We start from the raw sequence: 114,675 nt of genomic DNA, 5'->3' as shown, positions 1-114,675 counted from the left end.
TCTCACCCCATGAGGTTGTCCATTTTCCCCTGGGGTTAGGCTCTGACTTGCCCCATGTTTTTTTGCTCATCTCCCTCTGAAGCTCCCTACAGCTGCTTCTGCACCCATCATTATCACACTGAATCTCCAGTGTCCCACCCATTCATTGTGCTGCTTTACCCACCCCGGCCTTTAGACTGTGTCTTCTTCAAGAACAGCATCTTTGTCCTAGTCACGTTCCATCACCTTGCCATCTGGGAAATAGCTGTTGTCTTCGTAAGTGACAGACCCCACTCTGCGACTAACTGGCTGTGTGATTCTGGAGTGTCACTGTATCGCTCTGATTCTCAGCTTCTTGCCTACAATAGGGAAACAACATTAGCAAGCTCACAGGCTCACAGGAGGGCTTAATACAGAGATGGAGTTAAATTGCTTAGCCCATAATAGGACCTTAATAAATACTAGCTCATCTTTCTCCTATAACCTGTGTGACTTTTTGAGCAAGTTCTTTAAGCTCTCTGTGCCTCTCTGCAAAAGGTAGTTTACTCTCTGCAAAATGCAGATAACAGCAGTACCTACATCATCCTGTGCTTTGGGGATTCAATGAGTTAAAACATGTACAGCACTTGGAAGCAGGAACAGTATACAGTGAGTGATTCCTACATGTTATTTGTAGTGATAATAGTGAGATAATTCTTTCTTTTCTGCTCCTCTGTGGCTGTTTGTGGACTGAGTTAGAGCTAGGCCTATTGTCTGGCAGATGCTTGATCAATATTTGTGGGCTGACTCTATGGGAAACTCTTGAAATCCTCACCAGCAAAGCCTTTCTGCAGGTGTGCACTTCTGCTGGGGCCGGTCATTGGTGCTGCCTTGTCTTTAACGTTTAGAGACTCAGCAGCTTAATCGGAGATTAAGTCATGTCAACACTGAGTGCAAAGAACCGATAGGCAGAGGCTAATTCTAAATGTTGCAAGATGGACACAATTTAGTATAAGAGAAGGATGGAAAATGTATGTATGGGGAATGAGAGGGAAAGAGGGCTGACTTGTGACTTCAGAACAGAACCAGGGAAGACTGACTTCCTTCTTACCTTCCTTCCTTCCTTCAGCCAATATTATTAAGCATTGCTCTATTCCCAGCCTGGAGCTAGACTCCAGCAGGGGACAAAACATATATCCTGTACTTCCTGGACTTTGGATGTCCAGTGGAGGCAAAGAGGAACCCCAGAAGGCCTTAGAGCAGAGAGGATTGAGTTGAGATTTGGTATCTGTCATTTTTGAAACCCTGCTTGGAGGTCCTTCTTTCTTGGGGGGTCTCTCAACCGCAGGTTATCATGGTGAACAGAGTCCAAGAATCCTTCACTTGTTAGCAAAGCAGCCATGCTTATATCCCCACTCTGGGCCTGCACAGGAAGGATGGCCCTAACAAACTCCATTGCAAAGCAAGGTGTGATGGAAGCATGACCATTCAGACCATTGTCCTTGGCTGAGTAAGTGTGAGTTCACCCACATAATGCATAGGGCACCGTCATTAACACCAAGAATGAGAAGCACAGCTGTTGACATGGAAGCATGCCCATGGCATCCTATTAAGAGGAAAAGGCGAGTCTTCCTGAAGTATGCCAGGCCAATTCTGTTTACTGATAGCTCAAAAATAGACAAAAGTACCAGGAAGAGAGGTTGATTAATGGGTACAAATATACAATTTGATAGAAGAAATAAGACCTAGTGTTTGATAGATCGGTAGGGTGACTAGAGTTTACAACAATCTATCGTATATTTCAAAGTAGCTAAAAAGGAGTAATTCAAATGTTTCTAATATAAAGAAAAGACAAATATTTAAGGTGATGGATATCCATATTACATTGATTTGATCTTTACAAATTATATGAATATGTTAAATTATCACAAGTACCATGGAAATATGTACACCTATTATGTCTCAATAGAAAAAGAAAATTAAAATATTAAAAAAATAGACAAAAGTAAACAATATGTTGTTGAGGTTTACAAACATATAAATAAAATTACAAAGAACAGCAACAGCTGATAAATACTGAATTCAGGATGGTGGTTACTCTGTGGTAGAGAAGGAGGGAATGATGCCCAGGAGGGCACATGATGGTGTGAAAAGCCACCCACCTTTCTGGTCTTTTGCTTAAACTGGGTTTTGAATAAAAGGGATTCACTAATTGCTATTTTTACACCCTACCCACACAATAAGTATTCAAGTATTTCCACCCAATATTTAATTTTATTTCTTCAAAGAAAACTGATTGCAAGATCTTATTTGAGAAGGAAAAAAAACCAGTTTCAAAACAGGAATCCAGTGTGATTCTATTTTTCTTTCATCAGTTTAAACAAGTGAAATAACAGTATTCATTTTAACATGACCTAGGGCAAATCACCTCGCCTCTCTGGACTTCAGTTTCCTTGTCTATTAAATGGGAATAAAGAAATAAGAGAAAGCTTGTGATATGCTTAACGTGGTGCTTGGCAGATAATAAGTGCTTAATAAGTAAGCTGCCCCAAAGAGTTGCTACTTTGAGACTTTCAGCCAATGACCTCCTGCTCTCCCTCCAATTGATTAGCATTTGTTGCCATTGATCTAAGGATTCTTGGAACCGATCCACTTACCAAGCTGGCTGGATGAACCAATGTTCCTCATTCCTTCCATCATGGTGCAATTGCCCATGGCTCCAAAAGCACTCTTGGCCAGTGGCCATTCCGAGAAGAGTCTCACTCTGTTGCCCAGGCTGGAGTGTAGTGGCACAGTCTCAGCTCACTGCAACCTCTGCCCTCCAGGTTCAAGTGATTCTCGTGCCTCAGCCTCCTGAGTAGCTGGGATTACAGGCATGCACCACCATGCCCAGCTGAATTTTTTTTGTATTTTTAGTAGAGATGGGGTTTCACCATCTTAGCCAGGCTGGTCTTGAACTCCTGACCTCAAGTGATCCACCCGCTTCATCCTCCCAAAGTGCTGGGATTACAGGCGTAAGCCACCATGCCCAGCCTCCAGTGGCCACTCTTCACCTCACCTGGACGCATCTCCTTTTGCTAGTTCAGGTACCCACTCACCAGACGTCACTTCTGTTTGTTCCCAAAACTGCTTATTCCAGTTATACTCGCCAGCATAATAAGATCATTTAGTTAAACCTTAGAGAAACCAATGACTATGAGTGTGCAAGGAAAAGCTGTCATTTCCAGGAAAATTAAGTTCGCTTCTTGAAAAGTTTTTTAAAGGTGAGTTGTATAGTTTTTCTAAAGGCGAGTTGTATAGTTTTTTAAATGTGAGTTGTATGGTTCTATAGTTTTTTTTTAAAGGTGAGTTGCTTTTAAAAACTGTATGTATATAAAAGCAAAGCAAGAAAACTATGAGAGATAGATGAGGAGGATCCTAAAAGATGGAGAAAAATCCAGCATTCAGGTGGCTGTTTAAATGTTTTCTATTCTTGCTCCATTGAAAAGAAATCAAATCCAGGCATTGACAATGGGAAGTGAGGCATTGTGACTCTGGGTTTCCTTAAGGAAGATAAGCTAGAAGAGACCTCCAGGCAGAGAAGCTAAGTTCCAGCATAGAGCCTCTGCCTAACGTCAAAAGTTTGGTGAATAAATGTACACTCTATGCTTTAAGTAGAAATAGAATATTACTTTGTTTTACCCATCACCAAAGTTCAAAGACAAACTGAAAACTGGGGAAAAGCAAGAGCACTTCCCATCACAGACTGAAGGCTAATTTCTTAGTCTGTAAAGAGCTCTATTTACCAATCAATGAGAAAGAAAAACTTAGTTAATAGAAAGATAGTTAAAGGGACTAATAGATAGTTAACACAAAGAAAATACAAATCGTTCTGAAACATGAAAATAAAATGCTCAGCTTCACTTTTGAGAAAAGAAATGCAAAATAAACCTTTCTAGAGACACCATTTTTTTTTCACGGATGGGATTGGCAAAGATTCAAAAGTTCAAGAAGACTCAAAAGTTCAAGAAAATTCAAAAGTTCAAGAACCGGCTATGTTATTGAGGCTGTGCGCGGGCTCTCCTTTATTTTATTTCATTTATTTATTTTTAACTTTTATTTTAAGATACTTGGTGAGAGCAGGAGCTGGTGCAACTTTCCTGCAATTTGGCAAAAATTTCCTGCAATTGGCAACAGCTAACAAACATAACTTCTCATGTGTCTACCATGTGACCCACAATTCCACCTCCAGGAATCTATCCTGCAGACAATCTCCCACACAACAAAAATATCATATGGACAAGGGTTCTTATTGCTGAATTGGCTGAAATGGCCACATAAATAGGAAGCGACCTAAATATCCATCAACCATATGCTGGTGAAGGAAAGAATGGCCCCTCTATGTGTGGCATAACATGAGCGTGAAGTAGAATGAGGACGGTCTTCATGGACACGTTGGAAATAATCCCCGAGACGGATTGTTAAGCAAATGAGGCAAGATGCATGATTGCATGCCCAGTAATCTCTGCAAAAGAGAGAAATGCATAAATAAAATCGCTTGTATGTGCATAGTATATTTCAGGAAGACTTCTTAAAAACCTGTAGCATTGTTGCCTCTAGGAGGGGTGAAGACAAACTGGAGACTCTGTTTCCCTCCCTCCTGCCCACCTTCCCTTCTTTCCCTCTCCCTTCTTTCCTTCTCCCGTTCCTCTCTCTTTTTTCCTTCTTTATTTCCTTCTCTTCTTTCTTCTTCCCACCCTATGTCCTCTCCCACTTTCCCTCCTTCCCTTCCTTCTTTCTCTCTTTCTTTCCTTCCTCCTTTCCTCCCTCCCTTCCTTCCTTCCTTCTTTCCTTCCTTCCTTCCTTCCTTCTGCTTTTTTCCCTTTAGAATTCTGAACCATGTGACTGTATCACTGATTGATTAAAGAGTCAAATTTTAAATGAATAAAATATTCAACGTATGAATGTGTCACTTAAAAAAGATTCCTTGCTTTAAGTGACTTATGAGATAAAGTGACTTATGAGATAAAGTGACTTAACTTTTCCTTCTGATTTGGTTCTAATCCTAGACAACTAAGCTTCCACTCAACCTATTTGCTAATTTTTCTGTAATGAACATGTATTACTTCTGCAGTTATACACACGCACACACACACACACACACACACGTGTGTGTATATATCACAAACACACAAATAAAAATTTTTCAAAGCCCAAACAGACCTCCCTATGGCTGCCAGGGCCCTGCTCCCAGGTGAACAAGCAAGCTTTCTCTCCTGGAATCCGGTTTTCCCACCTTGCCCTGCTCGCTCTAACATGTGTTTGCGGGCGATAAAGGTGTGCTGTGTCGCTGCTGCTGCTTTTAATTAATTTCTGACATGAAAGCTCCCAGTCCCTTCTGCCTCAGAGACCTGCACACAAACTTGCCTCTCCCTTTCACAGGAAGCAGCTGCCCAAGTGTAGCCGAGTTTCCAAAAAAACAAGGAGTTGCTGGGGGGGAACCTCACACTTCTTTTTTTTTTTTTCCATTTGCACTGATTTGCATATTAATAGTTTGCATATTAACCAGCGACTTCAGAGGGTGGGCGGGCTAATGAATGCAGCAATCTCCTCAATTTTAACTCAATTTGCCTCATCCATATTCCAATGACTTTGGGGATTGGTGTTCAGCGTTCATTGAAATTATCCGAGGCAGACCCAGTGTGGGCTGCACTACCATTAATCCAATTAATTAGCCCCGTGGATACGGCCGCCTGGGCTAGGGCCCTTTGTTCAGTGCTGGGGGCTAATGACAGCCCCAATCTGATGGGATAATGAGGGGAGCGAAGGAGGGTTTGACCCCAAGTCTGGGTCCTGGGTGGTGTTTGGAGCAGGAGGGGAAGGTGGCTTTTGGGGAGGGGCTCAGATCACGGGGAGACAGCTGCTTTCCTTCCCTACTCCCTCATGCTCTCATTCAGTCACTCAAGTCTTGCCCTCACTCACTCCTTAGCGTGAGATGTCTCCCATTTACCCCTCCACACTCACTCTCCATCCCTCTTCTCCCTGCTCTGTGCCCGGGAAGGGTGAGCTACACCAAGGGGATCTGGAGCCCTCCAGCTTCTGGGTAGGTCCTGCCAATGGGAGGTGCAAGCAAGAGGAGGAAAGGAGGGGAAAAAGAGATCAGAGTATTGATTCCCTGCCTTCCTCTCTGCTGGACTGCAGGCTGGCTGGGTCCCTCTACCAGAGGTCACATCCATTGCCAAGCAGCCCTCTTCAATAGCTACTATCTCTGATCCCCTGAAATAGCCCCCTGGCCTTGCCCCCTCAGGCCTAGGGATGGTGACAGGTCCTTACTCTAGAAGCCCTAGGGTGATGTGTGGTCCTCTGTGGTTATTTTCAGTTCTTTTCTATCATCACAGCCTCTTTGAATATGCCATCTGTTCCCTGCTGGGGCCCCGATTGGTACCCACCCCTCATTCCTTCACTCTTACAGTTTTTCAACCACACAATCACTCACGCTTTCAAAGACGATCATGAGGACTAAACCGTACGCTACATTTATAACATGCTCAGCAAGATGCCTGACACGCACTGAGTTCAGTGAATGTTGGCCATAGTTAAGTGTAGGTACAGATAACCTAGCTGGTTAGATGAAGTGTCCTTTAAATGAATCCTATGAAATAATAGCCCCATGAGATGCTTTTGATAAAAGGATTTCTTGGTAATCAATGTCTAGGAGCCCAGCAAATCCCCTTCTTAGAGATCCATAATATATGTTATTATAATAAAAGTTATGAGACGTCCTGTAGTAAAGAAAAGCTTGGATTTCATGTAAATTCAAATATTCCTAGACTATATCATCTCTCATTTCCATTTCCCATTTGAGAAAACTAAAGCACCAAGAGATTACTGTGTATGATTGCTCAAAGCCCACCTAGAAACTGGCTCCTGAATTCAATCTCTGTATTTGTGTGTTGTGGGGGAGAGGGGGAGATGGAGGAGGTAGTCTGAGACCTCTTGGAAAGAACTTGGGTTGCAAACAGGTTGAATCCCTGCTCAAGCTCCTTATTAGCCATATGGCCCGAGAGAAACGGCTGCAACCTCCTGGAAACTCAGTCTTCTCGTCAAAAAAATGGGAAGGAAAATTCCTGTCATACCTAACTATGGGAGCATTCAGAACAATCAGCTGGTTAAGCGGAAAGCTTGTAAATAGATTTCCTCTGTGACACCTCTCCATGGTTCTGCAAGAGGAGACCCCAGTGCTGTGACTCATGGGAGGGAAGCACCTGTTTCCTTCTTAATCAGGTCTCCCTGATTTAAAATTCTATTGATAAAAATTTATCTTTAAAAAGTCCACCATGATAGCTCATGTCTGTACTCACAGCTACTCAGGTGGCTGAGGCTGGAGGATCACTTGAGCACGGGAATTTGAGGCTGCAGTAGGCTGCGATTGTGCCATGGAACTCCAGCCTGGGCAAATAGAGTGAGATCCCTTCTCTAAAAAAAATAAAAATTAAGAAATGTATCTGAAGAATATTTGGACAAGTATGCAAAAATATATGCATAATTATGTTCATTTTAGAGTTTTTTGCATTAATAAAAATTAGAAACAACTACATGTCTAACAAAAAGGAACTGACCAAGTAAAGAACGGGGCTTCCATGCAATGAAATTCTATGCAGCCATTTGAGATCAGAAAAACCTTTTTAAAAATCTTGGGATTCACCTGTTTATAAAACCCTGAAATTCTCTTTTCTTCAAACCAGATTTTGTCTATAAAATTTAAATACATGGAGTAGGTTTTTAGAAAAAAATGAAACAGTTGCCTTAGTTACGGTTAGGTAGGGAAACAAAGATCCTGCCTCTTAGCCCCTTTCCACACTAGCCACCCAGTACTCCTTACGCATCTCCCCAGATCTCTGGGATTTGAAGTGATAATACAAGGATAAAACTATACAGGGACAGATATTATCTTCTCAGTACTTCATGTGGGTCCCGCATTCTGCATTATATCATTTAATTTTCACAGCAAGCCTGATACAAGATGAGCATTTGCTTACCAACCCATTTTGCAGATGGGAAACCAAAGTCTCTAGGCCAAGATCCCCTGAGTAGAAAGAACCAGGATTTAATCACTAAAGTCTGAAACTAAGGGCTAGGCTCTAATGGGAAAGTGGTGAGTAGAAAAGTCAGCTAATAAATTCATATGCAGGATGCTAGTTTCCTGGTTGTGATCATGAACCATTGTTATAAAAGATGGGGGAAGGTGGATGAAGGACACACAGTAACTCTACAAGGTTCTTACAACTTTTTGTAAGTCTGAAGTTATTTCAATGTAAAATAAAATTTAAAATAGCATGTCGAATGAGATCCTATTTGGTTGTGTGTGTGTGTTTATAAATCAAGTTGGTTAACAGTACAAAAAATACAGTTAGAAGGAATAAGTTCTAGTATTAGGTAGTACAGTAGGAAAATTACAGTTAACAATAATTTATTGCATATTTCAAAATAACTGGAAGAAAAGATGTGTAATACTCCCAACACAAAGAAAAGATACATTTTTGAGGTGATGGCTACCCCAATTACTTTGATTTGATCACTACACATTGTATACAGGTATCAAAATATCACATGTATCCCCAAAATATGTAAAACTAATATGTATCAATGAAAAAATTAATTAACTTGAAACTTAATTTCTATACTTTTTGATATTTAAAATGGGGATCACTTTTACTCACTTGTCAAAACTAAATGTATAATTTAACAACACTCACCTTCATCTCTAGGTGAGAGTTTGCAGGCAATTTCTTTTTTCAAAAAATTATCTAAATTTTTAATTTTTTTCTTCAATGACTATGCATGATGATTTGTGTAATCTTTTTAAAAAGTTTAAACAATCATCTGGGGCCAGCTAAATACCTATCCAGGTCCTGCCTCTGTAATCCAGTGGTAAGAGATTCGATTGGTTCTCCCCAAACTCTTTCTTTGTGGAGTTTCAGAAAGCCAGATGCATATCAGGTCCTGTTTCTCTGCCATTCCCACCTGCCTGTCATTGCAGAGACTCCCAGTTTCTTGTCTCTTCCCAGAAGACACTATAGAAGCCTCCAGACCACGTGGCGGGTGGGGTGATGAGGGAGAGCGCTGCACACTTACAAATTACCGCAGCAAAATGGATTGCCTTGACAAAATGTAATGTTTTGTGACAGAGCCCAAATATGCATTTCATTCTTGAGAAGCAGACTCAAGGAACTCGTTGGAAATATTAAATTAAGCAGTGTAACAGCTGAGATAATTGGGTTTTCTGCCCTGTTGCCTGTGATTTTGTGTGGCGTTTGAGGCGGTTGGGCAGTTCTGTTTGACTGGGGAATGGGAGAGGCCCCTGGGAAGCTCTTGGAAAGTGGAGGTTGGGTGTGGTTCAACCTTATGTTGAGATGGGAGAGACCCTGAGCACCACCAATCCTCTGGGTCCTCAAATCAAAATCTCCCAGCTAAAAATGATTGCAGAGGCCATGTGGTTTGATGCCTGCCCCCATTTCATGGATGAAGAAACTGAGTCCTTAGGGAGATGGCTTAGCAAGATAATGGCAGAGCTGAGACATAAACTGCTGACTTTGAAAAGCTTTTTCCACAATATCATCCCTCCTCTTTATTATGGTCCTGCAACCGCAGGGCTTTGAGCCATTTTGCTTGTAATGCGCCCCAAAGATCCTGGGTTCTGGGATAGATAGACACATTGCAGGTGACAGTGCAGCCTCTCCTTCACTGGGGGAACCTTCTGCAAGTCTTGGCTGCTCGGAGCCTCAGTTTCCCTCTGTAAAATGGGGGTCAGCATGTTTGCATTGGAGGGAATGCAATGAGATTTTTAACAGGGCTGATTTGTAGATGAACCCCCTGTGGATATGGTTAAAGACGAAGATTTTGATTCAGCAGGTCTACAATGGGGCTGGAAATCCTGCATTTCTAACGGGCTCTGCAGGGATGTTGATGCTGCTGGGATCATCCTTCAAAGAGCAAGTTTATAACATATAGAACTGCTCAACCAGGGCTTGGTATGCAGTAGGCACTCTATCAATACACTCCCTTTATTCTCCTGTTATTCCTTCCAGGACTTTGTCCTAACCTACATTTCTGAAAACTCAGCCAGAAAGAAGATGGGAGGCAGGCAGCACGTCTGATGGGTCCCTTGGGAGCCATAAACATCCAATTCAACCTTGTGTGCTCCTGGTCCTCACCCGAAATGACCAGGCCAACTTTGTGGAAGGGGTGAGTCATGGCTGACAAGCTTTGCAGGCCTCCACAGCGGCACACTACAGAACTCAGCAGGGGAAATATTTCCACGTTTGCACATTTTCCAGCAGTTGGTCCAGGAATGCATGCCCAGTTAGCCTTGGCACACACTGGCCCAGCCCAGTACTGCCTCTCTGATGTCAAGGGAGTTTCTTTTTCAAGTCCAACTCAAAACACATTCCTGGACACCCAGAAATAAAGCTGGAAAATGGAGACCCTCTCTCTGTCTCTGGGCCACCCTCTGAGATGCCTTTCATCTTACAGCACTGACAAGATCATGTGGAAACTGATTCAGTCAAGTAGCCGCTGTGTGACCACAGCCAAGGCATCTCCCTTCTCTGAGCCTCAGTTTCCTCATCTATAAACTCTCAGCTGTGGAGTATGGAGCTTATGGATATGGATCCTGGAGTTTCCATCAGTTTCAATCCCAGCTCCATCACTTCCAAACTAGGTGAACTAGCTCTCCAATTCTCAGTTTCCTGATGTATCAATACAGGTTAACAGTAAAGTCTACCTCACAGCCCAGCTCTGGGAATTCAGCAAGATGAAAACTTATGTAATCTCAGCTCAGGGTTGGGCATAAGACAAGAGTTCAGCAAGTGCTATTATTATTTGCAAACATGAAAATTTATCTACCTACTGATTTACTGCTGGACTTTGATCTTGATTGGTGTCTACCCCAAATTGCTACTTCAATGTAATCAGCAGCTTTTATGGAGTCACTTAGGGATGATGATATTAACTTGCCAAAAGTTATTGGACGTTTATAAACCAGGCATTGTTCTCAATTCTTTACTTGTGTTATATGACAGATAATTCTCACAACAACTCTGAAAGATTGATTACGGTGAAAAATATAGTATTATTCTCTATTTTACCAATGAGGAAACTAAGGCACAGGAAGCTTAAATAACTTGCTAGAGGTCACACAGTTGAAGTATCAGTCAGGTATGGCCACAATAATGTTACATGACACGTGACCATAGACATCTTGGAGGAAAACAAGTGTTGACTTCTCCCTCATGCATGTAGGAGTTAATGGGGGTCTCCAAGACTGGTCTTGACTGAGCTCAGCCCCAGATCTTCTCCACTGATCTCCCATCCTCCTTGGACCTACAACTACTCATGGCAAAAGGCAAGGTCCCATGGGCCAGAGGAAACCACATGTTCAAGCCCAGAGTCAAGGGTTGGGGGAATATTTGTCCCCACACCTTGAAGCCCCAGCAAAGGTGTGAACATGTCATCTTCCTACACAGAAGTCAAGAACTGAGAGCATTAATTCAACATCCCACAGCTGATGGGGGATGGGGAGAGGAGTGAGGCAATTGACCCAGAGAGACTGATGGAAGAACTTGTTATCGTAACTGCTGTACCAGAAGTCTCTCTATCTCCTTAGAGTGTTGAGTAAACATGTGTAGAATGCTGCTCTCTGAAAACAGCTCTAGGTGGCTCAATCATGGCTTATGTAAGACTATTTGACATAATTTTATAGAAGATAAAATATTGGAATAATGTCCACTTTCCTTTGAGAAAGTCTAGGGAAGCAGTATTATTTATTTATCCATCCATGCATGAACCCATTAATACACCTACCATAAAATCCATACATCCATTTATCTATTCATCCACCTGTCCTAAAATCCATCTCTCTATCCATCTGTCCATCAACCTACCCACCTAGACATCTTTACATTTATCCATCCATCCATCCAACCATCCATCCATCCATCCGTCCATCCATCTCTCCTAAAATTAATCCAGTCATCCATCCATCTATCCTTTCATCCATCCATCCATCCATTCATCTACCCAGATGAAACATCCATTTATCTATCCACTTATCCATCCATCCATTAATCCTCCCATTCATCCACCTCTCCTAAAGTTCGTCTCTATATCTATCCACCCAACAACCCGCCTACCCACCCAACCACCCAAACATCCACCCATCTATCCACATCTCCTGAAATCCATCTCTCTATTCATTCATGCACCCAATCTATCCACCTACCCTACAATATCTCATCCATGTACCCATCCATCCACCTATGTTATAATCCACCCATCCCTCCATTTACCTATCCATCCAACAAATATTTATTGAGCTCCTATTATGTGCCAGACACTGTGCTGTACGGCAAACCCAGACCTGGTCTCCGCATTCAAGGTGCTTACAGTCTAGCAGAGCAGACAGATTCACCAGATAACCATACAAATAAACATACAATTCAAATGGAGACAAATGATACGGAGAAGAAGAATGAGGGGTGGTGAGAGGTTAGAAAAGGGGGCCTGACTTAGGTGGGATCAGGGAATGGCATTTATGGAAGGATCAGAGGGATGAATAGGAGCTAAGTAGATGAAAAGGAAAGAAAAGAGCCTCCCAAGTGGTGGGAAAACCTTAGATGAAGGTTGAAAATCAAGCGATGGAAAGGAATATAGATTTCTCCAAGAGCTATTAAGAGTCTGTAACTGGTCCTCAGCAAACAAAATGAGTTGTGGTGTGAGTGGGTGCTGGGGAGGGCTTCAGGGCCAGCCTTGCAGGGTCTTGTAGGCTGGGGAAGGATATGATTCTATATTTAATAGGGAGACAAATGTCCCTACAGGTGAGGAGGTCCAAGATTTGGGAGGCTAGGCTGTTGCAAGTACCCAGAAGGCCCTGCAGCTCTGCAAACATGGTTGTGGGAACTCTGAGGCTACAGTGGGGAGAGTAACTGAAAGGACCCTGTGTAGCCACTGCATCTGTGGCTCTGCTCAGGGCCACACATCTCCCAGGGTGCCAGCCACAGTCTGCCAACTCCTGCACCCCACAGTGCTGCTTAGCCCAGAAAGTTCATGTCTGGATTCAGATGGACATAGGGTTGATTCCGCAGCCCCATCATTTCCTCAATATGTGACATTGGGTAAGTTATTTAACCTCCCTGAGCCTCAGTTTTTCCATCTGCAAAATGGTGGTAATAGTTGGTGGGACAGAACTATGTCCCAATGTCCAGAACTCCCTCTTCAGCCTTCCCTAGAAATGAAGAAGGAGGCCTTAGCCTCTCAGACTGAGGTCTGTGTTGTTCATGGAGCCACATTCTATGAGAGGCTCATTGCATTTTAGTAGAGAGTGGGTACACTGCATTAGAAGATGCTGGACAGTGATGTGCCCTCTGTAGCCCTCTCTATCACTTGAACCCCTGTGGCTGGATGGTCCTTCAGGGCTAAAGCCTTCTCTGCTGACCTGACAATTGTAGCCAATGCCAAGAGGCACTAGGAAGCCTTGCGAGGTCTGTAGTTAAGAGACAGTCCCCAGGCTGCAATCAGATTTATTACCATGCCTGCCATTTATGCAACAAACTCGTGTTGAGTTCTTACCATGTGCCAGGCATGTGTCCTGTGCTGAGAACGCATAGCACCATGGAATCCCAGTGTGTTAGATGCCCACAGACTGGAAGTGGGGCAGATGTGTAGGGTAGGCTTACAGACCAGTGTGGAAAACACCCTAATCGATGTATGAACAAGTCTTTCCAGATCATAAGAGGGGGAATGACTACTCTCTAGGTAGAGAGTATTTGAGATGGCACTTAAGCATCTGCAGGAATTCGCAAAGCTTACAAGCACGGAAGAGGCATCCAGGCACAGAGGAGTGGTGCTGATGGTGCGGGAGGTAAAGGACACAAGGGCAGGACCCGCTCTGGTCTTCTCTTCTGCTATGGCCTCCAGAGCCTGAACCTTCCGCAAGACTTGCTGAATACTGTGGCCACTTAGAACCACGCTGACAATTGCAAGTGTCCCTTGCTTTATATTTTTTCACGTGCCAACAAACATAGGATCAGTCTACACATGTGTCTTGCTTAAGATCCAAAGGTGGCACAAGTAGCTATGATAGCTATGCCTGCTGTCAGCTCCTCTGTGCACCCCAGATAGTTCTAAAAACTTGATATGGAACGCTTTACTTCATTGGATCCTCTCTGCGTGAGGTTAAAAACAAAAAAGATATACTGGATTAGGAATTTGGAGACTTGGTTTCTAGCACAATGTGACTTTGAGTGAACATTTCTCCTCTCTGAGTCTTGCTTGACCCATTTGCCCATCTGTACAGTGAATGAATGCCAGCCAAAGGCCCTTCCTATTCTACCAATGGGAATTCTCTTCTTTAAGTCGGTTTTCTTATTTTATATCATCTCTCTCTTCTCAATAGGCAGGCAGTTGCTCAGGAGGGTAACATGGGGATACCCAAACTTGTAATTCATTTTAACACTGAGAATATCCAACTACTGAAATCAACCACAAGAGACTGGGAATGGAGTTCTTTTTAAGCTCCTGCTCTAGGTACAGTTGCCTTCAGATTGTCCTTTAAATATGCTATTCTTCATTCATTCATTCATTCATTCATTCATTCATTCATTCTTGCATCACTCACTGGGCATTCCCGCAAGTTTGATATTGGGCACACACAACGCTGGTACATCATTTTCCTTTCTCTTAAGATTTCTTATCTCCCAACTCAAAGGGTATTGTCCCCCCATCTTCATTTTATTATATAGTCATTTATTTATTATTTGTTTGTTCTCAAACCCCAAAGCCCTTCAGTTTAGCAGATGTGCCAGCAAACTTCCCCAAACATGGTTGTGTGTGACATTGATGGAAATAGTTTATGATCAATTTCAAGGGCCCTGATGATCTTTTTTTAATAAGGCACCGCTATGGGTGTGCAGCAAACTATGCCATTGTGATTTCACGAGATACTTGCTATGAAATCGAAAGCCGCCACCCCTCCTCCCTTCTTCCAGACTTAAAACGATGGTGCCTCCTTGGGGAGTGTCTATCAGTGGCTTCAAACCCCTGGTGTGGCTGCTACAGGATAAAGAATTTTCTCTCTAGGGGGCCCTCGCTCAAGGTCTGCAGGCAGCAGTATCTCTTCAGGTGTGGTCTAAGCCTCTGGGAATGGGCCCAGGAATCTGCATTTCCACAAGAACCTCAGGACAGTTTTATGTCCTAAAATCTGGACTCTGTCTCCTATCATTTGAAAGAAAGTAGGGTAGAAAGGAAAAAATAATCATTAAAGTCCAATATATTTGCACATCCTAGTTAATTATCTTCAGATTTAGGGAAATATGAAGTGTTATATATGGCACCTACACCCTCTTTGTAGTGTTGCCCATGGATGGACTGGCTTGGTACCTACTAAGAGGGTTTCATAATTTATCTCTTATCCCTCCTCCAACTCTACCTGAAAAACCAGAGAATACTCCCTTCCTCAATTACATTATTCCCCAAACACACCATAACTTCCAGCCTTTCTGTCCATTAACCTCTTTTCCAGGAATGTCTTTACTTCTAATAGGTCTGCCTGTCATCAAACTCTTATGCATCCCTCAAAACCCAACTTGAAACTCACCACTTCCTCCCAGCTTGGTTAATTATTCTCTTCTTCCTGCTTCTGCCGTTGAACATTCCACACTGTAGCAACAATATGATTTGCCAATTATTGAACCCCACTGTGAGTCTGGTACTGTGTTCAGCCATTGAGATATTAGAGTGTTCACAAAAAAAGGAAAGCACATTATTTCTGTTTACAAGTATTCTGCCCTGTGATCGTCCAGTGCAAAAACTGAGCCTCATTCCCCTAGTCAGAGTAATTGCTCAAGTCCCCTTGGAGGGACTGAAATTCACACGCCCATCTCACCAGCTTGGATCAGCCAGAAAGGACGGGCCAAGGGAGTCTAGAAAGAAACCGCTCAGCCATGACAGAAGAAGGGCAGAGCAGAGCCTTCACCTTCCTCCAAGCCCTGGCTTGAGCAGAGCTAGGCCCCAGCTGGAGTCATAAGTAGGAAAAGTGCTTGTTGATCTTGTACCTTCCTACCCTTGCTACAAAGTCAGATCCCTACTCAGCAACCACAGAAATACCAGCCCCAGGCAGAGTTTTAGGTTTCCTAGAATGAAGGCAGTTGGCCTCCAAGTAATCAACACAGTCCTGGTGCCACTTATGTATAGACCCAGAGGACCACAAGGCTGGAAGGCACATACAGGCAAGCCATCCCTCCTTGGCAAAGATGGATGACATCTGTGCCGTCTGATGCTTTTGGTCAGCTTCCGGGCCTTTCACACAAAATCAAGTGCAATGTTTTTTGCTAATTGGGAAACTTGCCCTTGCCCATCCATACATCTTGGTGCTCCCGGTTCCAGCATCAGCAGATCTGACTTCAAATCCTGGCTCTGCTGCTTAATAGCTGTATGACTTTGGAGAACTCACCTAACCTCTTTGAGCAGGAGCTCTCTTACCGCAAAGCGGGAATAACAAAACTTGTCACATGGCTATAGTGTGTCTCGGTGGAGGGAACACTTGTGATGGTTTTGTCCTTCCTTTTCTTCTAAATATTAATGTTCTTCTTATTATATATTGTTATTGCTGTGATTTTCTTGGTCTTGAGATTCTCGCATGATGGAGCTTTCTAAATATCACCTCTGATTATGAAAACTTCGTCTAAGCTCTTCCTCTTTCTTGGCTTTCGATATTTTCTCAAGTGAGATCGCTTTGCTAAATTCATTTTCCTGCCAATCTCCAACTTGATGCATCTTCCTGATCATGCTATATTATGTTTGGCAACATAATGTGATGTGACTCGGGCTGCCGATGACGGATGGGGTACCCGTCAGCAAATGGAACAGCACCCAATTTTCTAAAGAGCATTGTTACAGAAACAAACAGGATGGCCTTTTAACTTGTATTGATTTATTTCTGAAGAATGAGCCCCTCCGCTACTTTTACAAGTGCTGTAATTAGAGGGTAGAATTACCTTTCTGGGGAGAGGGCTCAGTGAGCTCAACAGCATGGATGGGTGGAGTGCGGGATGCAGAGAAACAATGGGGTAGGTGGAGTACAGCCCCTGACACTCCAGAAGCCAGATTTAGTCTAGGAAACCTGGAGGTTAAATACATAAAGAATCCATTCTCCCTCCCTCCCTTCCTGTTTCCCTCCTTTCTTTCTTTTCTGTCTTCTTTCCATCCATCCATCCATCCATTGTTTTATCTATTAATCATCCATCCATCCATCCATCCATCTTCTATCATCATCCATCCACCCATATATTATCCATCCATTCATCTTTTCTTCTTACTCTCCTTCCTTCTTTCTTTTACCTTCATTCCTCTCTTTCTTCTTTCCATTTATTCATCCATCCATCCATTCATATATACATTATCCATCCATTCATTCATATATCCATTATCCATCCAGCTTTTCTTTCATCCTTCCTCTCTCCCTTTCATTTTTCTTCTTTCCTCCTTCATTCCTTCTTTTCTTCCTTTCTTCTTTCCATCCATCCATCCATCCATCCATCCATATATCTGTTATCCATCTATCTTTTCTCCCTCCTTTCCTCCCTCCCCCTTTCCCTCCCTTCCCTTTTCCTTCCTTCTTTCCTTCCTTCCTTCCTTCTTTCCTTCCTTCCTTCCCTTCCTCCTTCCTTCCTATTTCCCTTCCTTCCTTCCTTGCTCTCTCCCTCCTTCCCTTTTCCCTTCTTTATCTCCCTTCTCCCATTCCTCCCTCTCTCATTTCTTCTCTTTTCCTCTCAACATTTTTGAAGGCCATGCTTGGCATGCTGTGGAGGAAAGACTCAGAGGGAAAAGGGTTCAACTCCTAGCCCTACAGTGTGACCTTGGGGATTACTTCCCTCTCTGACACCAGGTTTTCTCACCTCTCTCATCACTCTCACTTTGCTCATTAGCTTCCAGCCACCCTACCTTGGTCTTCTCCTCATTGTCCAGGAACCCCCACCTCTGCCTGTTTGCATTTATTTTCCCCTCTGCCTAGAACATCCTCCAGATAGCCTCATGGCTCCCTGTCTCCCTCTCCTCTGGTCTCTGTCCAAATGACTTCTTCTCAGAGAGGCCTTTCCTGACCACCTCTCCAAAGTAGCATCTTCTGTTACTCTCCAGCCTTCTAACTTGGCTTTATTTTGCTTTTAGCTGGTAGCATCATTTAGCGTATTATGCATTTTATTTAAATTTTATTTTAAATTTTATTTAAAGGGCATCAACTTATTTGATGTCTGTTCAGCAAGGGCTGGAATCTGCACCTTTTTGCCAACTGCCGTGGCCACACTGCCTAGAAGAGAGTCTCACATGCAGTGGACACTTGAATATCTGTTGGGTGGATGAATCCTGAATTGTAGACTTGGGCTGGGATGCAAGTGGCTTATTCAAAGGATGATGCTGGGGAAACAGGAGTGTGGGAACAGGGAGAGAGAAATGGGGAGGAGGAAAGACCAATTTTAGGGAGATGGTCATGGTCACTGCTGCGAATGTGGGTTCTATTCCTTGGGTACCTCTCAGAATTGATCATCCAGGGATCAGACAGTGGGGAGTTGAATCCCAACTCCAGGACCCTATCATTGAGGGTTGACCGTGGGGCCAGTTCTTCTATGGGTTGGTACTCCCATGGTTGTCCCAGGCAAAAAGCAAAAAGCCTCCCAGCTTGTGCATGAAGTGGGCACCATGGCCCAAGTCGAAGCTGTCTGGAACTGTCCTCCATAATCAGGGCTGAAGTCCCAGGAGGGCTGTGGGGTATAAGTCTTCAAGCATTGCCTGGGGCCCTCCCCTCTGACATTGCTGTGGGGTATTACTTCCTGAGAATCTACACTTACAGGAAAAGAAGACATCCCAGAATCCCAGTCTCCACTCTGTCCCTCATACACTGTGACCTTGGACAAGTCACTCACCCTCTCTGGGTTTCAACTTCCCCATTGGTAAAATTAATCATTTAGGCCAGACCATGGTTTCCACCTTATCAAGTCCAGAAACTCTGAGTTTTTTTTTTTTTAATGGTTAAACATGTTGTATGGACTCAATGTTGACAGAAAACCCAGTAAGATAAGGTAATAGAAAAGAGAGGAATAACTGAAGAACAAGGCAATATCTGTGGACATTTTCTAATTTTTGATAGTCTGTGATATTTCTATGCAAAAGTCTCTCTTCTCTTTCTCCCTCCTCTGTTCTCCCTTTTCTCTTCTTCCTCCTTCTCACTCTCCCTCTCCTCTTCCTCTTCTTTCTCCTACTCCTCCTCCTTCTTCCCTACTTTCTATTCCTCATCACCATCCTTCCACTAGAATAGAAGCTCCATGAAGAAAGGGATATCTATCTCTTTTGGCCCCTGCAGTATCCGTAGCATGTAATCCACTGTCTGGCATAGAGTAGGTGCTGTGGCAGGAATGAATGGATAATAACAACAGTGTAAGCTGAGCTTCTATTTGTTAGGCATGAATCAGGACTGAAGGAGGGCAGAGAGGCTCAGAGATGAATGAAACAGAATGGATCCTGAACTTGTGGTGCTCAAGGCACCACCGAGGCCCTTCTGTCCTCCCCAGCAATGCCTGGGGATGGTGGAGGCGAGGTGGAACCCAATCAATACACATTAGCATAGAAGCTGCAGGCAAAACGAGATATGAAGGATCACAAGTTGAAAAAACACAGATGAGGCAGAGGCCAAAAGCCAGCTGGAGGACAGTGCTGGAACTCCTGCAGGTCTCTATCAAGATGGGGTGAGGTCAGGGGCCTTAAGGCCCAGGGATGTCCTGTCCACATTGTGACCACAGAGGAGACAGAGGCAGCAAAATGAGAATCCAAGAGCAGCCAGGGCACAGACACTTGAAAGGATGGCCCTGGAGTCTGTGGGAAACTGGTGGAAAGGTCAGGACCAACTGGAACAGGAGGCTCCCTGCCCAAGTGGGGTTTGCATGCAGGTTCCAGGCAGAGAGGCATCCAATGGCAGAGCAGCCCAACAATTTGGAGCATGGGCTTTGGAGTCAGACAGACCTGGGTTCAAATCCCAGCTCAGCTCCCCTATGCTCCTGTGTGACCTTCACATGTTGCTATGTCTCTCGGAGCCTCAGTCTTCTCCTTTGTAAAACAGGGATCCTCGCCTCTCCCCTTACACATTCTGTTGAGTCTAAGGTTCTAGCACAGACCTGCACAACAGTGAAGGCTAGCTGCTGTTATTCAGTAATGTTAGTAGCCATAGGCTGGGGGCTGGAGTTCATAGGAGACAGCCAGGACTGCTGAGAACAAATTCACAGATCAGTGCTTGGCTGGGGGGATGTCTTTCTCACTGCCTGTAGGACATCTTTGAGGGTGTCTCTTTCTTTATTCAAAGCACAGCTTAAGGGGGAGACCATACTGTTACTGTGAATGTTTAGCTGAGGCTCTCAGCAGGGCCAGCTGATCCCAGAGAGCAAAGACCCCAGAGGCTGTCCCACACAGTGACAGGGCAGGAGGCTGAAAGCCACGTGCGGTCCTGTGAAAAGACCAAATTGCAAAACACCACATTTGTGCCCCCAAAGCATGCAAAGCTCACCACGGATGCTCACTGTGCAGCTGCGCTTCCCAAAATGATACACTCTCAGGAATGTTACAGATCAGAAATTCACCTCTGCTCAGAGCCTGGATTCCAAACTCCAGGCGAGGGAAAATGTTGGATTCCCATTGTGGTGGTTCGGGAATCAAAAGGAAGACATTCAGTGCCTGGGAGGTGGAAGGCGGCATGGGGGATGGGGAGGAGACTGAAGAGGGGCTGCCCCATTTCACACTTGTTTGTTTTTTCAATTGGCAGGGGAAAAGGTCCGAACAGTTTTCACACCTCAGCCCAAGAGATACTAAACTACAAAGAGCCAGTGTAAGCTGAAATGGTTTCAAATCCCAGTTGGCCACTTATGAGATTCCCGCCTTGAGTATGGACAACAGTCACCCACTTCACAGGGAGGAGGGATTAAGGGAGGAAGCCCTTGTGTAACACGGGCTCAAGGCGAACACTCAAAGACTCAATGAACGGTAGTTTCTGTTATTATTGTCACTGAACACGTTGATTGACTGTGACACAAATTCCACCTCTTTACCCAGAATCTCCCACCTGTGAGCTTAGTGAGGCCCAGTCTCAGCATCCAGTGTGATTCTCCCAGCACCAGGGCCGGTGGACTTCACCTTCTCCAGTCACAGATGGGGCTACCAAGTCACATAGGGGTCTGCTGGGGCTTCCATAAGAAAATACCACTGCCTCAGAGGCTTCAACAGCAGAAACTTATTTTTCCACAGTTCAGGAGGCTGGAAGTTCAAAATCAAGGTGTTGGCAGATTTGTTTGTTCTTGAGGCCTTTCTCCTTGGCTTGGGGATGGCCGCCTTCTCGCTGGGTCCTCACGTGGTCTTTCCTGTGTGTGCACAGCCCGGGTGCTTCCTGTACATGCTCGTCTCTTAAAAAAAACATCAATCAGATTAGACTAGGATCCACCTCAAAGACCTCATTTTAACTTAATTACCTTTTAAAAGATCCTCTCTCTAAATACAGTTACTCGAGGGAGTTAGTTAAAGTTTCAACATACGAATTGGGAGGGGGGCGCGATTTGGCCAGAACACTCAGCGCATAAGTGGTGATATGAGAGGGCCACCCTGAACCCATGTCCTTTCCTTTCAGCCACGCCCTCCCCAAGCCCTTTGCAAATCCTGCTTCAAAGCCCTCACCCCTCTGTTCACTCGCACCTTCAAGATTTGCAATCCCGAGCTAACCTTCAGCACCTTCCAGGGTCCAGAGTTGCAGGCAACAACCTGCTCTGGCCTCCATGTGGAAATGTGGGCTAAGAAGTAGATGTCCTTTCATCTCAGGCATGAAAGGTATCTGTGCTCAGGAAAAGCCTTCAGCAGGAAGCGACGCCTACCTACACGCAGGCTTTTACAGGCTACTTTTGTGTTTGGACTATTTATGTATTATTTGGTTCAGAGTTACCTCCCTTCAGACCATAGAGGCTCCAATTCTTTTTTTTTGTTTTTTGTTTTTTGTTTTTTTTGAGATGGAGTCTCGCTCTGTCGCCCAGGCTGGAGCGCAGTGGCGCGATCTCGGCTCACGCAACCTCCGCCTCCCAGGTTCAAGCGATTCTCCTGCCTCAGCCTCCCGAATAGCTGGGACTACAGGCACGTGCATAGGGGCTCCAATTCTGTTTCTTACTAGGATACTCTCTTTCTGCAAGCTTAGGAACCCTTAGGAACCCTTGTCATTCTCTTTTCCTGGGACTCCCCTCCTCTCCTTACTCTTTCCTTCTTTTCTTTTCCACGGGGAGCCTCAAATCACAAATATGTCTGGGTAGGACAATGTCTTCCACTAAGGGGGGAATATTGGGGTCATCTTTTATTAAGAAGAAAGCGATTGAAATGACACACTTGAACATATTGCTATTAGAAGCTTGAAAAGTATTTCCCTCATTAACGTAAAAGGGAAAAGGGGAGCTAGCAATCTTGTTGATCAGCAGCTGCAATTTATTTTAAACTGTCCATTTTCTGGATGTCAGAGGACGACTTTTATGTATAATCTTATTTCCAATTTCAACAAAGAACACTTCACTCATGTTCTGTGCAGATTTTTTTTCATAGACAATAACCGATTATAAAAGCGGTTCTCAGCCACCCACCGCCCCCCCGCCCCATCTCGTAGTGGTGTTGACATATGGAAATGAATCAAAATGTAATACGCATAATTACAAGCATTGTAAGCAGGGTACAATTAGTGTCTCTTCAAAGCAATGTTGTAATCAAAAGGCACCACTAAAACAGTCCAAGGAGTGAGAAGACTATCCAAGGAATTAGACACGGATTGGAAGGAAGTTTCTTTCTTTTTTTTTTTTTCTCCTCTCTTCTCCTGTGTATAGATACTAAAGTTGCCTCCTATTCTATTCCTGAGTGGGTGCAGAGAAATCAATTCTAATTATTTTCTCCACCCATCGAGTTGAACACAGACAAGGAAGCCTCGCTTTAAAAATAAACCCAGCCACATGGAAGGGGGGGAGGTCTCTTTTTTGAAGCTTATATTTGGAGAGTGTCTTTTAATGTCACAAATCCCTGGGGAAGTGTCAGGAATGAGCTGGCCAACTGGGTCCCTGTTGGGAGAATTATCTCCCTGGATGCCTTCTGTGTAGCCAAACCGCATTTTAGGATAGAGGTGAGGGCTGGGGGTGGGGCCGGCGGTTGGGGGGTGGGGGGTTGTTTTTACAGTAGTTGTAAAATTTCAGTGCATTTTTTTATATCGAATCCTTTGCCAACATTTAAAAATAAGGAGGTGTTCGCATCAAAGTTGTGATTTTCACCACCTCCTGAGAAATGACGGGAGCTGACCACATGTAACCCACACCCTCATGGGACATCCTTCACTGGTGCCTGGCACCAGCGGGCCCTGGAAACAGGATGGGTGACTCCTGTTCACCATCTATTCCCAGCCCAGCTCCTGTGAGTATCTTATTTTTGCCTCCATTACTGAATGTAATGAACCATGGGGGCCCTGCTCACCTGCCACTTGCAAAGGAGCTACTGTGCCTGGCCACTTTCCCTTTCCCTTAGTCCCCTGCATTTACCACTTTCTTCCATCTCTCTGAGATGCACTTTCCTCCCGAAAATTCCTATCACCACCCACTCCCGCCCAGCCCAGCTTTGGCGTCTCCTCCACTAGAAGGTGTTCACTGGCCATTGCCACCTACCCCCCAAAACCTCCAAGCAGCATCCGTCACCCTTGACCTTGTGCGTGCCTCTTTGAATGAACTCTTCACACCACAGCTCAACCCCACCTCAAGGTTCATCTGGGCGTTTTTCCCTCGCCTGCAAGCCCCTTGGAAGTGAAGGCCCTGCCTTCTTTATGGCTACATCCCAAATGCAGAATAGAATCTGGCACATGGGAGGTGTGAAGTCCTTGTTTGAATTTTTGAATGAATTATTCAATGAGAGCTGCCTCTTTGTTGTCTCCAAAGGGAGGCTGGAATAAGAAAAAAGGAGAAAGTGATGATTACAGAGAACCCACTCTGTACCTGCCATTCGGCCTAGGTTGGGCCCCATAAGTTAAAGAGAGAATCTCAGGCTCCACCTTTCACCTTAAAATTGATCAGCTGTTAAGACATTGACCCCCCGCCAAAAGCCAGTCCTCAGTGTAAGGTAAAATCTGATACCAGTGGTTAAAATCTTCTTTAAATATCAATCTAGTTACCTATACACACATTTATATTGCGATCTGTACCTACAATATCTTTCATCTAAATCTCATTTCAGTTTTGGGTTGATCATAACAGCAAGCATTTGAAAACTATGGAAAGACCCATCACTAAGGCACTAGTTTGACATATTGCGCTGTATTTAAGTACTGGAATATTCTGACACCACGAACATCAGATGGCCACTTATGAGCACAAGAAGGAATTCATCCAAGGGCATAAGTCAAACCATGATGGGACATGAGGGGGCTGCCATGTCTGAAAACCATGGCTCTTCATCTATAAACACATATGTGAGAGAGATGGTTAGAACTGTTTGAGCTAAATGTTAAGTATGGTCTTCCTAAGCAAGGAGCTTTCTGATGATTTTTGTTATAAGTTTCCATTCTCCCAGAATATTTCATATTAATTGTGACTTTTTTTCCCCAAAGCCCTAAAATGGCTGTAAGCTCATTGCTCTGGTATCTCATTTTCCCTTCCTCTCCTGTCTGATTGCCTGACCTTCCCTGCAGGTGCCATGATCAGTGTGTGATGGAGTGGGTCTGGGCCAATTTCTCCCATTTTGGCAAAGTCTCAGCTGACTTTGTTCGCGTTTTCAGTTCCAGAAGTCAAGGCCCCATATTGAGCTGGATTTTGCAAATATTTGATCCTGAAGCAGAGTCATCAAAAGTTCAGATGAGAAGGAGCCATGGAGATGATCAAGAATAAGCCCTATTTAGTGCAGATGGGGACACTGAGGCCCAGGAGAAGGGTGTTGGAAATAGCCGGTAGTCAGAGCCAGGCGTAGCTGGCTCAGAATGCTGGTTCTGTCACTTCCTGGCTGGGTGATCTTGAGCCAGTCCTTTCCCCTCTGTGTTATTCCATCCTGTATCTCATTTATAAAACTGGAAAAATAATAGCAATTTCAGCTAAGGGTTATTCTAAGGATGAAATGGGAGAGTAACTGGGCCTGAGCTTTTGAAAACTGCAAAACACTCTCAGATTAGAATTCTCACCATGAACTTGAACGAATATCCCCAACCATGGGAAATATATATATATATATTTATTTATTTATTTATTTATTATATATAATAAAAATTATATATATATAATAAAAATCGGGCTGGGTGCAGTGGCTCATATCTATAATCCCAACACTTTGGGAGGCTGAGACAGAGGACCTCTTGAGTTCAGGAATTTGAGATCAGCCTGGGCAACATAGCAAGACCCCATCTCTACAAAAAACAAAAAATTAGACAGCCTTGGCGGTGCACATCTATAGTCCCAGCTATTCCAGAGGTTGAGGCAGGAGGATTGCTTGAGCACAGGAGTTCAAGGCTGCAGTAAGGTATGATTGTGCCATGCACTCCAGCTTGGGAGACAGAATGAGACCCCATGTCAAAAAAATAAAATAAAATAAAAATTCGGATCATCAGAACACTGGAGCTCCTGGGAAGACTATACCAATCTCACATTTGCCGAGATTTGGAGTCTACGCTGCTGGGACTGAGTGGACCCTGGGATGTTCTTATTTCCCCTAGAGGCTGCCCTCTCCCCTCAATGAACAGCTTAAACTTTCTTACAAATGCCTCCTGGCTAAGGGCCTTCTGGGGACACTCTCAGAGGGTGTCTCTCCTGGGTTGGGGATCCTCTAATCAAGAAAAAGTGGTGGAGGAGGAAGTTGTGAGGAGAAGCAATAATCAACTCCGGGTCAGCAAGGCGGCTGACCAGGGGCCTAGCAGGAGGAAACCTCTCTGGAAAGGGCTCCCACCCAGCCGGCTCTCCCACAATGCACCAGGTGCCTTCTGCTGATAAGAACGGGCCGCGCAACCTTGAGGCGTGCGACAGGAATAGACGAGAAACGTGTCTATTCTTGAGGTCTGTAAAAGGAAACTCCTGTTTGCTGAAGAGCAGGCCGATAGGAGAGGAAAAGGGTCAAGGCCTTGGGTGTTATTTCCCCTCCGATTTTTTTGTTTTGTTTTGTTTTGTTTTGTTTTCCACTTTTTTTTTTTTTTTTAACTAAAGGGAAAAGGGAATGTTGCATTTACCTGGGAGGGTGGATGGCAAGATGTGGAGATTTAAAGGAGTTGGAATGAGCTCTGAGATTTCAACCCTGAAACTGTGATTTTGTCCTGAGTGTGAAGTTGTGGAAGACTTTTATTTCTTCTTTATCCTTTGCTAAATTTTGCCAGATATTCTTATTGTGAGTAAGCACTGTGCTTCTAATGAGGAAAAAATTAAATAAAAGTTGGCTTTGGATGCAAGTTTTGAATTTCATGTCTGTCTTTCATTTTTATTTTTAGAAATAGGGTCTCGCTTGTTGCCCAGGCTGGAGTACAGTGATGCAATCATAGCTCCCTGCAGCCTTCAACTCCTGGGCTCAAGTGATCCTCCTTCCTCAGCCTCCCAAGTAGCTAGGACGACAGTATACTCCACAATGCCCCATTAATTGTTATTTTTTATTTTTTTGTAGAAACGGGGTCTCCCTATGTTGCCCAGGCTGGTTTCAAACTTCTAGCCTAAAGTGATCCTCCCTCCTTGGCCTCCCAATGTGCTGGCATTACAGACATGAGCCACCGTGCTTGTCTGGATTTCATTTCCTGTTTGCTCTGAGTACAGTTACTAAAGCAGAAGAGTATGTTTTCTGTGATCCAGGGACAATCTCCAAGTGCGGTACTGCTCATCTAGAGAAGATGGACAAGACGGTTACATGCCCCACACTCCATTGCTGGGGAAATGTTCTGGAAAACAGCTGGGCAGTTTCTTATGAAGTTAAACATACACTTATCATATGACCCAGCATTCTCACTCCTGGATATTTACTGTAGAGAAACAAAAATTTATCTTCACACAAAAATCTATACATGAAAGTTTGTAGCAGGTTTATTCATGATAGCCCCAAACAGGAAATAACCCAGATGTCCTTCAATAGTTGAGTGTTTAAACAAACTGTGATACATTCATGTGATGAAATACTACTCAGCAATGAAAAGGGAAAGATCATTAATACATGCAACACCCTGGATGGATCTCAAAGGCATTATGGCAAATGAAAGAAAGCCAGTCTCAGAAGGCGATGGGCTGGGTGATTCATTTCCATAACATTCTCGAAGTGACATCATTACGATGGTGGAGAACCCATCAGTGGTTACCAAGAGTGGTTGGGGTGGGGTGTGGCTATCAGGGGTAGCCTGAGTTTTTTTGTGATGATCAACAGTTGTGTATCTTGGTCATGGTAATCGTTACTCAAATTTATATATGATAGGATTTCATGGAATTTTATACACACACACACACACACACACACACACACACACACACATGCAAAGTTCACATAAAAGTATAGAAATCCAGGGCTGGGCATGGTGGCTCATCCCTGTAATCCCAGCACTTGATTGAGTCCTGCTTGAGTCCAGGAGTTCCAGACCAGCCTGGGTGACATGGTGAAAACCTGTCTCTACAAAAAAAAAAAAAAAAAAAAAAAAAATACAAAAATACAAAAAAAAACAACAACAAATCTCCAGTGAAATCCAAATTAGGTTATTTTCGAATTAATAGTATTATACTAATGTCAATTTACAGGTTTTGATAACTTTACTATGGTCATGTAAGATATTATCATTAGGGGAGGCTGGGTGAAGGGTACATAGGAACTCTCGTGACAATTTTTGCAACTTCTTGGGAATCATAAACTATTTACAAATAAAATCATATTAAAAATATGAAAAGAAAAAATATTTTTAAAAAATCTACCTCCAGCTGGCCCTTAGGGTTAGTGGTTGAGGATAGAAAGGCAAATGAGGGCTATTTGAAAGAAACTCAAGACATGGTTCAGCATGCCCCTGAATGTCAATGTGGCCACAATTAGCAAACATCACCTCCAGAACCAGTGAGGCCTGGAAGAATCATAAAGTACAAAAGTCATGGCAGCAACAGTAGCTAATTATTCTCTTCCAACTGACTTATTGCTATTACCATCCTAAATTTTCAACAACAATGACAGCAATGAAAAACAGTCTCTAATGTCAGTAGCAGAACTACCCAGTGGTTGGGATTATGGATTCAGGATTCAGGAAAATTTGGTTGATGATGGCTTCTCTATCAAATAGCTGTGTGGTTCCAGGCAAGTATATTTTCCTAGCTTCTCTGAGTGATATATTGTCCATATAAAAATTGGATGCATCAGGATCCTTTCAGATTTGAGTAACAGAAACCCAATTCAACTTGCGTGAGAGACGAGGAATGTATTAGTTCGCAGAACTGTAAAATCAAAAGCTCTACTAGCTTCAGATATGGTTGGATCTAGGTGCTCACAGAGTGTTCTCAGAACTGTATCTCATCTCCACTCTGCTTTCTTTGTGCTGGTTTCATTCTTAGGCAGGACCTTCCCTCATGATGACAAAGGGGATGCCAATAACTCTAAGCCTACATCCTGTTATTGTTCAGCCCTTGTCATTGAAAAAACAGCCCTTTCCTGATAGTCACAGCTAAAGTCCTGCAATCAAGTCTCATTTCTGGAATTTATCACATGCCCATCTCTCTGACCATCACTAATACCAGAGGAATGGAACGCACTTATTAATCAGGGCTAAACCATGGCTGGACTCCTGCTCTCCCATAGCAGTCAGAGAACAACCCTATTAGAAGCACATGAGAATGTTTTTCGGGAAGAAAATCAACATATCTTTAGCATAAAGAAGGAAGATTGGAAATTGGGCTGGCAGAATCAACAGATGTCAGGAAAAGAGGAAAATAGCATCATTATAAGGACAGAATATTACATGAGACGGTTAAAGCACCCATTAGGAGGTTAACAAAGAGCTTTTCTCAACGAAGCACAGTGGCTCATGCCTGTAATCCCAGCACTTTGGGAGGCCGAGGCAGGTGGATCACTTGAGCTCAGGAGTTCGAGATCAGCCTAGGCAACATGGTGAAACTCCATCTCTACAAAAAATTTTTAAAAAATAGCCAGTGATGGTGGCAGGTGCCTGTAGTCCCAGCTACTAAGCAGCCTGAGGGGGGAGAATCACTTGAGCCAGGGAGGCAGAGGTTGCAGTGAGCTGCGATCACAACACTGCCCTCTAGCCTGGGTGACACAATCAGACCCTGTCTTAAAAAAAAAAAAAAAAAACAAAAAAAACAAACTTTTCTCTTTTCTCCACTTTCACTGGTCAATACTGTTATGAAATGAATCTGGTGCTTTGAAGAATTCAGCCTGCCATTTGCACCCACTCAGCTGTCTCAGGCAAGTCCCTCAGCAGCACCTGGCTCCCTTTCTTACAGAGCCTTCCCCAATCCTGAGCTATTTTCCATTAGTCCCCATTTGAGATTTTGCCTTCCTTACCAAACTGCTTGCCTTTGAAGAGTCTCATTTCTTCTTTCCTTTGAAAATTAGGGCCAGCCAGCATGAATGGCTGTGTGCCAGGCACAGTGCTAGACACTCTTCATTGTAAATTGTCACCCTAAGGGCAGATGGCATAGCTCCATTTTGCAGATGAACAAACTGAGTTTCAGAGGGGGACCAGCACATAGTTTGAAAATGGCAGAGCCTGATCTCAAACCCAGAGGCTTCAAATGCCATTGGCTTCAGAAGAAACCCCCTCAGTATCCCACAAGATTTCACCAGCGAAATTCAACCGGCAAAGCAGACCCAAGCATGGAACCTCCCCCACCTGCTCCAGTTTCTCCTGTTCCCATTCTAATGGGCTGCTATTTCTCTCTCTCTCTTTATGAAGCTGATCTACTGGAGACCAGGGCATTAATATCACTGTAAACCAAGCCCGAGATGGAGCAATTAGCGGCACAATTACTTCCTCTGCTCCACTTTCACCAGAGCCCAGAAATAGCATTCCATCCAGCATGCTATGCTAGGCTGGGGCACTGTTTTAATGGGGCTGAGGAACCCTTGTTCTTGCCCAATACATTATTAAAATGAAATGTGTGCTTATTATGATCAACCAACTTGTGCAACGCAAATCAGAAAGCACCTTTTTGGTGGCTGGATTATGGGCTGGTGTCAAGGAAGTCCCCTCGTCTTCTAAGCAAACCACACTTGTTCCCTCTTCACTCAATTGCTGTCCTTTCAACACACACGCACATGCACACACACGTACATGCGCACACACGCATGCATGCCTGATGGGCTTTTTTCTTCCTCTTAAAGTGATACAAAAGAAGCTCCTTTTCTTTATGTTTATCTTTTCCATTTCCTGCCCCTCCTAACCCAGGAAGTCTGGTTGCCGTTGTCTTATTCTGTGTGAGCCAATGTGTGCATGCATGCGTGTGTGTGCATGTGTGTGTGTGTGCTTGTGTGTGTGTGTGTTTCCTGGTCATTATTTTTCCTAACTGCATCCCCTTGAGTCGAAACTCAACCACGTTTGGAAAATAAATAGTGCTAGTGCTACATTTGTTAAAGCTGGAGCCCGTTGTCATGAGCAGCCTGGTTGTTGGGTACTCTGTGCGTGTGTCCAGAGAAATGGAATCATTCACCGGGCCAGGCTCTCTGGCTAAGCTAGGAGCAGTATTCTGTGACTCCCTTCAATGCCTGGTTTTCTGGGTTTCTTTGTTTGTTGGTTTGGTTAGATTGGGACACCCAGAAGGGCTGACATGTTTAGCCAAAGCCAGCATGCTTAGTGACGTTCGAGCATTTTAAGAAAATTACAAAAGCTCGCGTTTCCTGAGAACCTACTCTGAGCCAAGCACTATGCGACAGCTGCATCTACAGTGTCTGGATTGGATTTAGTTTTCTAGGTGTGATTCACCCAGCATGCCAGAGCCCTTGGATGTAGAATCTGGCATACAATAGGCAATTAGTATTAATAATAACAATAACTAGAACTCATTTGCATACTGTGTCCTGGGCAGTATGTAAATCTTACATGGTATTAATATTTTGTAGATTAATATTATATATTTAGTAATAATGTATCTGATTTAATGAAAAGTGTTTCCAACATACAGATAAAGATAGAGATAATATCATAAACACCAGCTTTTAAAAATCTTAACCTTATGGTCTCTTTGCTGCAGATTTTTTTCTTCTTGAACAAGACACTGCAGATAGAATCACCCTCTGTGTGCCAACCCTAATCTCAGTTTTCCCTCCTATCCTCCTACCACCAGCCTAAATTTGGAGTTTATTATGCCAATAGATGTTTTTAAATGTTTATTACACGATTATGTATCCATAAACATTATGTCGTGTTGCTCATGCAGGTTTTTAAACTTTATATAAATGGTATCTAGCCCTACATATCATTCTGCATCTAGCTTTTTTCTTCATACTTTACATAGATAATCACATTTAATCCTCGTAACAGCCTTAGGTGTCAGGCACCATTTTACGGATGAGGAAGGCGAGGTGCGGAAAGGTTAAAGCACAAACTCTAACATTAATTAAAGCTAAATATACATTTAAGCTGTGACTCAGCAATTTTATTCCTGAGTATATACCCCTCGAAAAACGAGTGTGCAGGGCTATTGAAGACTTGCACAAGAATGCCCATAAGAGCTTTATTCAAAAGAGCTAAAAAATAGAAACAACCAAAATGTGTATCAATGGGGAAATGGATAAACAAACTGTGATGAAGTCACACGGTGGAATATTATACAGCAAAGAAAAAGAATGAATGACGGCTGCACCCAATAGGAAAGATGCATTTCAGAAATGGAATGCTGAGTCAAAGAAGCCAGGCACAAAGGAAACATATTGTATGGTTCCACCTATATGAAGTTCAGAAATGGACAGAACTAGTTGATGATAACAGGGATCAGAGCAATGATTACTTCTGGGGGTAGAGGGCAAGATTGAGAAGGTCATGATGGCAGGGGCTGCTGGGTTATTGGAAATATTCTGCTCCTAATCGTAGTGCTGGTTACACAAGGTTATGTGTATTAGTCTGACCAGGCTACCATAACAAAATACCACAGACTGGGTAGGTTGGACAACCGAAGTTTACTTTCTTACAATTCTGGAAGCTGGAAGTGTAAGATCAGGGGCCAGCAGGTTTGGTCTCTCTTGAGATCTCTCTCCTTGGCTTGCAGGTGGCCGTCTTCTCGCCGTGTCCTCACATGGCCTTTCCTCTGTACACATGCATCCGTGCATGACATCAGTAAAATGGATTAGGGCCCACCCTAATGGCCTCATTTTACTTTACTTCTTTAAAGATCTTGTCTTCAAATACAGCCATTTTCCCAAGTTATGAAGGTCAGGACTTCAATAGATAACTTTTCAGGGGGTGGGAGGACACAATTTAGTCTACAACACTATGCACATGCAGAAATTCTTCAGGTTTTGCTTTTAGATTTATGCATTGTATTATATGTGTGCTGTGCCTCAGTGATGATGATGGTGACGATGACAAATCACTTGTGCAGATTCCTACATGTCACCCCAGCAGAGCCTATTTGAATCCAGACTGACTTCTGTATCTTGCACATGACCCTCACTCTGTGAATATTTACAAAAGGCGGGTGGAAGGGTTGGTAGAGTTACCTGCCAAAGGTCAGGCACTGATTAAGTGGAAAAGGTAATATTTGAACCTAGTTCTTCCTGACTCCACATCCAAACTGTTTTTTTTTTTTTGGTTTTTTTATCTGACCACTTCCAGGAACAAAGCCAGGGCTCTCTGGGCACCTGAGTATCCATTCTCTTTGTATCATCCATTCCATGTCCAGAACACATTCACATCCATGCTTATAGTTCCTCATTGCCTGAAGCCTGCTGGGTGGGGCATAGTATGAATACTTGCCCTCATCATCCCCATTTCACAGATGCATAAACAGAGGCCAGTCAGTATGCCTGCAGACTGTGGATAGAGCCTGAAGCCTCAGGTTAGGCAGCTTGCATCCAGCTGTGAGTCCCAGCTAGGGGAACTGAGTCAGCCGCCATCACTCCGTGTCTCGGTTTTCTGACCTCTCAGGTGGGTATCATGATGCTGGCTTTGGAGGGTAGCTGTGAGTATTAAATTACGCTGATGCAGGGCAGGTGAGCCCCCCAAATTGGGGTTTAGCTTGCGAGAGTTCTTGGCTTTGCCTAGGAAATAATTCAAGGGCTTCAAGGGCTAGCCAGTGGTGTTAGCAACTTTTCTTGAAGTGGCAGTGTACCACAGCAGCAGAGGTACTTCTTCTTGCAGAGCAGGGCTACCCCATAGGCAATGTGCCCAGAGTAGCAGCTCAGAGGCAGTCCTGCAGTCATATTTATACCCACTTTTAATTATATGCAAATTAAAGGGTGCATTATGCAGAAATTTCTAGAAAAGGGTTGGAAACTTTCCAGTCATCGGGTTGTTGCCATGGAAAGGGGCAGTAACTTCCAGGTGTTGCCATGGCAATGATAAACTGACATGGCACACTGACAGGCATTTCCTATGGAAAGGTGTTTTCACCCTGTCCCTATTTTAGCTAGTCTTCAGTTTGGTCCCGTACCTGAGCCCTGCCTCCAGAGTCAAGTCCCATGTCCTACCTCAATGCCATGCCTATAAAGGGGGTAGCACTGTGCTTGACACACCATCCAATCTCCTCTCTCTTTGCCTGAAGCTTTAGATTCCCTTTCGATTCAGGGTTCCTTGTTTGTGGCTTGGAGTTGGCCTCTGAGGTCTCTTGTGCTTAAAGATTCCATGATTTATGGCATTTTATGTAAACATTGAGGACACACTCAGCTCTGCACAGGACAGAGAGGAAGGAGGAGATACAGGCTGGCATGGTCTCTAATTCCAAGAGGGTAACAATAATGTTAGTGGGGGAGGCAACACATCCAGATCAGCTGTCCTCTGCTTCTTCTGTTTATCCTGAAACACCCTTAGGCCATGACTGCAACTCAGTGACAAGATTCGCTCCTGCATCTGGCTTGTGAAGGATTTGGAAGGGATGGCACAGCTTGGGATGAACTTGCACAGAGGACCTGGGCACTGGGGCATCATCCCCTGGGATGGCCACCCCACTGCAGCTGGCATTTACTGAGCATTCTACTCCATATTAGCCTATAAAACCAGAAGAGAAAACAAGAGCCTTCACCTCACAGAGCAACATAAAAATAACCTTAAAACAGGCATCTATAAATGTGGAGCTGGTAATTATTCGGATCTAGTTAACCATGCAACAAAATGGAATAAACTCGGCTCCATTAGCCTTACTGTAAAAGCACTTTTTGGTGATTCATGTTTATTAAACTGTTAACATTTAAAAGAGTGGATGCTCACTGTCATTTCTGCTTTGGAACCTGGTACAGAAGAAAATACACACTTGTGGGAAAGGGGATTGGATCCAGCAGAACTTGTTAATATTTCTCTTTTGCCACCCTCTGCTCAAATGAGAACTTCCTCAACCATTCACTCATTCACATTACAGGTATTTGTTGAGCATCTTTTATGTCTCAGGAGCTTGTCTAAGTGCTGGTGCTACCACAGTGAGCAAAACAGCTGCCTATCTCATGGAGCTGGTGTGCCAATGGCGTCAGACCAATCAAAGTAAGTAACTTCTTCTATGACTGGAGTGCCTGGCCTAAATCTCTACCTGGACAACATTAAAACTGCAACTCCTGATTCCCATCGCATTCTTATTCCCTGGCTTTAGCGTTCTTCCGTAATAGCTGCCTGAACCTGCTCCTGTCATGGTGGTTGCAAATACCGATTTGCTAATAATTATTTTTATTTTTATTTTTATTTAATTTCGAGATGGAGTTTTCCCTTGTCACCCAGGCTGGAGCGCAATGATGCGATCTCGGCACACTGCAACCACTGCCTCCCGGGTTCAAGCGATTCTCCTGCTTCAGGCTCCCGAGCAGCTAGAATTACAGGCACCCACCACCAAGCCTGGACACTTTTTTGTATTTTTAGTAGAGACAGGGTTTCATCACATTGGCCAGGCTGGTCTTGAATGCCTGACCTCAGGTGGTCCACCCGCCTCAGCCTCCCAAAGTGCTGGGATTACAGGCGTGAGCCACCGTGCCCGGTCCCTCCACAATTATTAGTTGGCTGCCTAGTGTGAGGAAGGGTTGTGTCTTCTTTCCTTTATCTATTTATTATCAGAATGAATTCTTACTTTATTCAGTGGTCTGTGATCCATTATTAAGGTCATTAAAAAGAAAAGACTGAGAAATGGTTCTAGAATAAAGAGTTGGATACTCAGGAGAAACTCAAGAAACATGACATCTAAATGCAATGTGCGATCCTAGCCCAGAGATCATGGGGAAACATTTCCGAAGTGTGTTATTAGGACCACTGGTGGAATTTGAGTAGGGGCTGCTGGAAAGGCTAGTGCGCGCATCCATGGTGAATTCTCCTGTTTTCGTGATTCTACTGTGGCCATGTACGAGTTTGCTTTGGTACTTAGAAACTGCACACTGAACTATTTAATGAGAGGGTGAGCAACTGTCCCGGTTTGCTCAGGACGCTGAGGGGTTTCCCAATGTGTAGGGCTTTCTGTGCTAGAGCTAGGAAAATACCAGGCAAACCAGGATAATTGGTCACTGTGGAAATGAAGCATCAAAACCACAATTTTATCAAATAGTTTAGAAAAAATTTAATTTATGTACATACTTATGTGTGTGTGTGTGTGTGTGTGTGTGTGTGTGTGTGTGTGTGTGTATACCTATATAGAGAGAGCAAGCTTCTATATATTTGGTGATAAATTTAATCAGAAAATGATTAAGAAATGTGACAATGGCCAAGTGTGGTGGCTCACGCCTGTAATCCCAGCACTTTCGGAGGCCAAGGAGGGTGGCTCATCTGAGGTCAGGAGTTCGAGACCAGCTTGGCCAACATGGTGAAACCCCGTCTCTACCAAAAATACAAAAATTAGCCAGGTGTGGTGCTGCGCACCTGTAGTCCCACCTACTCAGGAGACTGAGGCAGGAGAATTGCTTGAACCTGGGAGGCGGAAGTTGCAGTGAGCCGAGATCGTGTCACTGCACTTCAGCCTGGGCGACAAAAGCGAGACCCTGTCCTGCACCCCCCCCCCACCCCAAGAAAAGAGAAATGTGACAAAACATTTCCAATTGCTGAAGCTGGAGAAAAGCAAAGAGAAATGTATTGCTCTAGGGGCTGACAGAATAAAGTACCCAAAACTGGGTGGCTTAGAACAGCAGAAATGTGTTGAGCCATAGCTCCGGAGGCCAGAAATCTGTGCTTGAGGTATCAGCAGGGCCATGCTCCATCCAACCTGTAGGGGAAGGATTCTTCCTCGTCTTTTCCTGCTTCTAGTGGCCTCAAACATTCCTTAGCTTACAGCAGGATTCCTCCAATCTCTACATGGCCTTCTTCCTGTGTGTCTTCACATCATCTTCCCTCTGTGCATGCCTGTCTCTGTCCACATTTCCCCTTTCTAAAAGGACCCCAGTCATGGAGGATTAGGGTTCACCCTAGTGACCTCATTTTTACTCTGTTACCTCGGACAAGACCCCATTTCCAAAGAAGATCCCATTGCAAGGCACTGGGGATTAGGACATCAGCATCTCTTTTTTGAGATGACACACTTCGACACAGAGCAGTACTATTCTCACAACTATTTTGTAAATGTGCAATTATATCAGAGAAAAAGTTCTAAGAATACAAACTGGATAATGTTACTGCATCTCAAGACCCTCAGTGGGGTCCTGAGGCTCTTAAGATAAATCTCCGCAAGCCTCTGTGATCCAAGCTATATAAGTGAGAGCCCCAGATGGGTCAGTTTAGGAGACTTTGAAAAAAGAAACTATTTTCTTTTTTTTTTGAAACACAGTTTCACTCTTGTTGCCCAGGCTGGAGTGCAGTGGTGCAATCTTGGCTCATCGCAACCTCTGCCTCCTGGGTTCAAGTGATTCTCCTGCCTCGGCCTCCCGTGTAGCTGGGATTACAGGTGTGCGCCACCACGCCTGGCTAATTTTGTATTTTCAGTAGAGATGGGGTTTCTCCATGTTGGTCAGGCTTGTCTCGAACTCCTGACCGCAGGTGATCTGCCCGCCTCAGCCTCCCAAAGTGCTGGGATTACAGGCATGAGCCACCACACCCAGCCAGGAACTATTTTCAAAGGTAGGGGAGAACCCCAAGGGCTAGTAACAGTGGGGAGCTGCCACCCCCAGGCCTGGAAGGACAGGGGACAGAGTGGGGAGAGGAGGCCGTGTGGGAAGGTCCTTGACAATGCAGCTTGCCCTATAGTGTCCCTACATGCAGGAAGCTGGAAGAGACAATATACCCACCTCAGAGTCCTCCAATCCTTGCATCTATTGCTGGCTCCCTGATGGCTGGCTGCAACCTGAAGTCATCAGTGCTGTGAAAGACACACCACATGGTTATTGTCCTGAGCACCAAGCATAGAGGAGCAGGGTGGAGAGTGGTCCACAGGGGTTGTGGCAGGTGCTGGCTCCAGTGCTCTCCACTTTCACTCCCACATTCATCTTACACACCAGCTTCACCTGTGTTAGCACCTGCACTTCCTCTACCTTCCTCTACCATCTTGATCTCTATCTATATCTTGGCCCCAGTGCACAGCAACCTATATCCCCTCTCTACAGCCCTCATCAAACTAGAGCTTTGTCTTTTACATGATCAGTGATCCACAGCTCAGCTCTGTGTCCCCCTCCAGAGCATGAGCTTCCCAAGGGCAAGAACAACCCTGTCTGATTTGCTCTTCTCTGTAACTCTTTCCGAGTGCACATAGTAGGTGCACAATAAAGAGCTGGCAAAAAGGCCAGGCGTAGTGGCTCACAACTGTAATCCCAGCACTTTGGAAGGACAAGGTGGGTGGATCACTTGAGGTGTGAAGTTCGAGACCAACCTGGCCAACATGGTGAAACCCAGTCTCTGCTAAAAAAAATACAAAAAATTAGCAGGGTGTGGTGGTGCACACCTGTAATTCCAGCTACTAGGGAGGCTGAGGCAGGAGAATTGCTTGAACCCAGGAGGCAGAGGTTGCAGTGAGCCAAGACTGTGCCACTGCACTCCAGCCTGGGTGATGGAGTGAGACTCTCTGTGTCTCAAAAAAATGCCGAGACTCTCTCTCTCTCTCTCTCTCTCTCTCTCTCTCTCAAAAAAAAAGAAAAAAAAAAGAGTTGGCAAATGACTAAGGAAATGAGGAGCGCAGGTGAAGAAGACTGGGAAGTTATCCAAAGAAAATGGGAGAACGGGACTGATATCCAGGTTTTTTGATGCCCACACCAGTGACTGCAGCACCCCCCACCTCCAAAACCTATAGCTTAGTCAACTTCATTTTTAAAGGATTACTCTGCCATCCCTTTGGGGCCCTTTTACTCTGTGAAAAACTGCTTGCAAAGTTATTCAGGGAGCAAGTGCTCAGAAGAAGAAGACTTGTTGCTATTTTCTTTTGTAAGGTGAAGTGTTTATGGATGTAATCTCACAGGCAGTTTGAAAATCTCCAGGGAGAAGAAACCAGAACCTTGTTAGGAAGAGAAGTGAGGAGTAAAGTTTGCTCTGTTAGGTGAATCAGGAAAGGACACTTGTATGCATGCATAAACAGAGAGAGAAGGTTTGCAACTGAAGAATGTATAGAATTTACAAATATACAGAAGCTCAAACCCTCATTTTTTTCTACAGAATTAGCTATGTGTGGCCGGGTGCAGTGGCTCACACCTGTAATCCCAGCATTTTGGGAGGCCAAGGCTGGCGGATTGCCTGACGTCAGGAGTTCGAGACCAGTCTGGCCAACGTAGTGAAACCCCGTCTCTAATAAAAATACAAAAAAAAAAAAAAAAATAGCCAGGTGTGGTGGTGCGCACCTGTAATCCCAGCTACTCGGGAGGCTGAGGCAGGGGAATTGCTTGAACCAGGGAGGTGGAGGTTGTAATGAGCCAAGATCATGCCACTGCACTCCAGCCTTCAGGTGGCACTGGGTCAAGTCTAGGGCCAGGACACCTTGGACAGGTCTCTTCACTCTCAGTTTTCTTGTCTTTAAATTGGGATAACAACAATGTTGACCTTGTTCATGAATTCATGCCATAATAAGTAGTGAGTGTCTACTGTATACTGCACACTGTGATTACATATCTGCAATTTTGTTTTATTTTCACAACCCATGTAGAAAGTCAGTTTTCTAAAACATTCATTATGGAAAAGTCATAATTAAAGCTCTGACAGGTGAAGTAGCCTGGCCAAGTTCACACAGCAGAGCTTGGTCCTAGTCTGGCCAGGGAGACAGATTCAAAGTCACAAAGCCAACATTTGCCTGAGGATATGGTGACCACGGAGGTAGGGAGTTGTGCTGGCAGTGGGAGGATGGAGACCCACTCCACAGATGCCAAGAAGGGAGGTTTGGGGTGGAGACAGGTGGGAGATGACATGGCAGGGTTTAACTTCTGCCTCTCTTTCAAAGACTGTCTCCCTTTCTTCTCTTAGCTCAATCATTCTGACCTTCTTTAAATTACTGGAGTGCACCAAATTCCTTACTACCTCAGGACCTGTGTCCATGCTGCTCCCTCTGCCTGGAATGCTCAGACCTATCCCCTAACATACATGTGCATGCATGCACACACACACACTTTACCTCTGCCAGTTTCATACCTACTCATCCTCCAGGTCTCAAGCATCACTCCCTGAAGAATTCACTCCTTAAATCCCAAGACCAAGACTCCTGTCATTTATACCACAGAACCTGTCCTTCACCTTCCTACCACTTTGTACAGTCATCTATTAATCTATTTCTTTTGCACTTCATTGCTCAAAGTCATGAAGACAATCCCATGCCTTGTTCATTTCTGCAAGCCTACTTTGTAGGACAGAGCCTAGCACATAGCCATTGCTCAATCAATATTGGCTGCCCAAATGAGTGAATGAATTGTTTTAACAGTCTGATTCTAAGAAAATCCTCATTTATGTTTATGTTTCTTTAGTCGGTTCCTATCAAAATAAGGATAATAGCAACTGCTAGCATTTATGGAGGACTTGCTGCATGCTGGAGCATTGCTAAGAGTCTGTATGCATTATCTTGGTGAGTACTGCCAGCAACCCGTGAGGCAGGCATTAGCAATATACCTACTTTGTGGATGAGAAAATGGAGTTTAGGAAAATCTCAATTTCTTATGAATTTGCTGGCTCTGTGCAACTCAGTTCACCTCTTTGAATCTCAGTTTGAGGAGGCTTTAGTAGTCCATGCATGCAAAACTAAATTCAGCCCATCTGTAAGACTTCCTTGCCTATGGAACAGAATAGTGCTAGCAACACCTTCATGGCTATTAATTGGGCTATTTGTGTATGGTACCCAGTGATCATGCAGTAAACAGTTGGATGGGAGCATCCTGGTCTTATAACTTTCACAGCAGAATCCCTGGCAGACAGCCATGCTTTGAAATTCCATGGTGTAATAACCATGAATCACCCCAAAGATCCCAGGACACGAGCAAGTCTGCTTCCTCTGCCCAATGCGTTGTGCAGGGAGACGCTGGACACTGTCACCAACTCAGCGATATCAGCTGCCGACAGAGCTCCACACAGAAGGGCCCTCCCGCCGACCTCGCTGAAAAGACCAGTAAATTCAGCAGCCAGTGTGTCTGGCTTTCCCACTTGTCGCCCCCTAAATCTCCCTCTAAGTGGCAGGACTCTGGCCCTGCTGCCCTGTCTGGGGGCATTTGCTTCATCTCAGAGGAGACCGGTGCCAGGAACCTCTAAGGGGTTGGCGGGGACTTTGTTTTTTCATCTCATGAGTGGTTGCCTCTGCTGCCTGACTCAGCTTCACTCAGACACAAGCTACAAACACCAGGGGTCTGGAAGTGACCCCAAAATTTCTCACTCACTAAGTTGCTTTGGTTGGCTTCATTCAAAGCATGAATGAAGCCAGGGCAGCCCCTGGAATAATGCATCCAGGTGCCCAGCTTTCTCTGGGGCCCGAAGGAGCCACCTTCCAAAGGAGAAAAACTGGGGAATCAGGCGGCCCTGGGTCAAGTCTAGGCCCAGGACCCCTTGGACACATACCTTTGCCCTCAGTTTCCTTAACTTTGAATTGGGATAACGGCAATGTCGACCTTGCTGGGGTGTTGTGAATGATTCATGAATTCTTGCCATAATAAGTAGTGAGTGCCTACTGTATACTGCACACTGTGATTACATTATGACATATATCATTTCCTTCTGTTCTCACAACCAATGTAGAAAGTCAGTTTTTTAAAATACCCATTATGGAAAAGTTGTAACTGAACCTCAGAGAGGTAGAGTAACTTGGCCAAGATTACGCAGCAGAGCTGAAATTCAAACTCAGGCTCATCAGACCCCAGAGGCTGAAAGTTTTACACACCGTGAACCCTGCAAACTGTGCTCCCAGCCACTGCCTGCTGTGTTGCTTTCCCCAGGAGTGCTGTAGGCTGCCTACTGTTACCTGCACAATAAAAATCACGATGGTAATAGCTCACATTTATTGAGACCTGCCCACGTCACTTACTGTTACATGGATTGCTTCCTTTGCATACTTTGGTTACAGTCCTTCTTTTGATTATTTTAGGTTGACCCAGACCCAAATTGGAAGCATTTTCAAATGAATCAAAAGACTCTAATCTTCGGCCCACTGGGAGCCAGAACAGGTTAACACAGAAGACTCTGATGTGATCAGATTGGCCTGTTTTGGGGATGCTGCTGGCTGATGAGAGAAAGATGGATGAAAGAAAAAGAGGCTGGAGAAACAGGCAAGGATGGGGGCCAAATGGGCCTTTTTGTTATAAAGGACCTCACCACCCCTGTCCTCTGTGACAGCATCTCAGTCCCCAGCCCCATCTTGTCTCAGCCAGGTTGATCTAGCTTAGACAGCAGTCTGCAGCTTCCCAAACTTAGAGCATTCTGCCTGAGAATGCTAGGAGAAACTCTGTCTTGTTCATTAATTCACTAGAAAACTAATTATTGATCGCCTGCTGTATGCAAAGCACTGAGTATGCAGCACAGAACAAGACACTCTAGAAGCCAAGCTGGGAGTCAGAAACACAGGCTTCAAATCCTCCCTCCACCTTGAACCTCTGCAAACTCACCTTTCCAGGTCTTCGTTTCTTCTCCTGTAAAATGGAGATCTTCTTCACCTCCACATCACAGCGTTGGTGGGAGGATGCAGTGAGATGTACATGAAGCAGCTGCTGCAGTCAGCTCCTGGGCCCTGACGGGGGTTCATTACCCAGGAAAAGCATGGAACATGGGAACTGGTGGGTGAGGAGAGAGAGCTGCCGGTCTCAGTCAGTGGCTCTTAACTCGGGTTGATTTTGTCCCCAGGGGACATTTGAAAATCTTTTTGCCTTACATAATTTGAGACGGGGGATGCTATCGCCATCTAATAGGTAGAGGCCGGGGATGCTGCTCAACATCCTACAATGTACAGGACAGCCTCACGCCCCGCTCCCGAGAATCATCTGCCCCTATGTGTCATTAGTGCTGAGGTGGAGAAGTCCTGGGCTATGTGGACACTGCCTGTACCAGGCTGCAGAGAGGGGCCTCGGTCCTAAGCTCAGCCTGCCTGTGCAGACAGCACCCCACCCCCTAGCTGCCTGGGACACCGAGGGGCTGAGCCTGCACCCGCCCCTGCCTGGCCAGATGGCTCCTTTGTCCTGGGCAAGGGGCGGAGGTGCCTTTATCTCCAAACAGACGCCCCACCCTAAAGTACCATCCCTGGGTGTTTATTTTCCAAGCTGGCCCCGGCCCTGCCAGGAGTTGTGGGCTCCCAGCACCGACCACTCTGCTCTCAGCTGGCGTGCACCTACCCATCACTGCGCTGTGACCGCAGCCGTATCCCGCTTGATTCCCTCCTCTGTCTCTCTCATCGGCTACAGCAGCTGAGCCAGCAGGAATTGTTCCACCCAGCTGCTGAGAAGCAGCCAGCAGCAGCAATGTGGGCCATCCCTGGCTTCCCAGCAAAGGCTCTCAGGGGCTGAGGGCCTATGGAAGTCATCTGAGTAGGAAGAGAGCACCTGGCTCTGCCAGGCCAGGAGGCTCCCAGATTGAGACTTGTCCTGTCTGAGTTGACTGAGTACTTCTCAGCTTCTGCCAGCCACTGAGCCTCACGAGAGAATCTGGGTACCTGTCTAGCTCACCTCCCACCTAAAGAGGAAGGGCCCTTTAGGATTTCTCTCAAAGCGGGAACCTCCATGTCTGGTCTATTTCCTGCCCCCTGAACATAGCTAGGGGCACACAGCAGGTCTCAGAATTGGTGTACAACATCCTTTCTCCGGAGTTTCCGGAATCCAGGCTTATCTGGGGTGCCCTACTAAGGCAGGGCACTGAGGAGACTACCTGGAGCAGAGCCCAGCGCATAGTAGGTCTCCAGTCAACACTTACTCGTGAATGAAGGAATGCACACACGCATGTAAGGAGACTTATTTTTACCCAGCTTTGCATCGGATTTGCTGTGGGACTTTGAGCAAGTAGCTTTCCATCTCAGGCTTCAATGTACCAGTCCGCGCAATGGAGCTCATTCTTTCCTGTTGAGCAAATTCTGAAGACAAGGCAAAGGTTTTTGACGTTGGGTGGGGGAGGGGTCTGTCACTGAGACAGACCCCTGTGAAATAAATCACAACACCATGTTTGCACTGCACATCTTCATCTACAGTGTGACAGTTAACTTCAACCTCAGAAAGGCTGACCTTAAGCTAGTTGCATCACCTGTATTTGTTAACTGTTGCTGTGTAACAAATTATCCCAACATTTTGCGTCTTAAAACAACCTGCCTTCATTATCCCACAGTTTCTCAGGGCCAAGATTCTGTGAGTGGCTTAGCCGAGTGGTTCTGGCTCAGTGTCTCTCATGAAGTTGTCGGCAAGCTTCTGGCTGAGGCTGTGGTCTCTGAAAATGTGATGGAGGCTGAAGGACCCAAGCTCATTCAAGCGGCTGTTGGCTGGAGGCTTCAGTTCCTCCCCATGTAGGCTTGTCCACAGAGCTACTCATAGCACAGCTTTCCCCAGAGTGGGTGGTTCATGAGAGAGGCAGGAGAGGGAAAGCATGATGGAGGCTACAGTCTTTTTATAACCTAACCTTGGAGGTGGCATGCCATTACAGCCATCATACTCCAGTGGCCACACAGCCTGGGAAGATGTGAACACCGGGAGGTGGGTGTCTTATTGAGCCATCTGGGAAGCTGGTGGCCATATGGTTCAATCTAGAGTTTGTGTCAAGCCATAGAGAGCAGAAGGCAGAGGAGAGAGGGCAAAGTCTTTTCACCAATATCAGGATAGGTCTGAAAAAGGGGAAGGAGATGGCATTTTTCTTTTTCTTTTTCTTTTTCTTTTTTTTTGTACATGCCGTATGTCAAGCACCATCCCAGGCTATTTTTGTGCATTATTTTATTTTCCCCTCACAGCTAACCCAGTAAAATCACTGCCATTTTTCAGATGAGGAAACAGAGATCACACCCACAACTGGTAAGAGATGGAGGTGGGTTTTGAACCTGAAAGTGACTGGGACCACCTTTCCAACTCTGGAGCTGACCACCCTACCCCCTGCTGTGGGAAAATTGCTGGAAGAGCAGGACAGTGGGTCCGGGTTTCTGTTTGTTATTCTAGAACAACAGAAAAGTCAAGAATCTTCCAACAAGGGTGCTGGAAAACCCTTTGGGAAGGAATGCCAGTGATTCCTTTGTAAAGTGCTTTCCCACCCATTGTGTCTTGGAGAAGTATCCTTGTTCCGAGGTTGCAGGTGGGAAAACTGAGGATAGGGTTGAAGCAGTGGAAGGGGATGGCATTTTTCTTCTTTTGAGTACCTGCCATATGTCAAAACTGAGATTGACATCCCCAGGATCTCCCAGTTCTAAGTACACCTTCTGCCCCCAACCTACCCAGGCTCCCTCCTGATGCCTAGTTCATATCTATGTTCCCCTACAGGCGTGTCTATCTAGGACTTATGTGCTCAGTAGAACAGCCCCACAGATTAACCTTGACCCTGGACCCATGACTCAAGGCATACCTTAAATTCCTCCAGACATTCCCAGAAATAAATCCAGTTATTTGACTGTGTGTGTGTGTGTCACAGGGGACCTCTCCCAATGTCTAAGATGGGCTTAAGCCAGGATTCTATTTATTCTATTTGAGCATCTGCTGAGACGATTTTGTTAGATGCCTACATGACTGAGGACTTAAAAACCGAGAAGAGAGGCTGGGTACAGAGGGTGAGGGAGGATTTTCCCATTGGAGGTCCCTTCACTATCTCTTTTGAGAAGTCTTAATCCCTTAATCACTTTTATTAATCTCATAACAATCTTTCCAACATCAGTTACATCCTTCTTATCTTGGTTAAGCATTTTGGTGAACTCAGAGCTTCTTGTCACTTAGGGACTTTTTCCTTCTGCTTAAGGCATCTGCTCTTACACAGTGTCTCTCCCTCCCTCCCCCTTCCCTTCTCTTTCTCCCTCTCCCCCTTCTTCTCACTCTCTTTTCTATCTCATTCTCTTTCTTCTCTCTCTTTCCCTCTCTTTTCTCTCTTCCTCTCTTCTTTCTCTCCCCTCTCTTCTCTCTCTCTCTCTTTTTCTCCCTCCTTTCCTTTTTCCAACTATACTGTTACAATCCAACAACTCTTGAATTTCAGAGCCAGCAGTAACTTTCTAGACCAGCCAGCATACATTTCTCATTTTACAGCTGGAAAAGCCAGGACTCCCTGAATTTAATTAACTCATTCAAGGCCTCACTGCAGCTACAAGCGAGTCCATGAACGCCCGCTGGAAACAATGAAGCCCCTTGTAAGTGCGAGCACTTAACCCTAACCCACACCATCTCTGTTGACCCTCACAAATGCCTCAGAGGTGGATTCTACCATTGGACTCATTTTAGAGCAGAGGAAACTGAGGCAGAGCAGGGGAAGTCACTCACCCCCACACAGCTCAGCACAGGCACAGCCCAGAGATTGGAGCCCGGGCATTCTGACTTTGGGGCCCAAGCTCCCAATAGCAAGTCCTCTCCACAATGCCTAGGTATCTTTCCCCGCAGAGGCAGTGAGCTGATGCACAAATGGCGGTGAAACAGGCCCCATTACCAAATGAACTGAAGGTGTTGAGGGCTCATGATGGGGTCATTGCCCCACTCTCTGGTTGGAAACTCCAAAACCCCTGCATGGGGTTCCCCCAGCCCAGTTCAGGGTCTTTCTATCTACCAGACCCTGTGACTGTGACTTCTTTTACCTACCCAAAGCTCAGCCCTTCCACAGGGTGCAATGGGACAAGTCAGACATCAGAAAGCTGGGTGGGTCCCAGGCCTGACCACACCTCTTACTCACTGTAGCTGACTCATTCCTCTCCGGGTGTTACTTCCCTTATTTCTCAACTGAAAACATGTATCTTCAAATATCCATCAGCTGCAGCGGCCTTTTGGAAATAAAATACCATGTGGAAAGCCAATAGGAAAAGCCCATTAAAGAAAGCTGGGCTGGAAGTGGGCATTCTATGGGGAGGTGCGGGGAATGCCCACATTCCCATCTTCCCATCCCCTTCCAGGGACCCAGGACACAGTCGGAGCCTGGAGACACAGGTTTGAAGCTATAGACAAGATATATCTGTGTGTTCCATGGCTGATATTTTGTGAGCTTATAGACACCCCCGATCCTCCTCCAAACCTAGGGTGGGAAGAAGGCTGTTCCCGAGGGCGTTGCTCTCCAAACGATTCCAGAATCAGCAGACTCACAGACATGAACCCCTGAGGCATGCTCTTGCCCCATCCCCTCTGCCCTCCCTGGTGACTGCATACCTCCCCCTTCACCTCTGTTCTCTCCTGCTCGCCTCTTTTCCTCTTTGTCTGCCTGACAAGAAGCTGGTGAGGGCGAAGATGGAAAACCAACTGCCGAACTTAGAAAATAAAAACACCCCAGCCGGCTTTATTAATCTCCTGAAATATGCTCTCCAATTGCTGCCAAGCCGAAAGGGCTTGTGTTTTCCCCTAGAACATCGTAAAAAAGTAGAAATGTTTACAAGGATGACTGGAAAATAGTGCAGTAGATCTTTCTGGTAATGTACAAGGTGATGCAGTAATTGCTATGGAAACTAGTCATTATAATTCAATAAAAAGGGAGAAAAAAGTTAAGTTCATTGGGTTACCTATGACTCTATCGTCACATTCTTTACATATATTAGCATAAAATCAGTCCCACTTTTATTCGCAGGGTTTTCACTGGCTCTGCCTTCACAAAAATGTTTGTACGGTTCGGCACAGATGAAGCCCTAAAGGAGACAAGAAAGCTCACTTTGCAAGAAATCTCTCTATATTTATTTTTCCTGGGCGAACTATTTGATGTTTCGGCACAAATGTGCATGCAGGGTCCAAAAGAGAACGTAGCTTGTGCGTGAGGATTGCTGCCCCGTGCATTAGAGGAAGAGCTTTACTGCTCTTAGGGCCCCTGGGATGTGACAGGAAGGGAAGTCTTCTTGCAGGAGAGATGCAACTTGCTGAAACAAAAAGAAAGATGCAAAGTCACTTGACTTATTGCACGTCTGAGGGCTGAGCAGCTTGGGGACACCATCAGAGGGACTAGCCCCCGCGATGCCTTGGGTTGCCACCCTCACGAACACCCCCACCCGCCTGCCAGGTTGTGCAGCCGCACCCAGGCATTTCATACTAAGTACATCATACACAACTTGGGAAGTAGATCTGGACCCAAGGCGATTGTGATACCAGAAGTGGAAATAACCCCGTGGGTGAGGCAGGAAACAATGATTGCTCGAATACCTATTTCTGGCAAAGGGAGATAAAGGAGTGATTCTAAGTGGCTGGTGCACGTGCATGTGTGCTGGGGGATGAAGAGGATTAAGATGAAAAACATCATCCCTGTCCACCAGAAAGCTTGCAAATCTCGATGTAATTAAGAGCCCAGAGCCAGCAGACCAGGGTGAGAAGGCAGGTGGGTGTTCGTCTGGCTCTAGACATGTCACTTGGATGAGGTGAGCTGGTTCACCTCTCCAAGCCTCCCTAATTGTGCAGGTCATTACACTATTGTCTCCTAGTTCCAAACTCACCCTTTTATACTCTGCCTTCCGGTACCCGGGCTAGGATTCTGTGCCCTGTATTGCCGCTGGGCCTGCTGGGCCTCTGTAAGCCTCTGCCCATAGCAGGTGCTAGAGGTAACCCTGAGGCAGATGTCAGGAAAAGGGACATGCTTGTCCCTCTTTGCTTGCAGTTTCTTTTTTTCTTTCCTTCCTTCCTTCCTTCCTTCCTTCCTTCCCTCCCTCCCTCCTTCTCTTCTTCCCTCCTTCCCTCCTTCCTTCCTTCCTTCCCTTCTTTCTTTCTTTTTTTCTTTCTTTCTTTCTCTCTCTCTCTTTCTCTTTCTTTCATTTTTCTGTTTTCTTTGTTGTTGTTTTTAGAGACAAGGTCTCACTCTTTTGCCCAGACTGGAGTGCAGTGGTGCTGTTATAGCTCACTGCAGCCTCGAACTCTGGAGCTTAAGCCATTCTCCTGCTTCCATCTGCTGAGCAGCTGGGACCACAGGTGCATGCCACCACGCCTGGTGTTTTTATTTTCTTAGAGATGGGTCTCACTATGTTGCTCAGGCTGGTCTCAAACACCTGGTCTCAAGCAATTTTTCCTCCTTGGCTTCCCGAAGTGCAGGATTGCACACCTCAGCCATCACACCTGGCCTGCCTGCAGGTTCTGTCAGCATGACGGAAGCAGTGGCTCATCATCCCAGCCATGACAGTCGGTTCCTGGGCAGTTTTTTTTTCACTATGACAAGTGGCCTTGCATATCAACTCTTCAGAAGTCAGTGCCCAAGCTCTGCATGGCCCCTCATCTGGGCTCTTGAGTGCCAGCGGAGTTCTGGTTCTTCCTTCAGGCTTTTTTCCCCCAACTTCTCCCTTTGCTCTTTCATCCCAAGAAAGGCAGCTGCTCCCCACAGTTACTGTCTCTGCTTCCCCCTCATCTCTTCTTTGTGCTTTTCCAGTTTGTCAACACCAGGTCCCTATATTAAACTCACCCTATTAGAATACCTGGCATGGTTTCTGTTTTGTAATTGTGGTCTTTGCCATTGAAAGTAAGGGCAAAGACCACGATTACTTGTGCACCAACCTAATTCTTTGGGTCTCACCTCTTCTAATCCAGCCTCCATCTAGTGTCTGGAACAATCTTTCTGATTACAGTTTGATCAGATCACTGCCTGGAAGGGGTAAATTCCTAGGCTCTTGGCTGTCAGAGCCTCTCTCCCACCCACAGCAGACATCCTCTGTCCATCATATTTATCTTGAGCATGGACACACCCTCAGCATCCTTCTTAACACAATGCCTCAGGACAGAACTATTCGTGCTCCGAGTTGACAGGTGATATGAAGCCTATTGTCCAACCTTTCCCCGGAGGGTAAGTCCTATCTCTGAGCTATGACCCATGAGAACTATTTGGTTATTTATCTCATGTTTATTTAGTGTTTATTATATATCAGGCATTCTACTGCCTTGCCATGTAGAATCTTCCGAGAGAAACCCATCTAGTTAATGCAGTCTCCCACATGGGTAGCTTTATATTTGTTTTTGTCCAAAAGAGCCCACCTTGCATACTTGGATCCACGGTAATACCTAGAGGAATTCTTCAACGGAAACTTAATGAAGTCAACACGAAAGAATTCTTTGAGAATGACTGAATCCCCTCTCTGGAAGAACTCTACTGATAATTTCAGCATAATTATACATAACAGACTCCAAGTGGCACACGGTAGACCTCTAATATGATTGCTAATTATGTCCACATTAAGTCATTGATAGAAATCCTTATCTGCATGTGGCTGTGAGTCACAGGCTCTATTCTGTGACAAATTGAAGTCTTTTCTCCACATTCTGCTGTTCTTTTTTGATGTCTTCCACAGTGGTCTTGAGTTTGTCCTCTGCCAGCACCCCTCCAAGGGACACACTGCAGGATGTAAGTGAGGGCAATGAGTAGATACAGTAAAATAACAGGAAATAGGGCCGGGCGCGGTGGCTCACGCCTGCAATCCCAGCAGTTTGGGAGGCCAAAGTGGGAGGATTGCCTGAGCTCAGGAGTTCACAACCAGCCTGGGCAACATGATGAAACCCTGTCTCTACTAAAATACAAAAAATTAGCTGGGTGTGGGGGCATGTGCCTATAATCCCAGCTACTCGGGAGGCTGAGGCAGGAGAATTGTTTGAACCCAGGAGGCAGAGGTTGCAATAAGTCGAGATCGTGCCACTGCACTCCAGCCTGGGAGACAGAGTGAGACTAAGTCTCAATAAATAAATAAATGAATAAATAAATAAATAATAGAAAATAGATTCTGGGCCTTAGAGCCAAAGAGACAGTAGGGAGTGGTGGTGACTGAGGCAAATGGAGGAGGCTTGACTCCAGCTTATCTTTGCCATGTGGGTACAGGAGCCTATCATTACCAGAGCATCTAAGAGATACTGGAGGTGGGCGGATCACCTGAGGTCAGGAGTTCATGACCAGCCTGGCTAACATGGTGAAACCCTGTCTCTACTAAAAATACAAAAATTAGCCAGGCATGGTATCAGGTACTTGTAATCCCAGCTACTCCAGATGCCAAGGCAGAAGAATTGCTTGAACCTGGGAAGCGGTGGTTGCAGTGAGCCGAGAACGGAGATCACGCCACTGCACTCCAGCCTGAGCAACAGAGTGAGACTCTGTCTCAAAAAAAAAAAAAAAAAAAAAAAAGCTAGTGAGCGAGAGAGAGATAGATCCTGGAAATCTGTGGGGTGTTTGTTTGTTTGTGTTTCTGAGACAGGGTTTTGCTCTGTCACCCAGGCTGGAGTGCATGCAATCACGGCTCACAGAAGACTCAACCTCCCCTGGCTCAGGTGATCTTCCTGTCTCAGCCTCCTGAGTAGCTGGGGCTACAGGCACCACCAAGACTGGCTAATTTTTTATTTTTATTTTTTGTAGATATGGGATCTTGCTGTGTTGCCCAGGCTGGTCTCAAACTCCTGGCTTCAACTGATCCACCCGCCCCCACCTCCCAAAGTGCTGGAATTATAGGCATGAACCACTGTGCCTGGCCTTGTGTTTTATATAGAAATAATGAGATTCGTTTTCAATGTTGGCAACTGATTCAAATTTCAAATGGAATGTACACATATATCAAAGTATCACATTGTACCCTATACATATAGACAGTGGTTATTTGTCAATTAAAAATAATTTTTTTTAAAAAAAGCACTTGGGGCCACCTTTGGCCTGCACACCCCTAGTTGGCACTTCTGCAGGATGCACCCCAAAGAACAAGGGAGGATCCTGCACAGTGGTTAGGAGCCAGGACTCTGCAGGCAGAGTGCTTGACTCAAATCCCTCTCTGCTATTTCCTGGTTGTGCAACCTAAGCCGAATTACTCAACCTCTCTGTGCTTCAATTTTTCTGTCTGTAAAATGGTGATGTTAATCATAGCAACAACTTCATGACATTGTTGTGAGATTTGAATGAGTCAGAATGTGCAAGGCCTTTAGTAAGTACACATGAGATGGTATCTATAAGAAACTTGTATAAAATTCCTGATCCCGTAAGCAGCAGGTCAGCATCACTTTCATTCTAAGCATTTTGAAGATCTTCATTATTTGTAAACTTAGAGGCTCTCCCCAGCGGTCCTGGTGGAAGACAGGGGCAGGCAGAGGAACCATTGTTAATAGCTCCATTTTTCAGATGAGAAAACTAAGGCACAGAAGAGATCGTCGTTTGCCCAAGGCCTCACAGCAAACCCAAGGAAAGACCTAACCTTAGCCCAGCTCTCCAAAACCCTCTCTCCTCTCTGAAGTTCTCTGACCCTCCCAGCCAGCCAGCCCAAAACGCTGCCACACTGCCAGATGCCCCTTGCTGTACTCCAGATGCAAAATGACAATAAAGTGCTTTTTTTCTTTTTTTTTCTTTTAAGAAAGAGGAAGAGAGAGAGCAAAGGGAGCAGAGGGTGGGAGAAGAACTGTTCTCATCACAAATTTCTCTCTGGCCCTCTTCCCAGACTTGAAGTTCCTGGCACGGCTGGCAAGATTTGGGGCAGGCGAGTGGGTGAGCATGCTGAGCAGCAGCAGAACAGCAGGGGGTCCAGCTCTGTCCACCCCTAATTTCTCAGGCTGACCCCAAGCCCCCAGGACCAGGTACATAACTGTGGGTCCTGGTGCAAAATGAAAATGCAGAACCTCTTGTGCCAAGACTGCTAAGAATGTCAAGAGGGTGCCTGCAGAGCATGAAACCAAGGGTAGGACCGTGGGTGACAGCCCAGGTTGTTCACCCCTTGAAGTCGGTCTTGGACACTCCCCTTTTTCTAAGGGACATGCCAGACTCACACAACGGGAACGCAAAGAGGGTTAAAAGACGCCCTCGCCTCTCCCCATATCCTGGTGAGATAAAACCACCACTGGGAGACCCAGGACAATTTTTATGTAGGATTAGAAAACAAAAATCAATATTTAATTATCTGTAAGCTTTTTGTGTCACTGAATCTTTAGCACCCTAACAGGGAGTACCGGCTGCCAAAGCAAAAGTAAGTCATTAAAGACGCAGTATCGCCGGCCATCCCTTTTTAGAGTCGGGCCATAAATAGAGAACATTATCACTCCTCACATGCTGCTATTGTTATTTATCTTTACAATCTCTATTTACCTCTATTTATAGCAGATTTCTCCCATATATTATGGGGCCAGGTTAACTTTAACGGAGTTCATGAAAAGAGGTACTTAAAACTTTGGAACATGCTTATGTGAACAGATGGCAAGGTTTTCAGAAGCTATGGGGCCCAGAAGGCCGATTTGAAGGGTGTTGATTTTTTTTTCTTCTTCTCTTATTGCCTCCACTCTCTCCTATAAAGTCTGCCCAGAGTCCTTCATCTCTGGCACAGTTACCACAGCCCAGGTGGAAATGGATGGTTGACACGACTAGAAAATCCCGATTCTGGACTTTCAGGTCTCACCTGTAAATGGGCTTTTTAATTTGCCGTGAAGAGAGTAAAGTCATGTTTTCAGAAGCTGGGAGCTTTTGCTTCACCAGGGAAACCCTCATTTAGCTTTGTACTTTGCTGTCTTCTTTTAGCCTTAGACACATTGAACTGTAATATTTCCAGTGACCTGCCTCTACCAGCTTCTCTAGGCAGAGACAGAATCTGGGCCACTGGAGGATTCACACTGCCTACCACAATTTCCAGCACATAGTAGATGGACAATAAATATGAGGAATTAGTATATAAAGAACTCAGCAGAGTTAAAGTTAAAATTAGGCTGATCTGAGTTTTAATTTCTGCTTTGGAACTTACTACCTAGGGGACTTTCGGCAAGTTCATTAGTCTCTCTGAGCATTAGTTTCTTCATCGAGTGACTTGCATAGCCCAGTGTCTGTTGCAGAAAGCTCACTGGCATGAGTTAATTTTGTATCATTAATTCTGAGAGCCACATAACTCTTTAGAACAAATATGAATATGGGAAAGTAAATAAATGAATGCATGGATGAATGAATGAATGAAGGAGGGAATGAATACATGGATGCATGGCTGGATAGATGGATGGATGGATGGATGGATGGATGGATGGATGGATGGATGGATGGATGAAAACAGAGGAAACGTCTCCTCAGAAGCAGAGCTGGGATCCAGGAAATGTAATCTGGTGGAAGGATTAGAGGTGCTTTTGCTTATTAGTTTCAAAATAAGACAATATAGAAACAGACCTGAGGATTTGTAAAAATCTGCATGTAATAAAGGTCGCATTTCAACTCAGTTTGGAAAGGATTATTCTACAAATAGCACTGGGATGATTGTTTAACTAGTAGAGATTGAAAATAGAGTTAAATTGTTACTTCACAGCCATTCACCAAAATCAGTTCCCAATTGATTGGTGTTAACTGGAAAGCATCAACTCTATGATTCCCCTAACCCCTGATGAAAATGTGGGCTAGCATTTTATGACCTCAAGCAGTGAGGACATTTCTAAGTATAAAAACAAAATAATAAGCTATAAAAGTAAAGATAGATTTATTAGGCTACATACTACTAAAATATTTACAGGTTAAACAAATAAGAGACATAAAATTACTGGGGAAAAATTATTTGCCTCATTTTGACCGGCAAAGGGTCAATCAACACAATATATTAAGAGCTTTTGGATATGATTAAGAAAACAAAGAATAAAAGCAAATAGAGAAAAACAATCAAGTGCATGAATGTGAAATTAATCAAGGAAGGCATAGAAATGGGCCAATAAGCACATAGCACAAGCTAAATAAACTTCACTAACAATAAAAGAAACACACCTAATCTGAACAGATACAACTTAAAATGGTCAAATTAGCCAACTTTTCTTTAATGATAACACACACTGCTTGTGAGGATGCTGCAAACAAAATAGGCACTCTTGAACACCCTGAGTATAACCTTTCTGGAATACAAGAAGAAATAATTTTTGTTGTATGCCTTGAGATTTTTGTGGTCATTTATCGTAAAGTATATTTGTGTAAAAGTTGAGAGATACAATTTCAATACAGTTTCTATCAGTTTCTTAGTAGTGGGAATGAGGGACTTTTTTTCCCTTTAGGGAACACTTATCAGTACCCATCAAAATTTTTAATATATCCACCTTTGACCTGGCAATTCCAGTTTCAGAAATCTCCCTCAGTGTGATACTTGCACATTTGGTTAGAGATATGTTTTCAAAGAGAAACATTGTACCATTGATTACAATAGCATAGAAGAACATTGAAAACAATCCAGCAAAATGGGAATGGTCAAGTAAACCAAAATGGCTAGTTTTCTAGATCAAAAATGATCTAGATTGTGTATTCACAATTTCAACCTAGTGTGCCCATATAGAATACTATGCAGCCATTAAAACGAATGAGGCAGTTTAACATGTGCAATGCTATGAGAACATGTCCATGTTAAATTGTTAAGAGAGAAAAGGAATTTCTAGAAAGCCTACATCTCATGGTCCAATTTGTGTAACTAATTTAAGTGTGTTTCCTATAAAGGTCTCAAAGGGAGGGTGGTTTAGGGACGCACTTACTTTTTACTCTCGATTTCTGCATTATTGTCCTTGTGGCTTTTTGTACCACTGGAATTAGCTTCTGTGCTTTGTATGTATGATCGACCAAGCCAGTCCCTATGAGTCAGCCTGGGATTGTCTCTAAGCACAACCTCACCTTACATACTTCAAGGATTTTCAGGGCCCTCAGGGGATCCTCAACATCTTGCCCTGGCAGGTGAGGTCTCCTGTGTCTTGGACCCTACAACTATCCCCATCAATTCCTATGTTCTCTACATTCTCATATTGTCTCTTTCTCCAAATCTTTCCCATGCTGTGCCCTCTGCCTGAAATACCCTTCCCTGCCTTGCCCATCTGGAAATCTCCATGAAAATGCAGACAGCACCTTCCATCAGTAGCTTTTCTTAATGTTCCAATCTGTGTTAAGCCCTCTTCAAACTGTTTTAGTATAGTGTATGAGAATGCGTAGTCTGAGGTCTGCTGGCAATTTTTTTAAGGGGGTGAAATTTACATAACATACAATTAACCAATTTAAAGTGTTCGATTCAGTGTCAATTTTTAGCATCTAAATTCCTGAGCCTTGACCCAGACTTACAGCACTGAAAGCTCTGGTGTTGGGTGCAGCAATCTGCATTTTTAATAAAGTTCCCAGATAATTCTTGCACACACCAAAGTTTGATAATCACAGCCCTCGTATCTTGTTCTCCCTATTATAACAGCACATGACTGTTTGTTTTCATGTCTGTTAAACTTATAATTTCTAAACTGTGAGAATCTGCATAAAGATGGAGCAGACATATATAGATAGGTGCACAGATGTGAAATTTATATATATGTATATAAGTAATTATTATTATGACCATACTGAATAAATTGTATTACATCTCAATAAGAAGTTTTACTAACTATATAGCACTATGCAGAAGGAGGGGATGGGAAAAATGCCCCTCCACCCCACCCTGCTGTCAAAGTGAACCAGCAGCCAGCGACGGGTGCCTCAGCCCTTGCTGGAACCTGAGCAATGCTCTCAGCTGGGGATTCGTTCCTTCCTCTTTCTGGCACCAGCTGGTGTTGACTATTGCCAGAAAGAAACAGTCTCCGGCAACCCTGCCACCCTCGCCACAGAAGATCAGAAATGCGTCTTAGGTTCAGGGATGTCTGTTTTCAATGCTTTCCAAAATCCCATGCAGGGATGTTGCCGGGCTGAGTCGGAAGGCCCGGGATGTTGGCAGGTCCGACGTGGCTCCCTGCACATACTCGGTGTGTGGGAACTGTCTCTGATGTTGAGGTTCTGTCTCTGTCTCCGGAGCCTGATCCATCTGGCAGTTCTCCATCCTCAGCCAAGGACCTGCCGCCTTCTGGGAGCCCTCAGGGTGGAAGTAAGAAAAGGAGAAGAGGGTAACAGCTGGGGCTGGGAGCAGGGAGGGCGGTGAGGGCCTCTCTCCAAAAGCCAGTGATTAATCTTGAAACTGGGACGCTTTCATTTTCCTGCAAACTGGAGTACCATGTAGAGAAAATCACAGCACACATGCCATGGGCAGGAGAGCACAGTGGGTATGAGTGTCTGACTCAGCCAGAGCCTGGTTCGAATCCTGACTGTGCCACTTCCAGGCTGTGTTACCCGGGGTAAGTTACCTGCCTTTCCTGAGCCTTTTCTATGCTCTCAGGGTTTCTTTGTAAGGTTTAAATTACATAATATCCATGAAAGGCTTTATGCAGTACTTTCAAAAGCATCCAATCTATACATACTAATTATCTCTGGGAACATGCCTCACTTCTAAAGAATGGCTTTGTTTTACATGATTGTAAAGTGCCTCAAGGCAGGGTGGAAGCTGCTCTGAAATCAGAATTGGAGGCCTGGGCTCCATTTATGTAACTTATTTGGAGACCTGGGGCAAGCTCCTTGAATTCCTTCTTAAAAATGCAAAGAAGAAACCAGTGGGATGAAGAGGATCACAGGCCAGAGCCTTGCAAGCATCAGACCTATTTCCTGTGAAGACCCCTCCTGGCATTATCAGTCCCATTTCTCAGATGCGCACACACACTGAGGCCCAGAGAAGTGAAGTTAGTTGTATGTGGCAGTGTGATGCCAGCAAGAGCTGGGGTTGCAACAATCGTGTCTGACCCCAGTCTCTGGGCCCTTTCTGCCTCCCTTTCTTCAGTCTTTCAATAATAATGATCGCAAAGGCTGGGCACGGTAGCTCACGCCTGTAGTCCCAACACTTTGTGAGGCCGAGGCGGGCAGATCACCTGAGGTCAGAAGTTCAAGACCTGCCTGGCCTACATGGTGAAACCACATCTCTACTAAAAATATTAAAATTAGCCAGGTGTGGTGGCAGGCGCTTGTAATCCCAGCTACTCGGGAGGCTGAGACAGGAGAATCGCTTGAACTCGGGAGGCGGAGGTTGCAGTGAGCTGAGATCGCGCCACTGCGCTCCAGCCTGGGTGACAAGAGTAAGACTTTGTTTCAAAAAAAATCACAAATAATAACTACCCCATATTTAGCACTTTCTCTGCATCGGGCACTACTTAAGGACTTTACACTGTCCACCCCTTTAATTCTCACCCCAAGCTTCTGAGGCAGGCTCTGTAATTCCCCATTTCCCAGATAAGGAAATTCAGGCTCAGCTCCTGAGAGGCAGAGTCAGGACTTGAACCCAGATCTGAGTCTGTGTCCCAAGGAGTTACCCCTCGCCCCCACCCAATTCATCCCCCCGCCTTTTTTTTTCTATCTCCCTTCATGACACGCACAGGTGTTAAAAGCAGCCCCAAACATACAAAATTAAAAAATCGAGGCAAGAAATAGTTGCCTTTCCCATCCTTTCCGCACACAGGAAAGGAAGGAGGAGAAAGCGTCCACAGAGGGAAAAGGTCCAGCTTCTCGTTCTTTGCCATCACACTGACTTTTTAAAAATTTAACCAGCCACCTTTTCTCACTTCCCCAGTCATCCCAGTTACTAACTACGACCAGAAGCTCAGGCCATAAATAAAGCGCACAAATTTCACAGATGCCCCGGGAAACTGGAGCCGGGAAATGGCTCAGCATATGTCTAAATGGTTAATTGACTTAATTGCTGTGAGTTGGGCGATTAGCTCACTTGATCCACCCCGGTGGCCACAAAACGTCCTTAATGGTGTTCAGTTTATTTGTATGTTAAGCTCCAGTTACTATTACGGGGAACTTTTCGATTGCTGATTACCTCGTAAATATATAATTGTAGTCACAGGAAAAAAGAAGCCAGGAGCCGCTCATGAAAGGCTTTTCAAGGAATGGTGCAAAGCACTATTCATTCACCCACTCGGCAATTGTTTATTGGACACCTATTATGTGCAAAGTCCTCTGTGAAGCCTTGGAGATAGAGTAGGGAATACATCAGGCAAAACCCCTGCCTTCGACTGGGCACAGTGGCTCACGTCTGTAATCCTAGCACTTCAGAAGGCAGAGGTGGGTGGATCACCTGAGGTCAGGAGTTCGAGACCAGCCTGGCCAACATGGGGAAACCCCATCTCTACTAAAAATACAAAAATTAGCCAGATGTGGTGGCTCACACCTGTAATCCCAGCTACTCTGGAGGCTGAGGCAGGAGAATCGCTTGAACCCAGGCGGTGGAGATTGCAGTGAGCCAAGATCATGCCACTGCATTACAGCCTGGGCCACAGAGTAACTCCGTCTCAAAAAAAAAAAAAAAAAAAGAAAATCCCTGCCTTCGTGTAAACACTCTGGAGCAAGAGGAGACAGGCAGGAAATAAGTAAATATCTATGTGTACATGAAATAATTTTACATAAGGACTACAAAGAAAATAAAACTGAGTGATGGGATGCAATGAGCCAGAAAGAGTTAGGCTTGGGCTAGGATGGTCAGAGAAGGTCCCTCTGGGGACTGGTATTTGGGCTAGACATGAATGAGAAGTAGGGATTGCCTCTGCAAGAGACGTGGGCACAGTGCTGGAGGTAGGGGGCCAGTGAGTTTGCATGAAGACCCTGAGATGGGAATGACTTTATCCTACCTGAGAAATGGGAGGGAGGCCGACACAGGACAAGAGAATGGAGATGAAGGCAGAGACCAAGCCCTGCAGTATCAGGAGCAAGAAGCTTGGATACATTTTTCTAAGTCCAGTGAAAAGGCATCCTGTGATTCTATTTATGTCTTCAAAGATCACTGTGCTGTTGAATGGAGTGTGGATTATTGGGGTGGGAGGAAGACGGGAAGCTGGGTGGTCAGTTAGAGAGCATCTTCAGCCACCCAGGGGAGAGAGGATGACTTGGACCAGGTTGTAGTGGAGTAGATGCAGAACTGTGGATGCTTGTGGGCATATTCAGGAAGTAGCTGGAAGAAGACTTAGTTTGGAAGACACGAAGACTCCTAGGTTTTCAGCTGAAGCCATTGGGTCAATGGTGATATCATTTAGCAGGATGTTGAGAGATTGGGGAGGAACGGGTAGGCAGGAAGACTCATGTTTTTGAAAAGAACAACTTTGGCCTAGCCCATTTGGAAGGAAAAATGCTGGAGTCAGGGAGGCTGGTGAAGAGAGTATTGCTGATATCCAGATGAGACACAATGGTGGCCTGGGCTGGGACCAGAACCGTGGAATGGCGAGTTATTCCATTAGGATATTTAACCTAACATAGGATGGAGCATCAGGAGCAAATCGACTTTGGTCGAATCCGTGTAGAACAAGACCTGAAAACAGATGCCTCAATTCTGTCATATCCCAAATTATTACCCATACCCCCATCTTAATCCTTCTGAAGTTGGGTGGGGGTGGGTGGGAAGGATGGATCAAAATTAGAATTATATCAAGCAGAAAATAATCTTCAGCCTGGGTTGCACTGATAAAAAAAAAATAGACAGAATTCATAATTACCATATAAAACTGTTTATATTTGTGATTATATGTTACCGCCACCTCCAGGTCCTGGCAGTAAGTGACTTAATTGCTTTAGCCGGGAGCTGGGGCCTGGGGAGCAGGAGGGTTTTGCTGGATGGTGAGATGGCAGAAAACCTCCTGTCTACACTCCTCCCACCAGTTGGATTCTAGATGTTGCTGTGGTTTCTCCATGAGCTTCCGTCAGATGTAGAAACTACTGCCTTTCTGCTGCTCAAGTTGTCAAGAGCCAGAGGTGAGGCTGCCACCAAGAATCTTGGCATTTAATGGGATTAGTTAGGTTTAGGTAGCTGGCTTGCAAAAAAAAAAGGGAGAGGCGAAGATGTTGGTTCCAAGGCAACAGACTTCATAAATTGAGTTTGGTTGAGAAGGCATGTCTTGTGTGTTACACTTGTGTGTTAACTTGTGTGTTACACTTGCATATAATTGTGTGTTACACTTGTCCACCAGTCCCATGAGCCTGGTGGCCCTCAGAAGATCAAACCTTACTAGTTTCCCTACCAGATATCCCCAGTGCCTAGTGCCTGGCACAGAGGAGGTGCCTGTTTGTTTGGGCCCCTCCAGCAGCAGGCCCTAAAACCAGGACTGTAGTACACATGGATGATTCCTGAAGCACCTGTATGGTGGTGGGGAAGTAAGACAGGATGATAAGGGCACCAATATGGGGTACATTGTGAAGGGCATTACCACCATGGGCCACTGGAACCTACTCCTACTGAGGACCTCTGGGAGACAGTGTGAAACTGAGTGAGAGAGGGAGCTGGGGTATTTATACACCAACTTTCATACTGTGGGTTGAAGGCTGCTCCTGAGGGTGGGGATGGAGTATCATTAATTTCCAGGCAGTTCCTTTCCACCATGTTCATAGGCAGTGAAAGCTCCAGTGCCCAGAGAAACCCTTGGGGAAAAAGATACACACATTGGCAGTTGGAGGTTGGGCTGGAATGCCCCAGAAAAATGAAGACAAGAAGGTATGAAAGGGCAGTGATGGCATCTCCCAAAGATCCCAAAAAATCATATTAAATTAAATAGATGAATGGATCAATTGAATAAATGGTGTTTGGGATCCTCCAAGACTCTAGCTCCTGGCCAACTGGACTTTTAAGTCTTGACTCCTAGAGGTTACCACCTTCCAGCCCTCGGGGTGGTCATTCAGCCCACTTTGTGTTTAGGTTTCCCTCTGGTGAAAGTGGTGGTAATTGTATTAACTTTATACAATTGTTAAGAAAATTCAATATGCGATACTGTTTTATTCACTCATTAATGTAACCCATACTTACTGAGTGCCTACTGCACTCTCAGTTCAAGGCTAGGTATAACAGGAAGCAAGATGGGCACCTCCCCATCAGAGTGCACCTGCCCCTGTTGGTCTCAGTACACGTTAGTTTCCTAACCCTTTCTCCAGTGGAAGGGAGCATGGAGGGCAAGGTTGCAGAATGTTGGTAGAATCTAGAGCCTGAACCCCACGCCATTTTAGACAGTTTTATCAGGAACAGAATCAAGACTTAGGAACAACAGTGAGATCTACTAGAATAAGCAGCATTTATTCATTTATTGGCTCTGCATGCCTGTACTGAGGACCGACTCTGTGCCTATCCCTGTACCTTGCTCTTCCACTTCATTTCTTTCTCTTTCCAACTTTTATTTTAGGTTCAGGGGTACATGTGCAGGTTTGTTACATGGGTAAATTGCATGTTGAAGAAGTTTGGCATACAGATTATTTCATGACCCAGGTAATAAGTATAGTATCTGATAATTAGTTTCTCAATCCTCACCCTCCTCCCACTCTCCACCTTCAAAAAGGCCCGGTGTCTATTATTCCCTTCTTTGTGTCCATATATGCTCAATGATTAGTTCGCACTTATAAGAGAGAACATGTATTTGTTTTTCTGTTCCCGTATTAATTCACTTAGAATAATGGCCTCCCAGTTTCATCCACGTTTCTGTAAAGGACGTGATTTTCATTCCTTTTTATGGCTGTGTAGCATTCCAGCTATTCTTCACTTCCCTTCGATCTGTTACTAAGTCCTATCAGTTTTGCCTGCTAAATTGCTTTCAGACCTGCTTGTTCCCTCTGCTTCCTGCTAGAACACTGCCCTAAATCGGGTCTGATCATGTACCCTGGGTTTCTGCAGGATCCTGCTCCCTGGTCTCTAACCTTGTGGCTTCCTTGTTGAAAAGCTTCTACTGTTCTCTATTGCCCTCCAGAGAAAAATCCAGGTTCCTTCTCTCTGGCCCCTGCCTCCTCCACAGTTGTATGCTCAGCCATCCCACCACCCCCAACACATATATATTTTTTAATTTTTAAAATAGCCTTATGGAGATATCATTAACATTCCATAAAATTCATCCATTTAAAGTGCACAGTTCAATAGATTGAGTTTATTCACAGTGTTGTATAGCTATCACCAAAATCCAGTTTTAGACTATTTCACCATCCCAATAAGAAAACCCGACCCATTACTAGTCACCCCCGGTTTACTCCCAGCATTCAGCCCATGACAAATACTCATCTATGTCCTGTTCTTATAGATGTGCCTATTCTGGACATTTCATATAAATAGTGTCATACAATATGTGGCCTTTTGTGACTGGCTTCTTTCACGTAGCATAATTAAGGCTCATTCATGTTGTCACACGTGTCAATACTACATTCCCTCTTATCATTGAATAATATTCCATGATATTCCATATTTTGTTGATCCATTCAGCAATTGATGGACATTCGGGTTGTTGCCATATTTTGGCCATTGTGAATAGTGCCACAATGAACATTTTTGTGCAAATTTTTGTGTGGACATATGTTATTGTTTCTCTTGGATGTATGCTTAGGAGTGGAATTGCTGGGTCACATGGTAACTCTATGGTTGACATCTTGAGGAACTGCCAGAATTCTTTACAAGGGCTGTGCCATTTAATATTCCCACCAGCAATGTATGAAGGTTTCAATTTCTCCGTATCCTTGCCAACAGTTGTTATTGTCTGCCTTTTCGATTATAGCTATCTTAGTAGGCATCAAAGTGCTATCTCCTGGTGCTTTTAATGAGAATTTTCCTAATGCTCAATAATGCTGAGTATCTTTTCATGTCCTTATTGGCCATTTGTACATTTGCTTTGGGGAAATGCCTATTCAAATCCTTTTCTTATGTTTGAATTGGGTTATTTTTGTCTTTTGGTTACTGAGTCTTAAGCATTCTTTATATATTCTAGATACAAATTCCTTATTAGATGTATGATTTGCAAATATTTTCTTCCATTCTGTGGGTTATCTTTTCACTTTCTTTATGATCTTATTTATAGCACAAATGTTTCTAATGTTGATCAAATCTAATTTGTATTTTTTTTTGTCTTTTGTGCTTTTGGTATCATATCTAAGAAACAATTGCCTAACCCAAAGTTATGAACAGTTACTCCTAAATTTTCTTCTAGGAGTTTTATAATTTTAGCTCTTATGTTTAGCTCTATGATCCATTTTGAGTTTTGTTCTTTCTCATATGGATATTCATTTGTCTCTACCACTATTTGTTGAAAGACTATTTTTCCCCCATTAAAGAATCTTGGCATCCTTGTCAGAAATCAGTTACCCAGAGAGGTCTGGTTTATTTCTAGACCCTCAATTTGATTCCACTGATTTATATGTCCGTCCTTATGCCAGCACCATGATATCCATACCCATTCTTGAGTGAGGTCAAATTTTCCCTCCAAATATTACTTATATGCTTGTGTCGATCTCTCAGATTAGACCATAAGTGCTCAAGATGAGTGGTATAGGGCATTCTCTTAGCTGTAAATTATCCAACTTTTTTTATTCTGTGTGATTCTGGGTAGTGTACTTAGCCTCTCTGAGCCTGTGTTTCTCAGAGTTTTATTAGTAAAAAGAATAGTCTCTTCTTCTTCCTTCTCTCCTGTATTAGTCTGTTCTCACACTGCTAATAAATACATACCTGAGACTGGGTAATTTATAAAAGAAAGAGCTCATAGTTCCATATGGCTGGGGAGGCCTCACAATCATGGTGGAAGGTGAAGGAGGAGCAAAGTCACGTCTTACATGGCAGCAGGCAAGAGAGCATGTGCAGGGGAATTTCTCTTCAAAAAACCATCAGATCTCATGAGACTTATTCACTACTATGAGAAAGGCATGGGAAAGACCCATCCCCATGATTCAATTACCTCCCACAACATGTGGGAATTATGGGAGCTATAATTCAAGATGAGATTTATGTGGGGACACAGCCAAACCATATAACTTCCCATCCTTCCTCCTTTCCTACCTTTGAAGATAGAGACTGCCTCATTTACCACTGTACCAGGACAGTGCAGACATAGAGTAAATGCCAGTTGTATGTTAGCTGAATGGATAAGTTGCCCATCTTGCTGAGCAACAAGGAGGACATGGTTTCTGATGTGCCCACACTGCTGTTTCTAAATAAACAATGACTTGGCAGCAACTGAGAAATCAGGTTTACTGTTCATGTCCCTCTTGTTTGCAAGGCATTTAACCATTCTCCCACATGCCTCAGTCTTGGCTGGAGGCTCAGAGCTTCCTGCCTCCTTCCCAGACGGGGGTAGGGGGGTGCCTAGTATATGGAGCAGAAGTTCCCAAACTTTCCCAGTACATGGCACCCTTAGTGTTCAGGAATTATTTCAGCAAAATAAATCCTTAATGGTTCTGCCAGTCCTGCTTATTGGGTCTTCAAGTGCAAACAACGTAATAAGCATTTACATCCTAACAACTTAGCAGCCATTTGAAAAAAATAATACACACAAGTTAATCAAAAAATAATATTGTAAGCACAATCACTTCCTATTGAAATGTGTGCACCGGTTGGGCACTGCATGGCTTCTGAAACCTTGAAATCAGATCGGACTTTGTCACCCTCATTTCCTGTTCCACATTGACTTTGGCATAGTTCTTGCTTTTTATCACAGCAGCCACCAAAAACCCAGGGTCACGAAGATACGACATCATCAAAAGGAATGTTGGGTGATCTAATGCTGGAATTGTGAATGACCTCAAGCTAGTCATTCTCATGGCATTTAACAGATGTCCAATATCGCTGTGTTTACCTTGACAATTTATAATACCTTGCAATGTTCCTGTGAGTCTGCCCAGGCACCCCAGGGTGCCTTGACACACAGTTTGGGAATTGCAATTCAAGAGGAAAGAGCATATGAATTGGCTCTTAGGATCTTCCATTGGATTCTAGCTCTGTAAGTGATTCCTCAGGTGAACTTGGTCCAGTCACTTCCAACCTCTAGGCCTCAGTTTCCCTCCTGCTCTGCAAAACTGGGCCTCTGCCTGCTCCAATATCTTATCATCATCTTCACCATCATCATCTCCCTCATGAGTACAGCCTTTGATAATGAGCGCTTAGTATGTGTCAGACACTGGACTCCACAACTGCTCTGGGCAAGTCATCATTATTGGCCCCACTGTACAGAGGAGAAAACTAAGGTTCCAAAGGGCTCAGTAACCTATGCATCAAAGGCAGAAAGTAGAAAGTTATGCTTTGTCTCTCCGCTAGCTGCCTCTGGAACTCTGGGGATCCAAAACCTCAGTGTGTAGAAAATACTTTCCCCTAACTGAAAGAAGAGCAATCAAGGTGACCTTGCGGCTGAAAGACAAATTGCGTGTTATATATTGACACTCCAGGAGCGCAAACCTGTCCATCAATAGCCTAAGTCCCGGTTGCTGATACCTGTGCTCTCAACTAAAGATCTCAGAGACCTGAGCCTATGAGTGAACAGAAAAATTAAACTCTGTTCAGAACAGAGTTGTTAATAACTGGGTACTAGTATAGGGGTTCATTTTGTGTTTATTTACAAAGACTAAACTTTTTGTTGTTTTCCTTTTATTTTGTTACATTGAAACTCCTTCATATGGTTTACACGACCTGCCCCTTCCACCTTCATCTTTCATCAGAGTCATCAGAGTCTACTCTCACCATACCCGCCCTCCCACTTTTTTTTTTTTTGAGATGGAGTCTTGCTCTGTCGCCCAGGCTGGAGTGCAGTGGCGCAATCTTGGCTCACTGCAGCCTCTGTCCCCCAGGTTCAAGCAATTCTCCTGTTTCAGCCTCCTGGGTAGCTGGGACTACAGGCGCATGCCACCACTTTTGTATTTTTAGTGGAAATGGGGTTTCGCCATGTTGATCAGGCTGGTCTTGAACTCCTGACCTCAGGTGATCCACCCGCCTCGGCCTCCCAAAGTGCTGGGATTACAGGTGTGAGCCACAGCACCCAGCCCCACTTTTTTTTTTTTTTTTTTTTTTTTTGAGACGGAGTCTCGCTCTGTCACCCAGGCTGGAGTGCAGTGGCGCAATCTCGGCTCACTGCAAGTTCTGCCTCCCAGGTTCACGCCATTCTCCTGCCTCAGCCTCCCAAGTAGCTGGGACTACAGGTGCCCGCCACCACGTCTGGCTAATTTTTTTGGTTTTTTTTAGTAGAGACGGGGTTTCACTATGTTAACCAGGATGGTCTCTATCTCCTGACCTCGTGATCTGCCCACCTCGGCTTCCCAAGTGCTGGGATTACAGGCGTGAGCCACTGCACCCGGCCCCCAGCTCCACTTTTTAATGAAGCCAGAGGGACTGATTATGCGCACCTGCCCTGTGCCAGGCACCGATCTAGGCCCAGTGTATGGGGCAAGGAGCAAACAAGATGCAGTGCCTACCCTCTGGGAGTTTGTAGTCTAAGTGAGAGAGAGGGGGACAGAGTGAGAGGGAGGCTTAGCACACAATCTCACAAATAACTGCAGCATTCTAGTTGTGATTCTAGTTGTCTAATTGTGATTCTCATTGTCATAAAGGAGAAACTCAGGTGCTCTGCGGCCCAATCTGTGAAGATTCCCACAGATTCTGCCTTTGCCTTACCACACTGAGTTGTAGTTATCTTTTCCATTAGGCAATTACATGTTAGTCCTGATTGTCATTGTACCCCTAACACAGGGCCTGGCACATAATAGGTGCTCAATGTGAACATGCCTCAAGTAAGTAGACACTCAGTGTAGAGACAAAACAAAGCAGAAAAAGAAAAACAATTGCAATTTCCCTCTCTGTCTCTCTTTCTCTCTCTGTCTCTCTTTCTCTCTCTCTCTTTCCCTCCCTCCCTCACACACACTCACACACATGACTGTGAGACATCACTTTCCTACATTTATCATTTGTACTTGCCTGTTTTGTTTCTCTTTTGAAGAACTATTTCATGCCATACTTCCTATTGTGATACCTTTCATGCAGCCTTCTGTCCTAGGCATTCCCCCATAGAATATGTTTAATCTTGTGTGCCAGTTCCCAACCACTGATAGCACCTGCCTGGAGTGCTTGACTGAAAAAGATGCAAGAGGAAGTCAGGCTGTGATTGATTCGTGATGTCTGCCTAGAGCAGGGAAGTAGGGCATTTCAGGATGGGAATCTGCTTTTGTGGACTAGACTAAGAGCTTCACTGTCAGAACCCTGTGCAGTTGCAGCCACTGGGAGGCTGGAGCGAGAGATGGAAACTCCTTCTCTGATGGTTTGGCACAAAATCCTGCTACATCAGCTGGTGACAAGTGGCATAATCAATGCCTCCCTCTCTCAGGAAGTCTGCGTGTGAGATGCACACTGAGACGTGGTCACCACAGCTATTGCAACATCCCAGTGGGATGAGTCACTGATTCAGTCCCCTGAAAACACATAGCACATTCTAGACTTGGAAGAGCTGGGGCAGAGAGAGAAACAACAGCTTCTTTGTCTGGTTCTCTCAGAAGCCAACTCTGAGGCAAGGATTCCTAGGAAAGACTATCTTAAGAGTGAGAGGTGGAATTTTATTATCTATGGTGAGTAAGTAGAGTTTTGTCCTGCTGGGAGCCTCCAGAAGGCAGTGTGACCCACCTTGGTGTTCTCTCACCTGAGAGTCCAGGGGCTAGGGTGTTTACCCACCTCACCGTCCTCTTGGTTGAGGACTGCTTTCAGGGGCAATAACACTGCTGCTTCCAACCTGCCCTCTGCACAGAAGAGTAGGCTCCCAAGGCCAGAACAACATCTAGAAGCAGGGAGTCACAGGTGTGCACAGTAAGCAGGCTTGAGTATGAGAGTGGACAGAATATGGGCGAGATGCTTACGGTTTCAGTTCACGATGCCTCATCACACTTTACTGCAAGTTCTTACAGTAAACCCTCTGCAGCAAAGACAACTGTTTTCTGTAAAGGGCCAGAGGATCAATACTTTGTCTTTTGTGGGAAATATGGTCTTTGTCAAAGCTATTCATCCTATACCCATATAGTGCAAAAGCAGCCATAGACAATATGTAAAGAAATGGGTGTGACTGTGTTTCGATAAAACTTTATTTACAAAAACAAGCTCTGGGCCAGACATAGCTGGACATGTCTAAACCCTAATCTAAGCCTGGGATTATATTTGCTTAAAACTTGGGTGCCAGCTCTTATCAGCTGACCGTGACTTCCAGGAGGAAGGAATCTTCCTAGTGACTGAGTCCTGTCTTCTTCCTTCAATGAGAAAGACAGCTGTGATTGATTAGTGATGTCTGCCTTGGCCCAGGATGGGAGACAACAGTACCTATACTGCACATTGTACATCCCTGACCTCAGGAAACCTCAGCAGTCAGAAGGAGTTCAAGCAATGTGGTACAAAAAGCCTCTATTATTATTTGGGAGATAGAGGGAGGGGTCATCTGGGAAGCCTGGCCTCTTTCCAAACACACTCTAACACTGTGGAAACCTGTGTCTTTGCAGGGACTGCTCTATTTGCTCCCTTGACTGTGAGTGATTTAAAGGTAAAAATTGCTTTTTTTTTTTTTTTTTGGTTGTTCTTTCTCTCTTCAGGTCTAACCCAAGGGCTGGCACAATGTTTAGTGAATGTCTCTTGTATGAATGAATGAATAGATGAAAGAATTTGAGATTGACAGGGGCAATTAACATTTCCTGAAGGCTCATTCTGTGCTGGGTTAAGACAGCTCATATATTTTATCACACCTCCAAGATAAGTATCATATGAAGCAAGTATCATAAAGTCAATTTTTCCGGCTAACTGCCCTTTTATTTCACTTTACTATTTTTTAGATACTGGGTCTTGCTCCTTCACCCAAACTGGAGTGCAGTGGCACGATCGATCACAGCTCACCGCAGCCTTGAACTCCTAGGGCTGACACCATCCTCCCGCCTGAGCCTCCTGAGTGGCTGGAACTACAGGAGTGCACCACCATGCACCTAATTGGTATTTTAAATGATAACAACCACACGAATAATATTAACAATAATGATGATGGTGATAATGACAGCTGCCACTTATATCCATGGGCCAAGCATTGTGCCACGCATTTTGCTTACATCTTCACACAAAATCTACCAGGGAGGGAGTGTCTTTAACTGTCATTTTACAGATGGGGAAACTGAGGCTCTTATGGGGAAGCCACTGGCCTGAGGTCAAGCACTGGAATGTGACTGAGCCAAAATGTGGCAGCAGATCTGACTATCGGCCTTTGTGGTTCACGATTATTGCCTCCATTACAGTGCTGCCTGTGTGCTGGTTCTCGCATGACAGGGAGGGTTGTGAGTAGACAGAGGGGTTGCAGCAGGACTGGCCCCTACCGTGTCAAAAGGGACAGGTCACAGGCTGAGCAGGATGGGGCGGCAGGGGCAGGCTGCCTCCCCACACGCAGAGGTCCCACCCCAGCTCCCTACCAGCAGCAGACTGGGAGCCCTAGTGTGCCCAGCGCCCCCATGATTGGCAGCCTGCAGATGGCAGGGGTGCCTTGGAATTTATTATCCAAGCATGCCTTTCCGAGGGGGCCTCACTGCCTGACACTGCTTTATCGGAAAGCTGGGAATGGTTAGCTGAGCCCATCTGTTAGCCAAAGAGGGGAACTCAGTGGGTGGGGAAGTCTGTGGAGTCATTTAAAAGGAATTTCTCTGATGCTGAGGCCAGGGCAGAAGGTTATCTGCCCGTGGGCCGTTGGGCTGCCTGGTTTGGGGTATTGGGGGCTTGGGGGTGGTGTGTGTGTGTTTGGTGGGGGACTCTCGTTGCTTGTTCTAAACCAAAAATTGCTAGAGCCCTTCCCCCTTCTGAACAACAATTTGAACTCTGCAGTGCTCTTTCATTGCTGAAACCACCACATTAGCATCGTCAGTGTCTTGGTGACGAATCTAGGACAGATGGGGATAAATGCAGTGATCTGAATTAATACTGGGGTGGCTAATGAATCCAGGAGCCAGGAAATAATTAGGAGAAGTTACTGCTCCTGACATGGCAAATAGAAGCTGTGTGTTAGATGCCTTCTTCTCTCTCCCCTCCCACCAACCAAGATGCCCCGGAAGACAGCTGTGCAGCCACCTGGGGTGGGGGACACTTGGATGTCAGGACTTGATCTTGGGTGAGGATTCTGGGACATTTATGACAGAGGCTGGTGAACAGCAGGTGGAGACAGGAGAATGGCGGTTCTTCCATTGTATATCAAAGGTTCTTCTGTGCTTGGAAAAAGCACTGGACTGGGAGCCCAGAGGCCTGGGTTCAAGTGCAGGCTCCTACTGGATCATCCTAAGGCATGTGGTTCCCTCCTCCAATGCTCAATGAAAGTAGAGCATGATCGAGGGTAGCATGCACTGTTTGCTGCCCAGGGGCAGGCCCATGCTAAATGATTTGCATAGGGCTCTCATTTAATCTTCCCCCACAGCTCTAGTACTCTGTTTGTTCTCACTCTACCAAGTCCAATTGTTTCAATAGCTCATTCAAGGGCATGCAGTTGATAGCAGAGCTGGATTCAAACCCAGAAATCAACTCAAAGGTCTGAGCCCTTGACCATACCATGTCACTGCCTTTTGCCACCAAGAGCCAGATAATCATTGATGTTTCTTCCAACACTGACATATTTTTAGGCCTTCATGATTCTTGTAGATATCTTGTAGATATCTGCTTTGCAATATGGGGAGTGAAAGGGAGTTGAGCTATGCTTTTGTAATTGGGTGTCTGAAAAGGCTGGGCCCCTATTATATATGATCATACGCTTTATTCTTCCTTTCTAAAACTTAGCATGTTTGCAATTGAATAATTAAGTGTTTATTGTTTAATGGTTATCTACCCTGCTAGACTGAGGCTCCAAAAAGATCTCATCTATTTTGCTCACTGTTATGTCCCCAGTGCAGAGAAGAGTGGATGATATGTTGTGTTCGAATTGATATCATTTGACTGTGTCCCCACACAAATCTCATCTTGAATTGTAGCTCCCACAATTCCCATGTGACATAGGAGGGACCCGGTGGGAGATAATAGAATCATGGGGGTGGTTTCCCCCATACTGTTCTCATGGTAGTGAATAAGTCTCATGAGAGCTGATGGTTTTATAAGGGGTTTTCCCTTTCACTTGGCTCTCACTCTTTCTTGCCTGCCACCATGTAAAACGTGCCTTTTGCCTTTTTCCATGATTATGAGGCCTCCCCAGCCACATGGAACTGAGAGTCCATTAAACTCCTTTTTCTTTATAAATTACCCAGTCTCAGGCATGTCTTTATCTGCAGCATGAAAATGGACTAATACATGATTGAATGAATGGATAAATGAATGAGTAAGTGAAGTAATTTGTGAATATATTAGTGAGTGAGTGAAGGAACATGTGAATAATTGGGTGAGTGAATGATTGAGTGAAGTTTGGAGTAAATGAAGGAATAAATGAGTGAATGAGTGACTGAGTGAGTGAATGAATGAATGCATGAATGAATGAGTGATTGAATGAACAAATGAGTGAGTGAGTTAATGAATGAGTGAAGCCGGGAGACCAGGCTGAACTCTGATGAACAGAAGCCCCTCAGCGATGCTACCTTGTGGCCGCCATTTCATCTGGCCTGCGCTGCTGCTTCCTGGGCAAGGAAGGGTGCAGGGAGCAGGCCCAGCGTGCAGTGTCTTTGAAAGGGCAGTGGGCACTGACAGGGGCTTCTCTGGCGCGGGGCTGAGGGGCCTTGTCCAAGGCTGACTCGGGCCCCCGCCTTCCCCCTCTGGGAGCGATGCTCGCTAGAGCTGCTTCACATGGACACGCTTGAATAGCAGCCAGGGCTGTCTGGGCATCACGTGACTACCCGGCTGCCAAGGGAGCTCGAGGCAGCCAGGGTGGGGGCGGGGGGGGGGTGTCGGGGGTCACCTCCGCAGTTAAGTAATGTACCTGGCGGAGACTATGCTTGTGGAGAACAGTTCAAGGAACAAAGCGTTCTTCATTTTTCTTTTCTTCCTTTTTTCTTGATTCTTCTTTCTTGGCAGTCTGGATTCAGAATGTTTTCATGCCGGGTGGCCAAGGTGAGGGAGCGTTTTCAGGCGAGGAAGGGCAAGTTTGTTTTTTGATCTGCAGGGCTGGGTGTGCCGTCTCATGGCTGAGAGCTGAAAGGCTAGACCAGAGTTCCCCAGTTCAAATTGCAGCTTCTGATCCTGGCACTGAGGATGACCTTGAGCTACTTAATCAAGTCTTGGGAGCTTCACTTTCCTTATCTGTTAAGAGAAAGGGATCATAGTATCTAGCCCAAGAGATTAGTTTGAGGATTCAAAGAGACAATGGGTGTAAAAGACTCAGCACATTGAGTTCAGTTAATGCAGTGAATATTAACAACGACAACAACAATAATATTATTAATTGCGGGAACAGAAAACTAGTCCTGAGGTTTCTTTGTGCCAGAGGTGGATACAAATTAGTTAGGAGAGCAAGCATTTTTGCCACTAGATTTCCAGACATGAGGGCAAAGAGAAACTAGTTGAGGGAGACCCCCCCCCCGTGGAGTCTTTGCAATTTTCCATCAATTGTCTGAGCCTAAAATGTTCCTAGAGTTCATAGGGTCTAAGTACCTGGAGATGCTGAGGCCCAGAGAGGGAAGGGACTTACCCCAGGTCACACAGTAGCAGATGGTTAGAGCCCAGACGTTCTTATCATGCTTGAATTAATCATTGTGGTCTAGCTTTTCTAACACAACAGCAGACTATGCCCCCAGCAAGGATGAGTCACTGATTGGCTGTGCTCAAGCCTGACCTGGGCTCAGAGCCAAGCCTGATGGAGATGAGGGATACTGGTGTGAACACTTCCTTCTGCCTACCCAGCATGTCACTTTCCCAAAGCAGGTAACTACCCATTCAGGTGTTCTGGTCCTCGTTCCTGCAAGGGTGAGTACTGGCATTTTGGCCTGCAGTTTAGAAGTGAGTGTCCCAAAGGTGAACTGATGAACCCAGGATCATACGACTCATAAGTGTGTGGACAGATGGGTGGATGGAGCTGGGTTAATTGAATGCCACTTTGTCCCAGACATATTGAGGCACATCATAAAAGTGCCACCAGCCAGAAAGACCATTCTCTAACCCAGAGACCTCTGAGAACTCATATTTTGACATTTGGCTTTATCTAACATTGAGTTGCATCATGACCTTAAGCAAGTTACTTCTGCTTTTTGGGCCTCAGTGTCCTCATCTGTCAAATGGAAGTACCATAGCATCTACCTCTCTGGGGATGATTGTGCAGACTGAGTCTGTTAATGTAAAGTTCTTTGAATAGAGTCTGATGTGCATTAACTGCTCAGTAAATGTTGGCTGCCAACTAACCCAGAGGTCACGGTTCCTGGAAAGGTGGCAAGACAGCACCCTGCAGAGGGCTGGGGCTTTGGAAGGTAAGGTACATGACCCTCAGCTGTGGACTCCCTATGTGTGTGACCATTCTCTGTTACGAGGCATGCATGGAGGCACACAGCGAACATGCACTATGCCTTCATCCAAAGGAGAAAACAAGTCAGAAGCTTCTAAGAATTTTGGTTCCATGCCCAGTAAGAAGGGCCTGTGCTGTGCCAAGCTCCCAGGCTTGGGATCATGAGCACATGCCAGCCCTTCTCTTTTTGGGTCCACTTGAAAATGATCAGAGCTGTCTGAGGGACTCTTGCAGAAACGGAGGCCAACTCCTTGCCTGTCAAGGGAAGCCTTGGGAAAAGAGGGATCCTTTCCATCTCTCTGCGCCCAGAAGAAGCATGGGTTCTGGTAGGAAGGACAGATGTACTTGATTGGAATCCCATCTCAGACACTGACCAGCTGTGTGACCTCAGGAAAGTCACTTTCCCTCCCTGACCCGCAGTTTTTGCATCTGTACAATGGGGTTACTTTGAGAATTTAGTAAGAAAGTCTTTGTGGGAGTGGGCCCCACTTTGCTTGTGGCAGAAACCTTAATGCCAAGCACAAGCTTAACCCATAAAGGGCATTTAACAAGAATGTGGCAAATGGGTGATGATCAACAGCTGAACAGGAGCCAGGGGGTATTCTAAACATTTCCTGACATCAGTTCATTTAGTTCTCACAGTGAGAGAGACTATAATGACCCCTATTTCACAAGTGAGCAAACTGAGGCTTGGGGAAAAAAGCTGAATCCCACGTCCAAGGTCACTTAGCTAGTAAGTGACAGAGCCAGGATTTGAACCCAGGCAATTTGAAACTAGAGCTTAAGCTTATAGCCACTAGGATGCAGCAGATGCAGAAAGAAGATAGAAAAGAGATGCAAAACGGACATCACCTAGACTAGCATATACATGGAATGATCAATAAGTATCTGTAAAATCAATGCATTAATTAAAAGCAAAAAAAGCACACAACAATTGCTTTATTTTCCCACTCTGCAGGGTCTCAGAGATACAGAATTGCACAGAGAGAGTCCCAGTCCACAGAGAAGGTGAAAACATAAATGATCTCGAGTGTTGCTGACTCTCACATCCAACAGAGCATCCAACAGAGGCTCACACAGGTGGCCATCTGACCAAAGCCAGCCCTCTGTAAGTTGACTTAGCCTATGTAGCATTTTAAAAAATATCTTCATTGGTCTCTGAAATTTAAAAGTTGAGATATTTCACATTAAAAAAAAAAAACAAAAAAAAACACAAGATTGCTGGTGTAGAAGAGAAAAGTGTCCTTCATTTTGCCATGTGCTGGCCTCACTTTTTATTGTACATTTCTGGCCAGTCTCCTGGGGGGCACTTGAGTTTGCAACTCCCATGTGTACAGGGCTCTGGGGTTCGGGAGGGAGAAACATAAGCATGTAGGCCAAAGACTCAGTGAAAGCCCCAGTTTTGGGAGGATTTTCTGGTCTTGCTTGGAGAAAGATGACTCACGAGGCCAGCATGTGTCTCTTGCCGAGCCAGGTTTCCTTTCCTACTTTGTTTTTATAAAGCAGAAATAGAAGTTTCCATAACGTGGTGCAACTCCACCCAGCAGGCCTTGGGAAGCCGCTGCTATCTGTGAGCGTCCAAGGGAGAGCTTTGGTTGGGAGCCTGCTATTGCTCATGGAGCTGTGAGCACAGCGGGACAGCATGTGCTCGTCTCCACTGTTGGCTCTGCCTGAAGATGGGGACTCCGTACTGCGTTCCTCCTTGGGTGAGACTGTCAAAGAGCTGGGTCCCTCAGGCCACAAAAGAGTGGGGTAGGAGAATCAGAGACTTAGTCCAGGTTCTACAACTAACCAATCCATCTATTTATCATCCATCCATCCATCCATCCATCCATCATCCATCCATACATCATACATCCATCTATCCATCCATCCATCTATCCATCCATCCATTCATCCATCCATCCATCCATCCATCCATCCATCCATCCTTTTATCCATCCATCCATCCATCCATCCATCCATCCATCCTTTTATCCATCCATCTAAGGACTGTTTATTGAGCACCTACCATGTTTCAGACACCCCATGCTATACTTTGAAGAGACAGAAATAAAATAGACACAGACTGCACTATCCTCATAAAGTCTACAGTCAGGTGGGAAAGGCAGATATCAAAAATGTAGTAATAGATGAAGATTTGGGAGCAACCAAAACGTCCATTGATAGATTGGTTAAATGCAATTTGGCTTATTCTAGCATGAGATACCATGTGGCCCTTAAATGAAGCAGATCCCTATATGGTGACAGAACAACACCTAAGTGACAAAAGTGAAGGCACAGGCAATGACTGCACTTCATGTCCATTTCTACAAAACAAGAGCCTTGGATAGGCTTTGATATATTGGTTCTTGTAGAGAAGGTCTCTGGAAGGATCTGCAGGAAATTGGGAAAAGTTGGTGTCTAGTGAGAAAGCTGGGGTACTAGGGTTCAAAGAGGTGAGAGAGTTTTTGTGCTGCTTGAATGTTTTATTTTGAATGTTTTATTTTTTGAATGTGTAATGTTTTGTCAATAATATGGCAAGGAAATTTTAGAGATGTTGGTCAAAGAATACAAAATTTCAGTTAGACAGGAGGAATAAATTCGAGGCATCTGTTGTACAGCATGGGTGACTATAGTTAATGACAATATATTGTGTACTTGAAAATTGCTAAGAAAATAGATTTGAAGTGTTCTCACTACAAATAAATGTTAAGTATGTGCAGTAATACATATGCTAATTAGCTTGGTATGGCCATTCCATAGGGTATACGTATTTCAAAATACCGTGCTATATACCATAAATGTGTATAATTTTTATTTGTCAAATAAAAAATAAGAAGATAAAGGTAGATAGATGAGAGAGAGAGAAAGAAGGAGAATAGAGAAAGATAGATATAAAGTATAAAGTGTGAGGATAAAAGAAAAAGAAAAAGCCTTTACGAGAAGTTGGGAGAGTGTTTTAAAAAGGAAATCCAGGGTGTCTTAGACATTCAGAGGAAGCTTCCCTAAAAACGCATTATTCCAGGCACTGGGAGGAGCAATAGGACCTTAGCCCCTTCCCTCCCCTTTGTGGACCTAAAGCGTTACATCTGTAAAATGGAAAGAAGGCACCTCCCAGCCCAAGACCTCAGAAACTCTAGGAAGCAGAGTTCAAATCCAGGCTGCCTTCACCACCTCACCCCAGGGCAAACTGCTTCCCCAGGGCTCCCTCTACCTTTTCCCCTCCTGTTTCCCCTTCCTGATTTGGTAGACAGACCTGATCAACACTGTGATGATCAAGAAAAAAGAAAGAAAGACAATTTGATGTATACCAAAGCTCATGGACATTAAACTCCTAAGATATGCTATGTATCTCTCTGGGGGAGGGTGAGCACCTGCACCTTTATCTCCATAACCACCAAATGAATTATGGAGGCCAAAAAGGTGAACCTATCTGTGTGGATGGCTGCCAGCTGCTGTGTTATACTAGTGTGTTATAATAATAGTAGTGGATATTTCATGAGTGCTAACTCTGCACCAAGTACTTAGCCTGTAAGATCTCACTCATTCTAAAGGCAAGTCTAGGAGAGAGGCTATTGAACCCTATGTTGAGATGAAGTATCTGGGGCTCAGAGAAATTGAGTTACTTATTCAAGTTTGCACAGCTACTAAGTGCTGCAGTGAGAACCTGAAACCAGGTTATTTTGACCCCACTTTTTGTTCTCTTAACCACCAACCTACTTTGCTGCCCATCACACAGGGAGCTCTACCTCCCCATTCATCCAGGCCAGCGAAGGCTTCCTGGAAGAAGTGTCATTTAGGTTGTGACTGGGAGAACCAGAAGGCTTTCAGTCTTCACTGTAAGAAAGATTAGCCATTTTCCACAAGGAGGTTTTCTTCAAAATAAAAGGCCCTGGAGACATTAAAAGGAAACTCATAAAAAATTCATCTCTGAGTAGTAATTGCATCATAAAAAGTATTGAGTTGGTGTGCAGATGCAAATTGGGCCGTATGAATTAATGATGTAAACAGTTGGAATGAGGGTGCACATTCAGAAAATGTCCTACACCGTCTTCTTCAGTGTGTGAGGCGAAGTTGGGCCAGGTGGCACTGTGCCCTGAGGTTTAAGGGACATTTTTGGACTGCCGATGACCATGTTTTCAGATCTCCAAATCCTGCTCAGTGTTACTTCTATAGAACCTCCTGGATACATGGCTAGGCTCACAGTTTTCTCTAAATCCACACTCTCTGAGCACCTACTGTGTGCTGGAGCTGTTCTGAGGATGGTGCCCTGCCACCCCTCCATCCTCCCTGCCCCCTCCCTGCTCACCTCATGTGAATTTACTGATCCCAGGAGAATGAAGATGGATGTTCATGAACTTGCATGTCCACATTTTTTATGCATGCCTTTCTTGGTTTGTTGGCTGAAACATTCAACAAACATATTGAGCACCTACTACGTGCTGGGCGGGGCCTGACCTCAGCTCTCAGAGCTGGTCTTGGGGCAACAGGGAAAACACCCAAGTTGGGAGGAGGCCGAGAGTGACTTGTTGGTGGAGAGGACTCTAAGGTGAGACTCCAGAGATGGGGAGTGGGCCAGGCACAGATAGTGGTGGGGAGCAGCTCCACATAGAGGCAACCTGGACACTTATGAAACCGTGAAATGAAAGTGGAAGCTGAAATTGATGGAGATGAGCCTGGGGATGTAGAACACTCTGGAGGATCTTGTGCATCTGCCTAAGGACCTGGGGCATGGCCCTAACTTGGAGGAAAAGCAGCTTTTACTTTTCCCCCAAAGTCTGATTCTTTGTCGTGCAAGAGGTGGAAGCTGCAGTATGTTGATCTCATCGAAGTCCAGAGGAGGATCCACATAACATTTCTGCAATTTTTAAACCGGGTTCCATGGAACCCTGAGGCTCTGTGCCCATGTTTTCTGTAGCTCCATGGTGGGAAGTAGGTAAGAGAAGATTCAAGTGGGAAATATTCTGGAATCTCCCTCTGCTTTAACCAGATCAGCTCCACTTTTTTTTTTTTTTTTTTTTTTTTTTTGAGGTAGAGTCTCTCTCTGTTACCCAGGTTGGAGTGCAGTGGTGCGATCGTGGCTCACTGCAACCTCCGCCTCCCAGGTTCAAGCGATTCTTCTGCCTCAGCCTCTCAAGTAGCTGGGACTACAGGTGTGCCACCATGCCTGGCTAATTTTAGTATCAGCTCCACTTTTATCTCTGTTTTTTGCAGTTTGGAATTCCACATAAGATTTCATGTGAAAAGGGGTTCCATTGCTTAAGTAAGAACAACTCTACTTAATGCAAAGTAAAGCCCAAATTCTTTAACCCAAGGTCTTGGGTTTGGGTAATCCAGATCATACTCATTTCTCCAGATATAGAAAAACCTCTTCCCACTCCCTGCTCATCACTGCTCTGCATGCCAGCCGCCAGCCACACAAATACTCCTAAGGCCACAGACACTCTGCTCCTCCACGCCTCCATCCCTTTTCCAGGCTGACTCCCAGTGCTTCCTCCTGCAGGAAGCCCTCTCTGACCCCCTCAAGTCCTCAAGTGTCTCCAACGTTCCAACACACCTTGGGTTCTCCCTAAGAACTCTGACCCACCAAGAATGCGGTCCTCTTTCTGCTGATCCATCTCCTCTCCCATCACACTGTGAAACCCATGAGGGCAGGACCTGGTACCTGGTTATCACTAGCACCCAGTACCAGCCCAGGGATGGGGCAGTGCCCGAGAAATGTGTGCTGGGCAAATGAGTGCTAGGAAAGAAGAGAGAAAGAATGGGTGTGGAAATGTGTGAATAAATAAGTTAACAGGTGGTTGGATGGATGGATGGATGGATGGATGGATGGATGGATGGATGGAGAGAGGCAGGGGAAGGAAGATGGGTTGGTGGGTGGATGGGTGGGTGACAGATGAATAAACAGAAGGAAAGGAGGAAGGAGGAAAGAAAGAAAAGAGGGAGGAAAGGAGGTAAGGAAGGAAACAAGGAAGGAAGGGAGAGAGGGAGAGATGGAGGGAGGAAAGAAAGGAGGAAAGGAGAGTATGCACATACATACAGCTGGAGGAACCCCTGGTTCCACTTTCTCTGAGGTCCCCCAAGGTCTCAGCCTTCCCTGAGGCTTCTCTGCCCTAACTCCCCCTCCCTTTCTCTTTCCTCCATCACAAAGCCAGCCCCTGACATGCCCTCACCCCGCACAGTGATTACTCCTTGAGCAGCCTCCCGTATCCTGTTCCTGCTCTTCCTACAAGCAGAGAAGCAGAAAAATCCATCCTGATGAGGAGGCAGCCGCCCGCCTGCCCTCGCGCCTCCTCCCCCCGCCCCTGCAGCCTGTAACTCTCGAGCAGTCAGGCAGAAACAGACAGTCAATTTTTTCCAGGGTCGAGCGCCGGCTGTAAGGCACAGCCCTGCGGGGTGACAGGCGCGGCAAGGCAGGGGCCGCAGGAATGTGGCGCTGCGGTTTCTCCTCCATCCTCCTGCCTCACTCGCCCAGATGCTGCCAGCTGTATCATTCAGGGGACATAGCACACCACCACTACCAGCACACAAAGGGCTCACCTAAGACCTTAGCCCCATTAAACACTGGCAGGGCGGAATTGTCTGCTGCCATCCATCACACCTTCTCCCCTAGCCTGGTTTCTTACCTACCTGGAAGCCGTCCCTTTTCACCCTTGCCTGCCCTTGTTGGCTGCATGGCAGGCTCCCTGGCAGAGGAAAAGGCAACTGATGTGCTTGTCCCCAGCCAGGTGTCAAGTGGCTCTTTGCTGGGTGCTCTGGTGCATTGCCCGGATATCACCCCAGCTACTGGGAGTGCTGACAGCTCCCAGCTGAGCCCTGATCCCGGCAGGTGACCGCCCTCAGCTGGAAAGAGCTGCCTTGACCAAGGTCAAACCTCCTTCTGGTGACTAGTCGATGCAGGGGGCACACCGTCCCAACCTCCTTACCTTTAGGCAGGATGACTTTGAAGAGCATTCTCGGCCCCAAAGCTGCCCCAGCTTGATCAGCTGAGACCCCTGTTGAGCCTGAATCACACCCCAACTGCTTCTTCTGCCCCATCCTGCTTATTTCTCTTCCCCTACAGGTGTTGATACTGAGTGCCCCCCACTGTACCCCCATAAGCCCCTGCATACAAGCAGGGGAACCAACCTGCACCAGCCTCTTTTGCATTCGCTTATTTAATCGCCATGGCAACTCTGCATAGCATGTTCTTTGTTTCCCGTGTCAGGAACCCAGGGCTCAGAGGGCTGATGTGGCTTGTCCCAGGTCACGCCGAGTGTGCCAGAGCTGAGGTTCCACACCAGCCTACCTGACTTCCAGTAGGTCGAGACTGCGATGCCCTCAACGTCTGCCCCTCAGGAGCCTCTCACATGGAGATCTGCCATGCATCCCTGACTCTGGGAAGCCCCTGAGACAAGGCCTCCTTGCCTCCCCCAGTGGAGGCAGCCCAGGTGGAGACGCATGGCATCTGTCCCAGATCAGGCGTCTCTGCCAGGTCTCCAGACTACAGGGTCTCCTCACACTGCCTCTCTCGCCTTTGTCTCTGGATCCTGCCTCCCGTCTCCTGCCCTACTCAGCAACGCCCTGGACAGGAGGTCAGGGGATGCTGTGTAGCATCACAGGAGGGGCCCGACGTAACTGGCTTAACACCTGGGCTCCTGATAGAATAGGCCTCTTCAGGCCAGGCGCGGTGCCTCACGCCTGTAATCCCAGCACTTTGGGAGGCCAAGGCGGTCGGATCACGAGTCAGGAGATCGAGACCATCCTGGCCAACATGGTGAAACCCTATCCCTACTAAAATACAAAAAATTAGCTGGGCGTGGTGGCATGCACCTGTTGTCCCAACTACTCGGGAGGCTGAGGCAGGGGAATCACTTGAACCCAGGAGGTGGAGATTGCAGTGAGCCGAGATCGTGCCACTGCACTCCAGCCTGGTGACAGAATGAGACTCTGTCTCAAAAAAAAAAAAATAGAATAGACCCCTTCACGCTCATCTGAGCCTCAATTTCCTCATCTTTCAAATCGGTCTTTTCCAGGATGACATGAAATGTCTATGAAAGATGGCGCAGTACCTGGCACACAATAGCTTCTGAACACAGGAGTCCTCCCTTACTCACAGCTACGCTTTCTGTGGTTTCAGTTACCCACGGTCAACTGCGGCCAAACATACTACATTATTTTGCGAGAGAGAGAGGAAAAGAGAGAGAGAGACCACATTCACAGAATTTGTATTACAGTATATTGTTATGATTCTTCTATTTTATGATAGTTATTGTTGTTCATCTATTACTGAGATTATAAATTCAACTTTATCATAAGTATATATGTATAGGAAAAATGTACATATAGGAAAAATCATAGTGTATATAGGGTTCAGTCTTATCTGCAGTTTCAGGCATCCGGTGGGGGTCTTGGAACATATTCCCCAAGGATAAGGGGGAAACTACAGCAAATCTCATTTCTTCCTTTTACTGCTAGTGATAATATCTAATCTGATGTGGGCAATCCGTGCTAAGCCTGATGTAAAACACTTGAATCCTATCACCTCAGTTAATCCTCGAACAATTCTATGGAGTAGGTACCATTATCCCCATTCCACAGATGAGAAAATAGAGGCTGGTGAAGTGGTGGTGGAATATCCACGGTTGTCAGCTGATGAAGGGGGCAGCTAGGACTGGAACCCTTCTCTCTAGCTCCAAAGGCAGTGCTCTCAACTCCTGGACTCATCTTCTCCTCCCCCTTGTTTTGTCCTCAGGGACTCCCAGCTCTACCAGCCCAGGTGGACCATGCTGCCCAGGGTCCTTGGATATCCTCTGAGTCTGACTGGTGGGGTCACTACAATTTGGTGCCATGTCCCCAGATGCCCTGCAGAGACAATCAATGGAAATCCTGTGTTCTGAGTATCAGGTTGCTCATGAGTCTCCAGTCCTCCACACTGAAACTGACCTCCAATCACAAGAAAATACTGTCCCTGGCCCGTAAGTTGCCTTATGAGGCCAGCTCACCTTCCCACGGGCCCTCTGCCTCCAGGAAAGCCATTTACAGCTCTAATGCCTTCCAGCCAGGTAGGAATGGGGCTCACTGGCCCCTGGTGGTGGCCATAACTTTGTAATTGAATGACATCTGGGACTACCAGTCCCCATAAAGAGAAACCAGAGGAATGTGGTAAATTTTTCACAAGACTGTGGGGACTCCCACTGTGGCTGGGCCAGGAATCCAGGCCACTTCACACAAGCCTCTTTCTGTGGCTGCCCTGAGCCAGCTTCTGGATGAGGAGCCAGCCAGCCCCGGGTTCAGATCCTGCCTCTGCCTGCTGGGACCTTGGCAGTGTGCCATGACCTCTCCCTGCCTCGGTCTTCTCTGTAAACTGGGTGTACTGCTCCCCTTGCAGAGTTCTTGGGATGATCAGGCCTTTCTTAGTGCAGACGGAGAAATTCTGTCATTTTAAAGCCTTGAAGAAGTCAGGCTATGATTGATTGGAGACACAGAGGGAGATGAGATGGGGACAATGCAAGGGACCAGATCAAACCTCAGCAGGGGGATCTCCAAACATTTCTTCCCGATTCCAGCAGGATGGCGTAGTTAGGCCTGTGGCCAGGCTTCTTTGCATCATCTCTGGACAGCTCAGGAAGAGGCTATGGGATTTACCAAGTAGATTACATGGCACTTAGCTAATGAAATGACACCCCCGCCCTCCCCAGATATTGATCAGCCACTGGCAACCGTGGAGCTTGCAGCAGCCTCCAGACAGCTTTAAAAGAAAATCAACCATTAATAAAATTGAATGGTTTGGGGGAGCAGGATGCCGGGGCAGTGGTTGGGGGTGGTTCTAGAGGAGAGAGATTCAGAAGAAGTTAGCAGACAAGGAGGACTACAGGAAGAAAATGTGCCCTTCTGACCCCAAACCAGAATAGTAGATGTATGAGAGATTTTGCAATTAACCAGGTCCATGAGAAAATGCCTAGCGTACAAGTATCAAGTGAGAAGGGTATGTCTGCAGGATGCAGACGGCAGAGGTTGCAAACTCAGGGCAACCCCGCAATGTGTCTCTTTGCTCCATGTATGCTTTATTTACAAGGAATTTGCTGCCAATATCTTTAAAAAGTTGGAGTTTTTATATAAAAATCTAGATTTCTGGAGTTCCAATTTTTGTAAAATTGGAACATGGGATGACATTGGGCTTGCATTCTTTGTGGCAGCAGTTGAGCTGAGCAGTAACAGCTGCCCCTGTGGATGGGGCATGTGGAGTCCAGCTTGCCCAGCCCCCACCTGGCCCCCACACTCATTCCTGTAACCTGCCAGGGCTTATGAGTTTGAGACCTTGATGCAAAGTCTGAACTGAAGTATGCAATAATGTTTACATATGAGTGGAGGACGTGTGTGTGTGTGTGAATGATACACACACACATACACAGTGACTATATCTCTATCTACCTATCTATCTATCTATCTATCTATCTATCTATCTATCATCATCTATCATCTGCCAAAACAGTGACAGTGACTACCTTTCCCTAGGTAGGACTTTATCTTCTTACCCATTCGTACTTTCCATTCTCATCAATAAAAAACAATAGACTTGGCTTTGGGAAAAAGAATGAATCTGTGCAGAGCTGAGTATTCTGTAGGATCACGGATCATAGCAACGGCGATTGTACCAAGAAGGAAATGTAGAAAATGCCAAACCGTGTTTTTCTCCAAATAGGGAAATTGTGAACCAGTTAGAATGTCGCCTTTCTTGCTTTTCTGCAATAAATCTCTTTCATATTTCTAATCGAAAAACTAAAACCCAGGTATGTGCAACTTAAAAGTAAATCAGGATTAACTCCTCTTAACAGAGGGGCAACGGTGCAAGAAGGAGGCTTATCCGGGGAGGGACCTTGAACATAGTGGGGGGCTTTGTCAGGCCTGCCCTGGCCTCTTCCTCTAGGGTGGTGACCTGGAATCTTGTTCAGGAGTGATATGGTTTGCCTCTGTGTCCCCACCCAAGTCTCACCTCCAATTGTAATCCCCATAATCCCCACGTGTCGAGGGAGGCACCTGGTGAGAGGTGATTGGATCATGGGGGCAGTTTCCCCTATACTGTTCTCGTGATAGTGAATGAGTTCTCACAAGATCTGATGGTTTTAGAGGTGTTTAACTGTTCCTCCTTCACACTCTCTCTCGCCTGACGCCATGTAAGACATGCCTGCTTCCCCTTCCACCATGATTGTAACTTTCCTGAGGCTTCCCCAGCCATGCAGAACTGTGAGGCAATTAAACCTCCTTTGTTTATAAATTACCCAGTCTCGGACAGTTCTTTATAGCAATGTGAAAACAAACTAATACAAAGAGCAAGCACCGTTTGATGGCTGCAGTCTGTCATTCCATCCCTGGACCTCAGATCCCCATCTATGAAAAGGAGAGATTCTTATAGGGAAAAGCTGGGGGCAATGTCTAGCTCTTTTTGTAAGCCTCTACGAGCCAAACACCAACTGGCATGTTTTCACAAGTGTGTTAGTTGAAAAGCCTAGAGGTTCATAAACCAGGCTCTCAACTCAGACATTTCCTAGCTGTGTGGCCTTATACAGGCCACTTAACCTCTCTGAGCCTCCTTATTCTTTCTAGAAAACAGAAACTGAACTCATAGGGTTGGATGGAGGAACAGATGAGAAAACAAAAAGAAATCATATAAAGAGCTCTGTACCTGGCATAGAAAGTCAAAAGAGATTAGCCATTATTTATGTTCTTACTGTTGATATTTTTAAAACACTACCTACTGTGTGCCTGCTAGTGATGGGAGAGGTTGAGGTTATTATGCCCAACATTACGAAGAAGAAACTGAGTCTTGGCAAGGGGAGGTAATTAATCAAGGATGACAGTCTCCATGGAGATCAGGTCTGTGTGGCTCACCTGCACTTTCTACTCACCCCCACCCCTACCCCTAGGAAGCTCTTATCAATGTATCTTTTCCACTGAGATTAACTGAACACTCACTGTGTGCCTAGCCCCATGTTAGCCCCTCACCCAATTACCTTGGGTGAAGTTAAGAGCAAGACTTCTAAAAACAAAGAGACCCTGCTCAAGTTCTCCCTCCATCATCACTAAGTGGCTTAGGCCAGTGCCTTCACCTCTGAGCCTTGCTTTTATTATCTGTCAAATGGGCTATGCTGATTGGATCCTTGGGAGATTTCATCAAGGCGGTTAATACGCAGAAGGACTTCACAGAATGAAAGAAGTGACCAGTAATGGTGTTAAAAATTCCCATTTAACAGTTAAGGAAAGTTGTACTTTGCACCTGCAGCATTCATTCATTCATTCATTCATTCATTCACTCACCCATTCATTCATTGCTTTTACACTGGAGCAGCAGCACATCTTTCCACCCAGGTCTCCAGAAGCGCCAGTGTTCTCAAAATGCATGTGGAGGAGAGAGGCAGGGAGTGGGTCTCGCCTCCCCGACCCCTGGGCCTCCTCGTCTCTCACTGCCAGAGAGGCAGCTGCGGCCAGACATTTGGAAGCCATTATAAACATCCCTGTCTGAGTCTGTTCTCCCCTGCGTGCAACCTAAAGCAACCGATTCCAAGGAATTTTGGCTGAGTTTCTTCCCAGAGGAATGATGGAGAGTACTCACCCCTCCACCCCATCCACAAATGTTCCTCTCTGTTTCAGCAGATTTGGAGCACTGGGCAGTAAACCCACAGGCGTGCTGGGAAGAGCTCTGATACCTGAAGATTTCGGGTCTCAGCCCAGACTCAGCCACTTTCTGGTGGAGTCACCTCTCCGAGTCTCAGTTTCTTCATCTGTAAAATGGGAATACTAAAAAGAGTAAACACACACATCCTACCCTTGTGAGGAATCCACAAGTCAATGTAAAATAAAGGCTTAACACAGAGCAGATGTTTGCCAAATCGTATTTCTCTCCTGCTCTAATCTCATATTTACTTTTTGGTGTAATCCAGAAAGCAGGAAGATGGATAGGTAAGACTTTGATGCAGAAGTTAAGCCCCTAGCCTGCCAGATGATCCTAACAAAGTCGCCTCCCACCCCTGTGTCTCAGTTTCCCCAGACTTCTGCCTCTCACTCCCTGATGTTTCCTATATTAGCCGGCCCTGCCTGCCACAGTCACTCATAGCATGACCCCAGGTGGGCAGCCTTTCAAGCCCCTCCTGGTCTTCCTCTCACTCTCTGCACCCAGAACTCCTCTCTGCCCCTCCCTGTCTGTCACCACTAGATCTCATGGCATCAGATGCTGTCTTACTATGTCTCTTCCATGAACCCAGTCATGTCTTGGCTTGTCTCGACCCTTCTCCCACCAGCCTCCTAGCTCTCTCCTGGTTCACATTTGATGCTTTCTTCCTCTTCTAAAGACTGGAGGAAGAGCACTGGATTGATCTGGGCTCCTGGACCCTCTGCTCTTGCCTCCTGAGGGTGGAGGAGATGAAAAGACAGGGCCTGGGGGTGTGGGGAAGGTGGATGTCTTTTGGCAGAGATCCCTGTTGCTTATCTACAACCCATCTTGCTGGTCATTGGGGTCAACCTGGCTCACTCCAGACTTGTCGGATGGCCTCAGTGCAAGCTGCAGGTGGGATAAAGGTATTCCTCAGGAACTATGAGGTGTGTGTGTGGGTGTGTGAGTGTGTGCGTGTGTGTGTGCAGGAGGTGGAGTGTACATGTATGTGTGGTGTGTGTGTATTGGGTGTGCATGTATGTGTGTGTGTGTTCTGTGTGAGTTGCATAGTGTGCACATGTATTGGGCGTGCATGCATGTGTGATGTGTGCATATGTTGTGTGTGGAGTGTGTTTTAGCTGTGCATGCATGTGTGATGTGTGTGTAGGTTGTGTGTGGTATGTGGTGTGTGTGTATTAGGTGTGCATGTATGCATGATGTGTGTATGTTGTGTGTCTGGTGTGTGATGTCTGCAAGTCGTGTATATGGCACATGTGCTTTGGATGTGCACATATATGTGGTGTGTGTGTTGAGTATGCATATATGTGTAATATGTGTGTTATGGGTGAGCTGTGTGAAGTTTATATGTATTGTGTATATGCATTGAGTGTGTATGCATGTGTGATGTGTGTACGTTGTGTGTAATGTGTGGTGTGTGTATTGAGTGTGCATGTATGTGTGTGCTGTATGTATGTTGTGTGTGGTGTGTATGCATTGGCTGTGCACATATATGTGATGTGTGTTGCGTATGCATGTACATGTGATATGTGTGTACTATGTGTGAGTTGCGTGATATGTATATGTATTGAGTATACATGCATGTGTGATGTGTGTGTATGTTGTGTATGTGGTGTGTGTGTGCTGAGTGCATGCATGTGTGATGTGTGTGTATGTTGTGTGTGTGGTGTGTGTGTGCTGAGTGCAGGCATGTGTGATGTATGATGTGTATGTTGTGTGTGTGGTGCCAGCATGTATTAGGTGTGCATGTGTGTGTCATCTATGAATATGTTGTGGGCATGTATGTATGGCGGGGGTGTGTACTGGCCGTGCATATATGTGTGTGGTGTATGCGTGTACTGGTTTTGCATGTATGCATGGTGTGTGTGTATTGGTTGTGCATGTATGTGAGGTGTGTGTGGTGTGTGTGTATTGAATATGCATGTGTGTGTGCAGTACTCTGTGTGTGTGTGCTATGTGGTGTGTGTGTGTATCCATGCCTGTGCTGTTGTCACCCTCTTCTTGGCTAGGTAAGTATCCTCCGAGCTCCAAGAACTGGGTAAATAGGAAGCTGCGTGTAAATACTTCCTGGACCCTGATTTCTACAACTTCCCACCCGGACGTGAGTGTTCCTGTCTTTCTGTAGACATTTTAGCTGCCATGCTTTGGAGAGCGTGGTGTGATCCTGAGCCCAGAACTTTCTCTTTACAGACTCGGCTCATCCACCCACCTGCCCTTAAAGTGAAGCCTGATACCATCTCCTCTTTGCAAAGGAGCAGACTGAGCACCAGCCCGAAGGAAATGCGCAAAGGGCACGCAGATGTTGAGCACAGGGACCAAGCCCAAGCATCCTATTCAGATACTGATGTGTCTCCGAGAGCTGGCAGGGACTTCTCAGACTTGTCCCTGCCTCCAGCTGGCCTTCTGGGCTCCCAGGAATTTCCTCAGTTGTGTTTGTATTTTTCTATTTCATCTTCTCTGCCCCCAAAGTCTGAATTCTGTACCTTGGACTCCATCATTTTCTCTCATTTCTTCCTCTTTCTTTTTTCTTCTTCTCTTTTTTCCTCTTCCCTCCTCTGTTTCTGTCTTAGTCTCTGTCTTTCTTGCTCCTTCAGGAACATTTTTCCATTTGTTTTCTTTGCTCCCCTCTCTCTTCCCCCCTCCTTTTTGCCTGTATGTCCTCTCTCTGAGTCTGTGTCCTGTCCTGTCCTCTCTGTGTCTTCCTGTCTCTTTCTGTTTCTGCAGGACCTTCTTCCTGCTCTGGCTCTTTGTCTCCATTTCCTTCTGTTTCTCTCCCACCCCCTCACACCGTCCCTCTGTCCCTCTATGTGTGTGTGTCTCCCACTCTGCACCTGCATCTCTGCCTCTCTCTGTCCGTCTCTTACCACCTCCCAGCTGCTCCCATCCATTCACTTTATTCAGCCTCTCCCAGGACGATGCCACAAGCCCATCCATCCTAGTTGCAGCCAGGACTCTTAGGAAGCCCCCGAGTCCCCTGATGGGGCTCAGTAGGTGACTTCTCTCCCCACTGCCTCATCAGGGCTGTTCTACAGTGTGGCCCTGTCTCTTCGCTGTCTGTTCTCCAGCCTTTTCTTGTCCCTTGTCTCCTAAGCCCTGTGCCCTGTGAATGCAGCTTCTCCAGATCGCGTCACCTGTCTCATTTAGTCCTGGCTTCCTGATGCAGGTCCCAAAGGGACTCAAAATAGGAGAGGCAAGGCAGGCGAAGATACCTGTTGTCCTCATTCTTCCCTGCCAATCCCAAGTTGCTGGCAGGACTGCCTCTACTGGAGCCCATGTCCCTGGCAGATGGTCCTCTCTGGCAGCCAGGCCTCTCTGTGGGTTCCAGTCCAGGCCTAAGGGTGCTAGCAGCTCCCTGCTGTTGCTAACACTGAGGTGCACCATCTCTGTGGGTCCCCCCATCCACCCTTTTATTGCTGTTTCTTTCATCCCATTCTCCCTCAATGACCCCTTTGGAGTTATTTCCTGCTGCATCCCACTTGTTTTCTGCTTTGACATTGATGGATGCCAATATCCTGCTTCTGCCGAACTCCAGTACCACCCTCTCCCTCTCTGTTCTCCTCTATCCCCTCTCCAAACCTCTGCTTACACCTGCCTTTCTGCACTGGGCCCAGATCTTCTCCCCAGCCAGACTGGAGCACTGCATGAGCAGAGACCATGCCGCGATCTCCCACGCCTCCATCTCTTACGCCTTCAGCCTCGTGCAGAGTCAGCTCTTGCGGATTGTTAAAATATAAATTAACGAGTCAAGGCAGTGGGGGAGAGAGATCATGGCCTGCGTGCCAGTGAGGCGGGTGTGTCTGCAGAGCTGCCTGGGGTGCTACAGAGGCATCCACCCTGCGCCCGTCGCCTCCCCTGGCAGGCCTTCCCATCAGAGCTCTTGCAACCCTGCGGTGGTGGGGGAGTTCCTCGACAATGGAGCACTGCCATGCTCTGGCCCCCGCCGATTCCACGGCACCTCTTTGCACGCCCCCAGCTCACGGATGGGAGGGCTCCCCTGCTCCTGGCTCCTGTTCAAGCTGCCTGGTGAACTAAATTGATTTTTTATCGTTGCTCTGGAGTGAGCTTAATGAATCTGTTAGTGACGGCTGCCTGCCCCAAACGCCTCTTGGTGCCCGCGCCACCAGAACGGCTCTTCCTGAGGAGGAGGCATTATTTAAGGCTCAGCCTGTGCTCCTGAGAGCAGCTGGGCATCAGCTGGGCCATGCCTTGCTCTTCCTGGGGTGTTTCTCTTGCTGGGGTGGGACTGTAATATGGGTCAGAAAATGGAAAGGCAGTCCTGAAAAAGAACGAAGGAAATCCCAGCTACTCGGGAGGCTGAGGCAGGATAATCCCTTGAACCCAGGAGGCGTAGGTTGCAGTGAGCCGAGATCGCGCCATTGCACTCCAGCCTGGGTGACAACAGTGAAACTCTGTCTCAAAAAAAAAAAGGAACGAAGGAGGTTTATCTTAGTGTGTGTTTCTAGGGTCCAACCATCCATCTGTTCCTCCATCCATCTATCCATCTATCCATCCATCTCTCCATCCATTCACCTATCCACACATGCACTCCACCAAACCATTTGTTCATCTGCTCATCCATCTGTCCGTCCACACATCTGTTTGTGCATCCAATCTTCCAAACATGCATGTAAGCATCCATCCATCCACCCATCCGTGTCTCCATGGTTTCATTCATTTATTCATTCATTTTATCATGTACACAACTTATTCTGAAATTCCCAGCATCCTTACTGTGCCCTACGGGGCCCCACATAGCTGCCCTCCACCTATCCCTCATTATTCTTCCACCTTACTCCACTCCAATCACCCTGACTTTGCTGCTGCTCAGACTTACCTCAGGCCCTTTGCACCTGCTGTCTCCTCTGCCAGAAATGCTCTTTCTCCTGCACCCGCGTGGCTTCCTCCCTTCTTTTGCTAGGTCTCTGCTCAAATTTCACCACTTCCTCAAGGCCTTCTCTAATTACTTTTGATGTAAATTAGCAACTCCCCTGTCACTCTTTATCCTTTTCCCCCCTTTTAACTTTTTCAGAGAGCTCCCTGCACTCTGACATTATAGCACACATTTATTTATCTTGTAGTCCATTGTCTTCTGCTAGAATCAAATTCCATGATGATAAGAGCTGTGCCAGTTTCATTTGCTGCCACATCCCCGGGCCCTAGGACAGTGCCTGGCATGGAATTGGCACTCAGTGAGGTTGATTTATTGAATGGATTATTTAATTAGCTAATAACATGTTCTGTCACGTCTGTCACCTAGTACAAGGCACAGTCTTTCCCAACACAGGATGCCAGGTCCCTGGAAACACAGGTTAGGTGGGGGCTGTGGGGACTAAGAGTTGAACCAAACAGCCACACAGGTGATTATAAAATTTCATTTGGGCTAAGAGCTCGAAGAAGTCTCCCTGGGTCTGGTAACATATTTAAGTTGTTTCAGTTGTGTTTTTGTGGCTCACATCCAAGGTATCCTATCTGGCCCCATCAACTGCCTAGATGCCAGCTGAAGCTAGACTGGGTTTCTCAATTCTTTGCTGCCTCTGTCAAGGCTTCCAGCTCCCCTTCTACTGCCTATCTATGCCCCATGCCTTTCCTTGGCATGGAGAGAGGAGACACAGGGGGCAGGCAATCTTTGCCTCTCTGAGTTGGGCCTGGGCCTCGTTCATAGCATAAATATCTCTGAGTTGATTCTCCTACATTTTCCCATTCTTCCATTTGGGACCCAGGCCTATGGTCCTTCCATGCCTAGAGGAAAAAGTGCAGACATAAGCCAGGGGCCCTTCCTGTGTTTTGTTAAATGTCTTCCTGCCTGAAAATATGGCCCTAGATGTTCTCAAGAGGGGAAAGGAAACAGCACACTTTTGGGGCAAGAGGAATGCAGTTGGAGCACCTGGAAACCAAAATGAGGTTGAGGGATGGAAGGTGGGGAATGTACCTGAGTATATTGGGGAGGTGACCAGATCTTGGAAGGAAGAATTGTGGGTGAACCCAGGGAGGTGTAATCCTGGCTACAGGGGTTCCCTGAGACCCTCTTCCCCAAGTTCCCAATGCTCGCAGCTTGAGTATAGCCAATCATGGCTGCTGCAGATGAAATTTCCCTAAACAGTCACAGCAATATTTCCAATCCTACCTTATTCGAATGCCGTACCATATTCCATCAAGAAGTAAAATCTTTTCCCCCTCCTCTTGAACGTGGGAGGGCTTGTAGACTGCTCTGACAAATTTATATTAATAGTGATACTATGTGACTTCTGAGGCTAGGTTGTAAAGATGGAGCTTCCACCTGGCCTTCTTTGTCTTGGGATGCTCAGTCTTGAAACCAACTGCCATGTTGTGAGGAAGCCCAAGATCCATGGAGAAGCCACATGTGGGTGGATATTCTGGGCTCTAGTCCCAGATAAAGTCTTAGCTTATAAACCACCACAAATGTCAAATATGTGAGTGTATTAGATTTCAGAGATTCCAGCTTCCAGACTTCACGAATTCCAGTTGAAATCCTAGAGAACATGAAGCAAAGACTTCATGTTCAGCTTCATGTGGCCTGCCTGAACTCCTAACCCACAGATTCCATGAGCATAATAAATAACTTGTGGTTGCTTTACACCACTGAATTTTGGAGTCATTTTTTTACACAGCCAGAGTAATTGGGACAACAGCTATATATAAGAGTACCCAGTGCTAGGCACTGTCCTAAGCATCTTACAAATATTCATTGATTTAATATTCAAAACGTATGTTAGAAGGCCTATCAATATCTCAATTTAATAGTTGAGGAACTGAGGCACAGGGAGAAGAAGTAACTTGCCCAAGTGGAATTTGCACCCAGGAAGTCTGGCTCCAGAGCCCACACTGTTAACCACTGGGAACGGCAGCCTGTGGCAGTTTGCATCCTGATGATAGTGGTAGGACCATGAAGCTGGTCATTGGTGTCCCAGCTTGATATTTTCAGATACATGATTTTGAGGTCTTGCTGTTGTTGCTTGTGATCAAAATTAGAGGTCTTTCCAATGCTGTAGGATGAGATTTCACTGTCGAATTTAAGTTGATAAATTGATAGATAGATGGATGGATAGATAGATAATAGATAGGTAGATAGATATATAGATAGATAGATAGATACATAGATAGATAGATGGATAGATTAGAATGGATGACGAGATGGGTAGATAGGGAGGGAGACAGATTTGGATGGATGGAAAATAAATAGATGGACAAATGGGGTAGATAGACAGATTGAATGGATAGATGGGTGGATGAATGGACAGATAGTAAGTAGATAGATAAGTAGATAGATAGATTGTTGTTGGTGTTGTTTTTTTTCGTGTCAGAGTTATGGCCAAATGGTAAACATCTGTGATGTATGCAGGATCTAAGAAAGACAAATTAGAAATCGAGTCCCAGCTCCATTTTTCACGGACTTTCTCAAAACCTCAGTTTCCTCATCTGTAAAATGGGCATGATCCTAACCATGGCAAGGAATGTGACAAAGATTTACTGAGAGATAACACTTGCAGAGCACCTAGCATGGTGCCAGCACCTTGTAAATGCCTGGCTCATCCTTACCCCATCCTCTTGTCCGTGCCCTTAGCTTGTCCTTTCTCAGGCCCCCACCCCCTGCCCCCAGCTGGTCTGTGCTCCCAGGAGCTGTCTCACGCAGCGGGGATGCCCCATCACCCACTGCCTGAGAGCGGGGGGTCACAGAAGTGCATCTCCCTCTCCTGTGTGATGCCACGTTCGCTGGCAGCCTCCCGGCGCCCAGCACAGCTGCCAGGCCGGCACGCCTCCTTTCTCACAGCTGCTGGGATGCGACCTTGTCTATCAGGAGGCCCCGGGAAGCCTGCTGAGTATGCTCCCAGCTTGGTAGGTGACATAAATATTTTCCAACATGCAGGCAACAATCTGATTGGTGCCTTCCCTAGAGTACCAAGCTCCAGGCTTGGGGCTGCAAAGGCAGAAAGAAAGAAAAAAAAATTCCTTTTGCCAGTGAAGTCTGGCTCCTTCCTCCTGTGAAGAGTTTAACTCTTCCCGTCCCCGATCTCCTTGTGCAGTCCGCGTTCCCATTCAAACTGCTGACATTCAGCAGGATATTGGCGAGTGCTTACGGTGATGAGGACTGCCCTGGCCCCTGCCCTCCCAGAACACACAGAATATCCACAGCAGCATCTCAGACTTGACACATGTTAGAATGACCCAAGGGGATAATGACATAGTGGTTAGAATTTAAAATGTATTTTTTAAATAGTCCATATCTCTTAGAGATGCATACAGCAATATCCAAGGATGAAATGACACAGTGTCTAGATTGGCTCCAAATTAAGACAAGAGGCAGTAAATTGAGGGAGAAGTGGTGTAGCTAGAACAAGACGGGCTAGGAGTAGAGAGCTGTGGGAGTTGTTCATGCAGCTCAAACTTGAGTGGGCAGCAGAACCTCCTGCAGGGCTTGTCAAATGCAGATTTCTGGAAGCTACTCCAGATACTCACATCCAACAGGTCTGGGATTGGGGGCAGATGCTGCAGGTCTAACAATGCCAGAGGGTTCTGCTGTTGCTGCTACTAGACTACACGTTGCTTTATACTATCCTTTCTACTTTTGTGTATGTTTGAGAATGTCCATGGTAAAAAATTGTTTTAAAAATGTAAAGAATCCATTTTCAAGAGATGCTGAGGCAGGAGGCCTGGCGTGGGGTTTGGGAATCTGCATTTTAATGGGCTCCCTGGTGCTGCTGATATAGATGTTCCATGGTGCACACTTTGAGAAATGCAGGGCTAGGGCAGGCAGACAATTATCTTACCATGTAGTACGCACCATCCTGATGGCAGCCCCAGAAGGCTTCTGGTGAGTCCTAAACTGAAGCTCCACGGAGGAAGAGCTGAAGTTAGTTAGGTGATCATGAGGAAGGGGAGGATGCAGAGGGAATCACACATGCTAAGGCCCAGAGGCAAGAATCAGCAGTACATCTTTTGGAAATGGAAAGAATGATGCAGCTCAAGGAAGTGGGGGTAAGAAGGGGAAGATTTCCAGAGATGAAGCTGGAGAGGTCAGCAAGAGTCAGGTCATGCAGGACCTTGTGGACCATGCCAAGGAGTTTTGACTTCATCCCAGGGACAGTGGGAGCCATGGAGGGTGTTAGGGACCTAATGTGATCATATATGTGATTTGAAATAATGTTTCTGGCTGTGATGTTGATCATAGATGGGAAGGAGTAGAAGCTGGGAGACCCAATGAGGGGGCCTCAGTAGCAACTTGGCTTGAGATGACTGACAGAGAGATGTACAGATCCAAGGGCTCTCTAGGAGGGAGAATGAACAGTACTTGGAGGCTAGATTCTCAAAGGATTTAAAGGCATTTGTGTAAATGGTCCAATCACAGACTGTGATAACAGAGAGAAGGAAGACAGGATAATCTGGGGAAAATGACTGCAGGGTCTGAGGAACGTTTCCTACATTTGTCATTTAAAACCCTCCCACCCTAACCTTGGCATCTACATAAGGTCTAAGGTAGCTCTAGAATAAGACATTGGCTCTAAAAGCTCAACAACTGAGCTTAGTCTTCATCATTTTTATCTGTGTGACCAAGGAAGAGTCTTGTAACCTCCCTGGACTTCAGGCTTCCTGGCTATAAAATGGGAAGACACTACTCAAGGTTGATAAGGCTCAGAACTATGGGAGCTCATGTATGTGCTGAGAACATGTGTCTCCACCCAGCAAACTCCTACCTGGATTCAGAATCCATCTGAGGCATCACCTGCTCCTGCTAGCTCAGATGGGACCAATACCGCCCTTACAATCCTTTCAAATGTTAGGCATGTCTCTTTTGTGACAGTAACAACCCTAAAATGTTTTGTTTTGCTTTGTTTTATTTTGTTGTTTTGTGTCTGTCTTTCCTGCTAGATCCTGAGCTCGGAGTATCTGTGGTGACTAGCCTAGAACTTGACTCACGATAATGCTCTACAAATTCATTTATTTAAGAATTATTCAGTTGAGCCCCTACTATGTACCAGGTGTTGGGAAATACAGAGGTGAAAAATAATAAATGAATGAATAAATGAATGGAAATTTTGAAGCTCTGTGAAATGGAATAGGGGGGCTTTCTATCTGGCAGCCAACGGGATAAGCATTTTTCAAATGGACTATCTTGTTTAATCCTTGAAACTTTCAGAAGGAGAGTGTCTAGTTTCTAACTTTCAGATGAGAAAAACTGAGGCTTGAAGAGGCTAGGCCGGAAAAGATGCCTCAGCCAGGGAGCACTGCTAGCAGAGGTAAGCCCAGGGACTCTACATTCAGAGCCCATACTCTTAACCTCTTCACCCACTGCCTCCTTAGGTAACACTTTCCTGGAAGCCAACACAGAAAATAGAGCCTGGATAGTTATGTAATTCTCCCCAGCTCATAAACAGAAGCAAACCAAACTCCTGGGTGAGACAGGAATGTTCTTGCTTTGAAAGTGGAAAATAGTTGCATAATTTTTGTAGTTCTATTTCTTGAGCAGATACCCATTGTGGTGTTGGCATTTTCTTTTCTTGTTTTGTTTTTTTCTTTTATGTGTTTTCTTTCTCTTTGAGACAGGATCTTGCTCTGTTGCCCAGGCTAGAGTGCAGTGGTGCAATCATAGCTTACTGCAGCCTCGAACTTTTGGGCTCAAGCAATCTCTCTGCCTCAGCTCCCCGAGAAACTGGGACCACAGGTGAGCACCACCACACCTGACCAGGTTTTCTATCTTTTATAGAGATGGGGGTCTTACCAAGTTGCCCAAGCTGGTCTCAAACTCCTGGGCTCAAGCATTCTGCCCGCCTTGGTCTCCCAAAGAGCTGGGATTAGAGGTATGAGCCACCTTGTCCAGCCCCATTGTGTTTTGATCACAGTGGAAAGCAATCCGCATGTGTTAACTTCGTATGGGTAAACAGGGCAGATCCCATTTAACATAGGAAATATGCAGCACTTAGTGAGGTAGAGAGAGAGCCTTGCTTAATGTCATGCAGCAGAGATTTTAGGGGTCAGTGGAGTCTGCCTGACACCCAGGCCCAGCCTGGTCCCCCTCTATCCACCAGGCTGCTCCGACACCCCTCACCCTGGGGACACAGGACACTATAATAAAGAACGTGGTCAGGGCAGTTTTTACAGCAAACACAGGAGGCATCTGACCATGGTGGCTTCTGCTTCCAATTTGAATTAACTTCAAGGGCAAAACATAAAGTAAATAGATTCAGGCAGGTTGCAGCAGACCTACATGTCAGGCAACGCTAGGCATTTGGAGGGCCTAACTGCTATAAGGTAGTCTCAGAATCCCCTGCAGAAGGGAGGCCAGCATATCCCTCATTTTCTGGGCTCCAATGGTGCTGGGCCCATCCCAGCCTCTGAGATAACCAAGGAGCGGTCTGGGATGCAGCTCCCACAGCAGAGCTCTGGCTATGCTGTGATAGCTGGAGAGTCCAGCCCTGCTACTTCTCCCAGGCTGGCGCAGGTGGGGTGAGTGTACTAGATGTCACCTTGCAAATCCTCCCCTGGGAATATTGGGCTTTGTGGGGGAAAGTAAGGAAGGAGATCAACATAGATTCTCACTTTATTCAACCAAATAAATTCCAGATGGATTTTGTAAACTCAGAGTCAAATGTAAAATTTAATAAAAAATTTGCAGACAAAAATGGGGAGTTAATGGTACCAGGGAGAGGAAGGCATTTCTTAAAAAGAAAAACAAAGAAATGAATCACAAAGAAGGGGAAAATTGGATAGATTTGTGTACCTGAAATTAAACTGGAAAAAAATTGGTATGACTAAAGCCATCATAAATGAAATGAAAATCCAACTGGTGAACTGATGAAAAATATTTGCAACGCTTGTGATAAACAAATGCTTAGTGCCCTCAATATTTTTTTACAAAGCTCTTGCATATCTAATAGAAAACATTAAAACCCTTGGAGGAAAAGAGTCAACAGAAATGGACAGCTCCCAGAAGAAGAAATGCAAATGACTAAATGAACAGATGAAAAACATGCACATAGCCAATTTCACTAGGAGGAAATGGTGGGTTTGGAACACATTTTTAATGCGTTTATTTCATGTTGGCAAGAGGAAGTCAAGATAGATCCCTTGACCATGGCAGGAGGAAGAGTCATTTTTCTGGAAGGTATCTGGCTGCCCGTCGTGTACCTTAGAAATTTGTGGTTTCTGACCCAGTGATCCGATGTCCAGGAACTCATCTTCAGAGAAGATCGTAGACACAGAGGTTGGAATCGTCTTACATATTCATAGGTTGTTACGGATGGTACATAAGATGGAATTCTGTATGGCCATTTAGAAAACTTGTGAAAGACTAGTGATTAAGATATAATACGGTGAAAATACACAGGAAACTGTATTTTTAAAATGACTTTGATATGTGTGTGAGCATGTGTCTGGATGGGGCTACATCAATTCGGAAATATTAGTAGAAGGATATTCACCATAAAATTAACAGTAGGTTGGGGAATTGGTGACCATGTTTCATTTTCTTCCTTCTATTTTTGTGTATTTTTTTACATTTTTTATTATAAACACATTTTTATAATAAGAGAAAGTTTCCAGTCAATTCAGTAAAATTAGAAAAGCCTCCCTCAGTTTGGGGCCATTTGTGTTGGCAGGTGCCTCAGAAGGTGTGTATTGGTAAGGCAGCATTTCCCAGCCTCTGCAATCTCGGTGACTGGACACTCTGGGGCAAATAATTCTCTGCTCTGGGGGCTGTAGGATGTTTCATAGCACCCCTGGACGGTAGGGCCACCAGATGCCAGTAGCATACCCCCCACCAAATATCAAACAACCAAAAATATCTCAAGAAGTTGCCAAAATGTCTCCTCACGGGGTAGGGAGAGCAAAAATCACCCCCAGTTGAGCACCAGTGAGGCAGGGATAAGGAAGAAGTACTTTTCATCTGTTGTCTCTGGGGGTGCCATTCATCTATCCGTATTTTGTTCACTTATTCGTCCAGCAGACATTTTCAGATCCTTGTTCTGAGAGCTGGGAGACCTGAATTCTAGTTCCATGTCAGAATTTCACTGTGTGGCCTCAAAAAGTCATCTACGACTCATTTATTTATTTACCAAACACTCCCTGAGCCCTTCTTTGGTCCATGGCCCCGTGAAGGTGTTGTACATGGAGAAGCAGTGTTGCATAACCTCATGCTCTGCCCTCGAGGAGGTCACCGCCCAGTAGAGGCAGCCCCTGTATAAACTGGTATGTTTAGATTTAGTGGGATGAGTGCTCACTGAGGGATGTTAGAGGGAGATGGATGGATGAATGAAAGAGAGAGACACTAATTGACGAGAGCAACACAGATGGCAATGATTTTTAGTATAGCTTTTTGCCTCTGTACCACAGTTTACAAAGTGGAACATTAGACAAGAGATGGTATATTCGGTGGGATAACCAAGGAGAGTTTAACAATAGGATATTAATGACAGCGTTGGAGGAAGACAGAAAGAGCAATAGGGACGATGCAGCACCTTTGCAGGGAGGAGTAGCAGGGAGCCCTTCCAGCCCTAGGCTGAAGGGTGCTGGAGGAGGTGAGTGATACTGGATGCTGGAGGCAGCTGTGGCTGCCTCTGTGAGAAACACTGGGTAGAGCAACCTAGCCACAGCTGACCCAGAGCCAGGCAGGGAGGGAACAGAGGGAAGAAATATCCCAACCTCACTCCTCCCACCCTCCAATTTCCTGACATCACCTCCCATTGGCTGAGCCATACTGGAAGCCAGAGAGCAAGGGACACCGCTGAAATGGCCCACAGTCAGCTGCCTGAATCCAATAGCAGTGGGGTGGGGGAGAAGAAAGAGGATTGAGAGGGGCACACAGAAGATGTCCAACACAGAAAGCACCACGCCTAGCCTTCTCTTTCATCCCTACAACAGTCTTTTAAAGTAGATTTTATTATCCACCTTTTTAAAGAGAGGAAGGAAGCTGAGGTTCAGAGAGGTATGGTGATTTTCCCAAAGTCACACAGAAAACATGGAGATAGAAGAGATGGAGCTGGGATTGAAACCATAGTTTGCTTGAGCCTCTAAGCACCAGGCTTTGTAGTTAGGAGGACCTGGGTTCAAATCCCAGCCCTCACACTTAGTGGCTTTCAGCCTTGGACAATACCTGTGGGTCTCTAAATGTGCTTGTCCATAAAATGGAGTTAGCGATTCCTTCTCCAATGGGACTGTTGAGGGCTGGATCTGGAGTGTAAAAGGTGGGAGCCTTCCTGGATGGTGAGAGAGCTGACTCAGGCAGGCCACCCCCTGTCTGTTCCCCACCAGGCAGTTATTAACCAGAACATCAGATTCTGCATTATGCATGGGGCAATTTGTCCGCCTCCTCCTCCACCTGCAGAATCGATCTTCACGCTCAGCTGCCTCATTGAGATTCAGGTCTGCAGCTCTGGGACTCCATCCCGGCATCTGGTCAATAGCTTATATTTTTAATTTGTCAATAATCAGTCCAGACCTTGGCCAGAGCCCTGTGGAGGGCTCAGCAAGATTGCTCCGCCAGGGAGGGGGAGGCAGCACTGTGCATGGAGGGGAACGGACTCTGAGTCAGGCTGGCAAGCCCAGGTGAGTACCTGTGGTACATGTGGGTACCCACGGCAGCCTGCCTCTCAGACCATGTCTCAGGTGTCAGGAGGCCTAGGGAGTCATGGAACCTGAGTTCCAATCTCAGCTCTGCCACTTTAAGGGTAAGTGCATTTGGCTGGGCATGGTGGCTCACTTTTGTAATCCCAGCATTTTGAGAGGCTGAGGCTGGAGGATCTCTTGAACACAGGAGCTTGAGACCAGCATAAGCAACGTAGCAAGGTCCCCATCTCTACAAAAAATTAAAAAGAGGCCAGGCCTGGTGGAGAACACCTGTAATCCCAGCTACTTGAAAGCTGAGGTGGGAAGATTGCTTCAACCCAAGATTTTGAGGCTGCAGTGAGCTATGATTGCACCATTGCACTCCTAGCCTGGCAGGCAGAGCAAGACCCTGTCTCTCAAAATAATAATAATAATAATAATAATAATAATAATAATAATAATGATAGGTGGACTCAACCAACAGACTAAACCACTCAGAGCCCCCATTTCCCCATTTGTCTAGTAGTTGCTGTAGTAATAGCACACAACTCACAGGTTTGTAGAACAATCAAATGAGTTAATTAATACATGTGACATGCCCAGAACCGTGTCTGGCATGCAGTGAGCACATTACTATATACATTAGCTATTATTGTGATTGCTTTTAGGAAGTCACCCAAGAGAGAAATTGGTAAGTAGACAGTGATTATCAGCATACTTATGAATTCCCAATGCAGATGGGAAAGCTGATACTCACAGAGGGGAAGTGATTGTCCCCATTTTACAGATGAAGAAGCTGAGGCTCAGAGAAGTGAACTCACTTGCCCAAGGTCACACAGCTGGGGTCCAGTGGAGCTGGCACTGCAAGCCCACAGAGTCTAACTCCAGGCTCTATGCTTCTAACCACCATGTGAATAAAGATTCTACATTACAAATGTCAAAAACAAACCTTCCTGTCTTCATTCTTGGCATTTTTAGGTAATAAGTGCATTTCCTTCTTTTCTCCCTGACAAGCAGGCACCAAGTGCCCACAGGATGGCAGGGGAGGTGAGGAGAAGGGCAAGAAACTCTGTTTCTCCTCGTGGGTTCTTACCCATCCTGTTACTAAAGAAAACCTCAGCTCTTACCCGTTCTGTGCTCCTCCCTAAAGAAAAAGCCCAGGGGAGGCCATGGGAGCTGAAAGAGAGGAGCTTCAGGAAGGTAGTGTTGGTCAAGGAGGAAGCAGACTTCTGTCCATGGTGAGCAGACAACCTACAAAAGGGGAGAAAATGTTTGCAAACTATGCATCTGACAAAGGTCTAATATCCAGCATCTATAAGGAACATAAACACATTTACAAGAAAGGAAACCCATTAAAAAACTTGGTGAAAGACATATACAGATACATTCTTTTGTTCTTTTCAAAAGAAGACGTACATGCAGCCAAGAAGCATGTGAAAAAAAAGCTCAACATCACTGATGATTAAAGAAATACAAATCAAAACCACAATGAGACACCATCTCACACCAGCCAGAGTGGCTATTACTAAAAAGTCAAAAAAATAAGATGCTGGTGAGGATGTGGAGAAAAAGGAACGCTTATACACTGTTGGTGGGAGTGTAAATTAGTTCAACCATTGTGGAAAGCAGTGTGGTAATTCCTCAAAGAACAAAAACATAAATACCATTCAACCAAGCAATCTTATTACTGGGTAGATACCCAAAGAAATATAAATCATTCTATCATAAAGACACACGCATGCATATGTTCACTGCACTATTCATAATAGCAAAGGCATGGAATCAACCTAAATGCCCATCAATGGTAGACTGGATAAAGAAAATGTGGTACATACACATCATGGAATACTATACAGCTGTGAAAAAGAACAAGATCATGTCCTTTGCTGGAACGTGGATGGAGCTGGAGGCCATTATCCTTAGCAAACTAACACAGGAATAGAAAACCAACCATCACATATTCTCACTTATAAATGGGAGCTAAATGATGAAAACACATGGACACATAGGGGAACCACACACGCTGGGGCCTACCAAAGGGTGGAGGTTTGGAGGAGGGAGAGGATCAGGAAAAATAACTAATGGATACTAGGCTTATTACCTGAGTCATGGAATAATCATGTACAAGAGATGCCACAAGTTTACCTATATACCAAACCTGAACTTAAAATAAAAGTTAAAAATATATAGTTAGTGTTAGAGCCAGGACTTGAACACAGGACACCGAAGGCTAGTCCAGGGCTTTTTGTCTGTTCATGGCTTCTTGCCTCGACCTTTGCCTCTAACATCACATCTGCTTGATTCTTGATTCTGCTGTCACTGCCTGTGCCTATCTGTCTCTTCTTGTGGACTTCACTGTCAGCTCCATGGGACAGGGTCAGCCCCCACCATTCTTCTACAGCCCTGCCCAGAGAACCCAGTCCAAAGCTGGGCTCCCACCCATGAGAAGCAGACATGGTCCAGCAGTGAGCACTGGACTCTAAGTCAAAACACCTGATGTCATCACCTCCTAGACATGGAGTCCAAGGTGAGTCCATCCAGCCTTAGTTCATTCACCTGCTACCTGAGAGCCATGACACTTGCATGGTTTGGTGGATTGGAGGATTCTCTGAGACAACCCACATAAATGCTCCTGACACTATGTTGGTTAAAAAGCAGGCTCACAAGAAACATGCACTTCTATGGCTTTTCCTCCTGCAGCCTTTGGGACCCAGGAAGCCTTGGAGATTTTCTCCTATCTTCATCCTCCCATGCTCTGCTGTCTCCAGAGAAACTACCTCCTGAGTCTACATCTATTGAAAGACACTTTTCCACCAGAGAACTCCCCAGACATCAGTCGAATCCCCCATACATAGAATTCGGAAGCTGTTAAATGGCCCCAGAGAATCACGGAACCTCCTGGGACTGATTGTGAAGTGTGAATCACAGCAGGATGTGAGAGAGTCCCAGAAATCAGTGCTTCTGGAGCCTCAGCACTGATTTCTGACCCCTAGTCTGACCCCTTTCCCAATGATGAGATGGGAAACTGAGGCTTTGGGAGAGGGAGTGGCTTGTTCAAAGACCCAGAGCTACCGGCTGGTGCAGAGCTGGGATTCCGTTCTCTATGCATTGCACTATTCATCTTCTCACAAAGATGCTGGGGGAAGTGGGTGGCCAGGAGGAAACCCATCCTCAGGGCTTTAGACAACTCCAAGAGAAACAGGATCTCTCCCAAGTCTCCTAATGCAATCATCTTCACAGACTTTATTGAATGTTCAGTGAGGAAAGATGAGTTCTGGTCTATGCTTTGCTCTCAGCTTTCTGGATGAACACAGACAAGTCATGTATCATCTGTACATCCTAGTTACTCCGTCTACCATGGGTCATAAGTATTCACTGAAGTAATAAGCAGAATAGCTCCATCATCACCAACATCATTATCATCTCCTTCTCCTCTTCCAACTCTTCTTCTTCCTCCTTTTCCTCTTCCTTTTCCTTCTGTCTTTTTTTCTTCTTCCTTTCCTCCTCCACCTTCTTCTCCCTCCCCTCCTCAGTTCACGTTTATTAAGTATTTTTATCATACTCAAGACACACTTCAAAAACGTTTATAGGAAACTTAGGAGGAAGGTACTATTACCCTATTCTCCAGATGATAAAACATAAGACTGGAAATATTATTTGTTTGCATTGGGTCACCATAAGATCCCCAGAGAAGCAACCAGCATTTGGACCAGGGGGCCAGTCAGAGAGCAGAGCCGGCACCCTTCATTCTGCCCTGATCCTCCTCCCATGTGGAAGGGATTTGCCACTGACAAAACCCTGCAAAGCTTGGCAATGATTCTTTTCATTGATGCCCTTTCTGGCATTACAGTCCAGAGAAGTCACGTTTGAACCTAAGCATGACACATTGAACCTAAGCTGGAGGGCCAGCTTTAATTCTTCCTGCCTCTCCCTCGGCCGGGGCTGAAGACAGCAGGTGGGTTTGCTGAGTGGCACTCAGACGTGAAATGGGTCAGAGAACAAATGAGGAAGGAGAATTTAACATGTTTGGGTTCCTTTGTGGCTGGAGTGTAGCCATGCAAGAAGTGAATTGAGCCTACAGATTTCCCATGGGGCTGGGGTTGACAGAGAAGCCCTCGAGCAGGGACGTGGGGGAGCTGCTGCTCAACTTTTGTACTAGCCCAGGGTCCCTCCAGGTTTTCTAGACGTTGAAGGTGCTGTTCCACCTGCTGTGTGGCCCAGGCAGGTCACCTCCCTCTCTGGGTTCCAATTACTCTATCAGTGAAACAAGCACATTGGAGATGAGAAAGAATAGTGCTAACTTCCTTGAGTTTCCTGTGGACAAAGCCTTTATGCTGACTAGCACCAATTGGTACTATCTGTCAGGGTGTTTCTTAAAAATACCAATACCAGGCTCTGTCCCAAAACAACTGCATAAAAATATTTGGAGATTTGAGCCCAGGCATCAAAATTATTTAAAATTCCACAGATGAATCCAGCTGGTAGTTACTCTAGATTATCCTTCGAGCAAGGTTTCTGGGTGGCAGATGTAAATAGGCCCATTTGACTGCTAAGAAACTGAGGCTCAGACAGAAGAATGACCTATCTAAGGTCACAAGGTTGACTTATCCAAGGTCACAAGGGTGGCAGGGTCAATGTGAAGACGTAGCAGAGGCTCTGTCCAATGTGCTGAAACGGGAGGGAGGCAGCTCAGCAGATGTCTCTGAATTCTGACTGGAAGCTGGTGCACACATGTCCTGACTCCCACCGTCTCAGCCACACACTCAGATTATTTCCCCACAAAAGATGTTTTTCTCATTTCGTTTCTACCTTTCCCTCTCTCCATCATTCTATTCCTCTTCCGTATCTCTTTTTATAGATTCCTCCCTTCCTTCCCTCCATCCTTTCTTCCCTCCTTCCTTCCTTCCATCCTTCTTTCCTTCCTTCCTCACTCCCTCCTTCTCTCCCTCTTCCTTTCTCTCTTGATTTATTGCTCTCCTCCTCTCTTTTCCTACCCCCTGTCTCTCTCTGTCTCTGCCTCTCTCCATTTATCTCAGTCTCCATCTATCTCTCACCTCTTTCTATCTCTTCCTCTACCTCTCTCTTTGTCCCAATCTCTGTCTTCCCAGCTGCTCCCTCATAACTCTTGACTGAAGTCTCTTCCCCACCCAGCACCTCTCCCTCTGGCTTTCTTGCTGAGGCCAAACACCAATCTCCAGTCCAAGTTCTCCTTCCCTTTCCTCTCCTAGCCCTTAGGAGAAGTCCAGTTTCTCCCTATGACTCCAGACAGGGATTTAGAACCAGGGATGTGCCTTCCTTTCAGTCTCTCATTGTAGAGAGAAGTACAGGGAAACAAACCCCCAGAGGGGCTAATATGTATAGTCATATCAAGAACCACTAATGTTTATTGGGCCTTTGCTAATTGCTAAGGGCTTTACAAGGATCGTCTTCTTAAATCCCTACAATAATCCTATGAGGCACATACTATGAGTTTTTCTACTTTTCAAATGAGAAAATTGAGGCACACGGAGTTAAAGCAATCAATTTAGCAAATTAAAATCTTTCTACTCCATCTCCAGCCTTAAGACAATTGTTAGCTGCTCTGCTCCTTCCTCCCAGTCCCCTAAAACTCTGTATTAATAGGTTCATATGTTCCAAAAATCTCAGAGACCAGAGTTTGTCCAAGCGGGTTCCAATCCTAGCACCAATAGTCTATTAAATACTTGGTTTCTCTGCATTTGCTTCTTTGTGTGTAAAAAAAAAAAAAAGAAAAGAAAGAAAGAGAAATATAATTGGTCAACAAATCGTGACTAGTCTAGTGTGGTTGTAATAGTAGTTTTAGAATTCATATTCATGTTAGCAGGGCCTTTTATGGGTAACTTCTTAAACCCAAGGAATGACCTAATGGTGGAATTTCTGGCATGTTGTCAAAAAGAGGAGATGGTACATTTTTGAGTGAAAGACTGGGAGTGGAGGCTGACCCAGGGATAGAAGGTTTCAATAAGGATAACCTGTCCCTCTGACCCGAGATAAGGGTCTGCCCTTCTCAGTAGGGAGAACCAAAGAGAAACCCTATCTCACCCCTAAAACTGCCCGTCCTCCTCCAAAAGCCCTCCCTCAGTGCTACAAGCTATTTCACTTCTCCAACGCATGACTAATAAGCGCTTCATCGAAGGCAGTATTCAATCGTGCTGCAGAATTAAACGAGTGGACTAGCACACCGTATATCACCCCAGTTGCTCGTACAAGCAGGAGATCAATAGTCCAGCAATAGACATTTCATAATTAAAAGAAGAAGAAGAAAGGCAAGGACCCTGACAGATGGTCTTGCATTTTCGTGTGCTTTTCAGTTCCCAAAGCTTTGGGGGATTTGCCAGAACAATAAGTCCTGGTTGGAGCTATCCCAAAAGGCTTGCTGTGAAGGGACTTCAGTAGAGTCACATGGTCTGTCCCCCTGCCTGGAGGCTGGCTGGGGACAAATGCTGCCATTTTTAGACTCGCTGAAGTTCCTTTTAAGACCTCTCTGATGCCTTTCTGTGTAATCCAAAGCTGGCTGGAGTGGACGTCCGTTCCTATTCCCTTCCCAGCAGCCAAGACTCCATCTTTAAGTTAAGCACCCAGAGTTCCCTCTGGGAAAATCTCCACCTCATGGTCGTTTGGTTCAGCGTGGAATGAATGTGATCTCCACAATCCGGAGATGGCCACATGGATCCGATCTGGCCAATAAGAGCATCCCATTCGTTCTTATAATTGGCTTATGGATGCTCACGTGACCCAAGTCAGGCCAATTGGGGCTGATTCTGGGACTTTGGCTGGGACTGCTCCTCTCTTAGCAGGGGTTACCAGGCTTGGAGGATGGAACCTGAAGTTAGTACTGGAGGGCGTCTTGTCATCATGAGGATAAGAATGAAGCTGGCACACCGGGAAACAAAACCGAGATAGAGGTGGAAAGATGGACTGACCAAGTCCTAAGGAAATTGTTAGATTCATTCAGCCACTCGCGAATCCAAGTTAAACTTTATTTATGAGAACCCATAAATTCTCCTTTTGACTAAACTGTCGAATGGGGTTACCATTAGGGATTTTTGGTCTACCTATCTAACAAATGAGTTAATATAGAGAAAAATGCACAAACATTGAAGTTAGATCCAAAGTCTAACTCCTGACTGAACTATCTACTAGCTGCGTGATCTTGGGAAAATTGCCTAAGCTTTTTGAAACTCAGTTTCCTCACCTGTAAAATAGATATGGTGCTGCCCTCAAAGAGTTGCTGTGAGGATGAAATAAGACTGTCTAGTTCTTAAGAAGCATGAAATACAGTCAGTCCTTCCTCTTACCTTGCAGTCTCACTCTGCTATGGGAAAGAATAAAACTATCACTCAAAGATTCTACCACCACCATCACCATCATTTGCAGCAACAAACTGGATGTGCTAGAATGCACCATCGTGTAGAAAAGATGTGTGGCAGCACCACCTGGACCAAAGCTGAAAAACAAAAGTAAATCTTAATCGAGGTAACAGGTTTTGTTCAAGTACAGAATTAGCAGAAAGGAATCATGATGATTTGAAAATAAAATATCATTTGTTGCACATCCAAATAGCACCCCTCCATATTTTTCGTATTATCTTATTTTAATGAGAAAACGGAGGCTCAGAAAGGTGCAGTAACTGGACTAAAGTCACACAGCCGACAAATCTGAGTCCAGAGCCTGTGCCTTTAACCACTGAGTTGTGCCAATTCCCACTAATAATTCCCAGGTCTTGGATTCTGACCGTGTATCAGGCACTCAGGAAGGCCCTGTCTGCACATGTCTTCGCATCAAATCCTCTTATCACCCATTGAGAACAGTTGGTTCCCATTGTACAAATGAGAAGCAGCCATGCTAGGCACCAAGTATGCTTAAAGAGGGAAACTAGGATCTTACTTCTCATTCTATTACAAACTGCACATTTATGTTACGTACATATAATATGTAACCACAATTTTTAAAATGATGAAAAATAAGCACTTTCGGGGTTTTTTTGTTTGTTTAGTTGGTTGGTTGATTGTTTTGTTTTTGAGTCGGAGTCTCACTCTGTCACCTAGGTTGGAGTGCAGCGGTGCAATCTTGGCTCACTGCACCCTCCGCCTTCTGGGTTCAAGCTATTCTCCTGCCTCAGCCTCCTGAGTAGCTGGGATTACAGGCGCCTGCCACCACGCCCAGCTAATTTTCATATTTTTAGTAGAGACGGCATTTCACCATGTTGTCCAGGCTGGTCTCAAACTCCTGACCTCAAGTGATCCACCCCCGTCGGCCTCAAAGTTCAGAGATCATAGGAGTGAGCCACCGTGCCCGGCCATAAGTAAATATTTTCAAAGAGCATGTTTATTATAAAAAGTTATCCAAACATATTAGTAACCAAACAAGAAGCCAAACAACAACAAATTAAAACAAAACAAAAAAATCTCCAGAGGAAAACCTCTCCATGGTCCATCCCTTCAACCCTTTCAGTCTAAACCCTGCTCCTCTCCCTCATGCTCCCAGCTCTGGGAGCCTTAATCTTGCCCCAGCTCCCTGATCTCCTCTGCTGGCAATGCTTTCCTTTTCCACCTTCATCAGTGAGATCCTACTTGGTCTTCAAGCCCATCCAGCACAGCAAAGTGTCTCTCATCGGGCCATGATGAGTTTCCCAAGGACAGGTACGTGTTTGTCCAGCACCCAGCCCCAGCCTGGCCTAGAGGAGGAGAGCAGTGGATAGGGTGAATGTCCAAGGGTGTGACCAGTGGGGAACAGCTGACTCAGGGTCCGTGACCAGGGGCAGTCCCGTCCCTGACCTTGAGTCTTTACTTCTGTCATCACCCCTGGCCCTTGTGAATTCATGTAGAGTGTGAGTTGAGAGGATAGAAGTGACATTTCTCACATACCTCCTTGGTTCCAGGTTCTGTGATGGGTATGTACATAGATATGTTTTATTTGAATCTTCAGTTTTGTATTTTTATTCTTCGATTTTACGTGTAAGAAAACTGAGGTCACGGGAGAGGGAAACTGACTCAGCCAAGGCTACCGGCTGCTTATTGAGGGGCGTAAGGTACAAACCTAGGTTGAAGGCACAGAGTTGTGAAGCAGCTGCCTTGCCCTGTGCCACATCACACCCTGCAGCATTTAGACCTAGTGCTGTGGCGGATTTCTTACATCTGATCTATAACATGTCGTTCAGGCTACACCAATAAACAAGAGCTGGCCATTGGCAAATTGACCCATGTACGACTCTTTGTTCACCGTGGAAAGGGATGCCGATTTGTGAGCTTAGGAAGATGGTGGGCTGTCCCGAGAGCTGTCACCCTGTGACAATATTGACAGAGCCTGTGCCCCCACCTCGTAAAACCCCAGTGTACACACGTGGGGGAAGCAAGCCCATCCTCTCTCACTGAGAGAATAAGTGTAAGGAATTAAGGAGACTCTGATTAAACAAACAGATGTTTTTAGTCGGCAATAGAAGTGTCAACATGATCCTAATTAATGAATGTGTTAATGGCTGTTCTCTGTTTGAAGACAATAGTCACCACCTTCTAGATGTCTCTGCAATGACTTTAGGGTACATACCTAATGTGTGCATACATGGAGCCTGCATGAAGGGTGAGGGGTGGCAGGGTGCAAGCCCATATGCCCTTAGGCATCCAAGGGTCATGCCCTGGACTCATAAAAGGGACACAGGATGGCATGAGTCACACACAGGGAGTGTGCCCTGAGCCTTCAGGGAATAGGTGGAATACTCAGGGCATACAGAGTGCTGGAACACACATGGTTACAATTTCTAACACACACATACAACACACACACCACCCCACAGCACTCTATAATACAATGCAACTGACAATACTTACATCACCCACATCACCCCCACGAAAACACACAATGCACACAGAGCACCCATATCACCCATGCGACATCACATCCAAACAAAACACATGTGCAAGGCTCACACAATACCCCCACGCCACCCACACAAAATTCATGCAATGACATGCACACAACAAACACAATACACACAACACAATACAACACGATGCACACACAACACTCATATACAACATACACTCAATACACAACACAGATACTCAACATATATGTATCATATACATAGTACATCATGACACACATACACACTACATGTAAATCCATTGTAGAGTTCATGGTTCCCAGGGCACTAGCCTGACACACTTAGCAAACACTCACACACATATTTAGTAGCAGCAGTAATAATATTCGCTATGTGTTTCCACCATGTAACAAGCTCTGTACTGAACTATAAAAATACGGGAATGAACATGGTGGAGTCTCTTCCTTCAAGAGTATCTCAGGCCTACAGAGATCCCAAGTACCTCCCAGTGAGGTACATTAAGAGAGTTCCTCAACATCATTAATATGCTTACATGTACACATATTTTCATGTATTTAAAGAAGACAAGGCATGGAAAAAACTTTGCTATGCAGAGAAAGTCCCCAGCAATACTAAAGACTTGTGCTTTTACCACTCAATGATCTTTTTCATGAAAATGTCAGGTAGAAAAAAATCTCATATTTCATATGTCAGATAGAAAAAAGTCTCATATTTCATTGTATTTATTCTGTAATTGTGTTTTCATTTATCTCAAAGACTCTGAGAAGTGTATAATTAAACAGGTCTCCCTTTTTTCCTTGGCTACTAGGAAGCTCAGAGCTATATTTTTGGTCCACACATAGTAGGGGTGTTCACACATGTATTCACACATGTATGTGATTTGAATCAAATACATTTCTGAGTGTTATTTCTGGTCCTATTTTATGTTCCTACAAGTATTTTTCTAATTTTCTTTCACGCCATTTAAAAATATATGTTTGTAAATGACTTCAACTTTTTTCTGGAAAATTCAAGGGACAGAAAGAAAGACAGATTTTAGGTAGATAGATATATTAGGGCAGTTTTGCTGCTATAACAATCTCCAGTTCTCAGTGTTTCAACACAACAAAGGTTTATTTCTTGCTCATGGCACAGTCCAATGTGGGTTGGTGGGAGGTAAGGCATTGCTCCATACAGCCATTCCGGGGCTCAGAGTTCCTTCAGTCTCTGGTTTCAGTGACCCTTAGGGCCTCAAGTTCCTCTGAAGGGATCCTCAAAGAGAGGGTATGTAGCGTTGCTCAAGAGGTACGAAAGTGGCTGACATCACTTTCACCTTCATTTCATTGGCCAGAACTCAGTCATATGGCCACATTGCAATGCAAAGGAGGCTGAAAAATGTAGTCTTCCTGTGTGCCCAAGAGGAAAATGAAAGAGGCCAGGTGAACCCACGGCATTATCTCAACTACAACAGCTGAACCCAAGTGTGGTAGGTTTACAATGAAATAATCTGTAATTCAACCACTATTTATAGAGAGCCTACTAAATTCAAGGCTTTGTGCTAGGCACTTTGGAATAGGGCTATCAAGATAAAATGGACACTGTTCCTGGACTCCCTCACTTTGTGCCTGGAAAATCTACTGATTAAACCAAAATGGGAACAGAAGACATCCTTGAGATATGGAGTTGTGCATAATTTTCATTTTCCTGTGTTTTCTTATGGTTCTAAGTATTCCTCAATGAATATGTACTACATTTTTAATTGAAATGTGATACATATCCATGAGTGGACACAGAGCATAAATGTACAGCTCATAGACAAATCTCATTCAAGCCTAGAAATGGAATGTTGCCAGTATCCAAGACCCTTCCTAGGGCCTCTCTCAATCTCTGCTTCCCCAGTCCTTGCTAGAGGTAAAAACTACCCTGACTTCCAAGACTAGAGCTTGGCTTCATCAGTTTTGTTTTCTGTCATGTCTTGTCCTATGTGGGTTGGCAGGAGGTGGGGCCTTGTTTCATACAGTCATTCAGAGACCCAGGGTTTCTTCCACCTAGTGGCATTTAAAGGGCAAGGAAAAGAAGAAAAAAAAAGGTGGGATCATGTCCTCAAGGTGTAGCTAAATCTTTATCCTGGCACACAGTAGCACAACAGGACTAAAAGACACTGGAACTCAGGGCCATGTCCAGAGGAGGTGGAGTTAATTTCTTATGGGCAGATAATGGGGGTTCACCAAGTAGGAACCAGTCTCTGAGCTGGACATGGAGGACAAGACGACTCTGGGTCTGCAGAGACAGTGCAAGGCCGATGGGCAGCGGGACCCAACTGGACCAATCAACAGAGGTTAGAAATGGTGGGGAGTTTGGGGATACCAGTGAGGGGCTCCTTCTGGCCAAAGGCTGGGATGCAAAATAGCCTTGGTGAGCATTATTGATGGAAAGAAATTCAGGGCTCCACCTGAAAGAACCTTGAGCATCAGACACACACACACAAAGTCATCTATTTATTTTACAATAGTTTCATTATCCCACATTTATTGGGCACTGAGAATGGTGCAGGGTGCTTCCTTTGCAATGATCTTATCAGTATCCATAGCAACATTGTGGGTCTAGGTACAACTGTGATCCACATTTCACAAGAGTGGATACAGGCTCAGAGAGCTTAAATGACATACCCAAGTTCACCTAGACAGAAATGACACCATCAGAGGTTGAAATGGTGCACTTTCTTAACTGCTACATCCTGGGGCCTCTGAAACAAGGGTTGTCCACTGTGTCATGGCCAGCAGCTGGGATAGATGGGATTATCAAGGGGGCAGCCTATGACATGAGCTACCGGCACAAGTCTCAAAGTCAACTACAGCTCCACACCTCAACCCCGAGCCCTGCATAATGCACTTAAACTTGAAGCCTCATTGTTCTCACCTGTAAAATGGAGCTAATAATGCTTCTGTTCCAGAGTTGTTGAAAGAGCAACAGAAGATGCCACCCCGTTGTTTAACCTCACATTGAGCATAGAGTAGGGGCTGCATAAACAGCAGCCATGATGACGGTTGTTGTTGCTGCTGTTGTTGTTGTTTTTAAAGAGATGAAAGAGTCAGGGAACAGGCTGCTATACCAGTCAGGAGACAAGTAATTTGGGAACACTGTAGCAGAGGCCAGGGAAAGGGACAGCTGTGAGGGAGATTAAGGAAATTCACGCGGAATATATGTACGTCTGCTACGTATGGCACATTTGGCAAAGACAGAATCGGGATGGATACGCGCCTCCCCAGAAAGATGTGAACGGCATTTGGCATCCCTTGTTGTTCAAGCCAGGAGCAGTCCTGTGTCTGCGTGTGTCTGTGTGTTAAATGCAAATGTGGGTGCGTGTCGATGTAAATTGCACAAAGCTTGGGAGACTCAGTGGCAGATAGAGAACAAAGAGAGGCAGGCTTCCCTGATGAAGAAGCCAGGTCGTCGGGGTCAAGAGAGGCTGGAGGGTGGATCTGAGTTCTCTCTTCTACTTTGGGCCAACAAGTGGCACTTGACCTCAATGGCCTTGTCTATAAAATGAGGCTGAGGTCCCCTTATCTCTCTTGACTCTTGGGCTAGACCAGGTCAATTTTTGAGGTCCCTGTGACTCCAAAATCTATTGTCTTAGGCCAATGAGAGGAGAGAGAATGTTTAGATAGGAGAGGAAGAACAGCCTTGAAGTTCTCGGAAGGAACCTTTGCTGCTTGAAGTCCAAGGGAGGTGAGAGAGAAGGGTAAGCACTGGCAGGAGATATTCAATTTCTCAAAGAGCCCGAGAAAGAGAAAGAATGAACTCCAAAAAATGCAGAACTGGGACACCTCCCTGAGTGGACCCTTCCTCCTAAACCATGAACAGTAGCCACTGTCACCATGCCCCACTCCCTGAGGTCTCCTGCCCAAGTCCCCTTTCTCTCCAGGTTCCTCACGTACTTGAATAACTACTTGTAGTCTTGACAATCAGCCAAGGACAACTGGAGAGGAGATACCTCCCCAAGATCCTCTCCTCAAGAGAACAAGCCCTGTTTTAAGCCCCTTAAGGGTTTCAAAATAAAAGACAGCATCAAAACTCAAGA

At 45.4% G+C, this 114,675-nt stretch overlaps 1 long non-coding RNA gene across 1 annotated transcript, besides 7 other annotated features; it reads right to left on the bottom strand.

Moving 5' to 3' along the window:
* Positions 9,520-10,719: an enhancer, noted in NCBI's record as "CDK7 strongly-dependent group 2 enhancer chr22:27566132-27567331 (GRCh37/hg19 assembly coordinates)". NCBI's record gives its function as "activates an origin of replication core promoter dependent on BRD2, BRD4, P300/CBP, MED14 and CDK7 cofactors, with strong dependence on CDK7, by STARR-seq in HCT116 cells {active_cell/tissue: HCT116}" and the evidence as "EXISTENCE:reporter gene assay evidence [ECO:0000049][PMID:35650434]".
* Positions 31,665-42,689, bottom strand: LOC107985534 (uncharacterized). The gene is made up of 3 exons (XR_001755607.2): positions 42,124-42,689; positions 37,360-37,430; positions 31,665-34,165 (listed from the first exon to the last, which is right to left on the bottom strand). It is a non-coding gene; the product is annotated as an uncharacterized LOC107985534 (long non-coding RNA).
* Positions 45,609-46,808: an enhancer, noted in NCBI's record as "P300/CBP strongly-dependent group 1 enhancer chr22:27530043-27531242 (GRCh37/hg19 assembly coordinates)". NCBI's record gives its function as "activates an origin of replication core promoter dependent on BRD2, BRD4, P300/CBP, MED14 and CDK7 cofactors, with strong dependence on P300/CBP, by STARR-seq in HCT116 cells {active_cell/tissue: HCT116}" and the evidence as "EXISTENCE:reporter gene assay evidence [ECO:0000049][PMID:35650434]".
* Positions 45,609-46,893: a biological region, named in NCBI's record as "P300/CBP strongly-dependent group 1 enhancer GRCh37_chr22:27530043-27531242".
* Positions 45,828-46,893: an enhancer, noted in NCBI's record as "amplified fragment containing the chr22:27529960-27531023 (GRCh37) CAGE-defined region". NCBI's record gives its function as "transcribed enhancer that activates a basal EF1alpha promoter by reporter assays in THP-1 monocytes {active_cell/tissue: THP-1}" and the evidence as "EXISTENCE:reporter gene assay evidence [ECO:0000049][PMID:24670763]".
* Positions 46,188-46,482: an enhancer, noted in NCBI's record as "tiled region #5002; K562 Activating DNase matched - State 8:EnhW, and HepG2 Activating non-DNase unmatched - State 22:ReprW". NCBI's record gives its function as "activates a minimal TATA promoter and a strong SV40 promoter by Sharpr-MPRA in K562 cells, with weak activation in HepG2 cells {active_cell/tissue: HepG2 | K562}" and the evidence as "EXISTENCE:reporter gene assay evidence [ECO:0000049][PMID:27701403]".
* Positions 68,846-69,804: an enhancer, noted in NCBI's record as "H3K27ac-H3K4me1 hESC enhancer chr22:27507047-27508005 (GRCh37/hg19 assembly coordinates)". NCBI's record gives its function as "activates a minimal SCP1, AML or CMV promoter by ChIP-STARR-seq in primed H9 embryonic stem cells {active_cell/tissue: H9 hESC(primed)}" and the evidence as "EXISTENCE:reporter gene assay evidence [ECO:0000049][PMID:30033119]".
* Positions 79,931-80,472: an enhancer, noted in NCBI's record as "H3K4me1 hESC enhancer chr22:27496379-27496920 (GRCh37/hg19 assembly coordinates)". NCBI's record gives its function as "activates a minimal SCP1, AML or CMV promoter by ChIP-STARR-seq in primed H9 embryonic stem cells {active_cell/tissue: H9 hESC(primed)}" and the evidence as "EXISTENCE:reporter gene assay evidence [ECO:0000049][PMID:30033119]".

Source organism: Homo sapiens, chromosome 22 (assembly GCF_000001405.40).
Source record: "Homo sapiens chromosome 22, GRCh38.p14 Primary Assembly".
Classification (NCBI taxonomy): Eukaryota; Metazoa; Chordata; class Mammalia; order Primates; family Hominidae; genus Homo; species Homo sapiens.
Note: the sequence above shows the minus strand (reverse complement) of the source record. Positions and strands in the feature narration are given on the sequence as shown.